The 121,896-nt window shown below is 37.7% G+C and overlaps 2 protein-coding genes and 2 pseudogenes across 5 annotated transcripts; 2 read left to right on the top strand and 2 right to left on the bottom strand.

Annotated features, from left to right (window-relative positions):
- Nucleotides 1-1,596: 1,596 nt before the first annotated feature.
- On the top strand, nucleotides 1,597-3,151 carry LOC144318541 (condensin complex subunit 1 pseudogene; annotated as a pseudogene).
- Nucleotides 3,152-3,329: 178 nt separating this feature from the next.
- Nucleotides 3,330-4,486, top strand: LOC144319159 (condensin complex subunit 1-like; the record flags this gene model as incomplete). The annotated part of the gene is made up of 1 exon (XM_077906989.1): nucleotides 3,330-4,486. A coding segment is annotated over one exon (708 nt), but the record flags the coding sequence as incomplete, so codon positions are not given.
- Nucleotides 4,487-11,921: 7,435 nt separating this feature from the next.
- AGL (amylo-alpha-1,6-glucosidase and 4-alpha-glucanotransferase) lies at nucleotides 11,922-84,722 on the bottom strand. 4 transcript variants are annotated; one of them, XM_077905573.1, is made up of 34 exons: nucleotides 84,616-84,722; nucleotides 83,778-83,927; nucleotides 71,989-72,199; nucleotides 71,244-71,410; nucleotides 70,141-70,344; nucleotides 61,941-62,122; nucleotides 61,676-61,787; nucleotides 57,353-57,479; nucleotides 56,893-56,995; nucleotides 56,706-56,803; nucleotides 56,160-56,299; nucleotides 54,084-54,271; nucleotides 52,406-52,529; nucleotides 51,638-51,801; nucleotides 50,770-50,871; nucleotides 50,497-50,652; nucleotides 50,250-50,400; nucleotides 49,077-49,201; nucleotides 48,875-48,987; nucleotides 48,630-48,764; nucleotides 46,615-46,745; nucleotides 43,221-43,357; nucleotides 42,804-42,937; nucleotides 41,711-41,886; nucleotides 37,299-37,401; nucleotides 33,782-34,007; nucleotides 32,556-32,667; nucleotides 27,522-27,657; nucleotides 25,482-25,594; nucleotides 24,192-24,403; nucleotides 22,663-22,760; nucleotides 20,903-20,990; nucleotides 20,657-20,790; nucleotides 11,922-14,416 (listed from the first exon to the last, which is right to left on the bottom strand). In XM_077905573.1, exons 2-34 carry the CDS (start codon nucleotides 83,857-83,859, stop codon nucleotides 14,299-14,301), a joined length of 4,602 nt encoding a protein of 1,533 aa, XP_077761699.1. In that variant the 5' UTR covers nucleotides 83,860-83,927; nucleotides 84,616-84,722; the 3' UTR covers nucleotides 11,922-14,298. The 4 variants fall into 4 exon arrangements, with proteins under 4 accessions (XP_077761699.1, XP_077761696.1, XP_077761698.1 ...); XM_077905570.1 differs by lacking the exon at nucleotides 84,616-84,722 and adding an exon at nucleotides 84,476-84,605; XM_077905572.1 differs by lacking the exon at nucleotides 84,616-84,722 and adding an exon at nucleotides 84,287-84,437.
- LOC144319847 (small nucleolar RNA U3) lies at nucleotides 23,406-23,482 on the bottom strand (annotated as a pseudogene).
- Nucleotides 84,723-121,896: the final 37,174 nt, after the last annotated feature.

Genomic DNA, 121,896 nt, shown 5'->3' with positions numbered 1-121,896 from the left:
CTGACTCAAATTACCTACCTAGAAATACCTTACCTCTTAATACTGAAGTAGACATTGTCATCCAAAGAGGGTTTACGCAAAGGTGTTTCTCATTTCTCCCATACTATTATGGAAGTGAAATTAAAATCTCTTTAGTGATTGAAAAAAAAAAACACACACCTCAATTTTCTCATAAACTAAAACTTCAACCTATCCACTGTTAAAATAATATATAATTTTGGAGTTAGGGCCTTGGTTTCATTTTTCCCCATCTTTTCTGATATGATTGACATATAGCATTGTGTAAGCTTAAGGTAGATAATGTAATATTTTGCTATACGTATATGTTGAGAAATGATTACCACAATAAGGGATTTCTTTTCTGTAAAGATGCACTGATGAACTTACTGATAGAGACAACACAAGTGGAGAGATTACCAAGGCATCACTAATGTAAAGGTGAAGAATTTCTTTCTTTCTTTTTTTTTTTATATTTTATTTACTTATTCATGAGAGAGAGAGAGAAAGAGAGAGAGAGAGAGGCAGAGACACAGGCAGAGGGAGAAGCAGGCCCCATGCAGGGATCCTGACGTGGGACTCGATCCCGGGTCCCCAGGGTCACGCCCTGGGCCGAAGGCGGCGCTAAACCGCTGAGCCACCCGGGGATCCCCAGGAATTTCTAATTTCACAGCTGACTTTCCATAATTGCCATTGCCTCTTACTGAGTGATCTGTTAAAAAGTCATTGCATTTCCTTTAGAATCAGTTAACTCCTTTCCAAGGGTAATGTCATCAATCGCCATAGGCAAGTGCGACTGGGAGTATTTGCAAAGTCTTATGCAGAGTGGACACGGGAAAGCAGAGGTGCTCAGGCCCACTGTTGATCCAAAGGGAAAGCGAAGTCTCATTTATGAAGGAGTCCGTGTCCTATACTTGATACTAAAGCTCCTACAGGGCAGGCGGGGTGGCTCAGCGGTTAGCGCCGCCTGCAGCCCAGGCCGTGACCCTGGAGACCCAGGATCCAGTCCCGCGTCGGGCTCCCTGCGTGGAGCCTGCTTCTCCCTCTGTTTTCCATAAATAAATAACATCTTTGGAAAAAAAAACTTACTCTAATGTTAGATTTATGAAAAACTTCATTTTTTAAAGGTTTTTACTTCCTCGTGAGAGACACGGAAGCAAACAGGCTCCACGCGGGGCGCCGACGCGGGCCCCGATCCCGCGACCCCAGGATACCGCCCCGGCCCCCGCGCCCCGGTGTCGGGCGCCGAGTCCGAGTCCGGGGAGGGGGCGCTCGGCCGGAGCCCCGCGGGCACACACTGCCCCCTGGTGGCGCGCCGGGGCCGCCGCAGCCCGCAGCCCGGCTCTTCCGGGACCCTGCAGAACGGCTCTCGGCTCTCGGAAGCCCTTTTTTTTTTTTTTAATTTAATTTATTTATTCATGAGTGACACAGAGAGAGGGAGAGACAAAGGCAGAGGGAGAAGCAGGCTCCATGCAGGGAGCCTAATGTGGGACTCGATCCCAGGACTCCAGGGTCACGACTGGGCCAAAGGCAGATGCTCAACCTCTGAGCAACCCAGGTGTCCCTTTTTTTTTTTTTTTTTTAAGACTTTATGTATTGGAAGCCTTTCTTTTTAAAGTTAAACATAAGTTTAAGAATCTGGCAAAAGCACACAGGAGAGTACCCAGGGGCCTGCGGGGAACATGGGCCCAGAACAGCCAGGCTGTAAAGACAAGCCCTGTGTGTCGGGGCCTGTGACGTCCAGGGACGATGATGAACCGGTGAAGCCGGAGACGCTGCTGCAGTATCTGCAGGACCTACCGCTTCTCTGAAGATCACAGAGGCCATTGGCATCATCAGCAAGATGATGTATGAGAAGACAACAACAGTGGTACAGGAGGTGACTGAATTCTTTGTGACGCTGTTCCAGTTTGGGGCACCTCAGGCCCTGTTTGGGGTGCGCCGCATGCTGCCCCTCATCTGGTGTAAGGAGCCTGGGGTCCGGGAAGCTGTGCTCAGTGCTTACCGCCCACTTTACCTCAACCCCAAAGGGGACTCCACCAGAGCCAAGGCCCAGGCTTGGATTCAAGATCTCTCTTTGCTGCTAGTGGATGCCTCAGTTGGGACCATCCAGTGTCTCGAGGAAATTCTCTGTGAGTTCGTGCAGAAGGGTGAGCTGAAGCCAGCAGTGACCCAAGTGCTGTGGGGGCGGGAACCCAGGAGGTCCCCGCTCTCCTCTGGGGCGCTGTTCCTCTGTCATGCTTCTCGGGACGATGGCTCGAGGAAAACCAGAAATTGTGGGAAGCAACTTAGACACGCTGGTGGACATAGGGCCGGATGAGAAGTTTCCGCAAGACTACGGCTGGCCCAGCAGGTGTGCCATGCCATCGCCAACCTCTCTGACAGGAGAAAGCCTTCTCTGGGCAGTCACCCTCCCTTCCGGCTGCCTCGGGAACACGGGCTATTTGAGCGACTGCGGGAGGTGATCGCAAGAGGCCTTGTCCACCCAGACCCACTCTGGATCCCAAAGAGGTGGCCGTGGCCCTCATATCCCAACTGGCAGAGGGCCCCGACAGGCTCCGTGCCAGGTGCTGCAGGGCCGTGCAAACAGGCCCTGGGGAATTTGGGAGAAGAGCAGCACCAGGAGGGCCCGAAGGACACCCCTGGGCTCCCCACTTTCCTGCTGATGAACCCGCTGTCCCAGGCCGGAGACGTGGCTCCGCAGCAGGTGGCACGTTTGGAACAGGCGGCGAGCGGGGAGCTCTGTGGGCACCGGGCTCTTCAGGAGGAGCAGGAGCAGAAGCCTAAGGACTCAGACGAGGAGGAGGCCCGCCCGGCCCGGAGGCCACCGAGACCGCCGCGGAGGAGGAGCCGCAGAGGCTGAGCTCCCCGCCGCACCTGCGAGGGGCTGCCGGACGGCGAGCGGCCCTGCTGCCTTCGCTCCGCTTTTGCTCACGGTCTGCAACGACCCTGGCCCTGCAGCGGCCCTGAGCTCCCTGCAACGACCCTGGCCCTGCAGTGGCCCTGAGCTCCCTGCAGCGGCCCTGAGCTCCCTGCAGCGACCCTGGCCCTGCAGTGGCCCTGAGCTCTCTGCAGCGGCCCTGAGCTCCCGGCAACGACCCTGACCCTGCAGCGGCCCTGAGCTCCCTGCAACGATCCTGGCCCTGCAGTGGCCCTGAGCTCCCTGCAGCGGCCCTGAGCTCCCTGCAACGACCCTGGCCCTGCAGTGGCCCTGAGCTCCCTGCAGCGGCCCTGAGCTCCCTGCAACGATCCTGGCCCTGCAGCGGCCCTGAACTCCCTGCAGCGGCCTCGCTTGCGGGGGGCAAGTCCTGCACGGCCGGGCCAGGGCCCCGCCCCCAGCGCGGAGAGCCGCGGGCCTGGAGGGGGCGCACCCGGCCCTGAAGGACGCGGCGAAGGCGAGGGGCAGGCGAGCGAGGTGGCCGCGGCGCATCGCCCCTGCCGCCGGTCACTTCCCGGAGCTCCCCCAGGGCAGCGCCATCTGTGACCTCCTCCCGGATAGGGCGGGCGCCCGTCAGCCCCCGGGGGTGGGGCAGAGCCCTTCCGCGACCCCGCCGAGCCGCCGCCGGCCTCCCGCCTCCGCCCAGCCGGCCCGGCCGTACCCGCGGCGCCGCTCGGCTGCGACTGCTTCGGGGTGGACGGTCGGAGGAGCCCACCTCGGTGCTCTGCTGTCGGTCGCGGGCAGGGCCGTCATCGATGGATTTGAGCAGAAGCGTCGGGTCCGCCGCAGCAGGGGCTGGACGCAGTGGAAGGCCTGGAGGCGGGCCGCGGGGTGCCGGGGAGCCCCACCCACCGAACCTCCCGTTTCCAAGCGGCACCAGCGTCTGGCCTCTGCGGCCTCCCCAGACGGTGACTTTGTCACCCCCAAGTCCTGCCGTACCGCCCATCGGCCTCCAGATACCCGACAGCGAGTTTCCAAAAAGAAACCCAGAATTGTCTTCTCAAGTGCTGAGTCCAGCGAGGAAGGGCTTTCGGCGGAGAGGACAGAAGATGAGACACCCAAGACCACACCCATCCGCCGAGCACCTCTCCGAAGGCCCTAAGAGGTCACCCTCCCTGTCCCCGTCCCTGCTTGCGGGTGTCTTGCGGGGTGACCTTGAAGTCCGTTGCTCCTGTGAAGCACTTGTCTGTCTTCCTTTTTTTTTTAAAATTTTTTATTTATTTATGATAGTCAAAGAGAGAGAGAGAGAGAGAGGCAGAGACACAGGCAGAGGGAGAAGCAGGCTCCATGCAGGGAGCCCGATGTGGGATTCGATCATGGGTCTCCGGGATCACGCCCTGGGCCAAAGGCAGGCGCCAAACCGCTGCGCCACCCAGGGATCCCCCTTTGTTTTTTTAAAGCCTAACTGAGCAGGATTGAGCTGCTTTCACTGGATGGTGTCTGCCACTTTTGTTTCCTACTGAATAAATGTTTTTATATGTTAAAAAAAAAATCTGGCAAAAAAAGGGGGGAAAAAAGCAAGCTTAATTGCTTCCTAAGTTTTTTTTTTTTTTTTAAAGATTTTATTTATTTATTCATGATAGTCACAAAGAGAGAGGCAGAGACACAGGCAGAGGGAGAAGCAGGCTCCATGCAGGGAGCCCGACGTGGGATTCGATCCCGGGTCTCCAGGATCGCGCCCCGGGCCAAAGGCAGGCGCCAAACCACTGCGCCACCCAGGGATCCCATGCTTCCTAAGTTTTTAATGATGGTCTTTTGTGACCTTCCTGAAATAATGATTAGATGCCTTTTTTTTTTTTTAAGATTTTATATATTTATTCTTGAGAGACGGAAGAGAGAGAGATTGAGAGAGAGAGAGAGAGGCAGAGACACAGGCAGAGGGAGCCTGGTGCGGGACTCCATCCCCGGTCTCCAGGATCACACCCTGGGCTGCAGGCGGCAGGAAACTGCTGAGCCACCCGGGCTACCCTGATTAGATGCTTTTTAACTGAAGAATTCTGTTTAGAATATAAAAGAATTACCATGTTCCATAGAAGTCCAATACTTTGAATAATTGATACCGTTTTGATGTGAATTCTAACTATCTTGAATCCCCTGACCTCTCACCATAGAGGAGATACTGTATCTTTGTCCAAATGATGGAGAACCCTTTGTAGTTACAAGATGGCAAACGGCAGCACCCACATCAGGGAACTTGCCCAGTACCACCTAGTTCTTTTCTTACACCACGGAATTATAGGAAGAAGATAATGCTGAGTTAGCCATCAGGATGCCTGCATCTAAAAATCTGTTACGTTGGATAAGGCACTTAGATCCCATTTTTTTTTTAAGATTTTATTTATTTATTCATGAGAGACACACAGAGAAAGAGAGAGAGGCAGAGACACAGGCAGAGAGAGAAGCAGGCTCCATGCAGGGAGCCTGATGTGGGACTTGATCCCAGGACTTCAGGATCATGCCATGAGCCGAAGGCAGGCACTAAACCACTGAGCCATCCAGGAATCCCCAGATCCCAATTTTTTTTAGAAGTGTGTAAAAGGGGTGTGTGTGTGTGTGTGTGTGTGAGAGAGAGAGAGAGAGAGAGAGAGAAAAGAAAAAGATTTGGGATATGCTAGAAGCCTATAAAAATCAAGCTAATTATAAAATTAGGATAAACAGTTTTACTGATCAAACTGAGTAATATTCTAAAAGGATAAATTTAGTGTAAATAAAAACAAAGACTACTTCACACAGTAGATGGTCTCTAAAACCTTAAATGGTAAAGCACAAAATGTTAAGTTCAATTACTGTTGAAATAATACAAGGGCTCTGTTAACAGGTTGTTGTTGTTGGTTTTTTTTAATGGGGGAGGGACAGAGAGGGAGAGAGAACCTTAAGCAGGCTCTGCGCCCAGCTGGAGCCCCACACAGGGCTCCATCTCACACCCTGAGATCATGACCTGAGCTGAAATCAAGAGTTGTATACTTAACCCGCCAAGCCACCCAGGTGCTTCTATATAACAGGTTTTTATGGCAGAGGTGGGGAGACTTTTTGTGGATCTCTAATCTACAGACAGAAAAGTGTGTAACTCATATGTGTGCAGCTCAAGTACAATTGACCTTGTACAACACTGAGGTAAGGGGATGCCAACCCTTTGCAGTCAAAAAGCCACATAGGACTTTTGATTCTTCCAAATTTTATTTTAATTCATGAGCGAGAGAGACAGAGAGGCAGAGACACAGGCAGAGGGAGAAGCAGGCTCCACACAGGGAGCCCGATGTGGGACTGGATCCCAGGACTCCAGGATCACGCTCGGGGCTGAAGGCAGGCACCAAACCGCTGAGCCACCCAGGGATCCCTGACTCTTCCAAATTTTAAATACTAATAGCCTATTGTTGACAGGCAGCCTCACCAATAACAAATAGTTGATTAACACATATTTTGTATGTTATACATATTATCTACTGTATTCTTACAATAAAGTAAGCTAAAGAAAAGTGTTAAGAAAATCATAAGAGCAAATACAGTACTGTAAAAAATCCACATGTAAGTGGACCTATGTCTTTAAAATTTAATGAATTAGGGACACCTGGGTGGCTCAGTGGTTGAGCATCTGCCTTCAGCTCTGGGAGTGATCCGGGATCCAGGATCAAGTCCCACATGGGGCTCCCTGTGAGGATCCTGCTTCTCCTTCTGCCTGTGTCTCTGCTTCTCTCTCTCTGTGTATCTCTCATGAATAAATAAATACAATCTTAAAAAAAATTATTGCAAATTTTCTGGCTTGGTTAAAGTAAGAACAAATTTTATAATTCATAATTTTATACTTACATTTTAAAGACTCATTTAAATTTTTTAATTCCTTTAAATTATTTTAAAAGATTTTATTTATTTATTCATTAGAGACACACACAGAGAGAGGCAGAGACAGAGGCAGAAGGAGAAGCAGGCTCCTCGATCCCAGGATCCCAGGATCATGACCTGAGCCGAAGGCAGACGCTCAACTACTGAGCCAACCAGGTGTCCTTGCAATGAATTTACTGTAGGAAAAGACATTGGGGTTTGAAGCTGATGGCCAAGAAAGAATTCTTGAGATGTCTTTGGCGCAAAACGGTGGTTTTATTAAAGCACAGAGACAGGATCTGTGGGCAGAAAGAGCTGCACCGGTGTCATGAGGGGTGGTCATCATATATCTTCAAGTTGAGAAGGAGTCAGGGAGATAGTACATCTCTAAGGAATTTTGGAAACAGAGTTTCCAGGACCTTGAGGGGGCTACCTATTGTTAGGAACAGGTCATTTATTACCATCTAATAAAACCTTAGGCATGAGACCCTTCAGATATGTATCGGTGGGCCATATGCTTGGGGGATGATTATCAACATCTATCTTGGAGGGTAGAGATAAAGGAGGTTTCCAAAGGAATTTTTATATGTTAGACTTACAGGATCCTGGGAGTCAGGCTGAGATTTGCCTTTTGCTCTTAGCAGGTATTAAACTGAGGCAGCTGAGTTCCTGGAGGAATGTCGCTCTGCCTGTTTCAAGGACTTGTCAATGGGCTGTAAGTAGTAAGGAAACTTAATAATTTTTCTTTTGCCTTTGTTTCCCACATCAGAATTTAGACAATATAAACGTTGAGCTCTTGTTTTCCCAAGATTTAGCTCTGGAACGTCAAAAAATTTTAATTTGGAGGAAAAACCACTGATTAACATAAGTGAGTTCATTATTGTACATCTCTGCTCACATCTGGGAAACGAGCTCACATTAAAAATACTATACCTGGGAAGTGATAAGAATATTCTGTGTCCATTAGTTGTTAGTCCTGGTTCCTGATGACCATGAAACCAGTGCATCAGCCTTGGATTGCACACCTCTGCACCCTAATCTCACTTAGACCGCTGTTATTTGGGTTCTATCACAACATCAGACTTAATCCTGATATACTATGGGTCACGTTCATGAATGTTTACTGCCCTACAGTGTAGGTATTACCATCCTCTTGTTTTTACAAACAAGAGGATGTTTTTGAAGAAACAAAAACTCAGGCAACTGATCAACTTTGGAAAGAACAAGTGGGCCAGATTACAGGGGATTCCAAATGTCCTCTGAGCAATGATGGGATAGAATCAGTGTTCAAGAGAGGTTTTCCTCATAGTTCTATGAGGGATGAAGTAAGTTGTGACCAACTCAGGAATAATTATATTAGTCTAAGGAAAAGACAAGAGTGTGAACAGAAAGAGGTAATAGAAGAGAACCTAGTCAGGTAAAGTGAGACTTTGTGATCCATCAAATGTGATGTGCTATCAACAGGAATCTTTTTGTATAAGAAAAAGTGGCTAAGAAGACTTAGTGCTTAGTTTTGCACTTTCAAAATCTATCAGCTACAATCAATATTAGCAGTAAACATTTGCAGAGTGAAGTGCCGTATCTGTTAGTGACCTTCTATAGATATAACTTGCTCCTTTTAGGATTCTCCATGCCTGGGGGTGAATCCTGACTTCTTACCAAAATCCACAGGTAGCAACTTTGACAGCACAGCTGGTCATCTCTTAATTTTTTTTTTTTTAAGATTTAATATATTCATGAAAGGGAGAGAGAGAGAGGCGAGGCATGCAAAAGCAGGGGGAGAGACAGAGGGAGAGGGAGAAGCATACTCCCTGCTGAGCAGGGACACCCCCCCCCACCCATGTGGGGCTCCATACCAGGACCCTGAGATCATGACCTGAGCCAAAGGCAGATGTTTAACCAACTGAGCCACCCAGGCTCCCCTCTCTCAACCATTCTTATCCTCATTATCTGACTCTTTACTGCCTCACTTTGATAGGACATTTATATTTGTAAATGTATCCAAATTGTGTCACCTAACCCATGCTTGGCACTTGGGGTCTGAATATTTAGCAAGAAAAAGATCAGTCATCTTATTCAGGCAGATGGCTGCAGACACGGCATTCTGACCAGGTGATAGGGGGTTATGTCTAGATCTAAGCAGAACAAGATCTAATGTTTTCTGTAATCAGATGACACTGATAACAGTCATGCTTGACCTATGGGTGGATGATGGCAAGAAATGTGAGGACAAGAACAGAAAACTGCAATTTTGAGGATCTTTGAGAGAGAGATGATTTGTTGTAGCAAGACCAGAGGTTGAGTCTTGGTTCTGTAATTTGTGTTGTGTGATGTAGAGCAAGACACTTTATCAATGTTCTCATTTATAAAATGAGTATAATACATTCAGTATAAAATTGACTATTATATGGTAGGGGTTCATAAATGTTTATTAAGTCTGAATTTTTTTATTCCAACTAATTGGCTATTAAGTTGAACCAAAATGGATAACATACATAATAGCAACCAAAAACATAAAAATTACGAAGAATTTCAGCAAGCTAAAATTTTTTTGAATGCAGACAGCCTATATTTTTAGATGAGATGAAATATTGTTAATGTCAGTTCTTATCACATTGACACATACTGTGAATGTAAGTTTAGTAAAAATAGTAAGGGAATACTTTTTGGATATGTAAAAGTACTTAGGAAGAACAAAGAGAGGGGTATATAAAACAGGATTTCAAAAAGGAGAGTAGGAAATTAGTAAGAAATAGCTCTAAAAATATTAAAATAAGATATTATAATAGTTAAATGAATAAATAGGCATAAATAACTAATATATCCCAGAAATTAAATAATTATAAAAAGGAATCACTATATATGTCATATTCAATTCATGAGTTTGGAATATAACAGTTTGGAAAAAACCTAAGTCATGTCTCACCTCATTTCTAGATCCTGGTATAAAACACAAAAATATAAAATCAGGGGATCCGGGATCCCTGGGTGGCGCAGCGGTTTAGCGCCTGCCTTTGGCCCAGGGCGCGATCCTGGAGACCCGGGATCGAATCCCACGTCGGGCTCCGGTGCATGGAGCCTGCTTCTCTCTCTGCCTCTCTCTCTCTCTCCCTCCCTCTCTGTCGATCATAAATAAATAAAATATTAAAAAAATAAAAATAAAAAAAAATAAAATAAAATAAAATCAGGGGATCCCTGGGCGGCGCAGTGGTTTAGCGCCTTCCTTTAGCCCAGGGCGCGATCCTGGAGACCCGGGATCGAATCCCACGTTGGGCTCCCGCTGCATGGAGCCTGCTTCTCCCTCTGCCTATGTCTCTGCCTCTCTCTCTCTCTCTGTGACTATCATAAAAAAAAAAAAAAAAAAAAAAAGTCTCAACTCTGACTTTAAAAAAAAAATCTGGGGATCCCTGGGTGGCGCAGCGGTTTAGCGCCTGCCTTTGGCCCAGGGCGCGATCCTGGAGACCCGGGATCGATTCCCACGTCGGGCTCCCGGTGCATGGAGCCTGCTTCTCCCTCTGCCTGTGTCTCTGCCCCCCCCTCTCTCTCTCTCTCTCTCTCTCTCTCTCTCTCTGTGACTATCATAAATAAATAAAAATTAAAAAAAAATCAGAAGGAAAAACTTATTAAATTATTGAATGAGGCTGATTAAATTTTGAATAAATAGAAGAGTTCATGAAGATAAATCTGAAGATTTGACTGAAGAGTAATTAGCTTTTGTAAGTTAAACAAAAAACCTCTAACCAAAAAAAAAAAAAAAAAACCAAAAACCTCCAAACAAGATAACAAAGCAAATATTAAGAAAAAAATTGTAGCCAAAATGATATAGTATCAGTATTAATAATTCAAGGCTTGTACAAATGGAAAAAACAAGCAAACTAAACAACCTGCTTGAGTTTATTATTTTGGCACATTGAGGATATATAAAAATAAGTTTTGTCAAGTTTGACAAATTCACTCATAAAAACTGATAGAAATTTGGATTTCCAAGTTACTACACCTTTTACCTGAAGATAAAGATACGTATCTGCAGTAAAAATGAACCAACAGTAATTAAAGGCAAGACTAGATGGATCAACTTGGGTCATTTGATGTTATTTTTATAATTAAAAGTGAGACAAAAAGAAAAAGTTAAATGGGGTGCCTGCGTAGCTCAGTCGGTTAAGCATCCAGCTTAGGTCATGATCTCAGGGTTCTGGGATTGAGTCCCACTTTGGGCTCCACGCTCAGTGGAAAGTCGTCTTGAATTCTCTCTTTCCCTCTCCCTCTGCGCCCCCTCCCCCCACTCATCTCTCTCTCTCAAATAAATAAATGAACCTTCTTTTAAAAAAACATGGGGGGGATCCCTGGGTGGCGCAGCGGTTTGGCGCCTGCCTTTGGCCCGGGGCGCGATCCTGGAGACCCAGGATCGAATCCCACATCGGGCTCCCGGTGCATGGAGCCTGCTTCTCCCTCTGCCTATGTCTCTGCCTCTCTCTCTCTCTGTGTGACTATCATAAATAAATAAATAAAAATTAAAACAAACAAACAAAACAAAACAAAACAAAAAAACATGGGGCAGCCCGGGTGGCTGAGCGGTTTAGCGCCACCTTCAGCCCAGGGCGTGATCCTGGAGACTCGGGATCGAGTCCCACGTCGGGTTCCCTGCATGGAGCCTACTTCTCCCTCTGCCTGTGTCTCTGCCTCTCTCTCTCTGTGAATAAAAAATATTCACAGAAGAAGGAAAAAGAAAGGAAAAAGGGAAGGGAAGGAAAGGAAAGGAAAGGGAAGGGAAGGGAAAAAGAAAATATAAAAAAAAAACATGAAACAATCTTTCTGGCCACTTTTAGGAGGCACACATCTATATCACATCTGTTCTGGCCTATAGTATTTGCCTTTAGCAAGTTAATAAAAGATAAAAAAAAAATTCATGGTATAGTAAAAGGTTTCAAGAAATACCAGGTGAGTATATAGTTGCTAACAGATTTAATTATACATCAAGTTTATTTTGCTCCTAATTTCAATATGGCTAATTAAATAAATTACCAAACAGCCTAAAATTCTTCCTCTTCGTTTCTGCCCCCTCACATCCTGCAAAAAAAAAAAGTACCCAAAATAAGCAAGCCCTGAATAAATGGTAATGGTCAACAAATTAGTTAATTGGTAAATAATGGAATGAAATAAAATATGGTCCTTTAGAAAAGATTTTTATTTTCTTGGCACACAGACAGAAAAATGACATTTTCTTACTAGATATAGCAGTTGAAGACATATTGGAAATGGATTACAATCTAGGTTATAATGTCCACAGATATGATGGCAGATCTCATGTTTCCTCAACTATCTCTGAAACTTATTAAATTATCACAGCATATTGGTTATACTGGCAAACTTTTCATGTTAAAGAGTCAGATTGATTTGGATTAGCAAAGAACCAAGGCACAGAACCATCATCAACATGTAATACAATGGTACCTCATCCAACATCACTCAGGAATGAAGCATTCTATTTAAATGTTCTTTAGTCATATGACGTTTATCCCTCTAAAGTCTAAAACTGTTATTTTAACTACCTTTGATGAAATAAGTCTAACATGCCTTCTTAAACTTTAAAATAGACCATGCAGATAATCACAATGTTCTTTCCCTAATATTCCTTATTGGAATATCAATCCACTTAATTTTCTAGTACAACATGATACCCTTAAAAATTACTGAGATGGGTAATTGCCCTACAATCCGATATGGCTATGTTTTAGAAATTCTCATTATCTATCTATCCATCCATCCATTCATTCATCCCATTTAACTATCAGCTATCACTTGCTTTCATTAAATACACTGGTTTTCAGTTATTTTTACCACCTTTAATAAAAGAAAGTATGGTAGACCAACATAACTGCAAAAACCTTTGATGACTAATGGTTCTCTTTCAAGGAAGGTTATTCCTTGTAACTGCATAGGTTAGAGAAGTGTATACATTGAACAATGAAGAAGGAAGGGACACTTGGAAACCAGTGAGTTTATAGATAGTGATCATATTACTATCATAACTGCCCTTAAATTTGTAGGATTTAATCTGCTTTATATTGGGAAACCAAAAAAGTATGCTAGTTAAAACTATTTCTAAAGTCAGCGTTGAAGAAGGGTGTGTAGGACACATTAAGTGGCATGAGCTTTTGAGTGTAGGAATATCTTAAATAAATAAAACATCACATATTTTTGCTACCTAGAAGTTTTAATTTACTTCTTTTTCTTATTTTTATTTCTTAAAATGGTTGGGTATGTGACTTTTAATTGAGAAAAGTGTTACTGTACCATTATTTCATTAACTATAAATACACCACTGAATAATATTAAATAGCAATGAAAGGGTTTTTACAACTATTTTCTTTCAACCAGAAGTATAATGATTTTATATAGGTATCTTCTTGAGACAAAAACAGTAAAACAATAAAAAATTCCATCTGAAGTATTATTCAAAAATATTAACTCATATAAAGGTTAAAAACCTTTTTCTTTTTATGACTTTGCAGAATTAAGGTCATGAGAAAAATTTTAAATTATTCTATCGAATTCAAGATAACTACTAAATTCATGTATTTTTATTATATTAAGATTGTTCTCAATGCTAAGCTTGTCAATGTAGGTTTTAGGTAATAGGAAACTAGCATCTACTATGATCCATCAATATGCTTTTACAAACTAATAAAATAAGTTTTAGAAAATTAATATAGCATGTTTTTCTTTGACCAACAATATACATTTTGAGAATGTAAATCATCTCATAGTAGGAAATAGGACCTCAAGATTAATTTTATAATCTTATAAAACAGTTTTTAGGAAATAAAATTCTTAAATGCTTGTGTTTTTTCATATATCCTATGTAGGCATCATTAACATAAGGAAATGGCAAATATTAAAATATTAATTAAAATATTAATATTAAATACCCACCACACATTAATATATTAGTGAAGTAAAAGCACACAATGAACATCTGTGCTCCATTTCTGAATATAACATTGTAGATAGACACTTCCGTGATTCAATACTTAGTATTTATCAAATGCTGTGTGGGAAGTGCTAGTAATAATATACTAAAGGGTGAGAACATTTGTTAACTACAGTATATTCAGTAGGTATTTTTACTAAAGAAAATATAATACCAAGATTTAAGGATACTTTTCCATTTCATTCATTATTACATTCTCATATTTCATTTTCACTTATGTACAGTAGATTACATGATTTTTATTTTTTAATCTCTGGATTTCAAATTCTTAATTTCTAGGCATTTCAAGAATACTTCCTGAATTCAAAAGAAAAACATCCTATTGGTAATGATAGTTTTTCTTTCTGATTCAAATCAAAAGCTACCTCTGTCCATTAAAGAAAAAAAAAACAACAAAAATGCTTTTAAAGTATCACCTAATTGGGCATCAATATCATATGAATGAGATTTTTAAAATGACTCAAGTCTGTGCATATAAAGCATTTACATTATATTTTGACCTTGCATTCCATAATATAAGTGATTGTATACTTAATACATATTCATGAATCAACTATAAGTCATAGAGTGTTTCAAGAACAGTAGCGATTGACCAGGCTTGTGTTTCACAGCTGAAAGGACAGTATTGGCCATTTTCATTGGTCAGTTCAGGAAGTCCTTTCCAAGGGGATCTTAAAAAAAAAAAAGAAAAGACATTTTATGAGATACAATATAACACGTCTCTTGTTTGGATTAACAAAATACACTTGGCATTTTTTCCTTCTAATATAGAAAAACAATCATATATAGCTATTTGCTACAAAATAAAACAAGATATCCTAAAGATCTATGTATGTAAAGAATTTAGACTGAAATTATTCTTGGATATTCAATCTTTGGAATTTAAGACTTTGAAACACAGAAGATTCCTTTTATGTATTAAAAACAGAAGAGGGCAGCCTGGGTGGATCAGAGGTTTAGTGACACCTCTGGCCCAGGGCATGATCCTGAAGACTCAGGATCGAGTCCCATGTCGGGCTGCCTGCATGAAGCCTGCTTCTCCCTCTGCCTGTGTCTCTGCCTCTTTCTCTCTCTCTATTTCTCATGAATAACTAAATAAAATCTTTAAAAAAACCCAAACAAAAAGAAGGGATGCCTGGGTGGCTCAGAGGTTGAACGTCTGCCTTCAGCTGGGGGCATGATCCTGGAGTCCCGGAATGGAGAGTCCCACATATGGCTCTCTGCATTGAGCCTGCTTCTCCCTCTGCCTGCTGCTTCTCCCTCTGCCTGTGTCTCTGACTTTCTCTCTGTGTCATAAATAAATAAATAAAAATAAATAAATAAATAAATAAATAAATAAATAAATAAATAAATCTTAAAAAGAAAAGATTCTCTCAAACCCCCCCCCCCCAAAACCTAGAAGAAACTACCATGCCAAGCAATATATAGAGAGACAATTATCTTCTCCGGTCTAATTTTATTACTTTCACATGAAGTTTAAGTTTTTTTTTTTTTTATGATAGTCACACAGAATGAGAGAGAGAGAGAGAGGCAGAGACACAGGCAGAGGGAGAAGCAGGCTCCATGCACCGGGAGCCCAACGTGGGATTCGATCCCGGGTCTCCAGGATCGCGCCCTGGGCCAAAGGTAGGCGCCAAACCGCTGCGCCACCCAGGGATCCCAAGTTTCACATGAAGTTTATGAAGCTCAAATTGTAATTATGTAGACGTATTACATTTGATTTTGATAAAATTGTAAAACTAACATAGAATAATGAAAATTAGGAAAGCAATGCCAATTAAAAACAATCTGAATTTCTTTTTTTTAATATTTATTTATTTATTTATTTATTTATTTATTCATTCAGAGAGGGAGAGAGAGAGAGAGAGGCAGAGGGAGAAGCAGGCTATGTAGGGAGCCTGACATGGGACTCGATCCTGGGTCTCCAGGATCACACCCTGGGCCAAAGGCAGGCGCCAAACCGCTGAGCCACCCAGGGATCCCACAATCTGAATTTCTATAGTAATCTGTCATTCTACCGAATATTACACAGTATTTATTGTACATTTATTATATTCTAATACTTAATGATTTATTTACATTATCTCATTTATGCTTATAGTAACCCTGTAATATAAGTACCATAATCGTTCCTATTCATAGATCAGTAAGAGGTTTACGAGGTTAACAACTTGTCCCAGGTCTCACTATCAGAACACAGTGTTGTTATCAAATCTATTCTTACTTTCAGTATAATCTCTTAAGTATGAAACATAAAGTTCAGAAATCCTGGAATATCTCCTTTTTAAAGTTGGGTTATGGGAATGTGTTTCACCATTATGCTTTGTAACTCATGGCTCTAGGGAGAGTATATGTTACATTTTACTCTTCTGCAGGTATTACATATTTTATAATTAAATGAAAAAGATAATTCCCTTAGGTAAATACGAGATTTTAGATAATAACTAATAATAATACCAGCTAGTTACCACATTTAAAAAGCTGTCACAGGGAAATAGAAAATAGAAAACTTGCTTCCAAGTGTTCATGGTACTTCACAGAGTAAAACGCCAAATTACTGAAGTTGGGTACCAGGGTATCATAATCAGTTGAATTGTGTCTCTCTCAAAATTCATATGTTGAAGTCCTAACCCTCAGTACCTTAGAATGTTAACTTACTTGGATATAAGGTTGTTATAGATATAATTAGTTATGATGAGGTCACACTGGAATAGGATGGGACCATAATCCAATATGACTGGTGTCTTTATAAAATGGGGAAATTTGGTCACAGAAATGCACACAGGGAGAAAGCCATGTGAAGACTGGACTTACGCTGTCACAAGTCAAGGGATTATCAGAAGCTAGGAGAAGGGCTGGGAGAGATCCTTCCCTAGTATCGTCAGAGGGAGCATGGCCCTGCCAACACTTTGATTTCAAATTTCTGTCCTCTAGAACTGTGAGACAATAAGACCATATTTAAACTGTTCAGTTTATAGTGCTTTGTATGGCAGTTCTAGCAAACTAATATAGTACTGAAATTAAGGGACAAAAACTTACAGAACCATTGATATGCTGCTCATAATTGTATGTGGAACTAGAACATGGGAACATATCCATACTGGTAGAAAGAAATCTTTCCCTTACTTTCCGAAAAATTCACTCCTCAAGTCATTAGGTGGGACAAAGAAGGTTGGTGACCACAGTTGGGGAGGAGAGGAAAGAAGGGTAGAAGGAATAGCACAAGGTGGGATGCCACAGCCTGAGGGCTATGAAGAAAGTTCACACCAAGAGTGGGGGTGTCCCAGAACCCAAGTGGTACAAGGAGGGAATCCACACATAAGTGTGACCTAGTGTGGGGCTGTCATGCCCAGGAAGGGTGAAGAGGTCATCTATGTCTTGGGGCACCCTGGCATGGGGTGTCAGAGCCTGAATAGGGTGAGTTCAGTCTATCCGGTAATGATAGCAGAGTGTGGGGAGTAGCTTACTGTTGGAAAAGGGAATTACAAATAGGAAAAGCTAAAAAACAAAATTAAACATTGAGTGGAACTGGTGTGGATGTAGGTTTTCAATATATAGAGATAAAAAAGTACCCAGAGATATAGATCTCTCTCTGTGTGTGTATGTATTATACATATTTCCTAGCTTTATCTGCTGGAAGGCACAGTAACAATAATTCCCCAAGAGCAATAAATATACCAAGTATTTAGATCTGTTTTTTTTAATGTATGTATATATGCATGTATGTATTTATTTCTTTTTAAATAACTTATTATTATTATTTTTTTAAAGATTTTGTTTATTTATTCATGAGACATAGAGAGAGAGAAAGGCAGAGACACAGGCAGAGGGAGAAGCAGGCTCCACGCAGGGAGCCCGACGCAGGACTCGATCCCAGGACCACGCCCTGAGCTGAAGGCAGGCGCTCAACTGCTGAGCCACCCAGGCACCCCTAGAATTTACTTTTTTAGAGTAATCTCTACACCCAATGTGGGGCTTGGACTCACAGCCCTGAGATCAAGAGTCACATGCTCTATTGCCTGAGCCAGCCAAGTGTCCCTGGATCTGGGCTTTTAAATAAGATTCTTCACAAACACAAAAAGTAAACAAACCAGGGACAGAACTGCCCACCTAGGCTAGGGCAAGAAAAGTAAGATATGAGCTTAAAACATCTTATTAGGCCAGAAAGCAAAGGTCTTCCACTTCTGACAAACATGGAATAATGTAGACAGAAGCTCCCTTGCGCCTGAAACAATGGACAAGGAGAATGAAGCAGTAATCTTCAAGATGCTGGATATTAGGCAACAAAGAACAGTGATCCCTAAGAAATGAGAAGAAAATGCAAGGAACCCTGTAACTACCATACTTTCTGGCTCGAGGGAGTTTCCAGGATCTGACACGGGAAAGGGAAAAGGTAGAGCCTGGCAGACTCCTGGAGTTGAAGAAATGGAACAGATAGTCCAGGAAGACCAAGGCTACTAGAATTTTCAGGACAGAGTACAAAAAAAGGAGAGAACTCTGGAGATATGCAGAAGGTCCCACTCAACTATTCGCCTATCGATCAGTCAATACACAAGAGTAAACTAATGAAGGATGGGGAAAGAATTACCTGAAGAATTAAACTTGTACCTGACATTTACAATGGGTCAGGAACAGTGCTCATTTCTACCAGCCAGGTTTGAAAACTTCGTAATTTTAGGGATATGGGATAAAGAACTCAGGCCATGACTCATTAGTGGAGAATAATTAGCTCTACACTAAATCCTGCTCTGGGTCAGACCCAACAAAGCTTAAAATCAAAATCTGAAGGGATCAAACTGTTTGCAAATAACTGCATTGCAAAACAAAGTCCAAGAATATTTATAGAAATACAAAAAAAGCTGATACCAAAACACAGGTAAAGAACAGGATAAAACAATCCATAAGAAGGGAATCATCATAAATGAAATCAACCCAGATATCAATTAGCAGACAAAGACATTAAAATAGTTACTGTAACCATATTCCATATGTTCAAAATATTCAACAGAGACACGGAAGATATAAAAAAGACCACAATCAAACTTCAAGAGATGAAAACAATGTGTAAAACGAAAAATTTACTTAATGGAATTAGTGGAACATTAGAGAGTAAGGATGAGTAAGGATGATAGCAGATTTACTGTCAAAACAATGCCACACTTCAATGCACTGAAAGAAAAAACTTGTTAACATTGAATTCTCTGTACAACAAAAATAACTTTCAAAAATGAAGGCAAAATAAAGACTTTGCTGACATATAAGACCTTTTTTTTTTTTTTTTGACATATAAGACCTTAAAGAATTTATCAAGAGTAGGCTTGCACTATAAGACATTATAGAGGAATTCCTTAGGCAAAAGAAAATGATACCAGATGGAAATAGATATTCACACACAGAGGAACACTGGAAATGGCAACTATGTGAGTAGTTGCCTAAGACTTTTTTCTGTATTATTTAAATATCTAAGAAAAATAACTGATGGCAAAACAAAAATAGTAACAATGTTGTGCGGGGCTATAATGTTTGCGAAGCAAAATAGATGACAATAATAGCACAAAAGGGAGAAATGGAACTATACTATTTTAAGATTATTATACTATACTTGAAGGTATACTGGAGGGTAAACTATGATAAATTATAAACGTAAAGCAACAATTTAAAAAAGTAGCTAATTAGCCAAGAAAGGAGATAAAACGGAGTAAATATATGCCAAATAATAAATATCCAGGGACCCATGGGTAGCTCAGCGGTTGAGCATCTGCCTTCGGCTCAGGGCGTGATCCTGGAGTCCCAGGATGGAGTCCCACATCAGGCTCCCAGCGGGGAGCCTGCTTCTCCCTCTGCCTATGTTTCTGCCTTCTCTCTGTGTCTCCCATGAATAAGTAAATAAAAAAATCTTAAAAAAAAAAATCCAGTCCAAAAGAAGCAGAAAAAGAGGAAAAAGCTAACAAAACCCAGAATAAACAGAAAACAGATTTCTACTTAATAATATAATCACATTAAGTATAAATGGCCTGAACTTTCCAAATAAAAGTCAGAAATTATCAAGCTGCATAAAAAAGCAAGTCCTCATTACATGCTTCTATGTACAAGAAACCTACCTTAAACATAAAGACACAAGTAGGTTAAAAGTAAAGGATGAAGAAATATATAGTGTGGTAAAAACTAATCGAAAGAAACCTGACATGCTTATATTACTATCAAAGTGAATTCTTTTTTTTTTTATTTAAAGATTTTATTTATTTATTCATGACAGACACAGAGAGAGAGAGGCAGAGAGACACAGGCAGAGGAAGAACCAGGCTCCATGCAGGGAGCCTGACGTGGGACTCGATCCCGGGTCTCCAGGATCACACCCAGGGCTAAAGGTGGCGCTAAACCGGTAGGCCACCTGGGCTGCCCTATCAAAGTGAATTCTGAAGCAAAGATACATTGCCAGTGATAAAGAAGGTCATTTCATAATGATAAGAGGGTCAATTCATGAAACTAAAACTTCTGCATCTCATAATAGCTTTCAAAGTAAATGAAGCAAAATCTGTTTCCCCTCTGGCAACCACATAAGTCTTTAAATCAGTTAACTCAAAAGGCCCAGCCTAAGTACTTTTAGTTTTTATATTTCTTCTGTTTTAAGCATACCCAAAATATCCACTATATTTAAAAAATCAAAGACTATTCCACATGTGTAAATTATATAATATCATGTCCTTAAATTAAGATAAATAACCTAAAATAGTTAAAGGAAGATGAAAATTATATCATTGAACTTGTCATGTTAAATAAGAGTAAAGTTTTCAAATTTCATTGGGATACCTAGAGTATACAGGAATGAATTTTAAGGAACTGTTATTTACCTAATATTTAATAAACTGACTAAACACTAGATGAAAATTACATGCCCCCTGACGCCTTACCTCTCAAGATGAACATAATGTCGGGAAAGAATGTTTTTAACCAAAAACACAGTCTTGGCATTGGCCTCTGGACCCATCAATTTAGAAAAATATAATTTTGCACGAAGAAAATACCCAACGGGCCACAGCCACTCCTAAAAAAGAGGATTTAAAAGGAAAGGAAAAAAAAAGAGCTGTGAATATTTATTAAGTTATTTGGAAAATAATTTCAACTGAAAACTCTGAAAAGAGAAACGAAATTCTTACAGGTCCTTGGTGATAATTGAAACCTTTAGCAAGATTGTAGTTGTCATTGTCTAAGGCATTGTCATAAATTCCACAATAAACCATATCGCTGCAAAATGATTGAAATTTAGGTTAGAAAAAGATCAAATATTACATAAGAAGCATTAGAAAGATTTTTCAATAGCAAAAGTAAGAGAAATGATCAAATAATTTTGCCTTCCAAGTCTATAGAATAAGCAAGCTCATTATCTATTTAACCATAAATTAGTATATACTGGATTCAGAATTTTTTTTTACAACCTGTCTTAAAAATTAATTAATTAATAAGTAAACTCTAGGCTCAATGTGGGGCTTGAACTCATGACCCTCAGATCGAGTCACATGTTCTACTGATTGAGCCAGCCAGCCACCTCCAGAATACTTTAACAACATGTTAGGAAATAATTAACAAATAGTTACTGGTTGATACTGAGAAATATAAAGTATTCAGGTATCTTGCCTTCAAGGAGTTAGTCTGACACTAAATATTGGTTAAAGCCAATTATCTTACTAAGCTTCTAATATATTAATGACTAAAATATACATAAAATAATTTGAATTAGTAAACATTAAAGATATAGTTTTATTATTATATGTTAGAAAGGTTGCTTCTGAAACTTCTCCATGAAGTTACTTTAAAATTAATTAAAATTGGTATTTATCAGATTATAAGTACCAACCAAATAGACATAGAATATTTATACACACTTATAAACTAAACAATGTATTACAAACTTATTGTGACAGATAATTGAAGACAGTTGTTGGTCAGTTTAATGAAATTATTACTTTTCTTTTTTTCTTTTAATGAGAGACAGAACTTGCCACATGAGTAAGCCTTAACTGTGGGTTTTAGTTTTGACTAGTGGTTCCTAATGCTTCTGAATATTCTGGAGAACACCTCCGAATGCGGATAAGTATACACACAAAAAGTTTGCATCTCAAGACTGAAATGAGTATACAGTAAATTAGGAAAATTCTACAAAGTGGGGGCACTATATAGAAAAGAGGGTCTATAGATTGATATAGAAAGCAACTTAATGTTGAGCATCAAGCTTTAAAAGAAAACAGCAGAAGACAAACAGGAAAGTCATTAGAAACTCAAGAAAAAACAAAAGTTGGGAAAGAAATTAAAATGACAAAATTATAAAATAAAAACAAAATCAGTTATTGGTTTAAATAAAAATAATGGGGTAATTATATAGAAAGGATGGAAATGATTAATGGTTAGGTGAGAAAAGAGTTACATCTTCAAAGAAATAACCAAATAATGTCTAATAACAGCCGCATACACATAGTATTTAGAAATAGGGAGAGAATGAACAGGAGTTAACAACTTGGAAAATATGGACTGTCTCTGAGAAGACAATTATGTCTACACTTCCAATGCCCATAATCATGTATTATTTTTACAATCAGAAAAAAATAAGCATTAGGAAATATTTATAACATTAGTTTTATAAGCTTAAAATTCTTCTTGATTACTAAATAAAGGACAAGCATTATGAACACTGATATTTAATGAACATATAGCTGGTATTTTTAAAAACTCTGACATAATTTTAGAGAGTTTACTGACAAGCAAAAAATTATGACTGATGCAATCAATATCAACATTTTTAATATTTGTACTCCAATTTACTCTAGTCAAAAGTTTTCATGTCAAGATTAAATATAATTAAATAGAATTATATATCAAATACCATATGAGCAACATTCTTAATACTTATATTCTAACTTACTCTGGATCCAAAGTTTTCATGCCTAGGGGACCAAGCAGCTTTTTTTCTGCAATCTCCAGAGCTTTCCATGCTTTCTCTGCAGTAAAGAGCTCAGGGGCCTAACGAATGTCAAAAACAAATATTCAAACTTTTAAAGATCACAAAAGAATTAGTTTCTACCCACAGTGGAACATAAACTATTCATAAACTTGGAAATGAAAACTGTTTAAAGATAGTGTGGGTCAGAATTTGTTTTCGAGTGCAGATGCCTAACCAGACCTAATGCTATGGGGCTGACCTGGAAGCACTGTTCTTGGCTTTAGGAGGTAGGAAAGCTGATAGAGGTGATTGTTTCCTTGTGTCATTTTAACAAAGTGTTCAAGCTCCAAAAAGAAGTTGCCACAGCTACAATGAAGCAGAGCACACTTAAACCCATCTAATTCATTTTTCAGAAGATTTACAGTAGCTTCCTTTAAAAAAAAAAGATTTATTCACGAGAGACACACAGAGAGGCAGAGACATAGGCAGAGGGAGAAGTTACCCACGGGACCCTGGGATCATGACCTGAGCTGAAGGCAGATGCTTAACCACTGAGCCACCCAAGCATCCCTACAATAGCTTCCTAATTTAAATGTATCTGGTAGTCATTTTTTTTGCTATCGGGATCATAGTAAAATACAGAATCTTGTACTCTAACAGCATGAGTAAATTTACTTCTGATACGGAGAAGGAGAGAAAGCACTGGTGGCTAAGAATCTGCATTAATTTTAATGGTTAAATGAAATCCAATGCATACTGAAGAGTAACAAACTATAGAAATGATCCTTGAAAGTATAGTCTTTGCATACTGAACAGAAGCTAACTTTACATGCCCTTGGATTTTTTTATTCTACTATAATTTATAGTACCATGTTTACTTCTCTTTTTGACAAGGTAGAAACAGCTAAGCAGGCATGGAAGAGTACATGCCATCTCTATTTTACTGTCCTTCTAGTTTATTTTTAGACTAAGTAGAGATAAAAGGAGTCTAGAATTCTTGGCTGGATAGATGCATTTTAGCAATACAACGAAGGAAGTAGAATATAAGTTAGAAGCTACTCACATTAGTTCAACAGTCTAGATCTTTCCAACCAGTGGGTTGAGGTACTGGTCATAGCACAGGTGTGCTAAAATAGCCATGCCATCAGCTTTCAAGGCAGTGGGGCAGGGCCTGGGGCTAAGTGAAGCAGTTTCAATCTGACACAACCAATCTACTTCAGTTAGCTCAGTGTGCTGTACAAATATCTTTCTTTTCTATGTGTGCTATGATATGAAAAGTGTTGGGAAGCACTTCATTAGTCGTCATCTATTATTTTCTGTTTTTTGATACTGGATATTGTAGGTTAAGGGTGGTATGCATAAAGCTTTATTAATTTAAAAAGACTATATTGAACTAGCTAGTAAGCAATATGCTTTTTGGCAACTAAATGAATTTGAAAACAAATGGGAATAAAGAACTAAATACACTCCATCACAACATTTTTGAAATTTGTAAATAACAATTCACTTACCACAACCATTGCTATGGTAAAATTAGGCCTGAGCTGATAGTCACACCAAGGGCTGGAAGCTCCATAACTATCTTTGTATATGCCACGTTTGTGAACCAGGTTAGGATGCTTTTCATTAAAATCTGAAGGGTCTTCTGACACATGAAATAGCTTTTCAAAGTTGTCTTGTATTTTTTTGTTCCACTCATCATATGAGATTGTCACAACCTTTCCTGAAACATGATAAAAGACTTGGCAGTTTTAAGCATTCAAAGAAATCCACATATTTACTTATAGCCAAAGAGTAATATTTAGGCAATAAATTATCCACTTCTTGAAAATGTCAGGGTTTTTTAAAGGACTGAAATAAAAAATCATCTTTCATTATATTATCAGAAAGGATTAGACTCTAGCAAATGATCCTTGACTGGTCTTTGTATCACTCTTACATGTTTGATAAAGTTATGTTTATGCACTTGAAATGAGGCTAGTCTGAATTGAGAAGTGCCAGAAGTATAAAATATATACTGAATTTTTTTTTTATATACTGAATTTCAAAGAAAATATTCCTCTCACAAAAGAATGTAAAATATCTCATGAATAATTTAATGCTGATTATATGTTGAAATAACATCTGGCATATACTGAGTTAATAAAATATAATTAATTTCACCTTTTTCTTTTCTTTCTTTTTTTTTTTTTTTAAGATTTTATTTATTTATCCATGAGAGACACAGAAAGAGAGAGGCAGAGACACAGGCGGAGGGAGAAGCAGGCTCCATGCAGGGAGCCCAATGTGGGATTCGATCCCAGGTCTCCAGGATCACACCCTGGGCTAAAGGCAGCGCTAAACCGCTGAGCCACCCTGGCTGCCCTTTTTTACTTTTTTTCAATGTAAGTATTAGAAAATTTAAAATTATATATGTGGCTTAAAAAATTATATATGTGGCTCAAATTATATTTCTATTGGATAGCACAGTTCTAAAAAAAGAGATGTAAAGATTTCATAAGTGTTCACAAAAATGCAACTTGCTCACAGTCACATTAAGGGCAAAGAAAAGCACAATAAGGCAATAACTATGATGCTTTTCATATCTCAGTTCAAAGCTGTTGCAAAAATATGGTTAGTAACCAGTTTTGTTACAACTTTATATGAGTAAACTAACGTTTTTTCTTTCTTCTTAATCTTGAGGGTTTTCTAATATTAGTTCACTGAGTCAAATAACAATTAGGTAGATTAGGAGTATAGACAGCATATTCAAAGTTGTTTTTTTTTTTTTTTTTTTTTTTTAAATAAAATGAACAGCTTACCATGTCTTTTTACTCTGACTTCATGATAAGGGAAAATTCTTTTTTTGGATAATTCCAGCAACCAGCGGACAGTAGATTTACTCAGGCCCACAATTTCCACAGCAGACCCATCTCTAAAATTAAAAGAAACTTTATTCTGTAAGTTGGAGTCACTTAAGCACTACTCACAGGGCATTCAATAAACAATTCTGATGAATTATAAAAACAACCATCTATGAAAAACCGCTCACTTTATTGAAATGTATATAAGAAATGCACATATAAGAAGGCTCTCCTATTACTGTTTTACCATTGCTTACCTTCTCAACACTTAAAAAAAATTCTATGGAGTGGAATGGTGATTACAGAGTTAAAGGAGATGGCAGCTGGAAAAGGCAGTGGTAAAGAATTGGAGAATATTGAAACAGAGTACCAGAGAAAAGATGGTAAACATGGGATATGGGACTGAAGAAAGCTAGGGAAGGTATACATAACAATTTCAAAGCCCATTTTTAAGGAAAATGGAAGGGAAGTACAAGAAGACCTAATAATGTACCAAAATAAACATGTTTTAAAAAGAATTTGCAAAGCATGTAAAAACAGCTATGATTAAATGATTTTTTTCTTGATAATTCTGACTGAAGATAAAATTAGTTTTTGTTTTCAGTTGGTTAAGTATCTGACTCTTGATTTTTTTAAAAAAAATTATTTATTTTTTAAAATTTAGATTCAATTTACCAACATATAGTATAACACCCAGTGCACATCCCATTAAGTGCCCTCCTTAATGCCTGTCACCCAGTTACTCCATCCCCCACTCATGGTCCCTTCTACAACCCTTTGTTTTTTTCCCATAGTTAGGAGTCTTATGGTTTGTTTCCCTCTCTAATTTTTCCCCATTCACTTCCCCACCTTTCCCTTATAATCCCTTTGACTATTTTGAAGATAAAATTTAGAATAAGAAAAAAGTTTCTTAGACTTGATACTGCCTTTTTAAAAAATTTTTTAAATTTAATTTTTATTTTTTTTAAAGTAGGCTCCACACTCAGCATGGAGCCCCACGTGGGGCTTGAACTTATGACCCTGAGATCAAGACCTGAGCTGGTATGTAGTCAGATTCTTAACCAACTGAGAGACCCAGGCACCCCTAGACTTGTTACGAAGTATTAAGCATTTGAAACCATAAAAAGAAATGATGGGACAAAAGATAAAATAATTAGGGGGAAAAAGTTCAGAAATTAAAAGTATTTCATAAAGAACAGAATAATTGGGTATTTTCTGTATTTACAATCAATGGACATAATGAAATGTTTATAATAAAAGCATTTCAGGTTAAGAAAAGATCTTAACAACAGGGATAATGAATCATAAAACCTTCCCTTGAGGTGCTTGCTGAGAATCATCTCATGAGAACTTCTAGAAAAGAACAGACAGCTTTACTCAATGACTTGTAACAAGAGAGTTGCGTATATGTATATTGTGGGAAAGGAAGGAGTGAGTGGAATAGGAAGTAGGAGGGAGGGAGGAAGGGAGATTTTGACTGATTTTTTAAAAAAAAGATTATTTGAGAAAGAGTGCATGTGTGCACACATGGCAAGGAGGAAGGGCAGAGACAGAATCTCAAGCCAACTTGACGCTGAGCATGGGGCTCAATTCCAGGCTCAATTTACCACCCAGGAGATCATAAACTGAGCCTAAAACAAGAGTTGGACGCATAACTGACTGAACCATTCAGATGCCCCAGATTTGACTGATTTGATACGAAGGTTTCATGGTTAATGGAATAAAAGACTCCACAAGTATGTGATTTTAAAAAGGGTATTACGGGATCCCTGGGTGGCGCAGCGGTTTGGCGCCTGCCTTTGGCCCAGGGCGCGATCCTGGAGACCCTGGATCGAATCCCACGTCAGGCTCCCGGTGCATGGAGCCTGCTTCTCCCTCTGCCTGTGTCTCTGCCTCTCTCTCTCTCTCTCTCTGTGACTATCATAAATAAATAAAAATTAAAAAATAAAAAAAATAAAAAGGGTATTACTATATAAGCACCATACAAATAAAGCCTACCTTGGAGTGGCTGGGATTCCTCTGTTTCTAGCTCTATCACTTTCTCCCATTTTATCCATCCATGTGCCACAGTTTAAGCGATTTCCTCCATAAACAAATCCTGTTTCTTCGTCAACCCCTGCAGTTATATTAAAGCCTAAAAAAGCAAAATGAAACATTTATAAAATCTGAGAGTGATATAATAAACTAGGACAATCACTCTGGAGAGCAATGTAGTAATACTGTAAAAGTTGAAGATGTGCATATTCTAACACATAGTAGTTTCTTTTCTAGATACATATTTTAGAGAAAACCTTACCTATGTGCATATGAAGATATGTATGAGGATATTCAATGCACCACTCTATTAGCAAGAAAATATATAAATTATGTATATACAATTATAAAAATTATAATTTGTAGAAATTATAGAATTTTTCATACAAGTCAATGTAAACATTTCCTGTTAGACATAAAGATTGCTTCATTTTTTTATGTGATTACAAGCAATGCTATAATCAGTATTATATGATACGACTTTTTTGTGTGTTTTAGATTATTTTATGGACTAGATTCCAGGAGCATAATAAATTCATGAACAAAAATATATGAATATTTTAAATCTCATAAAACATATCTGGATATCTATCTCTACATTGCTTTCCAAGAATAATGAGTCAATTTACAATGCCATCAATAGTATGTGAATACCTCTCAAAACTAAAATGTTATTTGCTACTGTTTGTTATTTTTTTTGTTACTGTTTGTTATTGATTGAATTGTGTAAACATCCAAATTCATATGCTAAAGTCCTAACCCCAGTACATCAGAATATGACCTTATTTGGAGATTGGAATTTAAAAATTAATCACATTAAAATAAGGTCATTAGCCTGCACTCTAATCCAGTTCCACTGGTATCCTGATAAGATGAGGAAATTTGGGCACAGACAATGCACTGAAGGAAGCTGATGTGAAGATATAGGGAGAACATCTGCGTAAACATGAACATGGCTATCTACAAGCCTATGAGGGAGGCTTGAACAGATCTTTGTCTCACAGCCCTAAGGTCGAGTCAACCCTGTCAACGCTTTAATTTTGGATTTCTACTCTCCAGAACTGAGAAACAATATATTTTTTGTCATTTAAGCTACCCAGTGTATGGTACTTTGATATGACACTCACAGCAAACTAATACACTGGTTTTTTTTTTTTTCTAATAATAAATAGACTTACAGCACTATGTGCCATGCACTATTCTAAGTGCTTTAACATACATATTTCATTGAATCCTCATATCAACCTTAGGAGGTAGGTGCTATTATTATATTCCTTTTACCAATGTAGAAAAGGGAGGCAAAGAGAGGTTAAAACCTATCCAAGGGAACACAGCTAGAAAATGAGCAGAGATGGGAATTTTAACACAGCAAGTCTGCTTCTAGCATTGGTGCTTTCATTTATGCTATACTGTCTCATGATAATTTAGTAGGGAAAAATGGAGACCCACTTTAATATGAATTTGTTTGAGTACTGGTAAGGCTGAATGCTTCTCTCATGTTTATTAATGGACTATGTATGCATGTCCTTAGGCAAACTACTTTTACCTCCTGTTCCTATTTCCTGTACTGTGAGTTAGGGATGGAAGGACTAGCCTCTGGAAATCAATCAATCAATCTTGGAGGATGTTGTAAGAGATATGGAAAGAAAACATGATCAAAGTACACATAAAAGTTTATTGCTGCCTAAAGAAAGGCAATAACCAAAGAAAAGAGAAAGTAGAGTCACAACAGTTTAAGTTTTTTTAAGATAACAGTTTAAGATTAAGTAAAATCTTAAGAAAAAAAAAGAGAACCATAAGGACAAAAGATGAATGGATTAAAATGGAATGAATTGTTTCTTTTTATTTGTAAAAGGCAAGCCTACAAAGTTAATAAAAGTAAATGAGACATTATCTTTGTACCTGTGGGCCAGGTAGGATTTCTGAAATAAACTACAGTGAAGGACATCATAGATAAAGTTAAGTTGGGTGCCAGACTGGGAAAAGGTTTGTGCAATATCTAAAACTGACAATGGATGAATATACAAGGGACTCCTAGAAATCAACAAGGAAAATATACAGGATTGATGAAATATAAATAAAGGCAAAGCACATGAACAATTTATAGAAAAGGAAACTTTCTTAAAAAATAATAAACAGGAATAATACTCAAATCCATCAGTAATAGAATTGCAAATAAAAACAATTACTTGTTGCTTTATACCCATGAGATTAGTGGAACATGCACATGGACACATAAGAAGCCATTTTAATTATCAGTGGGAATATAGACAGGTGAAATTAGGTAGTATTTAATCAAAGAGCACAAAAGTATAGTATATGCAGCTCTGATATAGCAATGCTAAGCGAAATAAGCCAGACACAAAAGAACAAATACCCTATGATTCCATGTATATGAGGTATGTAGAACAGTCAGATTTATAGAGGCAGAAAATAGAATAGTGTTTTTTTTTTTTTTTTTTTTTTTTTTAGAATAGTGGTTAATAGGGTTTAAGGGAGGAAAGAATAAGAAGTGATGGTTTATTGGGTACAGAGTTTCAGTGTGGGATGATGAAAAATTCTAGAGATGGAATTCTAGAGAAAAATTCTAGAGATGCAGTGGCCACTGCATACTTAAAATGGTTAAAGTTACGTACTTTATGGTAAAATGGTAAATATGTGCATTTTGCCACACATATAAAATCTCCAATAGTAAAAAAACAAAAAAGCCCAACAATCCAATTAGAAAATGGCAAAAGACACACATTTCGTCAAAAAGAGCTACAGATGACAAGTAAGCACAAGAACAGATGTTCAATACCATTAGCTGTTAGGGAAATTCAGATTAAAACCACAATGGGTGGTGGTATACCCAACCACCAGAACAGCTTAAAAAAAAGTGATTAACATCAAATGCTGCTGTGGACATGGAAAAACTGGATCTCTCCAGTTTGCTGGTGGGATTGTAAAATGGTAAACCACTTTAGAAAATAGTTTGCAGTTTCTTACAAAAACAAATTCAGGGCAGCCCTGTGGCTCAGCGGTTTAGCGCCGCCTTCAGCCCAGGGTGTGATCCTGGAGACCCGGAATCGAGTCCCATGTCGGGCTCCCTGCATGGAGCCTGCTTCTCCCTCTGCCTGTGTCTCTGCCTTTCTGTGTGTGTCTCTCATGAATAAATAAATAAAATCTTAAAAAAAAAAATCATACTTACCATATGGCCCAATCAAATACTTGGGCATTTGTCCCAGAGAAATAAAAATTTATTTTCCTACAAACACCTATATATAAATGTTCATATTAGCCTTACTTACATCAACCAAAAAATGGAAAAAAACAAAATGTCCTTCCACAGGTGAATGTTACATCCATGAAAGAGAATACCACTGAGCAATAGAATGGAATAAACTATTGATACATATAATAGATTGGATGGATTTCAGGGGAATTATGCTTAGTGAAAGAACCAATCTCAAACGGTTACATACTATATGATTCCATCTATATACATTCTTAAAATGATAAAACCACAAAGATGCGTAACAGATTAGTAGTTGTCAGAGACCAGGGATTGTTGTTGTGACTCTAAAGGGGTTAGCGTAAGAAAGACCTTTGTGGTGACGAAACAGTTGAGTGTCTTGATTGCTGTAGTGGTTACATGAAACCATACACGGGGCAAAATTACATAGAACCACACACACATGCTCACACACAAATGAGTTAATGTAAAAATAGTTAAAACTGGGCAGCCCAGGTGGCTCAGCGGTTTAGCGCTGCCTTCAGTCCAGGGCCTGATCCGGGAGACCCGGGATCGAGTCCCACATCAGGCTCCCTGCATGGAGCCTGCTTCTTCCTCTGCCTGTGTCTCTGCCTCTCTCTGTCTCTCATGAATAAATAAATAAAATCTTTAAAAAAAATTAAAAAAAGACTCTAAAAAATAGTTAAAACTGAATATGGTCTATAGTCTAGTTAACTAGTATTAAACTAAACTAATGTCAGTTTCCTAATTTTGATATTGTACTACAGTAAGATATAGATACAGTAAGGTAAGATATCCTCATTGGGGAAGCTGGATGAAGACTTCAGGATACTCTTATATATCATTTTTGCAACTTTTTTTTTTTTTTTTTAAGTAGGCTCCATACTGGACATGGAGCCCAGGGTGGGCTTGAACTCATGATCCTGAGATCAAGATCTGAGCTGAGATCAAGAATCGGGCACTTAACTGACTGAGCCCTCCAAGTGCCCCATGTTTGCAAATTTCTATCAGTCTCTAATTCTTTCAACATTAAGAAGTAAGAAAAATCTACATGCACAAAAAAGCAGTATATGTTTCAAAGGACAATAAATACACAGAATTGTATATGTATATTGTATACCCTGCATATGTCTTTGCATTACTTCCTATATGGAAAGTCTCTATAGAGTAATAAAATAAATTATCATTAGCCTTGCACTGGCTGGTGATGATAGTATGCCATTAAAAATAGGAATATGATGAACTTCTAAGAGATTAAAAAAGTATATCTATTTAACCGTGTAGACAAAACTTTTTACAAAAAGAATTTTAGAAGACCCTAAGTTACACAGATTGTAAATGAAACCTTAACTCTGCCACTTAGTAGTTGTGTGACTCTAAGCAAGCTACTCTGCTTCAGTCATCTTATCAACACAAATGGGAACAGTATAACTCATCCCCAGTGTTCTTGGGAGTATTACATGGGAATAACATGAAAAAGCTGTTAGCATAATGCCTAGCACACACAGTGAGCACTCATTCGTTATTATGATCATAAATACAATCACCAAAACTACCTTTCAAATTAACTGACAAAATATATAAAATTTTATCTTTCCTCTAGAAACTAAAACTAAACTAGTGAGATCAGGAACTATGTTAATCTCTCTCATTGGGATATTCTGAAGTTTTAGACACAAATATAATATTTGTCAAATACATGAATAATATAAAAAGTTTAATTCTACCTCATTAGTCGATCTTTACTATGTAAAGTTATGTACCTTCGTCCTTCATGTTTCGGTCTATTTGTGGACCAGCATTCCTCTCTCGGAATTGTATGCCCTGTATGTGTCTTTGCATGACTTCCTGTATTACTTCAAACAGTGGTTGATCCTGTTGGAGACATAATGGATATTAGTTCTGTTAGAAATTACATTTTTCTTACCTTCTCCCAAATCCCACAGCTGAAGTTTTGTGAAAACATAGATTTTTCCTTAGGAGAAGAAATGGGGATCAGGGGTGGGACTGGAGAAAAAAGGAGTTCCTATACCCCAAATCATACAGTCAGCCTCTGGCATATGAATATTTAACGTATTGTAGTTTTGACTATTCATGTCTGTGACATGAAATAGTTTATAATTTTGCTGACACATGAAAATAATTCTTGTGAATTTCTATAGTTTCCATTAGAGTGAATTGTGCAGTTAATAACTGTATCTATCTTATACAGAAATCTAAACTTTAAATTGGCATTGCTCTTCTTACTTATCCACATATATAGTAAAAGGGGTAAATTATATAATAAACTGATACTTTATATAAAAACTTTTTTTGACAAATGTTATAATATAAAGGTAGATGAGAAGTGGAAAAAGTACAGTATCATTGAACATTACTGACTGGGAAGAAAACCACTTGGAATGTTTATTTATTCTGTACTGTTCATAAGATAAACTCTGGACTTCCTGGATTAGTCATCAGGTGCTCCACAACCTGGTTTACCCTTTCCCACCTACTCTTACTACTCTGCAGGTACCCTATACAAAAAGCCAAAATAGACTAAGCAGTATGTCCTAAACTGTGCTTCAATCTACCCTGCTCTTTACTTTTCCTTTCATCTCTGAGGTCTTCCCACAACTTCTCTCACCTCTGCTGAAATCCCACTCATCTTTTAAGGTTCAGTTTAGGTGAAATTTTTAGCTACTTATGAAGTCCTCCCTGAGAACCATCTACTAGATGATCTCTCTCCCTTTTATGCACAGCATTTCCCATACACCACCTTTTGCAATGACCATGTTATGTACACATTATCTCTTCTATCATGTTGAAAATTCTTTAAGCAAGAAGCAAGTCTTATCTCTGCAATTGCTCATAGAACCAGTAGGTGCTAAACATAAACCAATATTTGAAGAATCTTTCAGATTTGGATTCTTCATTACAAACATTTTTATATCAGAAGCTAAAAGTTATTTTTAAGGAAAAAAAACTGTTTGAAGAGGATTTTTACCAGTGTGCCGGCAGACAAAGGAACAGAATCATCTGTAGGATACATTCTGGAAACTGGGCACTTGAGAATGTCTAGGCCATTTGGAACCATTTTACAGTAATCCTGAATACACTGTAGCCACCACCACACAGCATCCCGGCAATTGTATCTGGCATAAGTTCCTTCACCCAGGAGATTAGGAATGAGACCGTGTCTCAGGGTACCAGCAAATGCTAAAATAATATTCCTAAAACAACAGAATTAAGTGGATCATTTAACACGAAAACAATCACTTAAAAAGTTTAAGTCCCTTTTTGTGACTATTATTTCAGATGCATTTTCTCTCTTGTCCCTATTTCTTTGAATTTTCATGTAGAAAATGGTCATAATATGAGAGATTAAGCCTTGAATTAAAAGCTTGAAGCCTTAATCCTAGCCTTGGCTTTTTCCTTGACAATCTGTGTAGCTTACCCTCTCTGGGATAGTTTCTTCATCTATCAATTTAGGTATTGGACTAGGTGGTTTTTACGGTCCCTTATAGCTCTAGATTCTACTTTTGAAATCTGCGGTATTTCAAAATCTAGGTAAATACGACATGGACAAGAACTTTATTATTTTAAATACCAAAGCAAATACATAAGGAAACAAATGGGTAAAAGCTGACCTTGAAAATCATGATTTATTTAAAAAACCTGACAGAGAATACTTTATCTTTTAACGTATTACTGTACTATCATATACTAAATGACAACTTTGTAAGATGGGATAGCATTTCTAAAAAGAGCATGAAACTAAGAAATAACAATGGGGTTTAAAACCTAGCATTGCAATCTGTATACCCTAGGAAAAGTCATTTAAAATGTCCTAGACTAAACCATTTAGAAATTTAATTAATTTTAAGTCTCAGTTTAATGCTGTTCTCTTAAATAATAGTGCAATAAAGGTTTTTCTTGTATACTACAGTAGAATGTTAGTATGGACAGTGACATTTTCAATTAATAAAATCAGAATGGAGCAGTTGTAACCATCCAGAACAATGTCATACACTTGAAACTTGAATAAAAAGACCTCTGTCCATGAATACCTCTGCAGAAGGATGAAGGAGAACTCTCTGTGCCCACCAAAGTGGCTTTCCTATATGCCTCAATCTACTTTTTTAGCTAGCTGTGGCCAGGTTACTGGATTCCAAAGCAAGAATGTGAATGGAACTAGTGTATGTTAAGTGTGTGGAACAGCTGTATTTTTCCCAGGCTCTTCCCTCTCTGCCAGTTGACTAGAGAGTAGTACTCAGATGGTCGATCCTCAAGATGAAGGAGCTTTGATCCCTGAATCACTACATGGAAAGCTGCCTCCTGAATACCTATTTTGGACCAGAAATGAGAAATAAATTTGTGAAAAACCACTGAAATATATGAATTTATAATTTAGAACAGCTAGCACTACCTTAACAAATACATTATTCTCTCAGAATCATATAGATCAGAGTGGGCAACTTTTTTTGCAAAGGACCAGATAGTAAATATTTTAGGCTCTGTTGGCCATATATGGTCCCAGTCTTGTATTACTCTTTTTCAAATGACTCTTTAAAATAGTAAAAACCATTCTTTGCACCCAGGTCATACAAAACAGGTGATTGGCCAAATTTCTCTGACCCCTGATCTAAATACCCATCTATCTAGATAGATAACATAAAACTAAGCAGCAGAAATTGTTGATAGTGTATATAGAAATGATAATTGGGAACCCAGACAACAAAATAATAATGATTTAAAAAACTAACATTTATGCAATGCTTAGCATGTGACAGATCCTAATTGTATTAGTTCATTTAATCCTCTCTAGGGGTGCCTGGTTGGCTCAGTGGCTTGAGCATGTGACTCTTGATCTTGGAGTTATAAGTTTGAGCCCCATGCTGGGTGAAGAGATTACTCTCAAAAAAATCTTTTTTCAAAAAGATTTTATTTATTTGAGAAAGAGAGAGTGAGAGAGCAAGTGAGCACGATTGGGGGGTGGGCAGAGGGACAAGCAGACTCCCCACTGAGCATGAAGCCAGATGCGGGGCTCCAGCCTAGGATCCTGAGATCATGACTTGAGCCGAAGTCAGATGCTTAACCAAGTGAGCCACCTGGGCGCCCTCCAAATATAAAACATTAGAAAAAAAATCCTTAGAAAAATCCTGTAAGGTAAGTACTATCAGTATTTTACAGAGTACAAAGAAGATAAATAATGTATCAGTTGGTAGTTTAGAACCAGGGTTCGAACCTGGCAGTTTGGCCCCAACCCAAGTTCTTAACCATTACACTGTGCTGAACCCTAATGTTCCATTTCCTACTTCTTAACCATAGTCAGTTAGGAGTATTTAAGGAGGAAGCAAACAGCCTCTCAAATTTCTACAGCCCTATAATGATCTCTTAAATGAATAAGAAAAGGTCTTATTTTATTAGGTTAGCAGGGAAGAATGCAATGTGTTTCAGATGCCCACTTAGAAATCTTCAATTTAAAAAATAAATTTTCAATTTTAAAAGGACCAAAACCAGAACTTTTTTCATTTGAAGCGGCAAACTTCAGTTTTTTTTGAATGACCTCAACACAAGGTATCATATAAATGCTTTTTCCGATGAAAGTTTTAATTTGTAGAGCCTTGGGCTGCAGAAGATCACCTGGAGCCCTTGTGAAAACACAGATTTCCATCTGTTACTCTACCTTCTCCATCCCTATATTCAGAAGTTCAGCATAAGGACCATTAATTTGCATTTCTAATAAGTTCTCAGGAGATGGTGACACCACTGATTTGTAGTACTGATTTGTGTAGCACTGCTGTACAGCTTCACTTTTCTACCTTTGATAATTTCATTCATATTATTCTGATATTAAGAAAACACTATTTTAAGTCTAAAAGACAAACCTGGAGGTTACTAGGCTTGACAACACATAGAGGAAAACCTGATGCTATAATTCTTTCTATAGGACTCAGTCTTCATTATAGAAGGAAAAAAATGATAGAATTCAAATTTTACCTAAAAGTTAATGAGTTTTTTTTTTTTTAAAGATTTTATTTATTTATTCATGAGAGATGCAGAGAGAGAGAGAGAGAGGGGCAGAGACACAGGCAGAGGGAGAAGCAGGCTCCATGCAAGGAGCCTGATGTGGGACTCGATCCTGGGACTCCAGGGATCCTGAGCCACCCAGGGATCCACCACTAATCTGAGTTCTTATACTTAATTCAGGCATAGAAATTTACTCTTTAGTGAGTAATGTTAGTTAACATGGTTACACATTTTTTAGTTTTACTGAAATTAACTGGCAAATGCTGAAGATAACCTGACCTGTAACATGAAGGACTAAAATTTAGTGACTTCAAGAATTTTCACTCTTTTGAAATCCTATCATCTTATGAAATGAACATGTAAAAAAAAAAATACATAAGGAAAAACATACCTCCCAAATGTTACAAACAGATGGTAAGAAGGAAAGTTTGAAGAGCATGTGAAAACATTTAGATATAAACTGGCATTGCAACTTTTTAGAGATCTCCTACCTGGCCTCTAAATAGCGTCCAGTAATCAGCAGTAGACCTCTCAGTGCAATAAAAGTATCCCTTCCCCAACAGCGGAAAATACCAGAAGAAAAATGAGGTAAGCCTAACAGAAAACACAACAAAGTAATATGTTAATCTGAATAATACACATAAGGCTATGAACTCATTACCATAGGCCAGTTGTTCTAAGCTTGGGGAACAAGAATGAGGGAGTCTGCAAACCCTCTAAAATTCTGCAAAATGTGTGCCCAAACCTATGCCAATATTTGTGTGATGAGGTTCCATATTCTTCTTCTTTTTAAATTTAAAAATTTTTTTTTACTACATTCTTAAGGGAATCTATGACTTCAAAGAGATTAACTATCAGGGCTACAGGGACCCCTTGATGGCTGAGCAGGTGAGTGCCTGCCTTTGGCCCAGGGCATGATCCTGAAGTCCTAGGAGGAGTCTCACAATGGGCTCTCTGCATGGAGCCTGCTTCTCCCTCTGCCTATGTCTCTCTCTCTCTTGGTTTCTCATGAATAAATTCTTTAAAAAAAAAAACAAAAAAACAATCAGGGCTAGAAAGGGATGCTTACCTAAATTGATTATAATGTGAGTCTTTATACACAGATAAACTTTCTTTTAATAAATTAAAGGTTGAAATCAGAGATCTAATATTTAACATATAAACACATTTTTTAAAAATTTTTTTAAATTTATTTATGATAGTCATCAGAGAGAGAGAGAGAGAGAGAGGCAGAGACACAGGCAGAGAGAGAAGCAGGCTCCATGCACCGGGAGCCCGACGTGGGATTCGATCCCGGGTCTCCAGGATCGCGCCCTGGGCCAAAGGCAGGCGCCAAACCGCTGCGCCACCCAGGGATTCCCATAAACACATTATATATATATATATATAAATATATATATACATACTTTAGTAACACAAGTGGGAAAGTTTATAAACGTATAAAGTACATTCTCCAGATATGAAAGTAGACAAGGTCGAGAGAAAGCTGTGCCATATAATATTAATGATATATCTAAAAAGATTCTACCTGCAATTAGAGGCAACAAATTAATCTAGCTATGAGGGGCAACCCCGGTGGCGCAGCGGTTTGGTGCCGCCTGCAGCCCAGGGTGTGATCCTCGAGACCCGGGATCGAGTCCCACATCAGGCTCCTTGCATGGAGCCTGCTTCTCCCTCTGCCTGTGTCTCTGCCTCTCTCTCTCTCTATGGGTGTGTCTCTCATGAATAAATAAAATCTTTAAAAAAAATCTAGATATGAAATGATTATCTTAATGATAGATAACTGAACATGTTTATTAACCTATTAATCTAGAGTCAAATTTTCTTTTATCTTCTTTTATTTTTTTTAAAGATTTTGTTTATTTATTCATGAGAGACACAGAGAGAGAGAGGCAGAGACACAGCAGAGGGAGAAGCAGGCTCCATGCAGGGAGCCCGATGTGGGACTCGATCCTGGGTCTCCAGGATCACACCCTGAGCCTACGGTGGCACTAAACCGCTGAGCCACCCAGGCTGCTGCCCTAGAGTCAAATTTTAATACCAAATTTCCCATTAATTCAAGACAACTTAAGAATGTCACAGTTTGTTGGCCAGTTTTTCCAAATAAAAATAAGGACTTCAGGTGCCAAATAACTTGAACATTCTAGGTAACTGTAACCTTTAGGCATGAGATAAAAATAGGGTGACTGATGGATAAAATCTAAAATTTTACTTCTAGACTGAGTTTGATTTCTTTTCTTTTCTTTTTTTTTTTTTTTTTAAGATTTATTTATTTATTCATGAAAGACAGACTGAGAGAGAGAGGCAGAAACATAGGCAGAGGGAGAAGCAGATGAGCCTGATGTGGGACTTGATCCCGGATCCCTGGATCACAACCTGAGCTGAAGGCAGGAGCCCAATCGCTGAGCCACCCAGGCATCCCCTGAATTTGGTTTCTTATAAAACATGTCAAGAATACACTGTTATTCTCATTGGTACTAAAAACAATAATCAATAGGAAAGTAAAGGAAACTAAGCATTCTACTCAAAAAAAGAGCTATGCTAAAGCAAAAATACAAGACATATTTCAGGAAGGGAAAACTAAGGACTTCTATAAAATGTATACAGTATTCATTCATAACATAATCATTCATTCATAACATATCTGACATTATCGTTTGCTTGTTTTCCAGTTTGTTGAATGAATAACTGTCTCTCCCTAGTTCTCCCTAGTGGAAAATAAGATTCACAGTTACAGAAACCTTATTTGGCTTATTTACCAAACTGTAACTGTCACTGAAAATTGTAACTGGTATGTAATATATATAATGTATATAAAATTTTCCTAAATGAATGAAAAATAAAAAACTAATTATAAGAGGTAAATTGAGAGGCAAAATAATTTGGCTAGATAAAAGAAAATTTTGGCCATTTTTAAGTATACTTCAAAATTTAAGTTTCTGCTTATTGGGTCTTTACCTTATGGAGGGTAGACATTATTTTCTAAAAAGGCTCAGAACTAAACTTCTTTTCTACATCATCTCCAAAATAATGGTATAAAATTTCCTAAATACTCTGGGTATTATTTACACATGGTTGATTATTGACATATGGTTCATATGAGGTTGATGATTGTAACTTTGATGATGATGAGAACAGCAGTTAACATATATAGTATTCTATGCCACACAGACTTCCTGGTACTTTAACCCATTTAACACCTAGTATGAAATATGAATATAGATAGATTTAAGGGTGGTATTGAGCTCATATGTCCTAAAGTACAGGTAATTGGTCTTTGTTAAGATGTCAAAACTATAAAATCTCTAGCACTAATATGTAGCAATGTTTATGTTAACTTTTGACCTCTAAGAGTATAGGATTTATAGATCACTATCTTGTGATTTCTACCTTGTCATTTATTATACAAGTTTAAAATTATAATTTTTTTGTACCACTGTCACCAAAGGCTTTGGTATGCATTTTAAAATGAACCCCCAAAAACCTGTCTGCAAATCTGAGTACAGTCCTATATTTTGTTAATATGGAGTATATAGAACACTCCCCTGCAACACCGGAAGCAAATATCAAAACTTCTATTTATATTTATCAACACATCTTTTTAGTTTCTTTTTTATTTTTTTAATTTTTTTTAAATTTTTATTTATTTATGATAGTCACAGAGAGAGAGAGAGAGGCAGAGACACAGGCAGAGGGAGAAGCAGTCTCCATGCACCGGGAGCCCGATGTGGGATTCGATCCCGGGTCACCAGGATCACGCCCTGGGCCAAAGGCAGGCACCAAACCGCTGCGCCACCCAGGGATCCCATCTTTTTAGTTTCTATTTTTGTTTTATACTATACCTGATTATAAATGTACTTGGTATTATCAGTGTATTTATTTTGGGAGTGCTTAACAACAGCAGTGAATAATCAAGAATGTTGAGATCACTATTTTGTGTAATAGGCTTCTAAGCAGTAGGCTTTAGAACCACTTTCTGCATATCAATTTTTTTTTCCTCAATGACCCAGTTCAGTTTCATGAGTATCTGCATGGATTCAGAGGGGAAATATAAGACCAGGAGGAGATGACATAGTTGAGTGAAAATCTAAAACATGATTATGTAATTAAAACATATGATCATCCTAAATGAAAAGTTAATTTCTTTTTCAGTTGTCAGTTCTTACTAAGTCTTTTTTCTTGGTCTGGGTAGATGCAAATTTAAGGGTAAAAAGAGGAAATCACTTATGTACTATTACTGTCATCCTGCAATTTGGTACTTTTCAGTTTATCTTGGAAAGTTCTAAATTCAGTGGCCTTAAATAAATATTAAGCACTTTCTATAAATAGCTTGAAATACATTAAAAAAGAAAATAAAAGTCTGTTCTTTAGCCTATTTTGCTTACTTAGATTTGTTGATTCAGGTTTTAATGCTACTTGCAGGAAAGGATGCCAAAAGAATACAGTTGAAAGCATTTGATTGCAATGAGACATACAATAAAAAATTATTTAACATTTGTTTTGTTTTGTAACTTGTAGAGGATCTTTCCATTATCTCTTGGTAATTTACAAGATTGAGTTAATTTCTTAAATTTGGAAAAAAGTGTAAGATTAAAGGTAGTAAAACAAATCTGATAAAAAATACGAAATGTCAAGAGTTCAAAAAAACAGAAACATGAAGAGGAAAAGGATTAATCAGCAACAATGAAAAACACATAAATAATGCCTGTTGCACAGTATTAATTAAATAGTAAGTACAAAAATTAGTTCTACAAGTGAATATCTATGAAATTTTACTAAGCAGTCTCATAAAAGTTTGGATAACATCATGAGTCTTTTTTTTTTTAAATAATGATTTCCCTGTAACTTTACCTTTTTGAATAATATAGATTAACACATTTTTCACCTGTATGTGATTTCTTACCTGCAGCTAGAGACACACAACATTGCTCCTTTTCTTTTGTGATCTCATTTAGCCTATATGGTACATCCATAAGTGAAGGTGAAAGAAGTGGCAGAGAAGGGCACTTTCCTACTCCACACATTTGCACTGATCCCAGTGAAAGGTGTTTCACAAAGGTAGAACCATTCTGAACAAAGCTGTAAAAAAGTGACTGAGTTTAAAATATTATTTGTAGAAATACAAAAATTTTATTTCTTTTTAAAAATGTTATTGTGTTAAGAACAACTTAACCTGAAATCTACTCTCTTAACAGATTTTTTAAGTGGACAACGCAATAGTATTTACAGGCACAATATTACACAGCAGATCTCTAGAACTTACTCATCTCGCATACACAATGTTTCACAATTTTTCAGCAGTGTCATTTTAATTTGTTTCTTTCAAATAGTCTATTAGATGTGTAACAACAGTAATATTGGCTGAAGATTTTCAATTTGGTTAGATTTCAGAACTGCTTTCATTTTACCCAATATTATAGCTGGCTTCAAGTCCAAAGCCTGTTGTGCAACAAATGGAAGGGCTTAAGTTTTGTTCTTTCTGAAATCATGCCCAAATCAATTTGGTGGTTCTTCAGTGGCACATTCTGATCTGTAATTTCATTTTAGGGAAATGTACCAATAAAGGCAAATTCATTTCGCTGGGTGTTACTCTGTATGTTGGCAAATTGAACATCAATAAAAAATAAATTATTAAAAAATATCAGAGTAACTTTTCTCTTAATTAACAAAAAATTAGAAAAAGAACTGTGTATGCATGTTCTAAAAATTTTATCTATTAACAAGTCAATGAATAAATAGAAACCAGTAACATGAGACAATTAAATTTTCCCATGAACATGGTTTTTTAGCTTTACTGAAGAGATTTTAATACCCCTGTTTGTTTTTGTATGCTCCAGATTAAAGGATGCAAATACATTTACTATCCACTTAACAAATTTTTCAACTGTATGAATCTATGACAATTCTTTATGTTTTGGTCTTTCAAGAGTATATAAACTGACTGTATATGTTTTCTACACAAACATGCCTATTTACTCAAGGTTTGTTGTATATACCTTGACATCTGCTTCCATGCTATATCCAGAAGAGTGGTGTATGCACCAATTAATATAGCATCAAAATAACATGGGATAAGATAACGTGGGATTTGCTTCAGGTAGAAGAACATAGCCTGGAACCATTTACCAACCTGTTATAAAAATAATTTTAGAAGTTAATTTGGTGTCTTTACAGGCTAGGTGTATTTTTATTTATTTATTTATTTAGGCTAGGTGTATTTTAAGCGGTAAATCCAAACATGTAGCTCTACTACCTAGTAATCTATCAACCGGATTTCCATTTTTTAGAACTGGAAGATGATGAAGAAGGGAGGAAAATATTTCAGGCTAGAAAACTATGTCAATTTTATTTATACCATAGTAATATAGTTTTTATTGTTTCCTTGTTTTTTGAACTAGAATAGTTTTACTTACTTCTGCAATAGTTCCTGATCGAGAGATAAGCCGGTTACTGACATAGTCAATCATCCAATCTCCAGATCTCAAATTATCACAAAAGGGATGCCCCAAGTCATTCTTTGGCCTTATTTCTGCCAAGACGGACATTAACCCTGAAAATTCATAGAAATATCATGCAGTTATTGGCAGAGGCAATTTGTTCCCAATGACTGGGCTATTGCTGTCTCTAATGATTTGGAGTGAACACATATAGAGGTAGATAAAGGGCTGCAAAGACCACAGTGGGACTTCCCCTGGCTGGAGATAAGCGTGGTAACATTGACCCGAGATACAAAGACATACTGAAGGGGACTACTGTCACAGGGGCTATGCAGAGCTTTCCAAGATTCCTAACTTCTGGGACTCGACATGTTCTTCAGAATTTTAATATTATAATATCGAAAGGCAAGTAGCTGGCAGTTTCTCTGCCTTAAGGCATTAGGGGAAAAAGATAAGTCTGTATCTTCTTATGTTGAAAACTGGTGGAATCATTAATATTCAGGCAATCACAGGACTAGTTTCAGAGAGAGCAAGAGCATCTTTGGTGATAATAATAATAAAGCCTGCTTTGGACAGAATCTTTGGAGATGCCTGGGTGGCTCAGTGGTTGAGCATCTGCCTTTCGCTCAGAGCGTGATCCCGGAGTCCCGGGATCTAGTCCCACATGAGGCTCCTTGCAGGGAGCCTGCTTCTCCCTCTGCCTGTGTCTCTGCTTCTTTCTCTGTGTCTCTCATGAATAACTAAATAGAATCTTAAAAAAAAAAAAAAAAAAAAAGGAAAGATTCTTCGAAATATAATAAAAGGAAGTTAGAACTAAACAAGCTATCAAGGTGAGGTATACGGGCATATCCTTAAGTAATGCTCAAAGAGAAACTTAGAATTCTGTGTATACAGATTGTTATTTCAATGACAGAATAATAGTACTTCTTTAATTATCCAATAATGTAATAATTTCCACCTTAAAAAATATTATATAAATAGCCTCACCAAATTAATTGACTAAATTTATTTATATATTTAGGATTTAATTTTACTGTGTATATAGCAGGTCTTGAGAAATTAAAAAATAAATATATAAATTTAAGATGTAGTTTTTTTCCCCTCAAGGGGCTTACAGCCTCCTTCAGGAAACAAAGCTTAAAACATTAAAAAACAAAACAAAAAAAGCAAAACAAAACTAGAAAGCAAGACAGTATAAAATAATGTTCCACTTTTGCTCTAACATTTTTGGGGAAGGCAAATATTGCTCAGTAAATATAAGTTTCACTTGTTGAATAATGGTGACACGATGGAGCAGCATTTTAGAAAAAGAGATCTGATCAAAGGGGTGGAATGTTTTGTGGAAGAGGTTACAAAAAGTTGGAAAATTGGTTACTTGGTTTTGGAGACAGGATTTAGTCTTTAAATAGGGTGTTAACTATGAAAATAAAAAGATATGGTATACCACAGAGAACACAGAAAAAAGTCCAGTCACAATTACTGACTGAATACTGCAGATAAAAGGTACAGATCCAAAAAACAGATTCCTGGATTCCAACATGACTGAATACATACTACTATAAGCAAGGAAGAAGAGAAGGGGAATTTTGTTTAGGGGACAGAAAGTCAACGAAGTTGGTAAATCTGACTTAATTGGATGTTGCTATTAACAGCCTGCAAGAAATACCCAGTGGAGATCTTCAACTGTCAGAGAAAAAAGGGATTGATATAAAGTAAAAAGTAAATCAGGAGAGTTAGTAAAGAACTAGACTTAGCTTTAAGAAAGACAAAGACCAGAAAAGAAGTTCACAAAAGTGTGGTCTTTCCAGTCAAGTACCAGACAGAGTTCAACGTTCAGAGTGAAAATGGAGTAAATAGCACTCTATGACAGGTAACATATACATTTCTGTATTTCTCACAGCACAAAACACTTTGTGTTGAAAGTGAGACTGTTTTAGAAAAAAACTGTCGTAAGTACAGAAGCCTAAAGGAAATTTATTGAGAGCATCTTATGTGCTTGGTTTTGTAGAAAGTACAAAAGCTAAAAACCAAGAATGTAAAAAGGGCAAAAATTCTTCTTTTTTAAGGTACAATCTACCTGCTATGAACTAAATACTAGCTATGAACTAAGCATTGTCTACGTGCTTTATGTGAATTAAGTCATTTAAACCTTGTGGTAGGTACTATTATTATTTCCATTTTATAGAGGAGAAAACTGAGCCATGTAGAGTTTACTCCAACTCAAGGAGTCTGGTTCTACAGCCCATTCTTTTTTTTTTTTTTTTTTTTAAGATTTTATTTATTTATTCATGAGAGACACAAAGAGAAAGAGGCAGAGGGAGAAGCAGGCTCCATGCAGGAAGCCTGATGCAAGACTCTGAGATCATTCCCTAAGCCAAAGCCAGACGCTCAACCCCTGAACCAGGGTGTCCCTCTATAACCCATCCTTTTTTTTTTTTTTTTAAGATTTTATTTATTTATTCATGAGAGACACAGAGAGAGGCAGAGACACAGGCAGAGGGAGAAGCAGACTCTATGCAAGGAGCCCGATGTGGGACTCAATTCCTTGACTCCAGGATCACGCCCTGGGCCGAAGACAGGCACCAAACCGCTGAGCCACCGGGATCCCCACTACAACCCATTCCTAAACACAATAATAAATATTCACAAAGCACACTGTACTAATTTAAAGTAAGACAATATATTCCAAGAGCCAAATAAGAGGTACAGTAAATTAATGCAATGGGTATCCAGGGGACAAAAATATTACTGTGAAAAGTAATAGTCAAGGAATTCTTTGTGGAAAACGTAAGCATCAAACTCATACTTAAAGATGGGTTAGATGGACAAAGAAAATAAGGAGTTGCAAAGGAGGCATGAAATGTGGAATACTATATAAACTGGGAACACATGTGTGATAAATCAAATTTCCTAGATAAAAATCCAAGAAAACATCTCCAACTATATGGGTTAAACAGTTAATTAAATAATTAGGTCCTATATCCTGTCTTATAACTACTCTAACTACATAGTATTTTGCTGTAAGTTTCTCTTTGTAGGATAAAGCAACTATGCAAGGCAACAAAGCTTCCAGATAGATGAGAAAGGAAGATGAATGTATTTGGGGCCCAAATAAATGTTCTCATTTAGTCTTCAAAAAAGCCTATGACTTAGCAATATTATTCACATTCTATAGCAGCAGAAATTGGGGCACAGGGAAGTGAAGTTACTTGCTGGAGGTCAATGACTGAGTAGGTGGCAGAGCCACAATTTGAATTCAAGCAGTTGAATTCTGAGCCCATACATTAATTTTATAAAGAAGACATCATATGATCCTTAAAAAACAAAAACAAAAAAACCTCAAAGCTTAACTATCCTTGTATTTGTTTACCTTGGAGACCTGCATATTTAAGAGATGACCAGTTTGGTATGTCATAACAGCCTCCACCATCTTCTTGTTCTTCTGCTTCACATCGGTAAAGTACCTGATTCAGCTCAGCCAAAGTTAATTTTGAGGCAATACTAAGAAGTGGAAAATAAAGAGAAATGGTTAAATACAGTAAAAGTTCACCTGCTGTCAATAAAAATAAAGAAGAAAAATCTGAACCATAACCATAAAATATTTTAGCAATATATGTTTTTGGAACTCAGCATTATGATATACATTATAAACAACATACATTATAAATAATAATTAATGGATAAAACATGCTAAGGATTCAGTTAGAAGTGATGTTTAGTTCAAGCCAAGAAAATGATCAATTGCCAAATTTTATTACTTAGAAGTATGCTGTAAATATCTTTTGGTTGCTACAACCTTTTTCTCACAAATTTGCTTTTTAAATCTTTCTAGATGGGCTTGGGTTTTTTCCTCCTTTATATTCTCCTAAGTGCGACATCAGTGACTTTTTATGCCAATTATCTTAAAATCAAAATACTTGTCAAGGACCAGCAAAGAGATAATCAAAAGTCACAGTTAACCACCTCAGAAGTCATTTGGTATTTCTCTCCTTTCCCTTCTCTCGCCTCTTAAGGTTGCACTGCCCATTAGCTGGGTTATTCAAGAAACCAGATCTTCTTAGATAAGGATGCTTCTTGGTAATAGTCAGAAGCAAGTGTCTATCATGGCTTTGGTTTCTCTTTGCCCAGGTAGCAGTGAGACTGTCTAACTGACCACACTTGAATACAACCCAAACTCTATTTTTTTGTAATTTTAGCTATTCAGGTCATTTCATTCTATAAAACTGAGAGAATTATTATTATTATTATTTTTTTAAATTTTATTTATTTATGATAGTCACAGAGAGAGAGAGAGAGAGAGGCGGAGACACAGGCAGAGGGAGAAGCAGGCTCCATGCACCGGGAGCCCGACGTGGGACCCGATCCCGGGTCTCCAGGATCACGCCCTGGGCCAAAGGCAGGCGCTAAACCGCTGCGCCACCCAGGGATCCCAAAACTGAGAGAATTATAGTTGGCTGTGCTTTGTTCCTTGTTTCTGACAGACTCTGTCCTCACAGCCAGGACTGACTCTTCCTTCATTTGCAGTTTGTGAATCAAGTTTAATCAAATTAATCAGCAGCCTCAGTATCAACTCCATCCTAGGCAAATATTTTTTGACATGTAGCCAGTGAACTTGCATACAAATTACCTGGAGCTTATTAAAATGCAGATTTCTTGGCTTTGCTCAAGGATAATCTGAGTAGGTCTGAAGATCAATTACCATCATTTTTTTAATGCATTTTATTTGATGTGTTTTATAAGCATTCTACAGAAACATAAAATTGCTTCATCAGAGAGTTTTTAAAAATGCAACTACTTTCCTAATAGTTTGAATAAAGAGTTAATATCCTAAATGATGAAAGCTCTTATAAAAAGTTGAGCACAATAGAAAAATGGCTTAGTACATAAAATGATATTTCACTGAATAAATACACAGCCAATGAACAAAAAAATTTTAGCTTGGGGTACCTGACTGGCTCAGAGGGAAGAGTATGTGACTCTTGACCTCAGAGTCATGAGTTCAGACCCCACAATGGGTGTGGAGCCTACTTCAAAAAAAAAAAAAATTTAAAACACGGTGTGGTAGTGAATATGGTATATGCAACTTAACCTCAGTTCAAAAAACTGTGTGCATGTGTGTACAGATATATATGTGTATGTTTGCTTGAATCTATAGCTACATATAGAGACTGCATGACTGTGAGAGTGCGCACATGCAAGCACATACACCAATGATAAAGTAATAGGACAAAATGTTAACAAAAGATGATGCTGACATTACTCTTGGTCCTCAGACCACTGTCTGAGTAGGAAGGATATTGAGGACCCTTAAAACTGCTTAAACCAGGCTTGTGAAAACTTATCAATTATTAAATGGCAAATCTCCATAAACAAAGGCATACTTACAAAGCAAAAGGAATTTTTAATATAGGATCTGAGTTTTCAACAGCAAGGCTTCCAGATTTAAAGTGAGGACTAAACTGTGTCAGATGATTTCGAAGAATTCCAACAGCGACTTGTGCATGTGGATCAAGACTAACTCTGAAAATATTAATTAAAAAGTGGTTATTTTTTAGGAATGATTTATTCAAAATTAACAGAATATGTATTCTATTTTACAAATAAAGTCAACGGTTTGAACTCCAACATACCTGAATATAATGACACTTCCTGGAGACAAGTTTTCAAATTCTATTTCTTGAATATATTCATTGGGTCCTTTTGTGGCAACTCCAGCTTGCTTAACAATTTTACTTTCACTAAGCTTGAAAAAAATTGTATAAAACAATTCAATCAATAATTCTAATGTCCTCAAGATGTTAAACACAGTAGTAAGATAAGAGTTCCAAATACCTGAATATGTTCTCTAATTTCTACTGTGATATTTGGCATTCCATTGATCGAATTCTTATCCTTCTGATAAGGTTTTGTATTTCTCTCAATAGTTCTAGCTTCAAGAACTACTTCTTCAATTTTGCCTATGAATATATAAAAATGTCAAAGAAATTTCATATTAAACCATCTTAAATTAGGAATTGCTACTTAAACTTAAATATTAAACTATTTTTCATTTGGTTTATATATGTGTATATGTATGTACATGCGCATACACAGATATACACTTAGATCCTCTACAAATATACATGTATATACATATATAAAAACACATGAATATACATATATATTTCCTAGGTATAAAAGAAATACATGTTTGTTATACAAATTAGGAAACAGAGAATGAATTAAGATGAAAATAAAAGGCACGTGGGTGGCTCAGTCGGGTGTGTCTGCCTTTAGCTCAGGTCATGATCCCAGAGTCCTGGGACAGAGTTCCAGGGTTCCCTACTCAGTGGGGAGTCTGCTTCTCCCTCTTCCCCTTCCCCCTGCTAGTGCTTTCTCTCTCTCCCTTATGTTCTCTATCTCAAATAAATAAATAAAATCTTTTTTTGAAAAAAATGAAAATGAAGCTATTTCACAACTCAAAAAAATGTTAATATTTGAGAATATTTCTGTCCAGGTATTTTTCCATGTAATAAAAATGTAAGTTGCCCCAAATTAATTTTCTTCCTTTTATTCCTTTCTTTTAAAAAAAAAATACTTTATTTATTAATGAGAGACACAGAGAGAGAGGCAGAGACATAAGGCAGAGGGAGAGGGAGAAGCAGGCTCCCTGCAGGGAGCCTGATGTGGGAATCGATCTTGGGACTCCAGGATCACGCCCTGGGCTGAAGGCAGGCACTCAACTGCTGAGCCACCCAGGTGTCCCCTTTTCTTCCTTTCTTTAAAGTAAACTCTACATCCAACATGGAGCTTGAACTCATGACCCCAAGATCAAGAGTTGCACACTCTACCAACTGAGCCAGCCTGGTGCCCCAAGTTATGTAAAATTTCGAATTCTTTTTCTCAACTACAACCACACTTGCACTGTGTTATTATATACGATGTATAAGAACAATTTAATATAACATAGTATGATTTAATAAAACAATATAATATTATCACAATAACATTTTTAGGTTGCATTACCAGGGATGCACATTTGAGGCACTTCCTTGCTGTAAAATGAAGTCTTAGGATTCCTGAAAGCAGTTCTAGACACAGACACAACAGACTGATGGATACTGGGTGAATGTCTTGTTACTGCCACAATGTCTTCATCAACTTGATCCACATACACCTGAGAAACAGAAAAAGAAAACATACTAGCACTCAAACTGGGATGACTTACTCTGAAATTGAATGTTAAGAAACTTACAAAAATTTAGTTTCTTGCCTGAATGAAACCCTGGGCCCCAAGCTCCTGATGAAGTTTATTGATAGCACATCTGGCTGCAATAATTCCACTTTGGAAATTAACTTCACCTGTATTTGATGGAGATGCTCCAGGATTCCACTTAGTATAAAACCGTTCTTCAGAAACCACTGAAATCTGAACAAAGTTAAAACTCAGCCATGTATACATTTTAATTATAATGAGAACTTTTGGTAAAAATGCTCAAAGTTGTTGGCCATGTGGACTTAAAAAAAAAACAACACATAAACATACCTGATGAGGCACTAATTCATCATAGCCTTTAGTACTTCCACTAGCACAACATGCCATAGAAACAATCGTGGTACTTGGGAGAGCATCATATTCTGACCTATGCTGAAAAACAATAAAAAAAAAACCCCAAGGTTTATTTTCTTTCAAATGCAAAGTGCCATCCTATAGCATAATGAAGTAAAAGAACAGTTATATAGTTATATACTAAGAGACATTAATTTGCTTTAAAACTAACAAAACATTCAAAAACTATGTACCCAATCACTTATAAATATAAGACATGATTTTGTTTTTTGTTTTTTTTAAAGGTTTTATTTATTTATTCATGAGAGACAGAGAGAGAGGTGCAGAGACACAGGCAGAGGGAGAAGCAGGCCCCATGTAGAGAGCCCGATGTGGGATTCGATCCCAGGTCTCCAGGATCAGGCCTTGGGCTGAAGGTGGCGCTAAACCGCTGAGCCACCGGGGCTGCCCTAAGACATGATTTTGAAGTATATGCATAATATTGCCATAAATATCAGAGAACTGAACATCAAAACATTTATTTATATTTTCCTTTTTCAAGTTATTTAAATTCCAGTTAGTTAACAGAATGTAATATTAGTTTCATGTGTTTCTACACTTGAGTGATTCCACACCTACTATATATACCCAGCGCTCACAAGTGCCCTCCTTAATACCCATCACCCATTTAACCCATCCCCTGACCACCTCCCCTCCAGCAACCCTGTTTGTTCTCTACAGCTGAGTCTGCTTTATGATTTGCCTCTCTCTTTCATGGGGGGCCATGTTCATCTGTTCCTCTTCTTAAATTCCACATATGAGTTTAGCAAAATAAGTATATAAAAGAAACAGATTTGATGCTTACCACAATAGGACACTCATTATCGTGGGTAATATCCATAAACAGAGCATGTGCAATAGCTGGCATTAGTGGCCTCAAACAGGGCTGAACAAAGGATCCAACAGGTTCTCCTCCATATCTGTAAACTAATCTGCCCTCTTCATGGCTATTATATGCACTCATTGCCTCTGCAAAGCATTATAGAATATTTTAATGGTCTTCATTATTATTATTATTTTTTTTTTTTCAGGGTCTTCATTATTATTGTTCAAGAAGAGGGTAGTCTCTTATCATGACTAACTTTCCAAAAAAAGACTGCATAAATATTATCAAAAATAAATCTGCTTTAAACATTTAAACACGTCTATTAGTTTAACTGACAAAAAAGTCTTCTCTATAATTAGAGAAATGGCTCCTGGAGGTAAAAGGAAACATGCTTTTTAGTAGGATGTTGGTTATATAAAATCTACAGGAAAAAAATCTAAGATCATCTCATTTATCAAAGTAGGAGATTAAAACAGATTTGTGTATTTTCAAAAACAAGTGATTTTGTTCATGAGTCATCAATTCATCCTACTGGTCTTTCAATTTAAAATGAGATATTTTACCCCAAAGTGGAAATTTTTCTTGATAAAAAGAGACTGAGTTATAGGAAATTTTGTGCGAAGTATTTAAAGAACACTAACTATTTTGAAAATTATTAAACATTGTATATAATGCTACTAAATGCTTTTTAATTGGCTTAAACAAAAACTAAAGTTTTAGATGAGAAATACACTTCAACAAGCCTACCTCTTATTAGGGAACTAATGCCAAGTCTAGTAACAAAGATGTTGTCCAGGTCTTCGCTTCCTGTGAACAGTTCAGCTACTACATACAAATTGGGTTGCAATTTCCTAGCAGCATCCAACATGTACTGCAAAAAGCACAGTCACAAATGTAACACAAAGAGAAAAGAAAGTTCGGGGGAAGGAAAGGAGACAAGACTGGGCACAGATTTGAACATGTCATGGAACAAGACAAAATTGAAATCCCAGAAGAATTTCCAAAGAAATTTAATTGTGCGTATGTAAGAAATACACAGAAACAGAAATTATAAAGAAAATAAAATAGTTAAAAAGGATTAGAATTTGCAAAGATATAGAGACACAAAGGGGGAAAAAAGGAAGAAGAAAAATATCAGTGTCACATTAAAAAATGTAAACCATAAGACTGATTCTGCTAAGCTTTCACCCTGTTTTACGTGTTTTTTCAATACCTCTAAACTATTAACTTGCAGGCAGTTGACGAAGCCATTATTGCTAAATTCCCTACTGGTGAGTTATCTAGCTATTGCAAAGATTAAGTCTGACTATACTTTATAAAGCCAACTTTTCCTAAAAAATGGTAATAAACTCTTATTAACCAGAAATCAAATTGGTTCCAATTTTTTGACATGTTTGCATAAAATTTAATAAAAAATAATTTGAATTCTATCAGCTATCAAGTAGGGTGCTAGAAGATTTTGTAACTCAAAATTATGTAAATTGAGTTTTAATTTTTTGTTTTGCCAAAATGTTACAATAATCTTATAATTATATATATATTTTGCTGTTGCTAAAAGCATAATAAGGAAAAACCTTTGCTAGTTTTTGGAGCTAAAAAATGTTCTATTAACTTAACTAATGTTCACTGAATTCTTCCAAAGCAAATCAATTTTTCACCATATGATTTGAAACATACTCATTATAATGCTGCCTTAAAAAAAGAGAAATAAGTGTTTTCCAGATAAGCATACATTCCCAAAGAGCACTAAGTTATCACTAGGAAGCTACCAAAGATCTTATTAGCAGGATGAAAATTGTGTTTACAAAGCTGTGTTAGGTAGAAGATAATGCTATAAATATTGGCATTGTTTCAATTTCTGTAAAAAGCCCAAAGAGGGATAAACAACCTTTGTTTACACTTACATTTTATAAATAAGAAATAAAATGGGGCTAATCAATGGGGCTAAAATGAGGTTTAATATACTGTAATGTTAGTGCTTACATAATAACATGTAACAAGTGACTTCACAGTGTTTATTAATATATTAAAAGCAACCTAAGAATAACAATAAGATAGATATTTGCATATTATTAAAACATTAATATCAATCCTTTAAAAATTAACAATAAAATATTAGTAATATTTTAACAATATACATGGCAATTTGGTTATGTATGTGTTATCAGAGACATATGATCTACTTCCCTAAACTGAAATAAAAATATTAACTTGTTAAACATTTTATAGCCCAGTATTCCCTAACACCTGCATCAAAAGATTTTATTATTAGTGTGAAATTATGCTGAAGTGCTAAGTACTACCACCAAATCAATGCTGGTATCCAACGAGCAAAAGGAAACGTGTACTTGTATATTTTATTTAAGGAAGCAAAGAATGAATACTACGTTTCTTTGCCTAATGTAGATGAATTGTATTTCTGTACCTCAGCTACATGAAGAGGCGTTGAGTGGCAGTTATCAAGACGTACTCCCTGGAAATAGGTTGCAGTTATTTCAGTGTATTTTTTCATGTGTGCCCAGAGATAAGGACAGTCCTCTGGTTTATTCCCATAGCGTAATTTAACACTGTCTCCCCAGCAAATAAGCTCTCTCCTTAGGTAAACTTCTGAACCTGTAAAAAAAAAAAAAAAAAAAAAAAAAAAAAAAAAAAAAAAAAAAAAGGAGCTTGCTTTCAATGGTTCAAGAAATAACATGAAAACATTTACTTCAAAAAAAAAAAAAAAAGAAAACATTTACTTCAAGGAAATGTTTTAAAATCACATGGACTATTTTTTATGGTGAAAAAAATAATTAGATTCATAGCCGACTGGACTCAGTTTAGATGATCCCGATTTTGTTGGCAACATCCAAAGTATCATATCAGGAGTCAAACATATGCTTTCTCCTCTCCATCAGGCCTGATCAAGGTGTTGACCTTGACCACATCAATATTGTAAAGCTTCTTCACAACCTGTTTGAGCTGGTGCTTATTGGCCTTGACATTCACAATGAACATGAGTGTGTTGTTGTCTTCTACTTTCTTCATGGCTGATTTGGTAGTCAGGGGAAACCTTATGATGGCATAGTGATCAAGCTCGTTTCTCCTGGGGGTGCTCTTTTGAGGGTATTTGGGCTGCTTTGGAGACATATGGTCTTGGGTCCTCAGAATGTGGGTGACATGTGGATCTTGTGTGTGTGTGTGTGTGTATGTGACTGTGAACGCCTTTCAGCGCTGCTTTTTTAGCTTTCAAAGCCTTTGCTTTGAAAAAAAAAAAAAAAAAAAAGCCTTTGCTTTGGCTTCGGCTTTGGGAGGGGCAGGGACTTCCTTCTTCGCACCATCTTTGTGAAAGGGATCCACATCCACTATTTCTACCATAAATCATGTATTGTTTAAAATTTTGTCTAAAATGGCATGGGTTTCTAAATTTATAAAGTTTAAACAATACTAATTCATATATTTTTTGCTAAAATTGTACCTATAGTCTCTTCTAAAAATGTGTACTTAATGTAAAAAAAAAAATCAAGTTGCTTCTTGTAAAGGAAAACAGTAACAGTGATATAAGCCCTTTGAAGACAGAGTTTTACCAAAAACATTTAAAGCTGAATTTCCACCTTGTTACTCATTTTTGGCAACAGGTTACATTAAATCCACAGCATACAGAAGAATGCCTTTTCTCATTTAGAATAACTAGAAAGGAGAAGGCAGAGCTACACTTAAACCCAAAGTGACATTCCTTTTTAAAAAAGGGAGATTTTTGTAGTAAATTTATTAATTTTTTTTAAAAAGGTTTTATTTATTTATTCATGAGAGACACACACAGAGAGAGAGGCAGAGACACAGGCAGAGGGAGAAGCAGGCTCCCTGTGGGGAGCCCGATGCAGAACTCAATCGTGGGACCCCAGTATCACGCCCTGGGGTGAAGCCAGGTGCTAAACTGCTGAGCCACCCAGGGATCCCCCTTGAATTAAATTTAAAGTCATTCAAACAGACTTCTAAAATGTTGAAAAACATATTGATGGGTCCCCAGCAAAATTCTTCCTGGCAAAGAAATAGCTGTAGAAAAATAAAATGCTAGGAGTGAGAGGGGAACCGAAAATTAGTTTCCAGTGTAACTGCTATTCAGTACCTTAATAACCCCCTGGCTATGAATGAAAATATCTCTTATGGCAATATAGTTGTAATAGTAGTGGTTTCAAATATATTTTTAAAAAAACAATAGATTAAAATTTTAACCATATAAAATCTTATGCAAAACCATAATATAAAATAGATAAAAGCCATTCTGGTTGAGTATAGAAGGATAAGGAGAGGAAAGGGTGGGGGAGAAAAAGATGAATGCCATTCTTTTTGTCAATCCCTTTTCTTCTCTCTCAAACTGTATGTACCTCTGGCACTTCTGTGTTGAAATAGTTTAAGAACTATTAGCCTAGTGGGAAAAAAGTCAATGAAACAGTATATTTTGAGCTTGCTGTAAACTTTTCTTTCCCTATCCACAGAGAAGCTAACAAAAATGATGTACCTGGTTCAGCAAAGTTTCGAAGGGGATCATCTCCCATTACCCATCCATTATGGGCCATCAGAAAACAAGCTTTATTTGGGTTATGAATCATAGACTCTTCTGTGGAGACGGTCATTTCTTCAAATGGGAACGTAAAATATCTATGGAGATACAATTAAATATTAAATCTAGACAGACTCTTTGGAGAGAATTTAAATTAGTCTCTTAAAATTAAACTTCCTCCCTAACAAATAGAGTAAGATTAGTTTTACATTATTTATAGGAAATAAACTTAGTTAAAGGTCAAAAATTTTCAGGAGACTTTTTGAGGTAAATCTACTAAGATTTGAGAAATGGAAAGTTAGCATTATCTGGTTAACATTTTAAGTAATAACTTAAAAAAAATCTCATAAAATTACTAAGAAAATCATTGAAGTATTGATATTACTTTGCAAAAGCTTTTTGCTACCCTTTAGTTGCCTAATCTGTGCTGCACATTACCTACAAGATAAGGAGCTGAATTTTCCATTTTTAACTTCCAATGAAAAGAAAACAAAAATGGAATACCTGGTAACTAATGGATGTTTTCTAGTGACAGGTCCTAATTTAGGACCGTGGCCAGCCATTCGTTCATAAAACACATTTCCCAAAAGGCAATTAACTGCCTAGAACACATTAAATTATGTTACGTCAGTAAAAACAATAAACAGTATAAAGACTCAAAGAAAAACAGCAGTTCAAAAGTAGGTGAAACCTGTTCCTGATGATAATTCACGAGTTGATGCTTCTCTGAATTTAATTCCTCAATTCTCTTACGGAACCAATTACAGCATTCATCGATTGCAGCTGGGCCCTTGCTAAAGCAGAGAGAGCAATACCACTGAAAATCTAATGGATTTAAAAGTACATTTAAAAATTTTCTAACATGGGTCATAGGAATTGTATTTATTTATTTATTTATTTATTTGAAACTTTAAACATACTTATCAGGATCTTAATAATGGCTGAAGAAGTTTTCCAATTGTGAACAATTTTATATACACATATAGGAACATGGACCACCACACAGAAAAAAGAGGAAAACATCATGCATTTGAACCAGTGGAATTATGGTGAATTACTTTACTGAATTTTCTATTCAGGACTTTAATACTAGCCATAAAGGTCCGTAAGTAATATTATCCTTTACTTCACAGGAAAAATACAAAACATACTCATGTGGTATGAAAGTTGCTAGTGCAATGTTCATATCTACAGTGCAGCCAAGTCTTCTGTATTCAGGATCCTGAATAATCTTAAGGTGTTCCTTTGGATCAGGCTTGGTTGTTATTTTCCTATTTTCTGAAAGAAAGAAAAGATGGTATCTTAAATGCAAAATCCACAAGAAGATTTTATTTATTTTTTATTTATTTATTTTTTAAAGATTTTATTTATTTATTCATGAGAGACACAGGCAGAGGGAGAAACAGGCTCCATGCAGGGAGCCCGATGCGGGACTCGATCCCGGGACTCCAGGGTCATGCCCTGGGCCGAAGGCAGGCACCAAACCGCTGAGCCACTAGGGATCCCCTACACAAGAAGATTTTAACTGTTACTGATATCCAAATTTTTAGCTTATAATTTTTTCACAGAAAACAAAACAAATGTTTATTTCATAAGCATCCTTCCCTACCACCCCCCCATCTTCCTGCACACCATCTAACACACACACATGTACACACATAAAGAAGGAGGGGAAAGAGAGAGAAGGGAGGGAGGGAGAAGAACATTACAGGATAAAAACACAGGGATTCCTATCAGTTGAACCCTTGCCCCACTTTTCTGCCTTAGTCAACATTCTCTTATTTTATACATAAGGATATTGGTGGTAGAAGTTTTCTTTCTAGGTGTTACCAAATATACTAATATCAGGAGTTTTATTTCTTCAAAGACTGCTTTCTATTCAAAAGTCTGATTAACAGCTTGACTTTTTTTGCATTCTCTGAAAGAAGTACACAGGCTTGATTTTATACTTTTTTCCTTTTTACCAATAAGCATATTCCTTAACAATAATAAAAAATGAAAAAGTAAATAAATGTTTTATGGAAAGGATTTTCATCCCTTTCCTGGAACTTGTTCCTTTTTTTTTTTTTTTAAAGATTTTATTTATTTATCTATGAGAGACTGGTCAGAGAGAGGCAGAGACAGGCAGAGGGAAAAGCAGGACCCCTGCAGGGAGCCTGATTCAGGATTTGATCCCAGGACTCTGGGATCACAACCTGAGCCAAAGGCACATGCTCAACCACTTAGCCACCCAGGTGCCCCTGGAACTTGTTCCTAAAAAAATTAGGTGTTGTTCAGGATTGCCTCTACTGGACTTGATTTTACTTATTTTTTATTTATTATTCTTTTAATATTTCTTTTATTTTTTTATTTTTTAAAAGATTTTATTTATTCATGAGAGACACAGAGAGAGAGAGGCAGAGACACAGGCAGAGGGGGAAGCAGGCTCCATGCAGGGAGCCCAATTTGGGACTCGATCATGGGACCCCAGGATCACGCCCTGGGCTGAAGGCAGGTTCTAAACCGCTGAGCCACCCATGGATCCCCTAATATTTGTCTTTTAAATTTAAAATCAATTAATTAACATATTGAATATTATTAGTTTCAGAGGTAGAATTTAGTGATTCATCCATCAGTTGCATATAACAGCAGTGCTCATTACATCAAGTGCCTCCTTAAATGGGCTTGATTTTATATTAACTAATTAGTATCTGGCTTATTCTAAAGAGACCTTGAAGTGACTTATAAAAGCACAAACAAAATAAAATGTAAATAGATTCTTAAAATTTAGTTTCTGAGGTTCATTTGGAAGAGTAAATATATTAAACCTGCCAATGGGGCACCTGAATTGTTCATCGGATTAAGCACCTACCTTTAGCTTAGGTCATGTCATGATCCCAGTGTCCTGGGACTGAGCCCTGCATCAGGCTTCCTGCTCCACAGGAAGTCTGCTTCTCCCTCTCCCTAGGCCCCTCCCTCCACTTGTGCTCTCTCGCTCTCTCTCAAACAAATGAATAAAATCTTAAAAAGAAAAGAAAAGAAAACTGCCAGAGAGTGTTTGAAAAAAAGGCTAACACGATCAGTATAAATGATAAAATAGTCTTCAGTACTGATAGAATGAATAAAAGATCACTGGAATAGTACAGAAAAGAAATCAACATATATTTAGTATATGACTACACTATGAAGTATTTATGGTGTACAACAAATCAGTATAAAAGGATGGATTATCAACTCAATACCATTTTTTGAATAAAAATACACACAAAAAATTCCAGGTGTGTTGAATATTTATTTTTAAATATTTACTTATTTTAAAATATTTATTTATTTATTTCAAAGAGAGAGAGTGTGTGTGCGTGCAGTGAGGAGGAGCAGGGGGAGAGGGTGAGAGGGAATCCCAAGCAGACTCCCTGCTGAGCCTGGAGCCCAATATGAGGCTTGATCCCATGACAGTGAGATCATCACCTGAGCTGAAATCGAGTCAGAAGCTTAACTGACAGCTACCCAGGTGTCCATTGGGCATTTAAATGTAAAAAATAAATACGATTAGAAGAAAACAGCATTTTTTTTTTTTTTTTTTAAAGAAAACAGAATGTGCGGAATGCCTGGGTGGCTCAGTGGTTAAGCGTCTGCCTTTGGCTCATGGTGTGATCCTGGAGTTCCCGGATCGAGTCCCACATCGGGCTCCCTGCATGGAGCCTGCTTCTCCCTCTGCCTATGTCCTATGTCTCTGCCTCTCTCTGTATCTCTCATGAATAAATAAATAAAATCTTAAAAAAAAAAAAAAAGAATGTTGATGGAAGGTTTTTTTTCCAAGCATGATGTGAAATTAGAAGCCATAAAAGATGGACAAATTTGACTGCACTGAAAAAAAAATACCATAATCAAGAGTTAAAAGATCAACAGCATACCAGGAGGACATATTTAAGTCAGTATAATAAGGAAACACAAATATTAATAAGTCAATGTGAAAAAGTCAAACAGGCCACTAGAAAAATAGGGAAAGGACATTAACAGACAATTAATGGAAGATCTATAAATAGTGAAATAACATGTGAAAAGGTGCTTCACTAATGAATAAAGAACTACAAATTAAAATAAGGAGGGAGGGATCCCTGAGTAGCTCAGTGGTTTAGCTCCTGCCTTCGCCCAGGGCGTGATCCTAGAGTCCAAGGATCAAGTCCCACGTTGGGCTCCCTGCATGGAGCCTGCTTCTTCTCCCTCTGCCTGTGTCTCTGCCTCTCTCTCTCTCAATCTGTATCTCTCATGAATAAATAAATAAAATCTTAAGGAGGGAAAAAACCCAGTTTTTAAAAAAATAAGGAATGTTTTTCCATGATTGACAAACATTATAAATATTAATTGTACCTAACGATATAGTTAATGATAATGTAAATTGGTATAACTTGTGTTGAAAAACTACACAATATCTATTGTAAATTTATCATTAAATTTTTATGCTCTTGACTCAGAAATTCTATGTCTAACAATTTATCCTGCAGATGTACTCATGTAAGTAAAGATAACACATACAAAGATATATTTTCTATAATACTGCTTATAAACATATAGGTTCTACTAAAGTAAGGGTCTGCTATGTTCACTACTGATTCCCCATGCCTGGAAGAGTACCCAGTAGGTGGTTCAAAAGATAAGTATTGAATGAATGAATGAATGAATGATGAAGGGACGGCTGGGTAGCTCAGAGGTTTAGCATCTGCCTTTGGCTCAGGGTGTGATCCTGGGGTCCTGGGATTGAGTTTTGCATCAGGCTCGCTGCATGTATCCTGCTTCTCCCTCTGCCTGTGTTTCTGCCTCTCTCTCTCTGCAGGATCAGGCCCTGGGCTGAAGGTGGCGCTAAACCATTGAGCCACCTGGGCTGCCCAAAAATAAAATCTTAAAAAAAAAAAGTTTAAGGGCACCTGGGTGGCTCAGTCAGTTGAGTGTCCAACTCTACAGATTTTGGCTCAGTCATGATCTCTCGGCCGTGGAATTGAGCCATGCATCTGGCTCTGCATTCAATAGGAAGTCTGCTTGAGATTCTTTCTCTCCCTCTTCCTTTCCCTCTTCCTCTTTCCCCCTATGCTTTCTCTCTCTCTCTAAAAATAAGTAAATAAATCTTAAAAAAAATAAACACAGTGTACTGCTACCCAGAGGTTAAAAGCTGCCTTTGGCAGCTGCAGTAACCTGCTCTACGACCTCCCGTTCACGCACTTAACATATATTGAACTCTACTATATTCCGGGCATTGTGCTAAGGAACCAATACTAAGAAACAGTCCCCAAGGGAAATAATTATGTTATATATTATTATGTCACGCCCTTTAGATATCTCTGCTCTCAGCTTCTAGAACCATAGTTATAGTAACACAAATATATAATAATAATAACAGATTTAATAATGTCTTAACCAGAGGAAAGAAGACTCATCTCCTTAAAAGAAACAGTAAATTTCCTAAAATTGCTAGGAACATTCTAATGTATATCCTTTACCTTGTGTAAGAAGTCTTCTAAATTGCTCAACTGCTTTGTAAACGTCTACTTGGAAAAATTCCCAGAGTTGAATCTTTGGAAAAATATCCTCCCAAATTATTTTTCGAATGCACTGAAAAATTTCAATAGGTAAAAAATATATTTAAAATCATTTCACTAAATATTGTCAAATTTAAAATACTCTAGTTTTCAACTATATATTTAATTTATACTTCAGAAATTTTGTTATTCTGTTTTAGTGTGATACTCCTCTATACATACTGACATTCATTTGATGATCATTTTCAATCAAAGCAGGTACTCCTTTTTCTTTGTATTTCCCTTCTGCAACGTCACATGATAAATGCCACAGTGCTCTGTCTAAGACCCAGGCAGGTTTTAAGTGTGGAGAATTTACAAGGTTATATGCACTTTCTGGATGTTCCTGGATCCATTTACTATTAGCAGCTTAAAGAAAAAGGAAACATAAAGGAATCTCTTGTAATTAAAATGAAGTTAGTATCCATGTTAAGTTTAAAGATGAAATAAAATATCAACAACCACCACTTATTTTCTTATATAATAGACATCAATATTTAAATATTATATAAACTATGTATTACCTATTGATGTTATACTTTATATTAAATATTTGCTAAAATATTTATCATGATTTATGATACTGTAAAGTGAAAAAATGTTTTCCGGTTGTGGTATCTTGTCATCCACTTCACTATATATTTTTCTTTTCTGTCATAGGAATTTTTAATGCTGTAAGATACAACACTGACTTATTAACACCCCTGTAATAACATGTTTACTATTGTGGGAATTAAGAATGGTCTTGTCCGTGGCCCACTTTGACAGTCCTTGAGTCAATTATATTTTGGAATATTCCTTCTAAGTCTGAAAAACACCTATCCCTCCAAGCCAGACAGGGCTTCCACCCAATCTTCAGAACTCAAAATGTCATTTACACCTTTTTTCCTACATAATCATTTCTTCCTGTGTTTTTTGTGGGGGAGAGGGGAGTGAGGTAAGGTTCTTTCCTCTCTATCTTTAAATATGATTGTATCTCCCTAAGGCTAAGAATACAAACAAATACACATCCTATACAAACAGAGTTATTTCTCTGACTTCTGTAATTTATCAGTATCAAAACCAAACATCTAGAAAATCCAACCTGTATCTGCTGCCTCCACTTTCTCCCTACAGTCTTGTTCCTTTTCCCACTGTATTCTGCTGCTGCAGCCAGCACTCCACTGAGGTTACTCTAAGCCTCCTAATCCTGAAATTTAGTGCTACTTTCTCAACTTTATCCATTTAACCTCTATAACATTTGCCATTACTGATTCATCCTTCATTGATTTATAAAATACCTCTTCCTTGATATAGAAAAGGTATCATCTTGGTGGTTTTTAGTTTTTCCTTCTCTCTTTTGATCCTTCTCCTCATTTCTGCTAAACCTTTGAGGGAGGTGTGCTACATCTTATTCCTTCTCTTTCTTTATTTTACCTGCCCTTCCTCATCTCACCCACTCTTCTTGGGACCTACATCTCAAACCAATCTCAAACCAATCCCAGCTCCAGCCAAGGCCCAGGCACATTTACCCAAGCACTTGATGAGTAGTACTGCCTGAGGACAGCATGTTAACTCAAAATCCATTTGTATATATGTCTATATATATCTACACTTAGGATGTGATCTATCCCAGGCACTGTTCTGGGAAATGGATATTCTGCAGCAAAAGTGAGCAAAGCTCCTGTCCTTGTGGAGCTTTTGCATTCTAGAGAGGGGGATTTGTTTATTTGTTTTATTGTGCTTAGACAATTCTGATAGAAGAAAGTTCAGTTCTCTCACAGGTAACTTCTTTGTATAGCTAATCTTGAATGGTTAGTAAGATACATTGTTTTAGTAATACTGATAAAAGTGAGGCTGAGAAATTGCTAAAAGATACATACTCAAAGAACAAGGGTGTACCTTACAATCCTACTATCCATTTGTATCAGTAAATGCAGAATCAGAATCAGAGTTCTGCAAGGTATTCCACGTATTTACAACATTAAAGAATATCTGCTTTAATTTTTAAATAAATAAAAGCTATATATATTTTTGTTTCATCTTTAAAATAGAGTAATTCCCCTGAATTCCTATTGAGGAGCATCAGTGGTTAATGTACATGAAATAAAAATAACTACTGAACACCTACCATATGCCAATACATACACTAATTTATTAATCCTCATATACTACTGTATGATGTAGGACACACTTATGTTCCTTAAACAGATGAGGAACTGAGGCACAGAGAAGTAAGTTACTCAGCCAAAGTCATACAACTAGAAATGAATTTGGGCAAGTTTCTTCAGATCTTGCAATCTTAACCAGATGAATGTGTTCATGTCTCACTCACTCAGCTGAGTATCATTACAATCCTTACAGAATTTAAAAATCATTATTATTTCTAGTTTCAGTCGTTTATTTAATAAATAATGGAGTACATAATTTATTTATTATTTACTTATATCCATAATAAACACTTGGATGAAGAAGACAGGATACATAAGAAGCAAAGACGTTGTAATAACAGTTAAGTCAATAATTCTCCAATCCAAATCAAGCTGGTTTTCCTTAGTTTTATCATCAGAGTTAATAGAATTCAAGATGTAAGAGAAAAATGTAATGATAATTATATCCAGTTTGGATTTTCATTTATTAAGAATACTATGGCCACCCTAATTTTTTAAATGGTAAAATCCTGAAACTTTGTTACTTATTTTTTTGAAACAAAATCAAGTGCAAAATGAAAAAATTCTAAGCATTAGCTAACAACGTATTTTTTCTAATTCTACATGGAAGAGAAGCCAAATCAACCACATCTTAATAAGTATCAAAATAAGTGAAACATGGAGTTCTAAAGCGGTACAGTAAGGAACTTAGCAGACATTTGCCCCAGCAAAACCATAATTTAAATAGCAAAAATTATATAAAATATAATCATTTAAAGTCTCTGAACATTGTCCTAAGGGCATTCAGCTTATGGAGAAACATTTATTCGAGAAAATCTACTAACTTTTGGCAAGAATAGCAAGAGTCTGTGGCATTTGAACTATGATCTGCTCCCTTAACCCTCCCATCCAGCTATGTGCTAATGGAACCTCTATGCCAGGTGTTCTACTCCGGGTAAGCATGGCCAACATGGAGGTGTCCTCTTACCATCATTTCCAGTCTGGGGTTACAGTTTCATGGTGGGAGAGGCAGGCTGCCTGTGTTTCCCACTCCCTTTAGCTCCATTTTGTAGAAGCTCTTTTCTCTTTTCCAAATAGGCAGGCAAAGAAAATCTCAGTTCCTTTCCTCCACCTAGCACCCCTCTTGTAGGGTGGACATCCTACCTAGCAAGAATACTGGGACTCTAACTGCCCCTAAGAGCTGGAGCTTACTTGCAGGGTGAAGGTTCCATGTGGGGAGGGCAACCAAGAAGACCACGGATTGCTACCTCCTGTCTTGCATGCCCCCAGAATGAGACTGTGCTTGGGAAAAAGTGGTCTCATCCCCAGCTCTGAAGCATGGCACAGGTGTTCTGCTCAAGGATAAAGACAGGCCAGGAGGATGAAGAGTTCTGCCTGAAAGGACTGAATTTGTTTGGAACAGTGGGTGAAGAACTCCATGTGTACGGTTGTTGTTTAAAATAATGAAAACTGTGGTGGGGAGCAGTTAAGAGAATGCTGGTGGCTTCATGATATAAGAAAAACACTGGAGCGAACAACCAGAAATTTAACAGAACTAGGGGGAAGAGAAAGCAGACAGCCCTTCTGGGATCACAGGCAACTGTGGGGGCTGGAAAGGCTGGGTGCATGCACTAGGCTGCACCCACTCAGAAGCAATTCTAACAAGACATGGGAAAGACTTGAAAACATTCCCCAAATCCCATATAGACCCATCAACACAGGACAACTTCCTGGCAAAGGGATTTAAAATATAACCTCTAACCAACCACGGAGTAAACACTAACCTACTCTGACCCAGGGTAACTCCTAGGAAGCCAGGCTTAAAAATAAAATCCCATTCACATCTGGCAGTCTAGAAGACCATATGTATGTCCAGAGCTGTGTGGTCTCCAGAGCAACCTGAGAAGGAACCTCCCAGCTCCTGGTCCTTGTATAAATCTTTATCCATCCTTTTACTGTCAACCTATTTGTATTTTTGAATCTGAACTGTGTTGCCTGTAGATAGTATAGTTGGATCTTGTTTTTTTTCAATGACCTCTGACAGCCTCTGCCTTTCAAGATATAGGTACACCTCAGAGACACTGTGTATTTGGATCCAGACTGCTGGAATAAAATAAATATTGCAATAAAGCGAGTCAAATTTTTTTGACTTCCTAGCATATATAAAAGTTATATTGATATTGCATTGTAGTCTGCTAAGTGTACAATAGCATATCTTTTAAAAAAAAGTACATACCTTAAATAAAAAGGCTATCATGCTAAAAAATGCTATTATCTGAGCTATTGGCAAGTCATAATCACGAATCACTGATGACCAAAACAAATTTAATGAAAAAGTTTGAAATATTGCAAAAATTACCAAAATGTGACACAGAGACATGAGGTAAGCAAATGCTGTTAGAAAAATGCCATCAGGGGATCCCTGCATCGCTCAGCAGTTTAGTGCCTGCCTTCAGCCCAGGGCACGGTCCTGGAGTCCTAGGATCGAGTCCCACATCAGGCTCCCTGCATGGAGCCTGCTTCTCTCTCTCTCTGCCTATGTCTCTGCCAATCTCTCTCTGTGTCTCTCGTGAATAAATAAATAAAATCTTTTAAAAAAATGCCATCAATAGTCTTGTTTGATGCAGGGTTGCCACAAATCTTCTATTTGTTAAAAAAAAAAGTTAGCAGTAACTGAGAAGTGTAATAAAATGAAGCACAATAAAACAATGTTTGCATTACTTTCAAAATTCCCTAGACCTTTGGCTTACAAAATTTTTACTATGCTGAGTGTGGCTATCTTTGTTCTGTTTACTTAAAAGTTCACTGAGCTTTAGGACGTGTAGATTAATTTTCTTTTTTTAATCTAATTTTAAAGACTGGGAAGTTTTTAGCCATTAGTTCTTCAAGTGTGTTTTCTGTTCTTTTCTTCCCTCTCCTTCAGGGATTTCCATGTGCATGTTGGTGCGCTTCAAGATCTCCCACCTTTCACTGGAACTCTGTTCATTTTTATCTTCTTTCTTTTGTTCTTCAAAACATATAATCTCTGTTCACTGATTCTTCTGGCAACTCAAATATACTGCTGAATATCTCTAGTGAATTCTAAATTTTGCTTACTTACTTTACAGCTACAGAATTCCTAGCTGGTTACTTTTAAAATTTTCCATTTAATGATACTCTCTATTTGACGAAATATCATCATCATATCCTCCCCTTTACTGCTCTAAGCTGGTTTCCTTTAATTCCTTAAATATATTTAGAATAGTAGCTTTAAAGTCTATGTTGGCTAAGCATGACATCTAGGACTTTTTAAATTTCTTTTTAAAGATTTTATTTATTTATTCAGAGAGAGAGAGAGAGAGAGAGAGAGAGAGAGAGAGGCAGAGGCACAAGCAGAGGGAGAAGCAGGCTCCATGCAGAGAGCCTGACGTGGGACTCGATCCCGGGACTCCAGGATCATGCCCTGGGCTGCAGGCGGCGCTAAACCGGTGCGCCACCGGGGCTGCCCCATCTAGGACTTTTTAAAGGCAACTTCCGTTGCCTGCTTTTTTTCTTGTGTATAGGTCACACTTGCTGTTTCTTTGTATGTCTCAATTTTTTGGTTGCAAATTGGGCAATTTAGATAACGTACTGTAGCAACTCTGGATATTGAGCCCATTCCTCCCAAGTCTTGTTGGCTACTTGTTTTTAACTTGGCTAGACTATTTTAGTGAAGTCTATATCCCCTACAGTGTGCAGCCACTGCTGCTGCCACTCAGAGGGTGCATCCGTGGCCCCTGGGCAGTAGTCTGGGGTGACAGTGGTTTTTAGCAAGCCTCTCTTGTCTCTTTCCCTGAACTCTGTTAAGCTGCTGCCTCTGCTGGAATCACACCTAGCCGTTAGTCTTTTGTGCTATTATTTTTGATAATAGGCTGGATCATTAATTGCTTCACAGTTTGATCCAATTAAATTTGGACCCCTTGGCAGGGGTAGTCACTGAGGCCAGTCTCTGAGACTCGTCTGATCCCAGGAGGGTTATTCTCAGCTGTGTCTTTCCCTGGGTTTTTTTGGTTAAACTACTGGCTGGTCTATGATTTAGTATACTGGCTTCATGGTGATATCAGCCTCCTCTTGTTTACGACCAAAGTCTCCACTGTTTCCAACAGTGTCCCCTGCTATGTGCCAAATAAAGTCAATTTCATTCTTACTCTGTTTTTACTGCACATCTCCTCCCCTGGGCAGAACACCTGTGTCACTGCTCCACAGCTGGTGGCAGGGACTATAGCTCCGAGTTTTTGGCTTTCTTCTCCAGATGTAGAACCTCCACCCAACAAGCAAGCTGGTGCAAGGCAACTGGGACAGAGTATCCTTTCCCTGCCATGCATGGGGTAAAGTTTTCCCTCTATGATAGGGGTTGAAAGAAGGGAGCCCCAGACCTCTCAGCTGCTCTTGCCCAGAATAGAGTTTCTGCAACAGAATGCTGGAGTTGGGAGGGATGTGAGAAATGTTGGAAGCCTGCCCATTTCAACTGTAGCCCTAGACTGGGAGCTGAGGAGAAAAGCGGCCTTGTGTTCCCAGCTGCACCTGCCAGGAATAGAACTATCATCATTCTGAGCTGGGGCAGGGAGAGGCAGATCCTGGTTCAAATGTCACAGACTATACTGCTCTTACTGAGAGTTAATAGATTTTCTTGATATGCTTTTCCCTATGCCAACTTCCCTTAGAATAATTTCCAAAGACTTTAAACTGTATTTTACAAAATAATTTTTAACAGTTGTTTTGCTGAGTAGAGGGTCTGTGAAGCCCTCACACTGCCATCTGGAAGTTGACTTCCCCTGTATAGTAACTTTTTAATGAAAACTTATTTCACAAAAAGGACATTATGATTGGTAATACTTTCCAATTTAAGGCTGGAAACTTTTTTATATTACATAGATTCTCTCAAATGCCTCAGAAATATAGTCTCTGATAGAGACTGCTACTATATCTCAATTTTTTTCTTCCTTTGTTCCTTTAGTAACAGAACTCCTAAGGTTCAGCTGTACATTTGGCTGGCAAACAGGCTACATTGCAGGATCCTTTACAGGTGTAACAAGAGACAAAATTCTATTTGATGAAATGTGAGTAGAAGTTATATATATATATAACCAGACCATGCCCTTAAAAGGCATGTCTTCCCTTTCTCATTTCCATTGGTAGCAGGTGATACTGGGAACTGGACAGGCCAAATTTGATTAAGAGTCAGAAGCACAGTGTTGGAGATAGAGCAGCATGAGAGAAAGAACCTCATTCCCTATTATCACTGAGCTACTACAACAGTCTTGGGATGCCTATCTCATCTTTTATAAGAAATAAATACAAAATGTTGGCAAATTGAACACCAATAAAAAATAAATTTATTATTAAAAAAAGAAATACAAAAAAAAAAAAGAAATGAATACAGTTTCAGTCTTACATCACTATATTTTTGTCTCTTTGCTATAGTTTCCCATACCATATCCTAACTCACATAATGTCATTATGTAGTTTGGTAAGTTTGATGGAAATATTATTATAGATGTTAAAGTAATTATCAATAATGTCAAATTATCAAGTAAAGAATACTGGGTTCTTAGATATTAGGAAGTTTTCACTGTGGCATACAGAGAAGAGAATATTTGCAAGGCACACTGGGTTAAACTGAAAGCTGATCATGGCCAGAAGCTTCTCCAGACCCAGCTGTTCTGACAGGTGAGAGGAGCAGTAATCTCCCTGAGGATCACCAGTTGGAAAGATCTAATACATTTTATAGAATTGTATATTGGTAAAGAATCTTGAGATCCAACTGGGTTAATTTTAATAAACCCTTTTAACATGTAAAGGGTATAATTTTTAGATTTAATTTATAAGATTTACCAATAATTTTGTTTAAATGATAGTAATTCACTCTTTTTCAAATATATATATACACACACACACACACAAACACTAGAGTACTAGAGCTGCTGCTATGTGGGATTCACATGTTGGTCTGCAAAGTATTAATACTGCAAGTTGAAATATGTGATCATATGTTCCATCTATAATTACTCTCCTGTTTTTATGATCATCACATGCAAAATACTTACATGTTGATTATACCTTCAACTAACACTGTTTTCTTTGAAAGAAAAAAGTGGAGTTGTATAAAGTGATTTTTAAATTGAAGAACATCTATGTGTCATTTGTATTTTCAAAATTTATGCTATATAAAACAGCGAGAAATAATCAGAATATAATATTTTCATCAAAACTAATGGAAGTTGTTAATGAAGCTCATACCAGTATGGTTGTAGACAACATCAGTAATACAAAGAACATTCCATTCCTTTTTCATTTTTTCCACTAGTTGCCCAACATCACTCCAGGTATATTTTTTATTAGGTCTTGAAAAGTCAGGATTTAATTCTAACTGGTTGGCAAGAGAATAGCATGATCTAGATAGCCCAAGAGTCTGTAATGGGGTAAAATGAATCATGTTGTAACCTGTAACACAAGAAAATAAACAAAGAAAAAAAAATAAAAACAAAGAAAATAAGCAAAGACTATAAGAAAAAAACAAACTAAAACTAAGCAAAATACAAGTTTAAACTTCCCTAAATGATTCTAAATAGCAAAGCAACCATGCAACTAGAAAAGGGGTCAAAGACTAGGGTTCAAATCCTAGCTATATCCCAAGTGACTTCAACCAAGTCTACTTAAATCTTTTAGCGTATCAGTGTCTTCATATATAAGACAGAGATCATGAGATACTACATTTGAGAAAATCATTGTACACAGTGCCTAGTTATCATAGGGGTTCAATTTATATTTATTGGATATATACATATATGCATATATGTATATACTTTATACAAGAATATCAGCACGTTTTGCTCCTATTTTTAATGTTCCACTAGTTTCAATTATGTCAGTAAACTTCTTGGCTTTCTTTATATTATATTCAACTTAAAAGTAGAAAATTAATATTACCCTTTGCATAAGAGTAAAATACAACTTAAATTGCATTTTACTCTTGATATGTATGGCAGCACACACCTTCCATATGGAAGACAGTTACTTAATGTTGAATTAAAGTTATATACAATAATAATACATTTTCTAAAACATTTTAATAGTTTACTACTAATTTTTATGTCAAAGTAAAGTCTTAGGACAATGAAGATCTCATTTTATTATGAGATTACCTTAATTTACTGAGTTGAACCATATAATTTGCTATTTTTGTAGGTTAAAAATGGTTGTTTTAACAACTTTGTATGATTCTATTTATATTACTATATACTAAGAAACAAAATTAAAAGGAGAATCAAAGCTTTGAAATCTATATCACAGAGGATAATCATTTTTATTTTTAAAAAGAAAAGAAAGATATCTGACATTACCTGATTCTTTTGCAACTCTAAGTCTGCTTTCCCATTCATCAAAGGGTCCCAAACACTTAGCTAAAAATGTCTGGAGAGTAACACAGTCCAAGGGTAATACGTGATTATCAGCACCAACATATAAAATAGGATCCACAACTATGTAACCCCCACCACTTTTCTCATTTCTAAGGAGAAAACAAAACAAAAACTTCTCAATGATAGGAAAAAAAAATTCTCATGTAATAGTCTGACTCTCTAATGGGAGGTTGAATTGTCCCATTTAAAAATATATTTCTAATAAAAATAAAATAAAATAAAATAAAAATAAAAATATATTTCTAAGCACATAAAATCATTTACAAAGTTGCAATGAAACTCAATAGAAACCCCACATTTTATCCTTTTCTAATCTCTATATAATGACATAATACATACCATATCTAATAACGTTGCTGTCAGGAAAAATAAGTGTACTAAAATCTGTCAGTAATAACAAGGGCACTCAAGCAAATAGTATCTTATAATGAAGTTATATGAAAAGACTAGAGTTTTCAAGTGATTACTTAAAAAAAAAAATACTTTGAATCTGCAATGAGTCTTACAATTACTTCCTAGGAACCAAAGAACCATATTCTATTTGTATCTCAAAAAATCCTGTGAAAATCACACTGCCATGATTTATATAGTAACTTTTTACAAGCTAGGTAATTTAACTAGATGGAATAAATTAACTCCCCCCCCATATAAAGAACACCTGACTTACCCTTGAAGGAAGTAATACTGAAATGATCCAGCTTGCTGAAGATTAAGTTTACAGTATTTATCAGAATCATCTTCTCTTTCTGTTGGGTTTTCCCATTCCAGGGAACGGAATTTTTCTCGATTAAATGTTTCTCCGGGAAATGGGTAATTTGTGTACACAGTAACTGCTTTTCCCTGTAAAGTGGGGCCTAATCGGAACTGTAGCTCGAACCCTAAACAAAAAGCATATTTCAATAAACTCACTGTAGGAACTTAAATTACCACATTAAGAAATAAAGTATTACATAAACTATGGTTTCTCAACTATGTTTAAAATAACTCCTAATACATAATGCTGGTTTTGGAACTACTTTGCATTCTAATTTAGCTGAATTTTATATTTCAACAAACACTACACCACAGAACTGCCTGCTTTGTATTGTCCCTCTCTTCTCCTCCTGGAACCTGTTTCCTATTTGCATGGCTACTCTGGGATATGCAAGTTTTCTTTTTTCTTTAGTAACATATCTTTCAACTTTATTGAAAGTGCTTTTAGAAAACTAGGATAGCATTAACGTAAAAAAACAAAATGAAATTTTACTGAACTTGAAATCTTTTAAAGTTCAATTTCAGTATAATTAACATACAGTGTTATATTATTTCCAGGTGTACAATATAGTGTTCAGTAATTCTACACATTACTCAGTGCTCATCATGATAAATGTACTCTTTTTTTTCTTAAGATTTTATTTATTCGAGAGACAGAGAGAGAGAGGCAGAGACATAGGCAGAGGGAGAAGCAGGCTCCTCACAGGGAGTCCAAAGCGGGACTCGATCCCTGGACCCGGGATCATGACTTGAGCCAAAGGGAGACGCTCAACCACTGAGCCACCAGGTGTCTCGATAAATGTACTCTTAATCCCCTTTATCTATTTCATCCATCTCCCTACCCATCTCCACTCTGGTAATCATCAGTTTGCTCTCTATATTTAAACTCTGGGGTTTTTTGTTTCCTTTTTTCTTTGTTTTGTTTCTTAAATTTCATATATGAGCAAAATCACATGATATTTGCCTTTCTCCGGCTAATTTCATTTAGGATTATATTCTCTAGATCCATCCATGTTGTTGGAAATGAACAATTTTGAGCAGAGAAGTCATAAGACCTAACTTGTGTATTAAATCATTTTGTGTACTATGTCACTCTGAATATGTCTGCTTCTGGTCATAATGGAGTTCTGTCTGCTTCTGGTCTAATTAGTATTAGATTTGCTCTCTGATGAGAAACTATTAGAAATATAGGAGACAACCATTTTCAGAAATAAGTAGTGAAGCACTGTGATGCCTAATAGAAGGGTGATTCCTATGAACCCTCTAGCTTTCAGACTGGGGGAGCTTTTTGGGCTGTGACACAGGGAGCAGAAACAGTAGTCTGAGTTAAGGAGACAGAGATTAGAGTTTGGGGAGGGTGAAGAAACTGCAATTTTCAGGGCAGAGTATGGCACAGAAGAAAGCTCTGTAAATAAAGAGCTCTAGAAAATTACCTAGGGTCATCTTCAATCTGCCTGAATACCAGGCTGACATGGGTAGTATTCGACTCCAGGAGACTGGACAAAGGATAACTAGTAGGAGCTATCAATTGACCAATTCCCAAAGCTCACGCAGGCCTGGGAGACATTAGAATCTTCAAGCAGTCAGAGTGCAGAGATGTTGTTGAACATCCGTTGTATTCAAAAGAGTCGTGTCGTATGTAGTAGGGCTAATACAGCCTTAGAGTAAAAACTACAATAACCTATCCTGTCAAAGCCTAAGATAGCCTCAATTGGATTAAGCTGACCCATAGATAATGTAAATGGCTGCTAAAGTAAAGATACTACTCCTTTAAAGAAAGATAAACAAAATCAGAGATACAACAACAGAACATTCACAATGTCCAGCATCCAATAAAAAACTGCTAAATAGAAAGAGGAGGTGAGCACATCAGTGACACAGTTACCTGAGGTAGGGCATTCCACACAGAAAAAACAGAAGATATAAAGGACCCGAGACTCCTGCTTCTGGCAAAGATGGAATGAATAACACGGATTGGATTTACAATCTTCCTTGAGACTTAGAAGAAAGAAACCAGGAAAAACCAGACAAAATATATGAAATGATAGTTTTCAAGCCTAGACATCAGGCAATAAAGGTCCGTGACCCCTAAGAGACAGAAAATAAACAATGTGAATCCTACAACTGTCCCTTCTTACTACTGTGAAAGAATTTCCAGGTTGAGGCACAAGGAAGAGAACTAGGCAGAGCTCAACTAACTTTCTGAGCAAAGAAGATGGAGTGAAGAATCTGTTCAGAACAAAGCAGCTAGTTTGCAGATGAGACCAGTTGGCAGCTAGTTTGCAGATGAGACTAGTTGGTAAGGAGGAGAAAGCTGCACAGAGACAGAACTCCAGAGATTTGCAGAAGTTCCGCCTTGAGTATTCAGCTGAGTACTGCTCAGTGCATGTCTGAAACCAAGAATAGTGTTTGTTCTCACCAGCCAGATTGGAAAAATTCATAATTCATGAGGCACTGGGGAGAAAGTTCAGAGGATCTTGTTTCTGTAGTTGAGAATAATGAGCCCTGGACTGGGCATCATAAAAGTAAAACTCCAAAAGTGTTAAAATATTTCCAAGTAACTTAACTTCATTCCCAAACAAAGACAAAAAAACATTTTTAAGACCAGCATCCAACAAAGTAAAATCCATAATGTCTGGCATCCAAACAAAGATTATAAGACATACAAAGAAACAAGAAAACACAACCCTAAAAATGGAAAATAATCACTTATTGAAAACTGACCTTAGATATGACACAGATGTTGAACTAGCAGGTAAGAAAGGACCTCATTTATCATAACCATATTCCATATGTTCAAAAAGTTATTTCAAGGTACATAAAATATTTAAAGCAAAACAGAACAAATGATCCAAACCAAACTTTTAAAAATAAAAACTACAAGGTCTGAAATGAAACACCTGCAACATGGAATTGATGGATGGTGAGATATGGCATTAAAAAAGGTTAGTGAATTTTAAGACACAGGAATAGAAATATGCAAAATGAAACAAAGAGATAAAGAATTTAAAAAATTGAAAAAGTATTAGTGATCTGTGGAACAATTCAAGCGGCCTAATATATAGGTAATTAGAGTCCTCAAAGAAGAGGAAAGAGAGGGGGGATATCAAGTATTTAAAGAAACAATGGGTAGAAAGATTCCCAAATTTGGCAAAAGCAACAAATTTGTAGATCCAAGTTCAATAAATCACCAATCAAGAAACATGAAGGAAATCAGACCAAGAAACATCAAAATCAAATTTCACAAAACCAGTGACAGAATATCTTACACGTAGCCAAAAGGAGGAAAAATGTTACAGTAATTTCAAGGAACAATAAGAGAATGACAGCAGATTTCTCATGGGAAACAATAAAAGCAAGAAGACAGTGGAGCAATATCTTTAGAGGTACAGTTGATCCTTGCACAATATGATTTGAACTGTGCAGGTTCCTTTACAGGTTTTTTTTTTTTTTTAAGATTTTTATTTATTTGACACAGAGAGAGAGAGAACAAGCAGAGGAAGTGGCAGGCAGAGGGAGAGGGAAAGCAGGCTCCCCACTGATTAAAAGCCTGATGCAGGACTTGATCTCAGGGTCCAGGATCATGACCTCAGCTGAAGGCAGATGCTTAACCAACTGACACATGGTTTTATAAAAGTACAGTACTGTAAATGTATTTTTTCTTCCTTATGATTTTCTTAATAACATACTCTTTTCTCTAGCTTATTTACTGTAAGATTACAGCACATAATACATAAAACATACAAAATATGTGTTATCTGTAAGGCTTTTGGTCAACAGTAGGCTATTAGTAGTTAAGATGTGGGGAGTCTAATGTTATAATTGGGTTTTTGGCTGCATGGGGAAGGGGGTCAGTACCCTTGGCCTTTGCATTATTTAAGAATCTACTGTACTTAAAGATTAAAACTGTCAGCCTAGAATTCTATACCTGGTGAAAATATCTTTCAAAAATAAAGGTGATGAGAGCCAAATTTTTCAATGTCAGAGAAGATGTTACAAATAAGCAAGGTGGAAGCGACAATGAACTCTATTGTGGTGGATATGAATCAGAGATATCAGTATGAACTGTCCTATAAATGCATATATAAATAACATCAGTTTGATTCAAAGCAAATCCTGAAAAGCAAAACATGTAGGTATGTTTCAATCATGTTTAAAGCTGCTCTTTGGTAGAAGTAAGTCCCTCCCAATGATGTTCAATGGATGGTAAATTCTATACCACATTATTAAACACCAGGTAAGCTAATCTTTGTCAACAAAAGATTTCAATAGAAGACATTAAGAGAATGCTGGACTCTTTCAATTTTCTGTTATCCAATCAAACACCTCTACCTTTGCCTAGAGAAATACAAATACTCTGTTGCATAATACAGTATGGATATTGTGAGGAATGGAAGTTCTAAGCTGTCCTTGAAAAAATTATAATTTAGTGATAAATACTACTAACTATATTCTTGGATTGTACTAAATTATGAACATAATTTTTTTCATAGCAAATGGTTTTAGCAAGTAAGAAACAAATTATCCAAATGGCATTATTAAGTGATTGCAAAAATCCAGGGACTCACTTCTACTTCTCATACTTCTTATAAGTAGAGTGAAATTTATAATTTCTTTTCCAGGTAACTATATATACAGATTTTTCTACAAATAATTTGGCAGAAATATACTAGTGTTAATAAGGGTTATGTTTAACCCAATAGTTTCATATATACATATATTTTCTGAGGAATTAATCAATGATGTAAACATAGAGTATATTCATAGCAGCTTAAAAAACTAAATATCTAATATTGGGAATGATTAAATAAATTAGGGTAAAAATTATTTTATTATGCAAGCTAGAATATTATAAGCCATTATAAGCCATGTTATAAGATATTTAATAACATGGCTACTTTTATTCCTTTTTGTTCATTTTCTGCATCTATATAGATCTTTTGAAATCCTTTCCGGGAAAAAGCATGGCTGAATTGTGGCAGTAAGCCAGGAGGTGGAATTTACACACCATTACACTATACACAGGTTTCAACTTGCTTGAGTAGTAAAAACTCAATTTTGTTTTCAAACAACACACCAAAAAAAGGCTTTTTATATACTTCTATGATTTTATACTTAAGGAAACATATTTTAAAATTAGAGGTACAATTATGAAGAGATAGTTTGAGAAATAATTACCCAAAGAATTAAAACATGAAATTTTAATACTCAGTGACTGTGAGAATCATAAATACCTGTATCTTTACAACAATGATTAAATTTATTACAGAAGAAGTACTTTCATTTTCAACAGGTACATTAGGGATTAGCTGCCTGAGCATATTTAAACAACCTGTCCCCTGTTCAGTTTATACAAATATTGTTTTTATCATTACACAAGGATTCAGAGAACTTGTAGTACAAAGGTTAAAACTCATTCAAAATCTCAAAACAGTATTTGGATGAGTGATATCCCTTCAGAAAAAGCTGACAAGCATTCTCTAAATACGGTATTTATTTATAGAATATACATGTAGGATGACTTAATAGATTATATAAAGTATAAAACATAAAAATGGGATAAAATATAAATAAACAATATTTTAAAGGACTAATTTTTAGACTAAAAGACTAAAATCTTTAAAAAACATAAGTTTCATCAATTTTAAGTCTTAGTTTAACATTTTATGATAAAGTAATTTAAAGATTCAAACATCTGCTAATTGATATTTGGCTTAGTGGCCCTGGACTTGAAAAACACACCAAGATACCCAAATTCAAATGGAAGGAGTTCTTGGTGGCTATGTTTACTAACCCATAACATTAACTTTTTTTTTTCTTTTTAAGATTTTATTTATTTATTCACGAGAGACACACAGAGAGAGAGCAGAGACACAGGCAGAGGGAGAAGCAGGCTCCATGCAGGGAGCCCGATGTGGGACTCGATCCTGGGGCTCTAGGATCACGCCCTGAGCCAAAGGCAGACGCTCAACCACTGAGCCACCCAGGTATCCCTATAACATTAATTTTTCAATGCCATTCACCAACTATGTAAAGATTTTTGTTGAAATGTGCTAGTAAATACATATTTTTCCTGACATCATCGTTTTCATAAGTTAATAAGATGTTCCATATTTATATATTAAACAGATGATTTGAAAACCAACTAAAATCCTTTATTTGGAAGATTTTAAAGATTAAAAAATTTGGGGGGGTACCTAGGTGGCTCAGTTGGTTGGGCATCTGCCTTCTGCTTAGGTCATGATCTCAGTGTCCTGGAATAGAGCTCTGATTCTGGCTCCCTGTTCAGCAGGGAGTATGCTACTCCCTCTCCCTCTGTGTTCTCCCCTCTTTCTCTCTCAAATAAATAAAATCTTAAAAAAAAATTGTTTTGTTATCGACTTTTTAAAGAGGGCAGATATTCATTATATGGCTAAAATCATATGATGGAAGTGTTATTAAAATACATATTCAAAATGTTCTTGCTATAGCAAGGGTCAGCAAACTATATCAGCCTACTACCTGTTTCTGAAAATAAAGTTTCTGTAAATAAAATTTTATTGGAACACAGCCACATCCATCCATTTATGTGTTGTTTATGGTTGCTTTCATGATACAATAGCAGAGTTGAGTAGTTGTAACAGAAGGTATATGGCCTGTGAAGCTATCTTTTTTTAAAGATCTATTTATTTATTTAAAAAAATTTTTTTAAATTTATTTATGATAGTCACAGAGAGAGAGAAAGAGGCAGAGACATAGGCAGAGGGAGAAGCAGGCTCCATGCACCGGGAGCCCAACGTGGGATTCAATCCTGGGTCTCCAGGATTGCGCCCTGGGCCAAAGGCATGCACTAAACCGCTGCGCCACCCAGGGATCCCAGATTTATTTATTTATTCATGAGAGACACACATAGAGAGAGAGGTAGAGACACAGGCAGAGGGAGAACTTGGCTTCCTGCAGGGAGCCCAATGTGGGACTAGATCCCAGATCCTGTGAGCCCAAGGCAGACGCTCAACCGACAAGCCACCCAGGTGTTCCCCCCTAGGAAGCTATCTTAATCCTAACACTTTATAGGAAAAAATGTGATCAACTCTGCTCTATAGTATCAATTTCCATCAAAAAGCAGTTAATTTTCTCACTCATGTTTACTTCACAGTTAAATTGTGTTTATTTTTCCAGAAAATATTTTCTAAGTATTGTACTATTGAAAGCTACATGTCATTCCTAAAAAGGACAAATCTCAAACAGCAAATATCAAACACTTTCTAACTCATCTTTAAGTTTGACAACCTTTTGAGGTAAAAGAGGCATTTAGGGCAGCCCCGGTGGCACAGCGGTTTTGGCGCCACCTGCAGCCCGGGGTGTGATCCTGGAGACCCAGGATCAAGTCCCGCATCGGGCTTCCTGCGTGGAGCCTGCTTCTCTCTCTGCCTGTGTCTCTGCCTCTCTCTCGCTCTCTCTGAATGAATAAATAAATAAATCTTTAAAAAAAAAAATAAATAAATAAGAGAGGCATTTATTGTTATTCTACATTTTGTTACAAAGTACTGTACATAATCTACTATTTAAGATAATATAATTTGTATATGTACTTAACCTGGATTAGGTAAAAGTGTAACCCATGGCAACATACTACAAGCAAACCAGCTATGGCGTGACTGTCAACTCCTTCCAGACCTACAACCTCCACTGTTTTCTCAGAATATGTCTTTTTTGTTTATAACTCATCTGACACACAAACTGAATGCATCAATGTCATTTTATGCATTACCAAAATTTAATTGCTTTTTAAAAAATCTTTTTAAAAAGTTTTTTATTATTTTTTAGTGATCTCTATACCCAATGTGGGGCTTGAACTCATGACCCTGAGATCAAGTCGCATGCTCTTCTGACTGAGCCAGCCAGGTGCCCCCAAATTTAATTGCCTTTTTAAAAAGATTTTATTAATTTAGTTGACAGAGAAGGGGAGAGCAGGGGGAATGGGTAAAGGGGAAGCAAGCTCCCTGCTGAGCAGGGTGCCTGACACTGAGCTTGATCCCAGGACCCTGGGATCATGACATGAGCCAAAGGCAGATGCTTAACTGACTAAGCTCCCTAGGCACCCAACTTTTTAAAAACAAAAACAGTTGAAAGAAAAAAAAAGAGAAAAGAAAAGAAAAATCCTGTACTTTTTTTCTGTATTCCAATAGATAGGTCAGTGCACATGCCCATGGGTACATAGCTACTCGACCTCTAGTACAAATCCCTGAAACTAAAATTTTTATATACAGTAAATGAAACATTAGAATACCTAGACTATGTCAGATTCCATAATTACTCACTCAGTTTGCTATAATTAGCTTAGGTCATAGCAGTACGTGGTGTGGCTATCTTATTCCCCATAGAACACTAGGAATACTTTACTCAGATTAGCCATATCCCTCCTGTAGGCAACTAATAAAGTGAGTGATTAAACTATTACTATAAACTCAATTTTTTCCATCTTGCTCCCTCCCTAAATTTATATAAGCTTAAGCTCCTAATCAAGAAATCTTTATAAGCATTTTCTAAAAAAAAAAAAAAAAAATATGAGCTGAAATTTGACCAACTGATATAAAAATGGAAGAACTCCAGGTTTGGGGAAAACTGATTTTGTTCATTATTCTGCTACTGAATGAAATATGAAATATAGGGGAAAGCTACAATTTGGCTGGAAAAAATAATTATTTGGTCTCATACTTGTTGAGTGAGAAGAATCTACTGAGATATTAGCCTTGAAAATGAGGAAGAATCCTTTCTTAGGAAAAAGTGAAAAAAGAAAATAAAAGAAAAGGAAAAGAAAAGGAAAGAAAAGAAAAATGAGAGGGACTTGGTGACCAATTAAATATGAAAGAACCAAAAACTACCAGAGTTTTTCTTCACACTCAATTGGTCACCAAGTCCTATGAATTTTAAAATGTCTCATACTCTATTTCCTTTTTTCTCTGATGTAGTCAAACCTTTATCTTTAACCAGACAGGTTTTCTTTTTTTTTTTTTTTTAAGATTTTATTTATTTATTCATGAAAGACACAGAGAGAGAGAGAGAGGCAGAGACACAGGCAGAGGGAGAAGCAGGCTCCCTGCAGGGAGCCCAACATGGGACTGGATCCTGTGTCTCCAGGATCACACCCTGGGCTGAAGGCAGTTAAACCACTGAGCCATCCAGGCTGCCCCCAGACATGATTTTAAAATAGCATTCTCGATTTCTTGTCTCTAATATCCCTTCATCCTTCCATTATAATTATCTTCTATAACAATATGATCACCTCATTACCGCACACAAAAAAAATCGACGTTCCCATTTATATCACTTGGTTGAATTTACCGGTTTCGACTAGAGTTACAGACTGAACCACATCATTCTTATTTATAACCCCTTCTTAGTTCCCTCTTCAAACAGCTTGCTGAATTTACACGTTTTGCTAGTTATAACTGGTGTCTTAGTAATCAATTAGCAAGGATTTATTGACTATTATACATTGTCCTAGGTTTTTTTTTTTTTTTAATTTACATTGTCCTAGGTTTATAATACTTTCCCTATGCTCACAGTTCTTAAACTCCAGTTGGACTCTATAAGACCAATAAACTTTTAAACACTGCTACATTGTTCAGGACTTAATTGTTCTGTGCCCATTATGTGATTGGAAATCAAAGAGAGGAGATAAAAAAAATTAAGGAAGGACTTCATGGAAGATACGGAATTTTAGCTGAAAGTTGAGAGGTAGGCAACACAAAGAACTGATAGGAAGGGGATTTAATAGATACAGAAGAGAGGAATCAGATGGAGGTGAAGATGTCAGGAGAGCTATGAGAAAAGCCAGTGGGGAGGAAATTAACGGAGGAAATGTAAAGATGTAGGACATTAGTGATGGGGGTGGGGGGGTAGCAATGAGATACAACTTTGGCTAGGGAAGGTGGCTTCCATTATAGAATGTCTTGGAAGCCAGCCAGAGGCATTTAAATTTGACTTTATATATAGACACTAATTAATGAATAGGGAAGAGATGGCATAAGATTATTCCAGTATCCATATTCAGGCATACGAAAGAGACAGAGAGATAGGCAAACAGAGACATTTAGAAAGAAATTATAGGGCTTAAAGACAGATTGCAGTTAAAGAGAAGAAGTTGACAAAGAAAAGTACAAAGTTTCAAAGGCCTTGAAACTATGAAAATGGAGATACCACTAAATAAACAGGATAGGAAATCAAGAAGGTCAGAGAATGGGGAGATGGTTTTGTACATGTTAGATTTAAGTATATCCATCCAGTGGAGCTATCCTATTCTATTCTATTGTGTAATACCTGGGTGAAGCCAAGAATCCAGAATGAAAATGCTCAGGTATAGTGATCTATCAAAGCCTTATACCCACTTAGGACTTTAAAACTCTATATTATTAATTTTGAGCTTCAAAATCCAGGAAGGTACAAAAGGAGAAATACCTTCATTTCACAAATAATGTTAATAACTCATGTGATTTTCCCAAAGTCAAATAAGTTGCTAGCAGCAGAGCCAAGAAGATTCTAGTTTTTTACTCTTGCCATTATATTCCCGGCTTTCAAGAAGCAAGCAAAATTCAAGGCTCTTCTTTCAAAAAGAGCCATCAGCATGCAAGCAGCAAATGAAGCTATGAGAATGTATAATTTTTTTGATGGAAGAAAAAGAGAAAGAGAAAGGATTTCTGGCAGATAGGAAGAATTAATTAAAATCTGGAAGGAAGAGATCTCAGCAACAGATACCACCAAGTAGACAGGAGTACTCAAGAGGGTAGGAAAAAATTTAAAAGCAGGAAAGTGCAGAGTCAAGAAAGCCAAAAATGGAGTTAGTACTCTGTGATCTTAAATGCCAAAGTTGGAAGAAGGTGATTTGGCACGGAGGTAACACATTTGATGGCTGAATTTTTTTTTTTTTTTTCCAAAACTTTACCTCTTGAGATATTGGGCGAAAAATCTTTCAATGTTTACATCAATGTCTGTTACACTACTAAAGGGGTCTGCATTTAAGTTTTCATACATTACACTTCTACTTCACAAGTTTTATTAACATAAATGAGTGTAGAATGTTTTTCAAAATTGAAAAATTATAAAGCCTTAAAAAAAAAACCTCAAATATATTTCAACATAACCTGATCAGTTTCTTCACTTTTTATTTGACAAAAAAATGTTCAGCTTTTCTCTTCTCCATATTTGAGAGGCTTTGGGGAAACATAAATAATAGTTTGCTTTTTGCTGTGATCCATTTTACTAAATCAAAGTTCCAGTAAAGGAAAAGAATGAGGGCTGTAAAAAAGCAAAACTAAAAAAAAAAACAAAAACAAAAAAACAAAACAAAACTATACATATATGCCCCAAGTTAAATTCCGTATGAAGTAATTTACCAAGTTTTCATAATGATTGTTAATCGAAATAATATGATCAATGTCTTGATCCTATTTGCAACTTTTGTCTTAAGTGGAAGTTACCACGGAAAGAAAAGTGAACTATTTTATCCTTGTTCTAACACCACGTACATAACATTTTCAATTTTACAACTGAAACCAACTTTCATTAGTGATATTTTTAGAACACAGCACCATCTTTGCACTGATCAAGCTTAGAAAGATCCTTGGAAATTCCACCTATCTTAAAGTCTAAAAAAAATTTAATATGACCACACATTGAAAAACGGAAAAGACACGCAAACTAATCAAACAACTTGCTACTGACCTTGTTCAAGTCTGAAGAGGGTCTTTTCCAGCTTTTCCATTTCGTTCAGAAGTAAGATTCTAATCTGCTTACTGTGTCCCATTTTGGCTTCTAGAGGACTTGAAATCGTTCAGAAGAATGAAAAGGACTCCGAAGTCGAATGAATTACCCCTACGAAACAAAAAGAGGAATTAAGGTAAAGAACTATTACCTTAAACTCTGAGGCTGACAGCCGCACTTACATGTTCTAAACGTGTTTTCACCCCTAGCAGAGCAGAGAGAAAGAATGAATCTTATTAAACAGGACCTGAGGAGGCAAATTAATAGTTTCCTCCCTTCGAGCACAACCGGACCGAAGGAACCCTCCTGTATGATAGACTCTTGCAACGAAAACAAAAGAAAACAAAAACCTAAATTATTCTCAGAGAAGAGCAATACGTTGTGGAAAGCCTGGATTGGGGTTGGGGGGGTGGAAATTCCCGGTCCCAAGCCAGAAGGCTTTGGAGACTACAAATGGCACTTCTGCTTACAAGAGATTAGTGTGCTCCGAGATAACAGGTGGGCGAGCTCCCCATTCCCAAATTCGGGTTGGAAGCCACCAATGGGGAGATGAGAACAGAGGGAAGCAGTTGTTCCTCCGGAATAGCATAGGATGTACAGACAGAGCTATAGATAGAAAGCAGGCCTCCCCGGGAGCCGGCGGCGGCCCTAGCACTTACGCTGCGCGGCCCGCCCGTGCGCCTCCCGGGCCCTGCAGACCTGCGGCGGGGCGGCCGCAGCCGGGGGAGGATCCAGACCCGCGGCCCGCGCCCGCGCCCGCCCCCGCGCCCGCGCCCGCGCAGGGGGCAGCCCCGCTCACCCAGGGCCCGGCGCCTGGAGGGCACGGGGCGGGGCGACGGCAGCCGGGCCAGGCCGGGGCGGCGGCGCGGACCGCGAGCGCCCCCGGGACCGCGCTCCGAGAGCCTCGACCCCGCCGACCTCTGGGGCGCGCACCCCGCGGGGGGCTGCCAGGGCCCCCCGCCCACTTCCGGGAGCGCCGCGGCCGCTAGTCTCGCGAGACTGTGGTCGGCCGGGCCGGGGTCAGGCGGCGGCGGCGGCCCGGGCGGCCCGCGAGCGGCTGCTCCTCCCGCGGCTGGGGAGGTGCGAGGTCCGGCTTGTGCGTCGCGAGCTCCGGGCTGAAGGTTAAAATGCTGCGGTAGACGGGCTGCCACGAGGAGCCCCACGGGGCCGCTTTGTGGAACGGCTGAGTGGTGGGAGGCCAGCCGCCCAGCTGCTACTGCTTTTTCCACCACGATGTTGTTTTGTAGCTTTGTTTTGATTTTTTTTTAAAGATTATTTATTTATTCATGAGAAACAAAGAGAGAGGGGCAGACTCCGTGCAAAGAGCCCGATGCGGGACTCGATCCGGGTCTCCAGGATCTCACCCTGGGCCGAATGCAAACCGCTCAGCCACCCAGGGCTCCCCTGACTGGTTTTTTTTTTTTTTTTTTTTTTTTAATTTAAACATGGCTTATGTTTGCTTGGCCCCAGTTCTCCGAATCTTGCTTTCCCCGTGGCTAGAATAAGGGGCCTGGCCACAGGCTTTGGCATTCTGTCCGTCCTGCGCGGGCCATCTCCGGGTCTGACACGGGGCGCCCCTTGAACGCAGACACGGACGGGCTAGGAAGGGGAAGTGCGGGCAGCTCACGCACGACGGAGGCCGCAGGCACCACTTGCACGGTGTCTGGTTGCATCTGACGTACACTGCAGAGACCTGAAGTTTGTATGGGATTAAGAATCTATTCTGGCTTTTGGTGCATGTATTTTAGGGCAGAAATTTAGGATGTGGTACAGATGCCTATGGGGATTGAATGCCAGGGGAAAAGAAAACCCCTAGAGCATTCTGAAGACACCAAAGGATCATGAGAAAACAGTAGGTCTGCAGGGTGGAGAAAAACCTTGCTTTCCTTATGGTAGACGTAGTATAGGTCCAAAACCAATGAGTTACAAACTAAAGATACGGAGATGTTTGTTTTAGTAAATTTCTGAGAATGGCTAGTTGCAATGGCCCAAAGCTGGGTTTGGGAACCCATAGTTCACTTAACTTGTTCAACTAGTATTTATTGAGCACCTAGAATTTGCCAGGCATGGAAGTGAAACAAATTCATTGCCCTCGTGGAACTCCTACTTTTTTTTTTTTTTTTTTTTAAGATTTTATCTATTTATTCATGAGAGAGAAAAAAGAGAGAGGCAGAAGCAGGCGCCATGCAGGGAGCCCGACGCGGGACTCCATCCCGGGTCCCCAGGATCACGCCCCGGGCTGAAGTCGGTGCTAAACCGCTGAGCCACCCGGGCTGCCCAAACTCCTATGTTTTATTTGCAGGAGACAGATGAACAAATTAAATAAGTACATCGTATAAGAGAATAAAAGTTTGTAAGAAAAGGAGAAGTGGAAAGTGTGGAAGAGTCAGGAGAGGAAGGTTTGCAATTGTAAATACAACAGTCAATAAAAGACTTGCCAATAAATTGACATTTGTTCCCAATCCGAGTAAGAGAAAGGAGGATATCCAGGGTAGAGGGTTATACACAGAGGTATAGAAGTCCAAAGGCCATGAGGTAGGAGCATATTTGGTGAATTCAAGGAGGCCACCATAGCTAAGTGAAGAGAGTGGTGAGAAATTAGGACAGATAGTGGGGTGGGGCTGGCAGCCAGATCTTATAAGGCTTTGTAGGCTATTGCAAGGATTTAGGCTTTTAGCATGGGCAGAAAGAGATGTTGGAGGATTTTGAACAGAAGAATAACATCATCTGTTAGACCTTTTAAAAGGATTACTCTGCAACTCTGTAGAGAATAGCTAAACTGCAGGGTGTGGTAAGGAAGGAAGCAATACCAGTTAAGAAGTTATTTCACTTAACCAAAAGATAGTGGTTGGAGGGTGGGGGTGGGGAGGGGAAAGGTACAGCAGTAAAAGTGGTGAGAAATTGAGTTATGGATCTATTTTTGAAAGTAGAGCTTATCCTGGTGGACAGAAAGGAGTCTTGGATGATTCTAAGGTTTTTAGCTTGAGCAACCAGAGTATTACTGTCCAATAAAAATACAACAAAAAGAAAAAAAAACATAATCTAAAAAATATAATTTTTTACATAGGTAAAAAAAATCAAGTAGCCATATCAAAAAAGTAAAAAGAAACAGGTGAAATTAATTTTCATAGTATATGTGATTTAATTCAATAGATCTTAAACATTATTGAAACATGCAATCAATATAAATGTTATTGATGAGATATTTTAGGTTCTTTTTTCCTACTGAGTCTTCAAAATTTGGTGTGTATTTTACATTTCTAGCATGTCTCAATTATGTTACATACATTTCAAGTACTCCATAGCTTTGTGTGCATACGGACAGTACAGAAAAGGCTGCCATTTAATGAGAAAGGGAGAAAAGAGAAGGAGCAAGATTGGAGGATAAAATTCAGGAGTTTGGTTGCAGACTGTCAGTAACCAAGTGAAGATGACTATTCATTTGTTTGATATCACTGTCAAACATCCAAATGGAGATATTAAATGATCACTCATAGCCCTGGTCTCTAAAGTAGCGTTTTTCAAATTGTAAGTCATAACCCTTTGAGGATTGTCAAAGTAATTTATTAGTTGCAATCAACGGTTTTTATTTTATTTTTTTAAGGTTTTATTTATTTATTAGAGATACAGAGAGACAGAGAGAGAGAGAGGCAGAGGGAGAAGCAGGCTCAACACAGGGATCCTGATGTGGGACTCGATCCCGGGTCTCCAGGATCACGCCCTGGGCGGAAGGCAGCACTACACCACTGAGCCACCCGGGCTGCCCAACCAGTGGTTTTTAAAATAAAATAGGCAAAGATCTGAATGCACTGCACCTGGTAAGAATATTATTTCAAAAACTTCTGTTCCTGTTATTTTTTGTTGTATGGGGTCATGTATTCCTACTTGGGGGATCATGGTCAAAAACATGTTTGAGAGCCATGGCTCTAGAGAGTATGCTGTATAAAAGCGTAATAATTCAGGATTATAAAATGTGCCCAGATTTTAATTCCAGGTCTGCCAGTAACTAGCTGTGAAACTTTGGAAGATACTCAACTTTTGTGTGCTTTGGTTTCTACAACTGTAAAATATGGGTAAAAATAGAACCTACCATTAATTAAATGAGGACTCAGAACTGTGCCTGAGATACTGAGTACTGTGGGGAAGTACAAATTAGAGTGGGACTCTGACTGATGTGAAATACAGTTCATGTTTATGTTTGTCTTTAGGCTCTCCTACCCAAATCCCCTACCCTTTCAGTCTGTTTTAAGACCCTCTCATCACAGTGCCCTCTTGCTGAACACTCTTTTCCAAGGCTCCAAAATTAGCCTTTCATGCTGTCCCTCTGCCAGCAAAACTGTCACTTTAGTGCCCAATATTTCACCTAGAAATAAGGAGTAGAACAGACTGACAAAATGAATTCCTTTAGTGGTGAATTATTCGTACACAAATGCTTGAATTTTAAGAAATTTGTCAACCTAAAAGATCTTCATTTTGGAGATTTCATGTTGTGAAAGAAAGTGAAGAATGTTAACTCATGAAAACATTATGATTCGATGTGATGTATCTCCAAGGTTACATTTACAAGCCACATAGTGTCCTTTTTAAAAAAGAAAAAGTCACACTAGTGTGCTATTTGTGAAGTTCTTGGAATGCTAATGAATCTGCAGTTTGGGGCTACAGCAGTACCATGTGCTGCCTTCATTTTGGCGAACATTTGTCATGTGCCTGTCCTGTGCATAACAGTGATCTATATATACACAATAATCTCATGCTGGAGTTGTTAGGAGAAGAATCTCCTTGAGGAACATCTGATGGATAATCTCAGCTATTTGGCAGTGACTCTAGTGCTTTTTAAAACATTGATATTAATGTATTTGGGGAGTGGGAGAAGGCTGTGGTCAGAAGAGTCAGAAAACACTACAGTGTTTCTTAAGGTTTGTGTATTATGTGTCTGTTTTGGGGTACTGTATAGTTCGGTTCCAATCCTGTGATACTCTGGATCTAAAGTAGATGAGTCTGTTTTATTTGGTTTTTATATTCATCAGCATTTTTTTGTGTATTTTATTTTGTAGCGATAACATACTGACATTACTAATAATTTAATTTTGTAACATTTGGAATTGTGTTTCCAGAATCTCTTCTAAATTGATCAATTTATTCTGCACCTTTTTGAAATATCCAGATTTAGCCAGTGAAGAGAAGAAAGGAAGATTAGAAAGGAAATAGAGTTGAAGTCAGACAAGTATAGGGACCTAATATATAACGACATAGAGATATGAAAACCAGAGAGAGGTCTTTTCAAAAAAGGGGATAGTACAATATAAAGAAAATGGGCTTTGGAAACAAACCAAGGATTAGTTTTAATCTCTCTGAATTATAGTTGATTCATCTGTGAAATGGAGAGAACACTTCACTTGGAGGGTCTGTTATGAAGACTAGATGAAATAATGAAAGCATTTATCAAAAAACCGGCTTCTAGTAAATGATAGCCTAAGAAGGGCTGATGGCTAGTTGTCTTTGCTGGGTGAGGGATGATGGACAAAGCAGATGAGGAGGAGGCTTCCAGAGCATGGGAAACAAAAGATGTAATCAAGAGATTCTTACTCAGTAAAGAGGGAATATAAAAATAAACTTATAGAGTGAAGTCAGAGCCCAAGGTTTTGGTCTAAATTATAGAGAACAGAGGAAGGACATGAAGAATGCAATAAGACTTAGTTACTGTACAATTAATATTTGTTAGAAAAATTATTGAGATGTACACATATACAGGTAAAGATAGTTGTATTTTATTTTTAACTTATTTTTATTTTAAAAAAGATTTTGTTTATTTATTTATTTGAGAGAGAGAGAGTAGGAACTGGGGGAAGGGACAAGCCGACTCCTCATGGAGCAGGGAGCTTGACATGGGGCTAGATCCCAGGACCCCAGGATCATGACCTGTGCCAAAAACAGATACTTAACCGACTGATCACTACCTAGGAGCCCTGATAGTTGTATTTTATTAAAAAACAAAAAAATAAAAGTCAAAACTTGGCTTAGAGTTTGCACAGGAAAAGTTATTTAAAAAGCCCCAAAAAATAAAAAAAAATAATAAAAAAATAAAAATAAAAATAAAAATAAAAATCCCCAAGCATGGGGGCACCTGCGTGGCTCAATGGATTAAGTGTCTGCCTTTGGCTGAAGTAATGATCTCAGGGTCCTGGGATCAAGCCTTATGAGGGGCTCTGGGCTCAGCATGAGTCTATTTCTCCCTTTTCCTCTACCCCATCCCCCCCCCCAACTGTGCTCTCTCTTTCTCTCGAATAAATAAGTTTAAAAAAAAAAGAATTCTAAGCATTGATATAACCAATTAATCAAAAGGAGCATATGAAATGCTTGGAAACCATGATAAGAGGAAATTCAAGGGGGTTTTTTTAGTGGTGATGTTTTCCTTTTCATTTATTTATTTATGATAGTCACACAGAGATAGAGAGAGGCAGAGACATAGGCAGAGGGAGAAGCAGGCTCCATGCACCAGGAGCCCGATGTGGGATTCGATCCCAGGTCTCCAGGATCGCGCCCTGGGCCAAAGGCAGGCGCTAAACCACTGTGCCACCCAGGGATCCCTGATGTTTTCCTTTTTTATTTTTATTTTATTTTATTTTATTTTTTTTAAAGGAATACATTTACTAATTCAGTGTTGTTTTATTTTTTTTTAATTTTTTATTTATTTATGATAGTCACACACACAGAGAGAGAGAGGCAGAGACACAGGCAGAGGGAGAAGCAGGCTCCATGCACCGGGAGCCTGACATGGGACTCGATCCCGGGTCTCCAGGATCGCGCCCTGGGCCAAAGGCAGGCGCCAAACCGCTGCGCCACCCAGGGATCCCTATTTTCCTTTTTTAAAGGAAGGTCTTTTAAAGTGTCCTTTGGCCCCCAATTTAAAGCTAAATAATTTTACCCTTTCAAATAAATTTAACTTCTTGTTGAAATCCTGACTCCAGAGTTTCCCTGTAAAAGGGTTTAGAGCAGGCAGTCTGGTTGGGGAGAAAGGATGAGGGAAGAAGGGCTTGAGCTGATTTTCTATGTTTGTCAGGACTACTTCAGCTGCGTATATGACAGAAAAACAAAACAAAACAAAACAAAGCAACAGTGGCTTAAACAAAAGAGAAATTTGTTTCTTTCTCACATAAAAGTTTAGAGGTGAGCAATTCAAAGCTGGTGTGGCAGTTCTCTATAAAGTCATCAGGAAGCCAGGCTCTTTCCAGCTCACAGCTTCCTCTCTCTTTTTATGTGGACCTTATCATGGTACAATAAGGCTACCAGAGCTCCAGCTTCATATCCAAGTTTAGGCAACATTATGGAGGAAGAGGAAAAGAAGGATGCACCTCCTCCCTTTAAGTATTCCTAGAAATACCAAACAGCATTTCTGCTTCTATCTCATTTGCCAAAACTTGGTCACAAGGTACACACAAATGTAACCGGTTATGGAGGCAGCAATGAGACTAGTCCAAACCCAGGTTTTGTTATTAAGAAAAGAGAGAATTAATAAGTAGTGTCTGCTACAGTTTGCATGGTACTTCATTTTTTATTTGAATTATTATAAAAGGAATATGGTTTGGAGCAAGAGGATGGAAGGCTTAGGAGGAATGCCTCCAAGAAAAAAAAAAAAAAAACGAGGGGCACCTGGCTAGCTCAGTCAGTAAAGTGTGCCACTCTTGATCTCAGGGTGGGGAGTTTGAGCTCCACATGTGGAAAGAAAAGAAAAAAAAATAGGACCGATTGTTTAATTGTCTAGTGTGTTTTTGTCAGAAAGCTTGGGGGTGGTGAAGCGAACAAACTTGCCAAAAAAATTTTAAAAGTTCGGTTAGAGACTGCAGCTATAGATCTGTCAGCCAAATGAGCTTGCTACAAACTAAACTCCAGAACCAGCCAACTTGCCCTCCCCATCACCGACAGACTGGGGAAATCATGCTCACTGCATGTTTACTCCCCAAAAAGGACAGAGGTGAGTGAGCCAAGTTATTTTTTCCCAAATTTACCAACGAGGTAAATCACTCCCCCTCTCCAGGAATGGAGTGAGTTAACTAGAGCAAAGGGAAGCCAAAGGTTTGTTTAGGGAAGCTTTTTGAAAAAGTAGAATTAGGGGAAAGCATTATCCAAGTCCCTTAACCTCTTTTGTGCTCTAATTCCTGAGCCATAATTTATCTTTCAAGGATAAGCAAAAATAAAATGTCTGAAATGTTTGAAAAATTAATATATACTCTATAAATAGTTAATAACAGTTAATATTTAATGAGCATCTAGGAAGTACCAGGCACTGTTCTAAGCCCATTACATGTCCTAACTCAATTCCCAAAGCAACATTATAATTACCCCTAATTTAAAGATATGGAAACTGAGTGGCCCAAGTTTAAGTAACTTGTTTAAGGTCACATAGAGGTCAAGTGGAAGAATGTGATTTCAACTGCATTCTCAATGATTCTGTTCAGTAAACTCTAAATCTGAGGACACTGATGTCACCCCGTGGCCTGGAAATCAATAAAGGTTTTAGAAATTGAATTTGGATATTGCTGACTTTTTATATATGGCTGCGTCAGCAGTGAGTTTGTTTTCTTTTAGGAATATCCAGGCTAATCTAATACTCAGTCATCTCAGCTCCTTCAGGAAATCTTTCCCTGCCTTGCCCTCCTCGCCGTGGGTCTGGGGTATAGGTGTTCCTCCTGCATGTCCTCTGTTATATATGTCATATCATGTTGCATGATAACTCTTTTTTCTTTTTGCCCTTTCGCACTAGAGTTTTTGAGACTAGGATTGTGTTTTCTGTCTCTGGCAGGCAGAGTTGTAAAATTATTTACATTTCTTAGATATACTAAGAAAACTATACTTTCTTCTTTTAAAAAAATTTAAATAAGCCCTCTATTTTAGAATAGTTTCAAAGTTAAGAAAATAGTTGCAGAGAGTACAGAGAGATCCCCATTTCTTCCAGCCCCTGGTTCCCCTATTGTAAACATCTTACAATACTATGATGCACTTGTTACAATTAGTGAACTGATATTGATACATTATTATAGTCAATAGTTTATTCAGATTTCCTCAGTTTTTACCGAATATCCTTTTCTACCTGGGTTCCCATCAGGATACCGCATTATTTTTAGTTGTCATGTCTCCTTAAACTCCCTTTGGCTATGACAGTTTCTTAGACTTTTCTTTTAAAAAAAAATTTTTATTGATATGTAATTAACATATATCATTGTGTAAGTTCAAGATGTACAGTTGATTTGATAAACTTATATATTGCAAATATGATTACCACTGTAGAGTTAGCTAACACTGTCATATCACATAATTATTTCTTTTGGGGGATGAAAACCTTTAAGACCTAGTCTCTTTCAAGTTTATAATACAGTATTATTGTCTGTCACCACTATGCTGTGCATTAGATCTCCAGGACTTATTTATCTAATGGATAGAAGTTTGTAACCTTAAACAACATCTCCCCACTTATTCCACCTCCAGCCCCAATAAATACTATATCTTTTTTATCCATTTATCCATTGATGGACACTTAGATTGTTTCCATATATTTTTTATTTTTAAAAACTGCTTTGATCTTTACTGTTCCTCAACTGCTAGATAGGAAAACAAAAATAATTTTAGTCTAGTCTATTTTAGTCTAGAATTAAAACTAATTCTGATCCAATTATTTAAATAGTCTCTTTAACCCTGTCTCTTTGAAATAACTATTTTATTGTTTCCATTCTCCTTCCTCTCCCTATTTCTAAGTCATGTCTGGCACACGGAGCAGGGACTCACATGAAATCATTACATTGGAGGAGTTGAACTCCATGACCTTGAACTAGGCTTGTGCAGGGGCTGATGTTACCTAAAGTACATCTGTATAGTCCTGTTCCTGGTTGTCCTGTTGACATAAGCTACTGCCCTCTATAGCTGATAACTTCCTGGTCATTCTTTTTTGGCTTGGTCAGAGCTTAGAAGCCTTCCCTGCTGTTTCAGACTTCCTTGATGTTCTGTTTTCACTGCAGATCCCGGCAGTCTGAAGTATTCTTAGCCTGGTCTAAGGCACAAGATATCGATTTCATAAACATTTGCTGGAGCCACCTCATCTCTGCCATGGTGGATCCATGTAATATTTGCTGGGGATGAAAATTAGATCCTCTCTGTAACGATGTCCTTGCTTTACCCTCCTAACCATGCTGGGACTCCCCTTTTTGGGCCTCTGCCCCACTTTGTGTTGTTGTTGATGTTGTTTTGTTTTTTGTTAGTTTTTTTGCCTAACACAGCACTCTTCATCCAGAGTTCAAAACAAACAGCAGAACAAAAGTCCTCTACGCATTTGAAAAATGCTGTACCAAAAAAAAAAAAAAAAAAAAAGAGAAGAAAAAAGAAAAATGCTGTACTAACGGTGTGCTAAACACTATTCTAGGCACTGGGTGTATAGTACTGAACAAAGCAACATGAATCCTGCCCATCTGGAGTTTATTTTCTGATAATGCCCGGAACCTGACTCGTTCCCACTAGAACACATCAAACTCTTTCTCTCCTCCCTCTCTCTTTAGATGGTCTCATTTCCACAGTTACTCAAACCCAGAAGGAATGGATTTCTCTTTTTTCTTACCTGGAGCTGCTAGCTCATTAGTCTCTGCCTCTAAAATGTTAAGTGAGGGTAGCCCGTGTGGCACAGTGGTTTGGTGCTGCCTGTGGCCCAGGGTGTGATCCTGGAGACCCGGGATCAAGTCCCATGTTGGGCTCCCTGCATGGAGTCTGCTTCTCCCTCTGCCTGTGCCTCTGCCTCTCTCTCTGTGTCTCTCATGAATAAATAAAATCTTTTTTTTTTAAATGTTAAGAGATAAAAAAAAACTTAGAGAATTTTTCTCTATCAAAAATGACTATAGCTTGCTGCAAAATTGTGTTTTGAATGTCAGGTGTTTAATATTAACTTGTCTTTTTCTTTGCATTAATTCTTTAACAATCCAAGTCCCCTACTTGGAGGGGATGGAGGCAGATGGATATCTTAGGCCCAATCAGAGAAAGTCTTGTATGTTGCAAAGGCAAATGAGAAAAGCACATTGATATCTTTAAAAATATTATCCCGGGGCACCTGGGTGGCTCAATTGGTTAAGTGTCCAACTCTTGATTTCAGTTCAGGTCATGATCACAGGGTCGTGGGCACAAGCCCCGCATTGGGCTTTGTGCACAGTGCAGAGTCTGCTTGAGATTCTCTCCCTCTCCCTCTACTTCTGTCCTCCCCGAACTCACATGCACACGTGCTCTCTTTCTCTCTCTCTCTCTCTCTCAAATAAATAAATAAATAAATAAATAAATAAAATCTTAAAAAAAATAAAAATACTATCCCTATTACATCAGGATCTCCATTGCCTGGTGTAGTACCTGGCACTGAAAGGCATTCAATAATGCTTATAAGAATGAATTAAAGGTGGAAGGAATGGATAAGTTAATGAATTATAATATTTATACTTTTGTTTCTGGTTTAATGAATAATTTACTTTAGGCTAATGTTTCTGGCTTATTTCACTTACCATCACCTTCTCAGAGTTCACTCATTGTGTCAGAATTTCCTTCCTTTTTAAGGCTGAATAATATTCCATTGTATGTATATACCACATTTTGTTTATGTTTTAGCTACTTAAATAATGCTGCTGTGAACAATGCTGCTATGAACATAGATATATAAATATCTCTTTGAGATCCCACTTTAAGTTCTTTTGGAAATATACTCAGAGGGGCACCTGGGTGGCTCAGTGGTTGAGCATCTGCCTTTGGCTAAGGTCATGCTCCCAGGGTCCTGGGTTCGAATCCCATGTGGTTCCCCTCAGGGAACCTTGCTTCTTCCTCTGCTAATGTCTCTGCCTCTCTGTGTCTCTCACAAATAAATAAATAATCTTTTTTTTTAAAAAAAGGAAATATACTCAGAAGTGGAATTGCTAGATCATATGGTAATTCAAATTTTAATCTTTTGAGAGTCGTCATACTGTTTTTCATAGCAGCTGTACCATTTTATATTCCTATCAACAGTGCACAGGGTTGTTAGCTGCTCCACATCATTGCTTTGTTTGTTTCTTTTTCTTTCTTATAGTAGCCATCTCTGGGTATGAGGTGGTACCTCACTGTAATTTTGATTTGCATTTTCCTAATTATTAGTGATATTGAGCATGTTTTCATGTGCTTATTGACCATTTGTATATCTTCTTTGGAAAATTGTCCATTCAAGTCCTTTGCCGTTTTTTGAATTGACTTGTTTGTTTTTCTGTTGTTGAGTTCTCCCATATATTTTGGATGATAGTCCTTTATCAGATGTAGATATGCAAATATTTTCTCCCATTCTGTGGGCTGCATTTTCACTCTATTGATTCTGTCTTTCTTGCACAAGAGTTTTTAATTTTCATGAAGTGCAATTTGTTTATTTTTTCTTTTATTGTTGATGCTTTTATGTCATATCCAAGAAATAATTTCCAAATCCAACATCATGACTTTTGCCCTATGTTTTCTTCTAAGAGTTTTGTTGTTTTGTAGTTTATAGCCTTAGAAAACTTTAGTTATAGATTACATATACATATTTATAGTTATTTAGTTTTGCATTTCAAGTCTTTGATCCATTTTGAATTTTTTATAATGAGGTAAACATCTACTTCATTCTTTTTTTTTTTTTAAGATTTTATTTATTTATTCATGAGAGAGAGAGAGAGAGAGAGAGAGAGAGAGGCAGAGACCCAGGCAGAGGGAGAAGCCGGGAGCCCGACATGGGACTCATCCCAGGTCTCCAGGATCAGGCCATGGGCTGAAGGCGGCACTAAACCGCTGAGCTACCTGGGCTGCCCCTACTTCATTCTTTAGCATGTGCATATCTAGTTTCCCCAGCACCATTTGTTGAAAAGACTTTCTTTTCCTTACTAAATTGTCTTGTCACCCAGATTAAAAAACATTTGACCATATATTTGGAAGCTTATTTCTCGTATCTCTGTTCTGTTCTATTCTATTCTATTCTATTCTATTCTATTCTATTCTATTCTATTCTATTGGTCTAAGCATCTGTCTTTATTCTATTATCATACTGTTTCGATTACTTTAGCTTTATAGTTAAGTTTTGAAGTCAGGAAGTGTTAGTCCTACAATATTCTTCTTCTTCAAGATTATTTTGGCTATTTGGGGTCCCTTGACATTCTATGTGAATTTTAGGATGGATTTTTCTTTCTTTCTTTCTTTTTTTTTTTTTTAAGATTTTATTTATTTATTTATTCATAGAGACAGAGAGAGAGAGAGAGGCAGAGACACAGGCAGAGGGAGAAGCAGGCACCATGCAGAGAGCCTGACCTGGGACTCGATCCTAGTGTCTCCAGGATCAGGCCCTGGGCTGCAGGCAGCGCTAAACTGCTGTGCCACTGGGGCTGCCCCTGGATTTTTCAATTTATGCAAAAAAGTCATTGGGATTTTGATAGGGATTGCATTATACTGTATATCACTTTATTAAATTTGTGTGTGTGTGTGCGTGATCTTTAAGATTTTCTGTGCTAAAATAATATAATCTATGAAGAGAGATAATTTTATTTCCTTTTACATTTGGATGCCCCCCAAAAAAATTTTTTTAAAAATTTGGATGCCCTTTATTTCTTTTTCTTCCTGTTTGTCTTTCTGTCTTTCTTTCATAATTGTTCTAGCTAGGGCTTCTAGTACTGTATTGAATAAAAATGTTGAAAATGCGCACCTTGCCTGTTTTCATCTTAGAGGAAAGGCTTTTAGGCTTTCACCATTTACTATGATGTTTGCTGTGGATTTTTCCAAACAAAGCTTATTAAGGTACTTTCTTTTTTAATAATTTAATTTAAATTCAATTAATTAACATATAGTGTAGTATTAGTTTCAGAGGTAGAGTTCAGTGATTCATGAGTTGTATCTAACACTCACATGCCATCCTTAATGCTCATCACCCAGTTACCCCATCCCCCACCCACCTCACCTCCAGCAACCTTCTGTTTGTTTCCTAGAGTTAAGAGTCTCTTATGGTTTGTCTCCTTCTCTCATTTCATCTTATTTTATTTTCCCTTCCCTTCCCCTGTGATTCTCTGTTTTGTTTCTTAAATTCCACACACGAGTGTTTTTTTATAAAAAGAGGTTAAATTTTGCCAAATGCTTTTTTTTGCACCTATTGAGATGATTTATATATATATATATATATAAAACATTCATTTCCTCCTTTCCCAAATAAATAAAAACATGCTTTTCCTTTTCAGAATGTCACAGGAAACGCTAAGGGGTTTGAATTTGCTATATCTCATGATAATATAAGCCCATAGCTAGCATGGTGCTAACATGTTGCATTTGCTGTCTTTTCAAAAGTAGCACTCTTCTTATTCATTTTGGTTAGGTTTTTAAATTTTCTCAGACATAAATAGAAGTTTACTTGATAGCTGGTTTTGTGGGCCTTTTGCCCAACTCAAAAGGGTGGAAAACAAACCAACCTCTTAAAACAAAGCTTTCAAAATGAAAGAATGCATATGATATCCTGACAATAACAGTTATAGATCTCTCCTACTTTTTGATTTGCATTTAAGTGAAGTATAATTTATGAGTGATATTTGCTATATAGATCCTCAGTTTGATGACCCAAACAGCCTAATTTACCAGAACACTTGACTGAAGTATTTCATTGCCAATCAAGTAAACTCAGAGGAAAGGTCAACCGTATAAGACAGAGGCCAATCTATTTTAACTGCCTAATGGTTTAAAAAAAGCCCTCTTCTCAATTTACAGTGGCTGTGGGAGTCATTTTCCTGCTTACACAGTAATTAAAGGGTTGTATATCATGAATGCCATGCAGTGGATAATCAGCAAAACTGTAAGGTTAAATTAAATTAATCAGCACTTTGAAAAGTTTATTGCTTGGACATAAGTTATATGCCCTCTCGACACAAATGATTGCTTCTTTGGAAAATACAAATAAGCTTGCTTTCTTTCCTTCCTTCCTTCCTTCCTTCCTTCCTTCCTTCCTTCCTTCTTTCTCTTCCTATTTTATTGGCAAGAATTTAGAGATTCAAAATAGTAAAGTTACATTTTAAAAATATATGAGGCTTAAATTTGACAATAATAGTATTTTTGAAGTATAAATATATGTAATGTACACTAAATTTAGAACAGATTTAGTATTTTAGTTAGAACTGATTTTGTGAATCATGCCATTTACATTTAATATATTCTCTGGGATATATCTTGACTTCCCTTTCTCTCTTTCTAGGGCTTATTAACTCTTTGATATTTTATTTATTTATTTATTTATTTGAGATGGGGGGTGGGGGGGGCAGAGACACAGGCAGAGGGAGAAGCAGGCTCCATGCAAGAAGCCCGACGTGGGATTTGATCCTGGGTCTCCAGGGTCATGACCTGGGTCGAAGGCGGTGCCAAACCGCTGAGCCACCAGGGCTGCCCAACTCTTTGATATTTTAAAATCAATTTTAAAAACTAATGACATTTTGAAGTGATTTCTAATTCCTTCATGTTATATCTTAATAGTAATATTAAAGTCAAGATGTCAAACAACATTCTGTTCATAATTCTGGACTGTTTAGGAGGCAAGGTGACATAAAAGGTGACTTGTAAGCATATTCAAGTTTGAGAAGCTTTGTGCTTCAAGTTCATGCCTTCCTAACCTCTATTTTTTAGGGATCCTCTACCTTCTACTTTTCTGATATCTACAGGCCATCAACTAGCCAATTCAGCTGGATAAGCTTGGACCAAAATAGAATTTCTCAGCAATACTGAGAAATATTTAATGAAATAATGGATGATTTTCTATGTGAATACTATCCTGTGGATTCAATGTATACTTTGTAGTTTTTAAAGGTTTGTTCACTTATTTGAGAGAGAGAGAGAGAGAGAGAGAGAGAGAGAAAGTGAGTGAGCTTTGGGAGAGTGGGGCAGAGGGAGAGGTAGAGAGAGTCCCAAGCAGACTCTGCACTGAGTGAGGAGCTCTACTCAGGGCTGAATCTCACAACCCCAAGACCATGACCTGAGGTGAAACCAGGAGTCACCTCCTTAGCCAGCTGTGCCACTCAGGCACCCCTTTGATTTGTATTTTAAAAATTTTCTATATTGGAAAATGAATATAGACTATATGAAAAATTTACAGTCAGTTTTATCATAGGTTGCATCATCTTTGGGTTGCTAAAGTTCTTTGGCACTCTAATTATTTAGTATAATATGTGTCATGTACCTGCACAGCATCATCTTGCAATATAATGGTCTAATTGGCTTATAATATCAAAAATTCAGTTGGATGCTTTTTAAATTCTAAAACCTGTAACTGTGTTGTTCTCTTATTTGTCAGAAAAGGGGGACTTTTTTCTTTTGCATTCTTTATGTTGTTTACTTCTTTCCTCATGATGAGTTTTGCTTTTTTTGTTTGTTTGTTTTTGAGTTTTGCTTTTGGAGGCAAGCATCACCTCTGGCTTTCAGGAAACATTTTGTCTCTGATCAACTTAATACTTTTTTCCACAGCATTTCCCTCAACAACATTGAGGTACTGAGTTTCTGCTTAATGTCGAATTTTATCAGAATGGTGAATTTCAATATTGTATATTTTTAAGTAGCTGTAGAGTACTTTTAAAATAAAATTATTGGGATGTGTGGGTGGCTCAGCGGTTGAATATCTGCCTTTGGCTCAGGGCATGATCCCAGGGTCTGGAGATCAAGTCCCATGTTGGGCTCCCTGTGAGGAGTCTGCTTCTCCTTCTGCCTATGTCTCTGCCTCTCTCTCTGTGTGTCTCTCATGAATAAATTTAAAAAATATTAAAAATAAAATAAAACTACTGAAAGCTACACAAAGCTACTTTGTGGCTTTCTCTGCCATATTCAGCTTTTTTGTTTTGTTTGACTTTTCACCACATTATAGAAATCTTTTATGATCCAGTAATTCCCCTATTAGATATTTACCCAGAGAAAATTAAAATACTGACTCAAAAAGATGCATATATCTCTATGTTTTTTGCAACATTATTTACAATAGCCAAGACATGGAAGCAACCTAAGTGTCCGTCAATAGGTGATAATGAAAATATATATATATATATATATATATATATATATATATATGTATATATATGGAACATTATACAACTCTAAAGAAAAAGTTGAGATTGTGCCATTTGAGACAACATGGATGGACTTAAAAGGTATTATCCTAAGTGAAATAAGTCAGACTGAAAAAGACAAATACCATATGATTCTACTCATAAATGGAATCTAAAAGATGAATAAACAAAAAGCAGAATCAAAACTATAAATTACAGAAAAAAACTCATGGTTGCCAGGGGGAAGTTGGGCAAAATCAGTAAAGGGGAGAGAAAGATACAGATCTCCAGTTATGGAATTAGTAGGTCATGGGAATAAAAAGCAGAGCATAAGGAATACAGTCGATGGTATTGTAATAGTGATGAATGGGACAGATGATAGGTATACTTGTGAACAGAACATAATGTATAAACATGTAAATCACTAGGTTGTACACCCGAAACTAATATAACATTGTATGCCAAATATACTAAAAAAAAAAGGAAAAAAATCTTGGACCTGATAAATTTCATCTCTCCCAACAATAGCTATATTTTCTGTATCTTAGCCATAAGTCTCCTAATACTTTTATTCCAGAACTCTGAACCAATCAAGGAACAAATTTTCATTGGACATTTTCTCCTCTCTGATCTCTTAGCTTTGTTTCCCCCCACCCCACCTTTGTTATAAAAGGAAAAAAAAATCCTGCCGAAACATGTTGCCACTTTGAAGTTTAGGTATATATGTACATACTATTTTTGTGTGTGTATTGGAAGTCACATTTAGAAATATTCTCTGTAAGTTACACTTAAACTTTCTTAGTTGGTGATTGCCAACAACATTATGGTTTGTTTCATAAGACTTCTTTTTACTTTGAAACCATTTCCTCTATTTCTTCATTTTCTCTAAAAACCATACAGGATGATAAAGAAATAAAGTGAGAAGAGTATGCTGAATTATACGTACAACAAACTGTGCTAAATGTCATTTTTAAATGATATATAGGATATCATGGCACAAGGCATAGGATCATCTGAAAATGATGAGAGTTCATTCTCGGTAACCTGAACCATTGGGCCATTTGGAACCAGGAATACCCATCAATCAGTGAGAGAAGACATATTTGAACCCAGCATCTTATAAGACTTACGGCATTATTTTACCTTTTACAATTTTGTATGGTCTCTGCTGTCCTTGGGTACTGGGCAGCTAACATTCACAGTTACTTCTTCTAAACAGATAGCATGCAGGGACTCCTGGGTGGCTCAGTGGCTGAGTGTCTGCCTTTGGCTCAGGGTAGGATCCTGGAGTTCTGGAATCGAGTCTGCATCAGGCTCCCTGTGGGGAGCCTGCTTCTCCCTCTGCCTATGTCTCTGCCTCTCTGTGTCTCTGATGAGCAAATAAATAAAATCTAAAAACAAAAATCCCAAAACCCAAAAAACCACAACAAATAGCATTTAAGTTGTCTGCTTACATCTGAGACGGTTGCTATCATACTTGTCCTATAAGAAAGAAGAGCAACAATAGGGAGGGGTCTTTTTCCTGGAATACTGGACTGAGTGTCCTTCAGATGGCCTGGGCCTCTGCATCTTTCTTCATGGGAAAAATGATAGGATCAAATGACCTGTGACTTTTCTTGTTGCTGGCTTCTTGAGTTTTCTCAATAAACCTATTTTTAAAACCTTATAATATTGTAAAATTTACCCTGAGCTCTGGTGAATCTCAGGTGGCCACCACAAAAGGACTCATCTTACATCACACAATTATTGGTGATAATCAAAGCTTTGTTCTGCATACTTTGCTTTGGCCAGTTCATATCTCAGTTTGCAGTTTTGTAACATGGATTGAAGTCACTGACCACATTTATATTTTGCCTTAGATAAAATGTCCATTTATGGCAGTTAACTCATGCATTTTCTTCTCAGCTGTCTACCTCCCTTATTCATATATCTCCTTGCCCAGCTAAGATTCCATGATGTATTGTTCAGTAATACTGTTGCTAATTCCCTATACTCCCTTCCCCTTCTGTCTTTTTTTGTGGTGTGTGCTAAGACTGCAACCAACTGCTTCCTCTATATCTGTGCCTGATCAGCCAAGCACTTCTGGGGAGAGTTACACAACAGGGCATGTTGATTTTACAGAAAATTAGTCAAAATAACTTCAAACCGTACAGCGACCCTGAAATGATTCTCAATCTCTCTTCCATTTTCCATAAGGATTATTGCAAGCCTCCTCAAACCTTCCTCTCATCTGCTATGATTCTCAGAAGGTGATCTTGACTTTCATTTTAGAGAGAAAATGGAAGCCATAAATGGGAACTCCATCAACTGTCGCATTTCCAGCACTCACAACTCTTACTGCATCTCAATCCATACTATTCCATTTCCCTCCTGTTACAATATGGATATAATTACTTCTCCTAAGGTTAAATCCTCCTCTACTGCTTTTATTTTACCTCCTCTCCCCTTCTAAGGTATCTGAAGTTATGGATTCTCTTTCTCTAATCAGAATATTCATGCTCTCTCTCAGTTGAAGATTTTAGAAAAGCTCAAGGTTTTTTACCAACTAAGAGAAAGAGAAGAAAGAAAAACCTCAACTTGATTCCTTCATTTCCTTTAAGCTACTGCCCTAGTACTGCTTTACAGACAAATTTTTTGGAAAATTGTCTCTATTGTTTCTATTTCTCTGCTGCTAGCAGTCTCTAAACCATCTCCAAACTAATTTCGACCTATTACTCTCTCTCAGGATTTCTTAATCTTGGCATTATTGGCATTTTAGGCTGAGTCATTCTTTTATGTGTGCGGTACTATCCTGTACATTTGGGATGTTTAGTTAGCAGCATCCCTGTCTTCATTCATTAGATGCCAGCAGCAGCCCTCTCCCTCCAGCTGTGACAACCAAAAATGTCTTTAGACATTGCCAAATGACCTCTGTGGGGCAAAATTGCCCCTGGTTAAGAATCATTACTCTATCCTCATGGCTTCTGTTAAGAAGGTTACCAATGTTAAATTTCATGATGTTAAATTTCATTGTTTTTCTGAGTTGAAATCACAATAGCATCTGACATTATTAACCTCTCTCTTCTTGAGACAGCATTTTTCTTTCACCTCCAATGACTTAATAGTCTCTTGATTTTCTTTTTACCTCTCAAATTGTTCTCTCTTTATCTCTGTCTTTCTTTAAATCTCTTTGCAGGTTCATCCTTTGCCAATTGATAATTAAATGTTGGTATCCTCTTCTTACTCATCTCTCTTTCTGGGGATTCTCTTCCCCATCCAAGGCTTTAATTTCCATATTTATACTTCTGCTTCCAGCTACAAGGAACTAACTTCAGTACGGTGAACAGGCCAACCTTCCCAGGAGCAGCAACAAAAAAAGCTGGATACGATAGTTTATCTATAGCTTGTGAGTCTTTTATGTGGTAGCCTTGTCCTATAGAGAAAAAAAAAATCTACTTCTACCTTTTGAAAGGTAATAAAATTACTTCTTTTTTATTTTTATTTATTTTTTTTTAAATTACTTCTTTTTTAAATAAAGATTTTATTTATTTAATTTGAGAAAGAATGAGAGAGAGAGAGAGAGAGAGAGAAAGAAAGGACAGAGGGAGAGGGAGAAGCAGGCTCCCCTCTGACTAGGGAGCCCAATGCTAGGCTGAAATCCCAAGACTCCAAGATCACGACCTGAGGTGAAGGCAGATGCTTAACCGGCTGAGCCACCCAGGCTCCCTAGAACATTAGTTCTTAATGAGAATAATACAGATAAAGACGGAAATGATATTTCTTAAATTGGCCTAGAAGGGTCTACATAATCTGATTCCGCCTCTGCCTTTCACCCCTGTATCCTCCCTAATCTCTTCCTCCGTCATCATCCCTCTTATATTCCTACTCCAGGCATCTGGCCATGGTTCAGTCCTTTGCTCATGCACCACCACAAGGCTCTTTTGGCTAGAATGAATGCTCCTCTTGCCCCCTCTACCTACTTAACTTATCCTCTGGGTTTTACCTCAAGCAGACTCCCTCAGACAGTCTTCCCTGACCTCTCTGACCAGCAAAATCCTCCATTATAGAGGCTATTTTAAAAAAATATTTTATTTATTTATTCATGAGAGATACAGAGAGGCAGAGACATCGGCAGAGGGAGAAGCAGGCTCCCTGCAGGGAGCCCAATGTGGGACTTAATCTTAGGACCTGGGATCACACCCTGAGCCAAAGGCAGATGCTCAGCCGCTGAGCCACCCCAGCGTCCCATATAGAGGCTTTTAATAGTCCCTGAACATCTGCTTATGGCATAGCACAGTAGCAGTTTTCCATATACTTGTGTGGTTAATGAGGCAGCAGAATACAGTTGGGTGGATAAAAGTGGGGATTTGGAAGCCAAGAGTCTCTTCATCTTTAAAATGGGGATGGTAAGGGATCCCTGGGTGGCGCAGCGGTTTAGTGCCTGCCTTTGGCCCAGGGCGCGATCCTGGAGACCCGGGATCGAATCCCACGTCGGGGTCCGATGCATGGAGCCTGCTTCTCCCTCTGCCTATGTCTCTGCCTCTCTCTCTCTCTCTCTGTGACTATCATAAATAAATAAAAATTAAAAAAAAAGTTACCTATTAAAAAAAAATAATAAAAAAATAAAAAATAAAATGGGGATGGTAATAGAACCTACCTGTAAGGGTTGTTGCAAGTCTTGAATGACTTATGTATGTACAGTGCTTCTAATGGTGCCTAGTGCATAATAAGCATATGTAAATTTCTGCAGTAAATTGTTTTTTTAAAAAAGATTTTATTTATTTATTTGACCCAAAGAGAAAGAGCCAGAGAGAGCACAAGCCAGAGAAGGGACAGAGGGAGAGGGAGAAGCAGGCTGAGCAGGGAGCCCGATGCAGGGGTTGATCTGAGGACCCTGGGGATCATGACCTGAGCTGAAGGCAGATGTCCAACTGACTGAGCCACTCAGGCATACCTGTCTGCAGTAATTAAGAAAAATGTAATTATCATCTGTCTTTCCCACTATTTTTGTACATCATCTTTTTCTCAGTGCCAACACAGTTTATGACACATGGCAGGCATGTGGTAACTGCACGAGTAATGTATAAAGTGTTTGGAAAAAGAAATGCTCTATAAATGCAAAGCAGGTTTATTTAGATGAAAAATAGAGATTCGGCATTGTCTTTTTAATTCACTTTTCATTTGCACAGTCTAAGCTGAGAGGAAAATAGGTGATTTCTTAATTTTAAGAGAATTGGAATAATATTTTATTCTGGTTGAGTTCATTATAACAAAATCAGTGAAGTCAGAATCTTTGAGTTAAAATATTATAAATTTCATGGGGTACCTGGGTGGCTCAATCAGTTAAACATCCAAAGCTTGATTTTGGCTCAGGTCATGATCTCAGGGTCCTGAGAGCAAGCCTTATGTTGGGCTCTGTGCTGAGTGTGGAGTCTCTCTCTCCCTCTGCTGCTACCCCCACTAGTGCATTCTCTCTCTCAAAAAATTTTTTTTTAATTATAAAATTGAGATTTATATCCAAATTCAAATTCATGTATTAAATACATAAGAACTACATATAACTTTCCATAATAGACAATGAAAACAAACATCTTAGTCTTGGAGGTTAAGGCTTATATAAAAACAAATCATTTTAGCTTTTATTTTATTTATTTATTTATTTTTTTTTTTCATTTAGGTATCTGCTCTTTTTTTTTTAATTAATTAATTAATTAATTTATTTATTTTTAATTTATTTTTTATTGGTGTTCAATTTACTAACATACAGAATAACACCCAGTGCCCGTCACCCATTCACTCCCACCCCCCGCCCTCCTCCCCTTCTACCACCCCTAGTTCGTTTCCCAGAGTTAGCAGTCTTTACATTCTGTCTCCCTTTCTGATATTTCCCACACATTTCTTCTCCCTTCCCTTATATTCCCTTTCACTATTATTTATAGTCCCCAAATGAATGAGAACATATAATGTTTGTCCTTCTCCGACTGACTTACTTCACTCAGCATAATACCCTCCAGTTCCATCCACGTTGAAGCAAATGGTGGGTATTTGTCATTTCTAATAGCTGAGTAATATTCCATTGTATACATAAACCACATCTTCTTTATCCATTCATCTTTCGTTGGACACCGAGGCTCCTTCCACAGTTTGGCTATCGTGGCCATTGCTGCTATAAACATCGGGGTGCAGGTGTCCCGGCGTTTCATTGCATTTGTATCTTTGGGGTAAATCCCCAACAGTGCAATTGCTGGGTCGTAGGGCAGGTATATTTTTAACTGTTTGAGGAACCTCCACACAGTTTTCCAGAGTGGCTGCACCAGTTCACATTCCCACCAACAGTGTAAGAGGATTCCCTTTTCTCCGCATCCTCTCCAACATTTGTTGTTTCCTGCCTTGTTAATTTTCCCCATTCTCACTGGTGTGAGGTGGTATCTCATTGTAGTTTTGATTTGTATTTCCCTGATGGCAAGTGATGCAGAACATTTTCTCATGTGCATGTTGGCCATGTCTATGTCTTCCTCTGTGAGATTTCTGTTCATGTCTTTTGCCCATTTCATGATTGGATTGTTTGTTTCTTTGGTGTTGAGTTTAATAAGTTCTTTATAGATCTTGGAAACTAGCCCTTTATCTGATGTTATTTGCAAATATCTTCTCCCATTCTGTAGGTTGTCTTTGAGTTTTGTTGACTGTATCCTTTGCTGTGCAAAAGCTTCTTATCTTGATGAAGTCCCAATAGTTCATTTTTGCTTTTGTTTCTTTTGCCTTCGTGGATGTATCTTGCAAGAAGTTACTATGGCCGAGTTCAAAAAGGGTGTTGCCTGTGTTCTTCTCTAGGATTTTGATGGAATCTTGTCTCACATTTAGATCTTTTATCCATTTTGAGTTTATCTTCGTGTATGGTGAAAGAGAGTGGTCTAGTTTCATTCTTCTGCATGTGGATGTCCAATTATCCCAGCACCATTTATTGACGAGACTGTCTTTCTTCCAATGGATAGTCTTTCCTCCTTTATCGAATATTAGTTGCCCATAAAGTTCAGGGTCCACTTCTGGATTCTCTATTCTGTTCCACTGATCTATGTGTCTGTTTTTGTGCCAGTACCACACTGTCTTGATGACCACAGCTTTGTAGTACAACCTGAAATCTAGCATTGTGATGCCCCCAGATATGGTTTTCTTTTTTAAAATTCCCCTGGCTATTCGGGGTCTTTTCTGATTCCACACAAATCTTAAAATAATTTGTTCTAACTCTCTGAAGAAAGTCCATGGTATTTTGATAGGGATTGCATTAAACGTGTAAATTGCCCTGGGTAACACTGACATTTTCACAATATTAATTCTGCCAATCCATGAGCATGGAATATTTTTCCATCTCTTTGTGTCCTCCTCAATTTCTTTCAGAAGTGTTCTATAGTTTTGAGGGTATAGATCCTTTACATCTTTGGTTAGGTTTATTCCTAGGTATCTTATGCTTTTGGGTGCAATTGTAAATGGGATTGACTCCTTAATTTCTCTTTCTTCAGTCTCATTGTTAGTGTATAGAAATGCCACTGACTTCTGGGCATTGATTTTGTATCCTGCCACGCTACCGAATTGCTGTATGAGTTCTAGCAATCTTGGGGTGGAGACTTTTGGGTTTTCTATGTAGAGTATCATGTCATCGGCGAAGAGGGAGAGTTTGACTTCTTCTTTGCCAATTTGAATGCCTTTAATGTCTTTTTGTTGTCTGATTGCTGAGGCTAGGACTTCCAGTACTATGTTGAACAGCAGTGGTGAGAGTGGACATCCCTGTCTTGTTCCTGATCTTAGGGGAAAGGCTCCTAGTGCTTCCCCATTGAGAATGATATTTGCTGTGGGCTTTTCATAGATGGCTTTTAAGATGTCGAGGAATGTTCCCTCTATCCCTACACTCTGAAGAGTTTTGATCAGGAATGGATGCTGTATTTTGTCAAATGCTTTCTCTGCATCCAATGAGAGGATCATATGGTTCTTGGTTTTTCTCTTGCTGATATGATGAATCACATTGATTGTTTTACGGGTGTTGAACCAGCCTTGTGTCCCAGGGATAAATCCTACTTGGTCATGGTGAATAATTTTCTTAATGTACTGTTGGATCCTATTGGCCAGTATCTTGTTGAGAATTTTTGCATCCATGTTCATCAGGGATATTGGTCTGTAATTCTCCTTTTTGGTGGGGTCTTTGTCTGGCTTTGGAATTAAGGTGATGCTGGCTTCATAGAACGAATTTGGAAGTACTCCATCTCTTTCTATCTTTCCAAACAGCTTTAGGTGAATAGGTATGATTTCTTCTTTAAACGTTTGATAAAATTCCCCTGGGAAGCCATCTGGCCCTGGACTCTTGTGTCTTGGGAGGTTTTTGATGACTGCTTCAATTTCCTCCCTGGTGATTGGCCTGTTCAGGTTTTCTATTTCTTCCTGTTCCAGTTTTGGTAGTTTGTGGCTTTCCAGGAATGCGTCCATTTCTTCTAGATTGCCTAATTTATTGGCGTATAGCTGTTCATAATATGTTTTTAAAATCGTTTGTATTTCCTTGGTGTTGGTAGTGATCTCTCCTTTCTCATTCATGATTTTATTAATTTGAGTCTTCTCTCTCTTCTTTTTAATAAGGCTGGCTAATGGTTTATCTATCTTATTAATTCTTTCAAAGAACCAACTCCTGGTTCTGTTGATCTGTTCCACAGTTCTTCTGGTCTCGATTTCGTTGAGTTCTGCTCGAATCTTTATTAACTACCTTCTTCTCTTGGGTGTAGGATCTATTTGCTGTTTTTTCTCTAGCTCCTTTATGTGTAAGGTTAGCTTTTGTATTTGAGTTCTTTCCAGTTTTTGAATGGATGCTTGTATTGCGATGTATTTCCCCCTTAGGACTGCTTTTGCTGCATCCCAAAGATTTTGAACGGTTGTATCTTCATTCTCATTAGTTTCCATGAATCTTTTTAATTCTTCCTTAATTTCCTGGTTGACCCTTTTATCTTTTAGCAGGATGGTCCTTAACCTCCACGTGTTTGAGGTCCTTCCAAACTTCTTGTTGTGATTTAGTTCTAATTTCAAGGCATTATGGTCCGAGAATATGCAGGGGACAATCCCAATCCTTTGGTATCAGTTCAGACCCGATTTGTGTCCCAATATGTGGTCTATTCTGGAGAAAGTTCCATGTGCGCTTGAGAAGAATGTGTATTCAGTTGAGTTTGGATGTAAAGTTCTGTAGATATCTGTGAAATCCATCTGGTCCAGTGTATCATTTAAAGCTCTCCTTTCTTTGGAGATGTTGTGCTTAGAAGACCTATCGAGTATAGAAAGAGCTAGATTGAAGTCACCAAGTATAAGTGTATTATTATCTAAGTATTTCTTCACTTTGGTTAATAATTGATTTATATATTTGGCAGCTCCCACATTCGGGGCATATATATTGAGGATTGTTAAGTCCTCTTGTTGAATAGATCCTTTAAGTATGATATAGTGTCCCTCTTCATCTCTCACTACAGTCTTTGGGGTAAATTTTAGTTTATCTGATATAAGGATGGCTACCCCTGCTTTCTTTTGAGGACCATTCGAATGGTAAATGGTTCTCCAACCTTTTATTTTCAGGCTGTAGGTGTCCTTCTGTCTAAAATGAGTCTCTTGTAGACAGCAAATAGATGGGTCTTGCTTTTTTATCCAGTCTGAAACCCTGCGCCTTTTGATGGGGTCATTAAGCCCGTTCACATTCAGAGTTACTATTGAGAGATATGAGTTTAGTGTCATCATGATATCTATTCAGTCTTTGTTTTTGTGGACTGTTCCACTGAACTTCTTCTTAAAGGGGAATTTTAAGAGTCCCCCTTAAAATTTCTTGCAGAGCTGGTTTGGAGGTCACATATTCTTTTAGTTGCTGCCTGTCTTGGAAGCTCTTTATCTCTCCTTCCATTTTGAATGAGAGTCTTGCTGGATAAAGTATTCTTGGTTGCATGTTCTTTTCATTTAGGACCCTGAATATATCCTGCCAGCCCTTTCTGGCCTGCCAGGTCTCTGTGGAGAGGTCTGCTGTTACCCTAATACTCCTCCCCATAAAAGTCAGGGATTTCTTGTCTCTTGCTGCTTTAAGGATCTTCTCCTTATCTTTGGAATTTGCAAGCTTCACAATTAAATGTCGAGGTGTTGAACGGTTTTTATTGATTTTAGGGGGGGATCTCTCTATTTCCTGGATCTGAATGCCTGTTTCCCTTCCCAGATTAGGAAAGTTTTCAGCTAGAATTTGTTCAAATACATATTCTGGCCCTCTGTCCCTTTCGGCGCCCTCGGGAACCCCAATTAAACGTAGGTTTTTCTTCCTCAGGCTGTCGTTTATTTCCCTTAATCTATCTTCATGGTCTTTTAATTGTTTGTCTCTTTTTTCCTCAGTTTCCCTCTTTGCTATCAACTTGTCTTCTATGTCACTCACTCGTTCTTCCACCTCGTTAACCCTTGTCGTTAGGACTTCTAGTTTGGATTGCATCTCATTCAATTGATTTTTAATTTCTGCCTGATTAGCTCTAAATTCTGCAGTCATGAAGTCTCTTGAGTCCTTTATACTTTTTTCTAGAGCCACCAGTAGCTTTATAATACTGCTTCTGAATTGGCTTTCTGACATTGAATTGTAATCCAGATTTTGTAACTCTGTGGGAGAGAGGACTGTTTCTGATTCTTTCTTTTGAGGTGAGGTTTTCCTTCTAGTCATTTTGCTCAGTGCAGAGTGGCCAAAAGCAAGTTGTAATGGGAAAAAGAGAAAAAGAGAGGAGAGAAAGAAGGAAAGAAAAGAGAAAGAGAAAAAAAAGGGAAGAGAAAAAAAACGAAAGAAAAAAAAGAAGAAAAAGAGAAAGAAAAAGAAAGGAGAAAAAAAAAGGGGGGGTGGGGGAAGGAAACAAATCAAAAAGCAAAACAAAACAAACAAACAAACAAACAAACAAACAAACAAACAAAAGAACCACCGGGGAGTATCTTCTGATTCTGTGTTCTTTAAGTCCCTTGGCTTCTCCTGGAAGTTGTCAGTCTAGCTGGTGTTCTGGGGGAGGGGCCTGTTGTGCTGATTTTCAGGTGTTAGCAGTTGGGGGAGCTGCTGTGCCCCTGCCTGGTGCAGGGCTCAGTGGGGGTTGTTTACCCCGTGAGGCCCCAGGAGGAACAGCCCCAGTGGCGGGGCAGCTCTGGAAACCTGGATTCAGCTCCGGCAGGAACTCCGTCTGCAGGGCCTGGAGGCTCCGGGCGGGGCCGCTGATCTGCTCAGCTCGGGGCAGGAGCGTCCTCGCTGTCCTGGGCCCTCCCGGCCTCTGCCTGTCCCGGGGGAGGCGGGATCCTGGGCTGTGTCCCGGCGCCCTGTGCTCCGGAGCCTGCGCTGGTGGATTCGCGCTCCCGGGCCGCGCAACCCCCTCCGCGGAGCCGCCCCCCCCCCCCCCCCCCCCCCCCCCCGAGCTGCTCCGGGTCCCGCCGTGCGCGCTGCAGCCCTTAGGGAGCTCGGCGCGCTCTCCTGGGCGCGCAGTTGCTGTTACTGTCCCGGGGAACCCGAGGGCATCCTCGCCCTCCTGGGTCCTGCTCCACCTCCCCGCGAGCCCCTTTCCGCCCGGGAAGGTCGGTGCAGCTCCTGCTCCTCCGGGACGGGGCTCTCCTGTCCTGGGGACACTCGCCCCGGCCTCAGCCCGGCTCCTCCTGGGCCCCTCCCCCTCGGAGGCCTTTGTTTCTTTATTTCTTTTTCCCCGTCTTCCTACCTTGATAGAAGCGCGAACTCTTCTCACTGTTGCATTCCAGCTGGTCTCTCTTTAAATCTCAGGCCGAATTCATAGATTTTCAGGATAATTTGAAGGTTTTCTAGGTAGTTTGGTGGAGACAGGTGATTTGGAGACCCTGCTCTTCCGTCATCTTGCTCCTCCCCACTCCATTTTAGCTTTTAAATGATCACACACACTTACACAAAATGATCACACAAGATTTGTAAACACATTTTCACAGACTCAATTTTTTGATGACAAGATGTTAAATATATGAATCTGACAAGAAAATTTGGCTCTGTGAACATGCAAATGAGATTATGTATCTAGCACAGAGGTCACAGGATTCTTTGAATCATTATGAATTATTAGATATTAATAATCTGAGAAATAATCATGCCACATGAACAATGATAATTCAATGCAAAAAGTCTAAAGCCATGAAGAGATATTAATAAAGTAGTATATTATTATTTGTATTAGTCAACTCAGGCTGCCATAACAAAACACAGATTGAATGGCTTAAAGAACAGAAATATATTTCTCACAGTACTGGAGGGTCGGAAGTCCAAGATCAAGGTGCCAAACTGATTTCATTCCTGGTGAGAGCTCTTCTGTTAGTCTGTAGGCAACCACCTTCTCACTGTGTCATCACATGACAGACAGAGAGAGAGAGAGAGAGAGAGAGAGCTCAGGCAGGGCTCCCCCCTTTTTTTTTTTTAAGATTTTATTTATTTATTCATGAGAGACACACACACACAGAGGCAGAGACATAGGCAGAGGGAGAAGCAGGCTCCATGCAGGAAGCCTGATGTGGGACTCGATCCCAGGACTCCAGGATCACAACATGAGCTGACGCTCAACCACTGAGCCACCCAGGCCTCCCATCAGGGCTCTCTTCTTTTTTTTTTTTTTTTTTTTAGGGCTCTCTTCTTAATGAGGGTACCAGTCCCATCAGATTAGGGCCCTACCCTTATGACTTCATTTAACTTTTGTCACCTCCTCACAGGCCTTATCCCTAAAAACAGTCATATTGGGGGTTAGGGCTCAGCATATGAGTTTTGAGAGGACACAAACATTTAGTCCATAACACCTTTCAAAAGGAGAGAATATAATTTGGGTGAATATGCAAAAAAACTTTTAGAGGAAGAGGCTTTTAGGATTGACTTCAAAGGGCTTGGACTTGCAGAGTTGGAAGAGAAATTATTCCATGATCTAAATATTATATGTGGAAAGCAGAAGGAATATAGGATCTGTGTGGGGCTAGTGAGAATTTGTTTGATTGGTCTCCTGGTATGTGAGAGGGAAATGAATGGAAAGTAGGTGAATTTCAAATCATTGAGAAATTTGAATGGTGAGCTGTGGAGTTTGTACTTTATTTCATAAGCAATAGAGGGGGATCCCTGGGTGCCTCAGTGGTTTAATGCCTACCTTCGGCCCAGGGCGTGATCCTGGAGACCTGGGATCGAGTCCCACATCAGACTCCCTGTATGGAGCCTGCTTCTCCTTCTGCCTGTATCTCTGCCTCTTTCTCTCTGTGTGTCTCTCATGAATAAATAAATAAAATCTTAAAAAAAAATAAGCAATAGGAGCCCACACTTTTAAAAAGGAATTATATGATCAGAACTGTTTTCACAGAATATTAATCTGAGAGAAACTTTAAGGAGCTGAAATTGGTAGCTTAGTACTAGTCTGGTTAGAAGGTTGTATTAATAGGAAGGAGGTAATGAGAGTCGAATCTATAACAGTGGTATCAGGTACTTACCCATGAGTCAAACATTGACCCTTCCTCAATAAGCCAGCTTTCTAACAATTCTAAACTTGTATATACCCAATTAAAATGCTCAATATTTACAAAGCAAAAATGATTAGAACTACAGGGAGAAATTGAAAATCCTCAATCACAGTAGAATATTTAAACTCATATCCCAAAATTAATGATAGGCTAAGCAGACAAAATGTTAAAAAAAAGATATAGAAACGTTGAATAATGCAAATAACTGTATTGATATTGGCTCAAATCAGAGAATACCATAGAACTAGAGAATGCTCTATGCAACAACTAGAGAATATACCTTGATGCTCTTTCTCCTTTCCCTGGATTCTCTTTTGCAGTCACCATTTCTCCCCTTTTCAAAAGAAAGGGCTACCTCTTACCCATTTCAAATCTTCTATGATGCATCCTCTTGGGGCATAGAAACCTCAGAGGTACAATACTGGTGTTGGAGAATTCTTGTTTAATCATAAACCTTTTATAGATCATTGTCTTTTCCTGTCTTACATGAATGTCTGTTTAAGGGTGAGTCATGGCATTAGGAAAGTGGTTAATTGGACCTGTGTTGGGATATTCCAATTCAGTAGTATGGCACAGTTGGAGCGATGACAGTTTTTATTTGACTGCCTCACCTCTTTCATATTCATATTTTGTCAAACATTAAGTTAACTCCTGAGGGAGTCATATCAAAGCAACCCACTCACTCTGGTGGGTCAGAAAGTCAGGCAGCAAGGACTAGGGGTGCTGTAGTCCCCATGCTATGCCTATAACCTTGCCAATCAAAGGGCTGGAGTCTCCAAGGGCTTATCCTAGTGAGAAGCAGCTTCTGAACAAGAAACTGGGAGGAAATGATAGATATGGCTTAACCAATATTTACCAATAATGGTGAAATAGAAGCTTTTCTTAACTATTATTAATAATAAGAAAATGTATCAACTATGTTGACAAAAAGTCTTGGTTATCTTTCTATTTTCCCATAGAAAATGATATGAAAAGTCATTTGAAGAGGTGATTAAAAGTATCAGCCCATGGGATGCCTGGGTGGCTCAGTGGTTGAGTGTCTGCCTTCGGCTCAGGGCGTGATCCTGGAGTCCTGGGATTGAGTCCCACATTGGGCTCCCTGCATGGAGCCTGCTTCTCCCTCTGCCTGTGTCTCTGCCTCTCTCTGTGTCTTTCATGAATAAATGAATAAAATCTTTAAAAGAAAAAATTAAAAGTATCAGCCCAAGACTATGGAAAAAGTGTTACAGAGATATGTTTTTTTTTCAGAGATATGTTAATAATGATATTTTTTGTTCTTCTAGATCATATGATGTTTGTGGACTTTATCATTCTTTTAAGATGTTTAATTTGTTGTGATTTCATACCTATCTTACTTTTATACCTATCTTCAAAATTAATAATATTGTATTCTTTTTTTTTTTTAAAGAGGTCTGCACCTCCAGTTATGTTTGAACAAAACCTGAATCCATCCCCAGACCTCATATCTTTTTTCTATCTTTCTCTTCCTGTCTCGGTTTCATGTTTTTTATGTTCTTAAAAGCAGGACCTATACTAATATATATGGGATGTAGAGCAAAATAGTCTAAAAATATCACCTAGGATATAGTGCCCTAAATTTTTAAAAATGGCTTTATTAAATTAATTCCTCCCTCTCCAATTTTAATATGTTGTTCTAAGTATTAGATGCAATATAAGTATTAGCTGCAATATAAATACTTAACATATTTTAAGTTTTGCCAACAGAACTTCTATTCTTATCTACTTGTGTATAAGGATGAGATTTTTTAAGTACTAGAGGTATAAATAAAAAATAGGACTAGCTAAATCCTGACTTATTCCAGCAATAAAGTAGTATTAACCCATGAATAAATAAACCTTTAAACACATTTAAAAATATTAGATGGTCAACTCAAACATCTGTGAAGGATATATAGCTTTTCACATTACTTTTAAGGGCATGCAAGCAAAAACATGTGGAGACAACTGATCTGGACAAATAACTATGCAAGGCTATATAAATCAATCATGCAACTCCTTTAAGGGAGCCACCATCTATTTTTAACTGTCCTGTTGGCAGATTTCAGCAGACAGCTGTATCAGACGGATGGAGGCTGCCTGACAGTTGGAAGAACACTTGTGTTGGCCCACTTATTTTCACTTGTGAAAACTTTTCAAATCCTAATATTTAAAAAATGCCACTGAGGCTAATAGTTTTATAGTTTGGGGGTGGAAGTAAGTCCCATTAGTGCTATATAATAGGTAGCATGGGGATCTCCAACAGGAGTTCTGGTTCAATTTCCTCAAGGGCCTCCTTCCTTTTATCTGTCGAGGAATCCTGCATAATTGTTTATCAATAATTAGGTGTAAGTGACCTTGAAGATGGATTGATTGAGATCGCCTTGATGTTGTGTTTGACAAGTCCATACTGCAGGTTGGTTTTCAGTTGAGAATTTTCTCTGGATAACTGGGATTAAGTCTCCAGCTTTGGGGTGCTCTGAGGGGCTGGAGCACCAGTAATAGCTGACTTTTGAAGATAGGCAATCTCATTTCTCTCGTGTTATTCTAAGGGAAAAGGGTCTATGCAAAATGACCGTAACTCCAAACCCTTGCTCTTTTTATTTCTTCACCAACCACTTTCCTAGATTTGAATCTTATCAAAGGAGAGCAGATTCAGTTTGGATTCTAGAGCCTGTTAGTCCAGGGACTTTCTGTTTCAGTAGCAAGCCTGGTCCTTAATACTAGATTTCAGTAACAAAATTTTTGAAGTATATACAGTGACTTCTCCTGAATGCATATTGCCTCCAGGTGGACTGGATTAGGGCATAGATTGCCTCATAGACTGAAAAAAATCACCATTTTCCTTTCTTGGATCACTGCTGGGGTTCAGTGCTGGGCATCGGTTCTTCCTTTATGCTTTTGTGATAATTTTTTTTTTGCCATAAAACTCATTGAGTTTCTCTATGACTGGCTTGAATCCATACAATCCAGGTTCCCTATCTCAGGGAAAAGGCAGTAAGTACAGGTATCCCTTGTTTATCAAAATTTCACATTATACAATTTTGCTTTTATAGAAGATCTACATTAGTATCTGTTTTTTTGATAACTAGAAGACATTCAAAGAGAATTTTTGCTTTTATGAAAGAAAGTGAAAAATAAAGATAGCCTTTGGTGTTTATTTTTATGAAAGAAAGTGAAAAATTAAGATAGCCTTTGGTGTTTATAAAGATAGCCTTTGGTCATTATATAGGGGCAGCGTGGACCCCCAACAATGACAATGGCCCTGCTGACCTTCCCTGGGAACTAAACTCAGCATCTCAACGTCAAGCTGCCAGAGGTTTGGACTGTGCGAGCATCTGTGCTTTATCTGTTTATTTTGTGCATCCATTAGCAAGGTGTGTCCTAAGGTATCAGAAAAGCCTAACAGAAATTATTTTTGGGTCTGGGAATACTCAAAACATTTTCCATATAAATGAATGGTAATCACTTCTTTGCTTTGTGCCATTCTGGCTTACAAAAGGTTTCATAGGAATGTTCTACTTTTGCAAGGGAAACCTGTAGGAGGTCTCAAGTTACCTTAAGCAAAATTTCCCTCCCTGTGGCTTTGCTAAGAGGATAATGAATTTTCATACACCTGTTGTCCAAAGCCGAGAGTGTATTGGCCTTATCAGGGCATAAGTAAAAGGGAATATTCACTTGACTTTGCAGAGCGAAACCAACCATCCCCTCCAAAAAAATTCCAAAGTAATGTTCTATTTCCTTTTATCCTGGGATCACAGGGTAGCCAAAATAATAATAACACTAATAGTTAATAAAACTAGGCTGCTGGAAATAAAACTTTCCAACTGGAAACAATTTGAAGTGGGAATGGAAGGCTTGAGTTTCTTCTGTGTATTTGGCCTCTCCCTTTTCTTACCAATTTCCTTTTGAAAGTTTGTAGAGTCAGCTTTTTTTTTTTAAAGATTTTATTTATCATGACAGACACAGAGAGAAAGAGAGGCAGAGACACAGGCAGAGGGAGAAGCAGGCTCCATGCAGGAGCCCAACGTGGGACTTGATCCCAGGTCTCCAGCATCATGCCCTGGGCCGAAGACAGGCACTAAACCACTGAGCCACGCAGGGATCCCCTGTAGAGTCATTGTGAAACGTATATTTCTCCCTCCAGATACGCTGCATCATATTCAACAAACTTATCCTGAAACAATTCCAACATGTCACCTGTCACCATTTTGTTCCCAAAGACCTCCCTCCTAGAACCATCTTTCCTCTGCTCCCCTCAGGACTGATCAGTCTTTAGGCTGATCATGAGCAGTCATGGGGATCTTCACCTGCCTAGGCTTCTGGAGGGTTAAATTCAGTGTGACAGGATTTCAGGTGTAACAAGATGTTAAGTGAGATTGTTCCCCCCCTCTTGTCCCAGAATTATAAAATACAGATGTATGGAGCAGAGACACTTAGTTCTCCATATTCCAAAGAGAGCCACCAACTATACCTGTCTTCCAGGGCTTGAAGGAAGACTGGAGAGGTAGAATTTTGTCAGAGACAAGAAAAAAAAATCCAGCTGAGATAATGGTACATTTGACTGAGCTAGTGACAGTAGAGGTGGTGAGAAGGGGTCAAATTCTGGTCATATTTTGAAGAGAGAGTCAATTGGATTGGGTATGAGAAAGAGAGGAGTTACACATGACTTCACATTTTTAGACTATTGAAAACAAAAAATTCTGCACAGGGAGAATTATTGGAACGGTGACATGACCTTGAGTGAGAGAAGAAGAACCTGGTGTACAATTGGAGGGATTAGCCATGGAGTGGGAACACCTGCAAGTCATGCTCAGGATAGGCAAGAAGGCAGACAGCCAGGCCAAATGCCAGTAGCTTGTGTGATGTGATGGTAGGAGGTGAGAAATGCTTTTCTGCTTTGATTCCTCCAACTTTCTCAGGGAGATAAGAAGCAAGGTCATCAGCTTGAGCATGAAGTACGCATGTGTGGTATTAAAGAAGCTGGAGAATGCTTCTAGGTAGGAGTTGTTTGCTAGTTGGGGACTGCCTATATTTTTGTACTTCTGCCATTTATTTTTACTGTGCCACGCTCTCATAAACATACTCTCTTTTCTAGTCAGACCTATCTCTTTTCGACTAGTGCCCTCCAACCTTATGTATTTGCATCCTTTTATTTAAAAGAAACAACATCCTTTGTCTATTTCCCCTGATTCAAGGTATGTAACCTCCACGAAGCCCTCATTAACCACTCCATCTCACACTGTCATTTCTCTTCAGTGCACTCTGCTTTAACTGACAGGGATGTGGCTTTGCTTTCTATTTGTTTCCTGTTATTCTTGGTCTCTGAACTTGATCGTAAAATCACCTATGGCAAGAATAATTTCCTTTTCGTCATCCTCCCATGGTGATGTGTACAGACTTGTAACAATTGCTCATTGAAGAGTTATTATTTTCAGTTCCTAGTCAGAACCTGCCATGTTGGCAGGAGTTTAGTATAATATTTGTTTTTTAGCTATATAATCCAAAAGAAATTGTGGTGGCCACTTGAAAGGAAAAAAATGTCCTTTCCAATGGCAGCTTTTTTTTATTTAAATAAATTGTAGCTGAATATGAGCCGGATGCATTTGCTTAGCATGTTAAAATTATTGCAGGAAAATATTTTGAGTTTCTTATAACCATGTAAACCAGAGATTCCCAATCCCGGTTGTATTCGTTGTGTACCCGAAGGCATTAGAAATTGCGCATCTGGGAGCCAGACATGGCAAGCGTAAGAGACATTTGATTGAGTATGGGTCCTTTCCTGAGTATGGCTTCCCTTCTTGCTAAGTTCAGTGCAACTAGTCACCAAGTTCTGGTGCTAGGTCTGAAATGACTCTAAATTCTCTGGGCATCTGACGTTTAATCTGTCCCAAACCAAACCTTCATATTCTCCCTAACATGCTGTGCTCTCTTCTCTTCCTACACCTTAAGATGATTCTGGATTCTGTCCCCCATCTGCACACTCAATCCATCTAATTTTTCAGCTCAACCTTCAAAATACATTGTCATTGAGACCTCATCATTTGTCCTGCTATCATACTACTCCATCCCTCTAGATAAATATGAATCATGGATTTCATATATATTTTATATAACAGTTAAAATATGTCTTAAAGCAATCATTAAAACCATGAATTGTGTTGTTTACCTGCTCACAAGCCTCCACTGGTTTTCTATCACACCCAGAGTAAAATCCATAGCCCTCACCATGGCTAACGAGGTCTTCTCCCTCTGACCTCACTGCTGGCCACTTTTCCCCTTTCTCAATGCACTTCAGTTTTCCTTGAAAACACCAAGAGTGCTCTTGTTGCTTTCTCATCCTGGAATAAGCTTCTCCTCATATTTCTGTGGAACTTACCTTCTCAGTTAACTCAAGTCTTTGCTCACATTATTAACTCCTCAAACGATTGCATGTTATTGTGGTTTGTGTGGGCATGTAGTTGGCAGAGGATACGACTAGCATTTATCATTCCTCCAAGATTAGCTAACTATTTGTCATCTCCATTACTATTCAGGTTTCATAAGGCACTTTCAGCTTTCTATCTCTTTGGCTGTCCTTTTGACACACAGGAATGTTATATTACCTGGGAAAAAAACCCCTAAAGATATGAGACATTTTTGCTTTTGCAAAACCGAACTGCCTTTGTGGGATATCTTAAGATCAAACAAATCTCAACATTGCCAGATATTAACCTCTCTAGATATCGGCTATTAAGAACATATAGGAAAATCAGAAAAAGTCTTATTTAGCTTTTTGAATTTATACTTAAATTCAGGTAATAAAACTTCTCTGAGGGGATCCCTGGGTGGCGCAGCGGTTTAGCGCCTGCCTTTCACCCAGGGCGCGATCCTGGAGACCCGGGATTGAATCCCACGTCGGGCTCCCTGCATGGAGCCTGCTTCTCCCTCTGCCTGTGTCTCTGCCTCTCTCTCTCTCTCTCTCTCTGTATGACTATCATGAATAAATAAATAAAATATAAAAAATAAAATAAAATCTTAAAAATAAATAAATAAATAAAACTTCTCTGATAATAACACCTTTTTGGAACATGTATAGAGTTACCTCCTGTTTTGTTAATGCCAGGTTTATCCACTCTTACTGGGTAATGCTATGAATTTCTGTACAGTACATGTGTAAATACATGCGAATGTTTGTGGTCGTGTATATATAGCACTAATTCTTTCTGCTTAATATCTCTCATTTGGAGAGATAATATTCCCTATTTTATTTGATACTTTTCTTCCCCTGGGATTTTCCAGTAGTGTCAATTCTGAGCTAGACTGACTTTACATCACACCAGGTATGATCCTTTTAATTAATGTTGTGCTGACTCATTTGGCTGTTAGTATTTGATAGGAGAGGTCTTTATAAGTATGTATTTCAGGAAACCTTATTCCTTCCCTCTGAGACCCTTATCACTGTCCTAGGAATTGTGGGAAGAATACAATCAACTGTCTGGGTCCTCACTCTTCAAGGGTAGTGCTTTATAGAT

The sequence above is a fragment of the Canis aureus genome, chromosome 8, assembly GCF_053574225.1.
Source record: "Canis aureus isolate CA01 chromosome 8, VMU_Caureus_v.1.0, whole genome shotgun sequence".
Lineage (NCBI taxonomy): Eukaryota > Metazoa > Chordata > Mammalia > Carnivora > Canidae > Canis > Canis aureus.
This window is presented reverse-complemented; position numbering and strand designations above follow the sequence as displayed.

What these genes read in the sequence shown, in the direction of transcription:
- AGL (XM_077905573.1), bottom strand. Translation starts at nt 83,859, where the DNA reads ATGGGACACAGTAAGCAGATTAGAATCTTACTTCTGAACGAAATGGAA. An exon ending in AAACATCCATTAGTTACCAG is followed by an intron (nt 56,300 to 56,705) that starts GTATTCCATTTT and finishes GTATCTCCATAG; the next exon opens with ATATTTTACGTTCCCATTTG. An exon ending in ATGAAAACTTTGGATCCAGA is followed by an intron (nt 20,991 to 22,662) that starts GTAAGTTAGAAT and finishes ATCATTTTGCAG; the next exon opens with CGATATGGTTTATTGTGGAA.